The 110201-nt window shown below is 42.6% G+C and overlaps 6 protein-coding genes across 6 annotated transcripts; 2 read left to right on the top strand and 4 right to left on the bottom strand.

The window, feature by feature from the left end:
• Positions 1-9583: 9583 nt before the first annotated feature.
• nfatc1 (nuclear factor of activated T cells 1) lies at positions 9584-57394 on the top strand. Its single transcript, XM_080484377.1, has 10 exons — positions 9584-9938; positions 12174-13218; positions 14107-14266; positions 21503-21705; positions 24183-24355; positions 26398-26538; positions 38200-38255; positions 40861-40993; positions 44873-45496; positions 55118-57394. The coding sequence occupies exons 1-10, from the start codon at positions 9920-9922 to the stop codon at positions 55171-55173; spliced, it is 2610 nt and encodes an 869-aa protein (XP_080340503.1). The 5' UTR covers positions 9584-9919; the 3' UTR covers positions 55174-57394.
• A 3775-nt stretch (positions 57395-61169) lies between these two features.
• slc52a3-2a (solute carrier family 52 member 3-2a) lies at positions 61170-65494 on the bottom strand. Its single transcript, XM_080484182.1, has 4 exons — positions 65181-65494; positions 62923-63952; positions 62220-62343; positions 61170-62098 (listed from the first exon to the last, which is right to left on the bottom strand). Exons 2-4 carry the CDS (start codon positions 63933-63935, stop codon positions 61889-61891), a joined length of 1347 nt encoding a protein of 448 aa, XP_080340308.1. The 5' UTR covers positions 63936-63952; positions 65181-65494; the 3' UTR covers positions 61170-61888.
• A 2867-nt stretch (positions 65495-68361) lies between these two features.
• Positions 68362-74726, bottom strand: slc52a2 (solute carrier family 52 member 2). The gene is made up of 4 exons (XM_080484191.1): positions 74503-74726; positions 72298-73156; positions 72064-72187; positions 68362-70589 (listed from the first exon to the last, which is right to left on the bottom strand). Exons 1-4 carry the CDS (start codon positions 74630-74632, stop codon positions 70374-70376), a joined length of 1329 nt encoding a protein of 442 aa, XP_080340317.1. The 5' UTR covers positions 74633-74726; the 3' UTR covers positions 68362-70373.
• Positions 74727-76213: 1487 nt separating this feature from the next.
• LOC308122383 (uncharacterized protein) lies at positions 76214-81431 on the bottom strand. Its single transcript, XM_080484164.1, has 4 exons — positions 81366-81431; positions 79690-79772; positions 78912-78984; positions 76214-78817 (listed from the first exon to the last, which is right to left on the bottom strand). The coding sequence occupies exons 3-4, from the start codon at positions 78970-78972 to the stop codon at positions 76326-76328; spliced, it is 2553 nt and encodes an 850-aa protein (XP_080340290.1). The 5' UTR covers positions 78973-78984; positions 79690-79772; positions 81366-81431; the 3' UTR covers positions 76214-76325.
• A 107-nt stretch (positions 81432-81538) lies between these two features.
• fbxl6 (F-box and leucine-rich repeat protein 6) lies at positions 81539-86435 on the top strand. Its single transcript, XM_080484907.1, has 10 exons — positions 81539-81595; positions 82739-83273; positions 83543-83701; positions 83802-83865; positions 84002-84133; positions 84285-84392; positions 84511-84624; positions 84924-85152; positions 85367-85610; positions 85731-86435. The coding sequence occupies exons 2-10, from the start codon at positions 82825-82827 to the stop codon at positions 85858-85860; spliced, it is 1629 nt and encodes a 542-aa protein (XP_080341033.1). The 5' UTR covers positions 81539-81595; positions 82739-82824; the 3' UTR covers positions 85861-86435.
• eppk1 (epiplakin 1) lies at positions 86218-104972 on the bottom strand. Its single transcript, XM_080484906.1, has 3 exons — positions 104062-104972; positions 100072-100199; positions 86218-99073 (listed from the first exon to the last, which is right to left on the bottom strand). Exon 3 carries the CDS (start codon positions 99043-99045, stop codon positions 87238-87240), a length of 11808 nt encoding a protein of 3935 aa, XP_080341032.1. The 5' UTR covers positions 99046-99073; positions 100072-100199; positions 104062-104972; the 3' UTR covers positions 86218-87237.
• Between the last annotated feature and the right edge of the window lie 5229 nt (positions 104973-110201).

Genomic DNA, 110201 nt, shown 5'->3' with positions numbered 1-110201 from the left:
AGCTTGCAACCTAAACTTTACATTTCACCATCAAATAAGTTATTAATCAATACAATTTAAATGAGAAACTTTAAATGCTTTATACAGAGAGACATTCCACTGATAGTAAAGCAGCAACTGTGAGAAAAAGTGGGGATGATGAAGATGGATCAGCTGCAAAGATGCGACCAAAACACAAGAATTAATAGAATGAATTATGGAAGAAAAAAAAAAGGACTGGTTGGGACGCTTATTGATTTTTATGAATGAAGACATTTGAGTTCATGATAACCAGCATTATATACGACGATCTATTACAAAATACTAGAAGATTTGTTAGATATCATGTTCAGGCTATTTCACAAAACGCAGCACATTTATTTTTACATGATGAAGTGAAAATATTAGTTTTTGTGGCTTTATTTAATGTGACGTTATAAGACGTTATAAGAAAATTTATTGGCAGAAGATTTAAGATATTTTCTCAGTAATAAAGTAAGTAAATGTAGTGTATTTAGCAGATTTCATAGGAATAAACCTGACAAAATGACTTCCCAATAAGCCATGTATGTAAATGTTAAAACCTGATCTATTAAAAACGAGAGGGTTTTTTGTTGTTATGCAGTTTGTCGTGTGGCCACTAGATGGAGACAGAGACTACACACTGGACTCGTGGATCGGTAAAGAAGCTTGTTAGTTAAATATCTTCATTGTCAACGACATAACATGCTTTCTTTCATTTTCCTTTGAGAAGCATTTCATCTGATATGATCTGAATTATGTTTATCTGAATGTCTAATATTTCCCACGTAAGCACTATATATAACCTGAAAGGTCTTGGAAGTAAAACAAAACATAGGACAGTATTTAAAAAAACCAAACTTGGCAGTAGTTACTGTAAATTAAAATCTGAATAAGAAATACAACACACATCTGTTTCAAACCACTTAAAACATTAAAAACAACAATCCAATCATGAAAGCGCTGACTGGACATTAACGTCTAAATATCTGTTATCTGACTGATATTCAACAAAGTGAAGCGCCTCTGTACATAAACAAGGCCCACTTGGCAGTAATTAGAGGCGGTGTGTTTAAAAGTGAGCAGTATAGGGGAACGTTTAAAAAAAAAAAAAAAAAAAAAAAAAGAATTAAATAAGTTCCTCTGTAATCTGAGGAAGCCAGAGAGCAAACACACAATGTGTTATCAATTTCTGGCTGCAGAGCCGGAAGCACTTTGTGGATGGAGGGTGACCCAGTGATGAATGTGATGGTCCGGTGGCTTCAACATGTAGAGAGATGTTCTCTTTCATCTCCTCCTCCTCTTCCTCGCCCTCTTCCTCACATACACTGACAGAGAGGAGCTGCACGTCTGTGTGTGTGTGTGTGTGTGGACCATCATGCTGATGAAGAGGAGCAATAATGTGAAGCACGGGGAACTCGGATGGGGCAGGAAAACTATTCATTGTTCTAGCAGAGAGCTGTTACTCCCAGTTTTTACTTTTATTTATTTGTTTTGATTTTGATGTTAAGCTCAGGCGTTTTAATGAGAAACTCTCAGTGTTTTACGCTGCATTTACTTTATTTTGATTTAACAAAATAATAACATTTAACAAATGTCTATCTCAAGGAGGAAACTGAAGATGCTCCCTGTCTTAAAGACATTTTCAGAACCTGTGAAGCCTTTTGAATGAACTTGTGAAAATTTCAGAGAAGTCCAGATATCTTTGATAAATGATCCCAATTTTAAAAACAAGTTAAAAACCATGTTTTTGTTTTCATCACAGTTTCTATCTTCCTCATTTAAAAAGAAGTCAGTTTACCCATTAGTTTTACCCAGTGAAACGGTGAAAAGATCTCAGACGACCAGTCCACCAACCAACCAAGCCACAACCGCTCCGAATGACTAAATCCATGTGAAAAGCTTTATTGTGGAGTGACTCACACCTTCATTTCATCTAAAGTTACATTTAAAGTCTCCACTTCAACTAACAGACATTTTATCAAGTTTCTCAAGAAACATAAAAAAATATAGAAAATGTTATGTATTGCCTTGTTACTCCTGCTAAATCAAACAATCTGAGTCCCATATTGATATAAACTTGTTTTATCATTGACGTAGAACGACGTGTTCAATTCAAGCGAATGAGAATTTATCTTAGTTTGATAAATAATTATGAAAACAATCATAAATTGATTAAAAAAGACATATATTCTAATAGCACTATTCATTTTCTTGATCAAAATATCACAAATAGTGTGAATTAAATCTCGTTTTTAAGGGGAAAAAATGACCCGATGCTTATTAAAGCTTCATAAGAATTAAAGCAGAATATATATTTTGATTCCTGCACCAAGACCCGGGGTTTGAATCTAAACTTCAACGTGAGGAGTTGCTACTAAACCTTAATTCATCGCCACATGCGTTGCTGCACGTGCACTTAGCCGCGCGAGCGTCTGCGTCGTTACTCATCTCTTTGACAGTCGAATGTGGTTTACACATGGCGCACTCCCTGCACGCGTTACGTTAAAAAAAAAAAAAAAAAGAAACCTACACAGGCGCGTCGAACCCGAGTCTCCATCACCTCCGATCGTGTCCCGCCAAGAACTCATTCATCTCCTGTACAGCAAATCAATTAATCTGCAGAAGTAGCTGGAAATCCAATAAAATAAAAAAAATAAAAAAAACACTTATACAGCAGAACTTTATGTGGCAGGGATTATTTGTCAAATTAGTAACATTTGCTGGTTTTCATACTCAGAGGAGACCTGCCATTATACCATTATGATATCTTGTTACTGCATCCAGATTCCCTCTGACCAGGATTGTTATGAAATCCCCCCTTCACCCTGTTTGACTTAAGAAACGTCAACCAGCAGGGATTAAGTTACACGTAATGATATTCCCTGACTGGCTCCAGTGGGGAGAAGAAAACTTTTTACCATAATAACCTTTACATTTGAATTTAAAAAGGATCATCATATGTCCAGAAGACGATATGATACAAGGACAGACGGTAGCGTTTGAACTTTGACTCTGAATGAGACAAAGTGCTGATAAAAGATGTATTTGTGTACATAGTTGTTTTCACAAACTCAAAAGTTTCACCGTGTCGCTTTAAAAGTAAAAGCAAATAAATGGTCATGACTCAGACATGGTGCGGTCTGTGTTAAACTTCAGACCCGACATGTTTACATGTTGTTTTTTGGACTAAATCTGGTTGGTTGTGTAAAGTCTGCTACTATTAAGAATTATTATTATTATTATTTCTTTAAATCTACATTTGTTTGGCGATCGTCTGGACCGGAGCTTCTTGGGTTTTAAGCCCACGCGCTTCATGTTTGACACATCAGGTCAACGTGGAGCTGTGGTTGTCAGCTCACACTGTAAAACACCCGGTAAGTAAGTAAAAAAACACTCATTTCGAAGTTCAGTTGGTGACTTATCACAGCTTCGTTTTCCTTCCCTGATCCTTCAGACCTTCCTACTCGTGGTTTCCTGAGTGATCCGTCATGTTGCGGCTCTCGTCCACGTCGCCTCCTGAGAGTCGTCCTTGTTCTAAACTTAGTCGTATCTTCAATTCCACTCTTGTTTTCACATTTTCTAAAAATGTAAAAATTTGTTTTCCTCACCAGTGTGAAGACGAATCTTCATAAACAGATAAACCTGCAGGGTTGGTTTTTGTTGTTTTTTTTTTTTTTTCACACTTGTATTTGTTGTTTCAGCCACTAAACATTCTGGACGAGGATGTTTGCAGAGCAGAATCGTCTGAGTGCAGACTTCCTGGTGTGCCAACGGGCTTCTTCTGGGGCCCACCGTGGTGTGAACCACAGCAACAAATGGCCGCCGCGCCGCGCCGCGCCGCCTGGCTGCCACACTGGCCCCTTTCTTACTTTATGTAAACGAGCTGGTGTGGGCGGAGCCTGCGGGAGCTCCAGCAGCAGTGGAGGCACGGTAACTGGCCATGTTGCCTCGGGGGAGCTGTTGCTCAGTGTCCTGCCTGAGCTTCACACTGGCTGTGGGGCCGAGAACATGACCCTCCCGGCCTTCTGCGAGCTGACCCCCCCCCCCCCCCCCCCCCCCACCCCCCTCCGAGCCCTCCCAACTCCACCCTCGCCTGTAACTGGGCAACCGGGCTTCACAACAGGAAACAGAGCACGGGATTCCGTCACAGCGGCGAGAAAAAAGGAGAACATTGATGGGAGTCAGGAAGTCTGACTGTAAGAGAGAGCAGGGTGGGTGTGTGTGTGTGTGTGTGTGTGTGTGTGGGTGTGTGGGTGTGTGGGTGTGTGGGGGGGTCACCGCCCCTCTGACCGCCGCAGTAACACCACAACGTTTAACCTCCCTCCTGGACCAAATAACAGGAACTTGTCATGGTGTAAAGGGGGGGGGCTTCCAGGGTCGATGCTTCACTCTTCATGTGACAAGACCAGAAATATCCATTACAGAACTGCACACATACATTTTCACCTCAGTTGAAAGACCTTTTGCACTTTTCGTCTTCAGGCAGATAAACAAGGAGGTTAAATAAACAATGTCAGCATGTGCATCGTGTCGACGGCGCTCACTTTACTCACACTCAGTTCTGGAGCCGCTAACAGCCTCCAGGTTAGTTGTGTCATGTTGTTTTGTGATGTGGCCCGTCGTCTTTTATAGTATTTTTGAACTTACAATTTTGGATTACGATGAATTGTCGTACACCATATTGAGATGTGTGTCACTGTATTGTGCCGTGCGGCAAAGTATCATATAGTTTCAAAAGTTAATTCTCTGTAATGAAAATTCAGTTTTTGGCCTCTCCAAAAGTGTGATGCAAATTTTTTTTTTATTGGGCCAGTGTTTTATTTTTCAGAAAGAGGTCATATAATACTTCATCACTGCATGTTTTATTTGATTTCAGCTTTAAGTGCCTTTCGTCTCACGTCTCCGGTGTCTTTTCAGGCCACTGGGGTCTTTGCCAGTTGGAGGTTACTTCATACTTCATGTCCCCCAAAGCCAGTTTTCTGGTCGCAGTCTGAACTAAAACTCGTGGTCAAAGGGACTATTTTTAATGTTTTATTATTCCTCATCAAGAAGCACTTTATAAAAGAGCAGTTATGAGTGCACATATGGCAAGAGGTGAGGCTCAAGAACACAAAGACGCACAGTAATCATTTTTCCAAAACAAACAGGTGATTCAGCAGCGGGAAGGCCAGAATTTTCTGAATAACGTTCAAACGCCGTCCAACGTTCCATCGTGTTTTTGTTCGGGTCCAGATCACGCCAGGCGTTTGGGTTTTTCTGAGGGTTAGAACTGTGGAAAGAAAAATCGAGTCGAGGTCTTTTCCACCTTTGCCGGGTCCAAACCACGTCATACCGGGCAGCGCGCTCGAGACGCTTGGCAGCCGCTGCGTACGGGAAAGGAGGAGGACGGCGGAGGCCAACCCCCAACCCTCGATCCTCCACAACGTCCCCAGTCTCACGATGATGAGACACCGGGCAAAACCTTGAGGAGAGGTGCACGACGGAGGCAGCCGGGGATTTGAGAGTGGACGGGCGGTGATCTGCGGCCTGATTGAAATAGAAATGTGATCGTGTCACTTATTAGTCAAAAGTGTGTGTTGACTGTTTGTCCTGCTCTCACTGAGCTGCACCGATGTTTTAATTGAGGCGACACTGGAGACACTTACCATGTTTACCAAATCTTAAAAAGTACGGCGTGTGAGTAGTGAGTAGTGACACTCTCCTCCAGTTTGTTCTTGGTACAAACAAAGAGGAAGAAGCAAACAAAACAAATGTTGATGGAGCTAACACCGAACTGCTTAAGCTCTGGGACGAGACAGACGGGACTCAATCCCATCATGCTTTGCAGTGTGGCCGTGTCGGCCGTTCGTAACATGTGAACATGATCACAGACTTTTTTTCCCCAGAGGAGTTGAAGATTAATTTTCTGGCCTAATCAGGCTGCAGAAACCGAATCATGGGACACCAAAGAAACGTTCTTGTTCAGATTCCGATCAGGACGAGGCGATACTCTGATTTCGAGCAGCTCTGTGTTTTGCATGGACCGTCGTCATGTTACGACGAGCAGAGAAAACAAAAAACAATGAAAGCTTGTTGCTGCTCACCGAAGGGCTCATTTCAGAGTTTCTCTACCGGAAAATCCCAGTTAAAAACTCCTTTTGAAAGCAGGAGTATTAAGATGTTCTGTCCTTGAACACTTGTGACGATTGACTTGAGTTTATTAGAGACAGGTTCTTACAAGTGCTGCAAGTCTTGAGGTTTGATCTGGACTTTGATGTGGCTGCATCAGACTCGTCCTGAAACACTTGAAAGCAGCTCGACTGTTCAGTCTGACCCGAGTCTGTCGCTTTGCATCAGCGGCTTCGCTGCTTTCAAAGACTTTCCTCCGTCCGTTCTGGAGTGTCTCTGTTATCAGAGCAGGATGTCCACGTTGTTTCTCATTATTTGCTCTGCTCTTCTTTTTGTTGTGGCTCTGGGTCCGTCCGGTTGCCAAGGTGTCCACTAACCATCGCCAGGCCTCACTGGAACCCCCCCAGACCACCAGTCAATCAGCAGCGTGGCTATTTATTAACAGCAGACCGGTGGAAGTGTTTACAGCAGCACATGTTTCAGTTACACTGCGGAGCGGCAACACCCACCCGCCTGCCTTGCCCCGATTAGGCCCCCCCGAACCCCGTGAGCGATTTCCATGAGGTCAAAGAAATGAGTGGGGATCTCTAAATGACTGGAGAGCCGCTGAGCCACGTCCCCGTGATGAAACGGGCAGCTTGGATTTCACAAATGCCGTCACTCCCTCAGAAGCTGTGCTGCGGAGCGGGGCTCGGCCAGAACCAGATACCAGGGAGGGGGGGGGAGTGGTGCTTTGGATGTGGGACACGCATACCAGGCTGTTGCACAATGGAGGCAGATAAATACGCTCAGTTTGGAGGGAGCGAGTCAGAAACTGCAGAGCCGAAGAAATGCGACTGGATGCTCAGGAGGCAGACTGCAGCAGCACCATTTGCACTTTTTTTTTTTTAAAAACAGAAGCAAACAGAAGAAACCCCCAGAGACTCTTCACACAAACTGAAACAAGCTGGTTTTATAATTAAAAAATAAGGCGCCTCTACAGTTTGGATAATTACCTTCCATTTCATTCCTGGGTTCTTTCCTGAGTGGAGTTTGCATGTTCCCTCTCAGCCTGACTCCAGATTCCTCTCACATGTCAAAAAGGCAAATCTGCTGGTATACAGCTTATGTGATAGATGAATAAATTCATAGATTCATTCACACAGAGACGATGTTCTTCAGCCTTCACTGCTGTTTTAGTCGTGTTCAGTAGGTTTCCCTTCACTGTGACTTTATTGTCCACCACAGCAAGTGTTTGCTCCTTCCACCATAGACATGGAGGGTCTGGAGAGATTTAAGCCAATGCAGCACCAGTGGGGAGAATTTCTACTTTTATTTAGAAAGTGAAATAAAAAAATCAGCATTGATCATAATGAGGATGTTTCTGAAGAGCCTCAACCCCTTGTTGAAAAGCTTGACCCGTGCAAATCAATCATAGTAATTAAGAAGGTGGTAAACGCAAAGTTAAAAAAAAAAAAAGAAATCTGAAAGTATCAAGTTGTTTTTGCCATTTTGGGTCATTAAATCCTGCAAGGGAATCTTTAAAAAAAAAAAGGGAAACATTGAAAAATCTGTCATCGTTGTCTTTGTTGCCTCCTTCAGGATTTGTTTTGACTTGTTCTCCCTCCATCTCCTCTTCCTCACCAAAACGTTCTTTAGCTGTTCAACTTTCCCTCCAAAATACCAGTTTGAGATTCTTAAAAGTAAACGATATGCAAAGATGATCTGCCCTTTGAATCAACAAAGAGCAAGAAGAAAACCTGTGAAAATGTTTCAGAACTCGTGTGAACATGAATGGGAAAGCCACAGTTTTCACAATCAAACTACACTGAGACCCCCCCCCTTGCACAGGAGAAAGACACACTCCACGCCGCCGCTGCAGTGATTTGACACCAAACACGGCCCTGCAGTAACACGCTGCGGCGCCGTGCGGCGGCTTCCCACCTCCAGAGATGGACACACTCTTAGAGAGCCTTCATGTGACTATTGTCATCACAGAAACCGCCGGCCTGCTGCCAGCTGCTGAAACGTCTAGACCGTCCAAAGATAGCAACAAACCAGGCCCGCAGTGCCGAGGAGAGACGAGCCCAATAAGTACGCAGCGACCGCAGAGCGCGGCCTACGGAAAACTCTATGAAGATTCTCAGTTCAGCGTGTCAAATGACGGGGTAGAAGGCTCGATTTTTATATAGCACTTCAATGCAAGTATAGATAATTATGTGTTTTGTGCCCCGCAGACCTGCAGTCTGTCAGGAGGAAGTGGAAAAGCAATTATTTGCCGTTTGCAATAACTTCAGAAACCCCCCCACGGGACGCACACGTACGTGATCTTTAGGAATGTCCTCATGTTTTATATGTGCGGCGTTTGAACCGTGTGTCCTGGCTTGTTTCACCTCACCTGTCCTTGTTCCTGCTGCCGCTCCAGGCGGGCGGCCTTTAGCCGAACATCCTGTAACCAGATGATGAATGGCTCTTTCAGGGCGAAAATGGCAGCAGTTTAGTATAAACTGCTCCTGAGAATTGCTCTGCACATAAATCTTGATGTTTCATGCGACGGGGTCTTACAGCTGTTGACTCCTTTTTTTAAATGAAACCGAGGAGGAACAAATAGTGCGGATCAGGGAGGAAGAACTTTGACTGTGGTGGGGGCCGCAAAAATGTCAACATGCAAAAAAAACCCACTACAGTGGTCCAACAGATTATGTCTCAATGTATAAGGGTTAATGCTCATTAACTTAAAGAGCTAATGTGATGATTTCCTCTTCAAATGCATCTAGTTTTACAACATTTGAGTGATAATTATCACTCAAGATACCAGGTTCAGATGTGGTTAAAAGACTTTCTTATTTGAATCATTATTATAAGGAAGTGTGTTTTGGCCTGTGGGCGAGCAGTTTCCCATGTCTGCTGTGGTTAAAGAGGAGGCAAACTGTAGATAAACACATATTCATTTAGTCAGAAATGGGTCTGGGCTCACGTGATGAATTCATGGCGAAAGCAGAAAGCTCTGGATTATCAGCTGGAGCACAACGCCATCCATCCACACCTATATCTTTATCCATGGTGTCAGATAATCCCAGGTGGAGGGGTTGGAGTCAGAAATACCAGATAATAACACAAAGGGAAGCATTTTAAAAGGTTTTACACAGTACAGTACTGTGTGATTGTACTGCCACCAACTTCTCTGTTTATATTCACTGTGGCTCAGATTCTGCAGCATCCGACGTTTCTTAGAAAGTCACAGGAGATTAGAACCTGGTGAGGATTGTTTTACTCTCCGGGATGCTGCAGGATGCGTCGCTAAGTGGCCCTGCCCTTAGAGAGTAATCGGCAGGGAGAGGGAGCGAGAGGGATGGACCCATCTGGTGGTCGGACGTGCGGATGCGTCATAGTCGGAGTGGGCGGTGCGTCCTGGCGCGTCTTTGCGCGTCGCGGCGCGGCGGTGCGTCGGGGTGATCCCCGGCTTTAAAAGCGCCCCAGTTGAGTGTGCGCCGGAGCAGTGCGTCACAGAGAGCCAGCAGAGCCAGGATCCCCCAACACACACTCAGACATCCCGGCACACAGACGATAATAGTTTCCCCCCGCATCCGGACATGCTCTTTTGATATTTTTCATCTCGCTTTGTTTCTGTTTTGGATGCAACTTTCTCTCCCTCGTACTCACGTTTGAATCCTGTATTTTCGTCAAATTACTTTTTTTTTTTTTTTTCTTTTTTTCTGGGTAAAGGATCCGGAGCAGCTGGGGAATAAACACACTCCGCTATATGGAGAAGGTATCAGCTGCACTAAGAGTTCGATCTCAGGCTTTTTAACTCTGCTGAAAGGAGAAGATGAAGTCTGCTGAGGAGGGTGAGTTTGACTTTTTGATTCATCACACTTTATGAATAAGTCGCAGAGCGGTGTGGCTACTCGTGTGGCTTTTACTCATTTACTCGTCAGAGTTTGACACTTTACACCCGGATGCGACACATTGAAGCGGGATGTTACTTTGAATTAGGGTCTCGGCGACACGTTGCCACTGTGATATTTGTATGAAATGAGGGTAAAGCTGCGGTGCGCGCCCCTCCCTGGCTGATCTGGACCGGGTGGGCGTGGCCGCGGCGCTCTGATACTCCAATGACTTCAAAAAGTGAGCTCCAAATAGCCCCAAAAGTGAACCTGCACTAATGACTAACGTGGCATTGTGGTAATAAAGTTAGTGATTTGGAGGGGCAGCATTGAGCGGAGTCATCAGATGGAGCACTGACCCCCCCCCCAATACCTGTTGGGCTAAATTTAGAAAACAAACAATTCACTGCTTCTGTCTCACTGTAAATATAGCCATCATTTTCTTTTATTGCAAGAAGTCATAGGGCGCCTCACTGATGTCATGCTCTTTATGGCAAGGCCCCTAATTCTCTCTAATTTACAGCAGACGGGAGCGGTGGTGACTGCTCATGACTGTCTGCTGCAGCCGCATCAACGAGCCCCCGCCGCGGTCACCGCCGCCCATATAACTACCGCAAATCCCATGACCCCCCCCCCCACCCCCAACCCCCCCCCCCCCACCCCCCTCCATCCACCTCCTCTGCCCCCCAATCGTGACCTCAGCCATCACCACAGATGGGCAGAGTTTCATGTGACCCAGTGGGAAGCTTTGGCACACGGACCGGGTACAGCGTGCACCTTTACAGCACCCAACTGAAGCAGTCCTGTCCCTCCCGTGTTTATTCTCAATGGCTGCCGGAGCCAACAAAAGCATCACTGTGTTTTCATTATGTTACGGTTTATGGGCACCATGTGCATTAAGTGGTATAAATCTGGCAAGGTGGATGGAAAAAACTACCTGGTCTGGCCTTTTGGTTATTTTTAGACTGGAGTTATTTTTGGCTCTGCGTGTCGTGTCTCCCGCCCAGTTCACTTTCTGTCGTTCGAACCCTTCACACAGCGTTTGAGTGACAGAATTGAGACATTTAGTTCTCTCGCGCTTTTTTAATTTTTTTTTTTTATCTCAGTTAGACTGTAGAAACTCGTGAGAAATTATAACAGCACGTCTCACAATAACAGAAACATTGCTGCAATTTGGCCCTTTGTTTTAGAAAACCTTCTCCTCTTCCCCTACAGTAAACATAATGAATACTTTCAGCTTCAAACATCTGAAACAAACAGCAAACATGATGATATGCACCGTGGAGAACAAACAGTGATGTCACATCCCTTTTCAAACAATGTCCAAAGTGTCCAGTCGGTCATAATTCAGTTGCTCTTTTTTGTTTTTTTCAAAAAGCACATTACATTGTAGTTCCCTGCTATTCAATAGTGTATAAAATGTGGCACCAGGGTGGAGAACCTTTTAGAGACTTGCTTCTGTCTGGTTTTAGTCTGTTTCTGCTCCTTTAATACTACAAGCAGTACTGGCATGTCAGAGATTTTCTTTCAAATAAGACCACAGCGAGAGAATGAGGCTCTTATCTGTTGTCATTATTCTCTGGCTGCCATGTGGCTGACAGCTCTCTCTGTCACACACGCAGCTTTCCTCTGCTCAACTCTCCCTCTGTTGTCAGCACATGGACAAAGAGATTATTTCATAGTGTCACTGTCCCATGCGCTCCGTCACTCGATGAGATGTTGATGGATTTCAATCCATTCATACATGACATGTAATGTGCTTCTACTGATTTCGCAAATAAGATAAATGAATCCATTCAGCAGAAATAGGTGTAATATGCTATTTAAGTATTATTGAATACAATAAAAAAACAAGTTCACTGGTGAAGCTGCAGCAGTTTGTTTGAAAAAGTTCCTTCTTGTTCATAACAACAAGGTATTTGTACTCTTTGAAAGTATTTTTTTTAAAGATATGGATTACATGTTACTACAAGGTGAAAATCCTTTTGGAGAAAACAGCTGTGGGTGAAATGTCTTTCACTTGAATACTTCAGCCTCAGGAAATGACCAAGTCCAGATCCAGTAGGCAGCTGTCCTCTTGCCATTATAGGCAACGCTGTGCTGCAGCACTTGGCATCTGTCTCCCTCTCAGAAAGCCGGCCAGTGAATGTGTGTTTGATTATCTTTCTAACAAACTCAATGTGTTTTGCGTTTCAGATGCATATGGCTACACGCCAAATGTCAGCCTCTCCCTGCCGCTGGCCAACCCCTGTCTTCCCTCGCAGTACCACAGCCTCCAGTCCAGCCCCACCATATCCGTCTCCGTCACGGAGCCCCACAGTTACGACTCTCAGGATGACCTGCGAGCGCCCGGCTACTATTCATCTCCCGGCGTCCGACCGAACGGGGCCCCGACCCTGGAGAGCCCCCGTATCGAGATCACAGCCTACGGTCAGTTTCCTGAGGATGAGGTGGAGGAGAGCAACCTTCCTGTTGCCAAGCGAGTCAACTCCATAGTGACACTGACCCTCCCGAGTGCGGATGGTTACCGTGACCCCAGCTGCCTGAGTCCCGCCAGCAGCGTTTCATCTCGCAGCGGCCTCTCCGACGCGTCCTCCTACGAGTCCAGCTTCTCTTACAATTACAACTCGCCCCAGAACTCCCCCTGGCAGTCTCCCTCGGTGTCCCCCAAGGGCTCCACCCTCACCTTGCCCGTCGATGGCTACGCCTCCGGTGGCTCCCCCCGCCACTCCCCCTCCACCTCACCCCGTACGAGTGTGACCGATGACACCTGGATGGGTCAGCGAGGCTCCAGGCCCAATTCCCCTGCTGGTGCGAAGAGGAAGTACAGCTTCAACGGCAGTGCCGCGCCACACAAAAACTTTCCATATTCACCCAACCATTCGCCGGGGCCGTCCCCGCAGACGTCCCCCCGCCTCAGCGTCACCGACGAGACCTGGCTGCCCAACACCAACCAGTACACCAACTCCGCCATCCTGGCAGCCATCAACGCCCTGACCACCGACGGAGTGACCGACCTCGGAGAGGGAATCCCCATGAAGGCCCGAAAAACCAGCCTGGAGCACAGCGCCACCGTCAGCCTGAAGGTGGAGCCTGGAGGAGAGGAGCTGAGGTCCGGGGAGCTCTGTCAGGACGAGCACCCTGCAAACCGCCTGCCCCTGAAGAAGGAGGGATACTGTGGAGGCTTCCTGGATGTACCACAACACCCGTACTCCTGGACCAAGCCAAAGCAATACGTCAGGTAGTGGAATTGATCAATCTGCATGTATAAATCCATTTATACCGGTTAATGCACTGTGCTTCAAGATCCTTAGACAAGAAAATAGTGTATGCGCCACAAGAAGGTGAAATAAGCCTTAGAAGAGACACCAAATAGGATTGTTAAAATTACTTGAAATAAAACCACTTAGAAAATAGATGAAATATTCAACTGAAAAATACATAAATTAAAAAATTCATAATAAATAATGTTAAATAAATACCAAAAAATTATAATAAAGAAATCAACAGAATTAGGAAAGAAATAAAAAATTGATCAATAATATTTGTTCAGTGGAAATTGACAAGGAACGCTCATAAAATCAAAACAAAATGTAAAAAAAAATGTATGTATATAAGTTTTTTTTAAATTCAAATCTAACCTTAAAATAAAATAAAAGGTATAACCAGGATAAAACATATTGAGACCAAAATCTATTTTACAAGATTTTGTTTCGGTATTTTTAGAATAACTTTGGTTCCCCTCAGATCTTCAGGCAGCCTAAAAGATGAAGGACGCCTCTTCAAATATTGTGTTAGCAGAATCCATCCATCCATCCATCCATCCATCCATCCATCCATCCATCCATCCATCCATCCATCCATTGAAAACTGTTTTAATCTTAGGAAGTCGTGAGCTCAGCTCTTTTTTATGTGCTTGAGACTTATTAATGCATAAAACTGCAAATGGCATCAGCACATTGTGACTTCATGCTCTGATGTCTCATGACTAGGTTTTTACAGGTTAGAATCGTGTTGAAGCATATTTGATGCATTATAACGTGTGGTCTGCGATCACATTCTGCATCTTAAGTCAAGCCGCCCTCCCTCCTTGTTGAGCTGACATGTCGGACGTGTCTTTCCTTGACAGCCCGTCTTTGCCGGCCCTCGACTGGCAGCTGCCGTCCAGCTCGGGACCGTACAGCCTGCAGATCGACGTGCAGCCCAAATCCCACCACCGGGCCCATTACGAGACGGAGGGCAGCAGGGGAGCAGTGAAGGCTCTGGCAGGAGGACACCCAGTGGTTCAGGTCTGCTCAACAACTTCTGCTTCTTAACTTGTTTCCTGCTTCACACACGTCAGTCACTGGCTGAGAACTTTACAGTTGAAACACCCTATCGTCCTGCATACAGTTAATTCTTATCAGATTAATTTTAGCAGAATTGAGCTCATGATAGGATTCGGCCCTCCACACCACTTGTTGTTTTTCCCACAGTCTTTTGGGAACAACGAGCTTGAAAAGTTGTTAAACTGAATTTATCTTCACAGTGATTTTCTTTCTCATAAACTTTCACAATGGAACCCTTCAGCAAAACATTATCGTTACATTTATCATCACGCCGGTGCCTCGGGGGACCCAACCTGAGCGAGACTGTTTGGTTTCCTGACCAACACATGGAGAAACCATTAGGCCCATTTTCACTCTTGCTTCTTACCTCGTCATTTCTCGCCTCAACACTCACCACCACAACCAGCCCCTCCATCACCCCCCTGTCATCCCCCCCAACTTTGCCTCGTGTGTTGAAAACGACTGGGCCAACTTGTGTTTGGTGACCTGGCTGTTATGTTATTTAAAGATGTCACATTTCTGAATGGAATACCATAGGTATGCCATTAGACAGCCCGGTCCACTCAGTCAGTTCCTGTCCAGACGTGGGTGACTCAGAGTTTTCCATTGCGTTCTGCAGTGCAGACAGTTACAGAGTAATGTAGCATGGCCAGTAACAGCTTAGTCATGAGCTTTAACCACAGTAGCTTTGGTGCCCGAGCCTACAGAAGAAGAAAAAAAGAAAAGATGTGGACAACTGCAGATGTTTTGGTTATAAACCCATCTGGTCCCCTCAGCTATTACTGCACACCACTGACCTCACTTTCTGAATAAATAAAGGGTCTGCCGCGAAGTGCCGGGCGCAGCAAGCGGGGCCGTCACTTTCTTTAATACCTCTTGATGTTTTATTAAGGTATTATCATAAATCTGCAAGTTTAGTCGGCGTTTGTCACGTATGAAGCCGTTTTCTGTGTTCGCCTTTCAGTTCTGATAGAATAACCTCTGGGAGTTTTTATTATTTCTATTATTTCCAAGGAGAGTTGAGCTTGGTTGGCTAATCGAGTCGTTTTAGCTTGAATAGACATTACAGGGCAGCCAATATTGAGGACAAACAGACTTTGATCCAAGTCGATTCTACATGCTGATTTTCCGTTAGTTTGAACTGAAATAACAGAAATAAGAACTTCTATCCCAGACGGATGCTGGAATGTAAAGCAGGGGGAAACTAAAGGCTACATCAAATAAGTCCACGGCCTACTTCTGGCAAACTTCCTGAATAATGACGCTTTTTTAAAATCATATTCTTTGTACTGTCTGCCACTTTTCAGTCTTTTCCAGGCATAAACTGGCAACTGCTACTGTAAAGGCTGATGCTAATGCTGATATAGTGTCCGACATTTGTATTGTACCACAAAACTCAAGTCACATAGTTTTCAACAAAATAAAAAAAAACCTTGAACTCATACACGTCATTAATGCAACACTGAACAATAGTAATAAATGCATATAACTGATAAAACTGCTAACTTGTCTGTGGCCCCCTAGTGGACAAACTGTGTAATTCATTGGCTGTTTCCCAACGTTCCCTATATTGTAGATATCCTTTTCTGTCAGTTTTTTCTGTGTAAAATCAACAGTGAATCATATAAGTCATGAGAGATGAAGACATATTGCTGCTTAAAAGTATTCATATTATCTTAGAAAATCTGTATGAATACATTGAGGTTTTCTTATGCTGACCTGTACATTGTTGTAGTAAACATACTGCACACAAGTATGTCGAAATAAAATGCCACATACGAAATTCTTATTTTTTTTTTCCCAATGATGGTAAATGGACATTTTCACCACTTCAGCTGTCCCATAGTTAAATTTCACAAAATTTTCAATTAAAACAATATGTTGAAATAAGGCCCACGTGTTAAACATGGTTGTAGTTCTGATTGTTGACACTAGATGGAGCTTTAAAAAGTTTGCTTCTGAAGAAAACGAGGCTAATCATAAGAAAAAGTGTCGATAGCAGAATTATAGATATACAAGACAGCAAGTGGATTGAGGAAATTTCAGTGATTAAAGTTCATGACCCTGCTTTAAGTTTGTACCCCACAGCTTTACACTGTAGCTCACACATTCACACCCGTTCAAAGACACACAGGAATAGCGAAACGATTTGGGGTTTGGTGTGTCGCCTCCGGACAAACAGTTTGACTGATGGTCAGAGCGGGACGACGTATCGAATCACCAACTTAGACTGAAACTGACCCGATTCTACCAACTGAGTTATAGCAACGTGGCTGTGGGCAATGATGTTGCTAAAACTAAGTTTAATCATGTTTGCATGATTGTCCTGGTGCTTCGTCGCGCAGACAACAGTAGGAAAGCAACAATTACATACGTGTGCAGCAGTGGAATTTAAAAAAAAAAAAGAAAGAAAAGAAGCTTGGAAATGAAAACATGTTGTACGTCTGAGTGGGGCCTCACATCTGTGCACGGCTCATGTTTTCGACCTTGAAAAGGTGCTAATGATTTAATGACGGGGGTCTGCGTTCACCTCAGCTGAAATACAGAGTGTGTGTTTTCTTTAACGTTATACCAGACCGCCCCCCCCCCCCCCCCCCCAAACCCAGCCCTATACACCCCCACACAACTTCTCCCAGCTACCACCCCAACCACACAGACTTCCCTTTGTTTAGGAAAGTTCCCGTGTGTGTGGCTGACATCATCGCGCTGCGTTTTGCGGAGGCGGCAGCGACTAAAACCACACACGTTTCTGGCAGCCTCTGATGGAGCTGTTGGAGGGAGTACTCAGACGAGGCAGCCCCATCTCTGTGACTTCCTGATTACATGGTGCCCACGGCGCTGCAGCCTCTGCTGGCTGACGAAGCCTCTGCGGCTCGTCCCGGCGCTCCTCTGACTCAAACCCTTCCCAGACTTTGCAGTTTATTCTGGAAGTGTCCTGCTCTGTGAGGCACAATCTTTTTTTTTTTTTTTTTTTTGTTCCCCCCTCAGCGTCGGCACAGTTAAGCCGGCTGTTTTCTGTTCTTTTTCAATGCCATTGCTGCCGCCCGCCTCGACCACACCCGCCTCAACGCCAGCAGCAGACTGAAGTATGCCCCTCTGAAGTGCTGTGTGCAGTCCTCGCCGCAGTTAATGCCCAGGGCTTCACGCCGTACTCTGGCAGGGAGGAAATACTCCCAGTTCAATCCTGTGAGGTCTTCTTCTTCTCTACTCCAACTGAAATCTGCTCTCGTTGTACAACTGTTTGGAAAGTCTGGCCTCAATACTTTTTCTCCAAAGCAAAAAAAAAAAAAAGCATGACAGGATGAAGTAGCAGTCTTATACAAGATTTATAGAGACCCTCGTTAGAATAGGAAGTACAGACTGATCCTTTAGGGGTCCTAATTTTTGAACCTGTAATGTATAAAAATACAGCGCACCTCAGAAGCCAAAAATGAAGATAAGCCATACAGACAGGACCAGCTCAAGACTGCAAAAAAAGACAAGAATTTACAGACACATACTGTTTTTTTCTTTCTTTTTTTATTCAACCCTTCAGCCACTAAATTGCCTGGATTTATTTAGACTTACTAACAGTGTGGAGTTGCTAAAAAACTTTCTCTCAACTTAACCTTTAATATCTGGCATTTCTTCAGTGTTGCTGTGGATTTATGACGATTATGTTATAAATTTGAGACAAACAGATAAATCTTGTCAGTGATTGGACAGTACCCTAACCCAACATAAACAGTCCAAGAGTTATGGTTATGGGAAGTACACATGCCAGATCATTTCACTGGTGACTTGATAAGAGTAAATGACGCGCGCACACACACACACACACACACACACACACACACACACACACACACACACACACACACACACACACACACACACACACACACACACACACACACACACACACACACACATTCAGACTGTCTCCAACTGGCACGCAGGCCGAAGTGGAAAAAGCCCACAAATCATACATTTAAGTAAAAGTATCGACTTGTGAGTAAAATGTGAATAAATTAGAACTACTGAATCAGCTTCTGTAATTGAATCAACATTTAGCGTTTGAGTCATTCAGAGCCAGTCAGTGTTTGGCGAAATGAATCAGCATCACAGTTGGCAGAAGTAGGCACAGATGTTCTTCTGTTAGTGGAGTGAAGATAGCCAGTTTCTTCGTGGTTAAAGTAGATATAATGATTTAACTGCTTTAATGAGGTCATCTTTAAACAGTTTTCTCAATTTGGAGCTGGTGTGTGTCAGCAGCCTCAATGTATTTGGAGATCCTACCAAAATGAGACAAACTTGTTGGTGAAACTAGATGCACATGAGTGGAAGTAAACTTTTCTAGATGCAGAGATGGTCTGTGACAACCCAAACCCTCAGCATGTTTAGAGATGGGAGTGAGATGAAAGGTGGGGAGAGTTGGTTAACTCACGTCCAATACCAGAACAACGGGTATTGTATTGATTCAAACTCAAGTTCAAACTTAAATCTCCGATTCTAGCCAATAAAACAACACTGGAGTTCCTCAGGTTTTGAAGCGCATCATCAGCACATCAGAACCGATGACGTTTTCTAGTGCAACTGGGACATCAGGGGCTTTAGAGGAGATACAAGGAACCGACCGTCCCATCTGTCTTCTTCACGGCCAACATCTCTCCAAAATAATGCAAAGATGAAGGTCAATAAATCGCTTCTGCACCCTTTATTTCTCGCAGTCTTCCAGGATATGTTGCTAAATAGTCCATAACATTTCAGTCCTGTAGAATTGAAGATGTGCTTGTTCCCCTCACGTGATAAAAGTTGCCTCTCTAGCTAATAAATAAACAGATGTTACAAATTACAAGTTATCAAAGTAAGAATAGAATAGGTGCAGTGTAAAAGTAAATGGTCGATATTTGAAAGAAGTGCAGTTTGTGTTGTTTTAAGTGAAACATTCCACTCCCAATAAGAAGTTTTACTATTTTATCGGTGTATCTTTAAGGTCATTTCTCTTTTAGATCAACACCAACATAACAAAGCAGTTTTCATCAAATTGTCATTAGGGCTTTAATAAAGCATCAGTACGTCTTTCCACCCCGCCCGTCGCACTGTGGGGTCTGTGTTTGTGTGATCATCCTGGGGTCAATGTCAGGAATGAAGAGGAAGCCGGAGTCTCGGCATTCCTCTGGTGGGTGATAATGTGAGCGAGGGCGGGGCGGCTGCATTCACACTGTCAGACTGCAGTGGCTGGATTTACATGAAGGGGTATCACACTGATTGAATTGCAACAACAAATCATTAGTGTTGTTTTGCAGTGCGATTAAAAAAAATTAAATAAAATAAAAAATAAAAAAAATTTTGGGCTTGAAAATCAAACATTTTATGTCCAGTGAGATGATGGATGAGGATGATGACATGGATTACGAAGATTTCTACAAATGCAAAGTTTTGGAAGCAAAAGTAATTCAAAACAGCTGAAAGCAGTCAGATGATATGATCCAGTGTGATTATTTCTGTGTGTCTAGACCCGGTTGCCGATGATAATTCAAAGCAGATAACAAGTGATCTGTAAATAATTACATTTTGAAGTTACCGCCTTAACCTCGTGAGTGGGCGACCTCCCTTCATCACACTTCTTCCTGTTGCCCGGATAAACAGAATTGCTAGGCAGCAACCCATTTCCTCACACAAATACACAGGGCCATTGCAAGCTCTTAACTCTGACAGGGATCCTCCTTTCAAATCACATGTTTCTGAGCCCTTCGCTCTCGTTGCGGGCGCTGCTCGCCTCGAGTGCTCCCCTTATGTAAGTGAAATCTGCGGTCTTCATTTCAGCGTTTCCACACCGATAGTTGTAGCTGACAGTCTTTTCCAGAGCGGCCTATAATCAGACGGGATTGCCGCTGTAATACTTTGAGCCCGCGGATGTTGCTTGCACATATATTGCACATTTTAAGACTTTTTTTTTTTTTTTCTTTCTGCCAATTTGCCTCTTAAAAAACTCATAAGATCTCAAGATAAAATGCAGCTTTTCATTATAGAAACGGGCTTATTCAATACATTTGAATACAGGCTTCTCAGAGAGGATAGGCTCATAATACTTGACCCTGACTGGCCTGAAAGGCACGTTTCGCTAATTCAAACCTCATAACTGGAGGCGTTTCAAGTACAGGCAAAATTTAATTGTAGAGCGTGGAAAGACTTTAAACGGTTCAGTCAAACAGGAGCAAGTCCAGTTGTGATGTTTTGGCTCGAGAAGAGAAGGAATGCAGGAGCCTGAAATTTAAAGCAAGAAATGTTTCCAAAGGAGACGTTTTTTTCTTTGTTAGGTCAATAAATTGGGCTGATGAAGTTACCGTTGCTAAATATGTTGATTAGGTTTATTTGGTTTGTCCTTGTTAGCTGTTCGAAATGGAATGAGCAAAAAGTGAAAAAGTTTGATGATTGAGGTTTAAAGTGCTCCAAAAATACTGCCGGAGGGTTTGATAGAAAACTGTTGACTGCATGTCACATGGCGATGTGCTGGAGTCGAGCCTGTTTTGTCATTTCACTATGTTGTCGTCAGTTGTTTTGACTTCCGCTCTAATTCCTCTGCCGTCACCCTGTATGGATAACATACGTAACCGTCAGACAGTGTGTCAGTAGTAGCCCCCCCACGCTCAGATTTCCCCCCCTGTGGGTTTTGGGCTTCATGCCTGCTCTCCGCCGTCTGGGTGGCTGAGGTCATCCCGGAGGAGGCCTCCTGTCAGGAAACACCTCTGGAGGTCTGAGATTTCTCCGGGAGCGCCGGGTCGAGCCCCTCGGCCGCAGCGAGCGGCACGTCTTCACCAGGATCGTTTTACCGATAGGAATCAAAGCAAGGTCACCGCCGAGAGTTTTTACATGACCCGGACCGGCCGGGGCTCCCTGGGGTTGACGTGACCTTGACTTCTGTGAAACACTGCCTCGGTGTTGTGGCAAGGCGAGAGCGGCGCTCACAAATCAGCCGAGCTCCCCGTAGGTGGTTATAACTGCTTTCTGGCACCTGTCCCTGCGACAAACTGAGAGGAGGTGAACACTGGACACCAGCTGGAAATGAACAGCGTGGGTGATGAGTACCAGATCTTAAATGGGCACTTTGTTCAAAAGATTTACTTCTGACAGACCAGCGTTTGTCTCTGACAGCATGAGTGTGGGATATTTTCTTTAATGGTTTGACCCTGGTGTGTCTCTCTGCTCTCCCAGCTCCACGGCTACATGGAGAGCGAGCCACTCACCCTCCAGCTCTTCATCGGCACCGCTGACGACCGCCTGCTCAGGCCCCACGCCTTCTACCAGGTCCACCGTATCACGGGAAAGACGGTGTCCACCCCGAGCCACGAGGCCCTTCACAACAACACCAAGGTGCTGGAGATCCCGCTGCTCCCAGAAAACAACATGAGAGCCATGTGAGTGCAGCAAAACACGCCAGTGTCTTGTTTTACTTGTGAGTTTGAAAGAGAGCGTCTCAGCTCGGAGTCTCTGTTAGCAGAAGTGACGTTTGGCAACACACAAGTTCTCCACTTTCCCCCCGGTTAGTGGCGATGGCGGGTGTATGAACGGATAAATGTGATGTGAAGACCTGCAAGATAGATGAAATCCGTTCAAATCAAAAAAGCTATTGTTTTTCGAGAGTGATTTAAAACAGATGTTCAGTACCCAAAACAATCACCAGAGACTCCACATTTTACACAAGTCATTGTCAAGTTCTGGATTGTTTGAGACAAGCTGAAGTCATTTGATTCGGATCCTCATCATATTCAGTCTCCAGTCTCCATGAGAAAGTAGGGAAGGCAGCTTTTACATTCCGTCATCTTTCTCAATGATTTGGAGTTTAATTTAATTCAGTCACCTCGTCTCGACCAAACCATTAAAAAAGTCTGCTTTGCTGTGTGTTTACTCTGACAATATTACCATATATTTGTACCAAAACATTCAAACAAACTGCATACTGGATGTTTTTTTGGACAAATCTTATGTGACAGAACTTTTTCTTCTTTTTTTTTTTTTAACATCCTCTAAAATGCTGTGTTTAGGTTGGAATGAGCTGTTGGGATCATGGCGGTTTTAAATTTGTCATCTGAAAGTTCCCAATAGCTTTTAAAGTGTGTCTAAGAGTCAAACCAGCAATGAGAACAGGGCAACAGAGATTTCCTGTAAGAAAATATTAACTGAGAGCTGATCAACAAAGATTCTTGGTCCTGCCTCTTTGGTACAGAACAAGGTTTCACTGGGTGCATTCATTACAAAATAAGTAAACAAAGCTAAAAAATGAAATCACAGCAGAGTACATTTGACTCAAAACAATCCTGCCAAGTACAACACACCTTTGAATGATGTAGCTTTCACCTCACTAGCGAATGTGATCGAGTGCATTTAGATCTACGTGAAAAATCCAATATTATGATCGAGTCTCAGACCAAAAGACTAATATGCCGCTCGCTATAATCAGCTCCAGCAGTCGTTCAGCAAAATAACATTTAACTGCTGTAATTTTCTTTACATTTAAACTTTATTAAATCACTTCAGCTGTGAATCCCTCCAGTGTGGCACATTCTGCTCCTCACACAATCCCCAAATCCAGTTAACGTATAAAGGCTGTTGCTTTTTTCTAAAACTGCTGACTGGCGCTTTTTGAATCGTCTGTGCGTGCCGGCGAGCGTGTGCGTCTCCCTCAGGGTTTGGCCTTTGAAAAGCGTGGCCCTCTGCGCACAGACGGTGGCTTTCCCACTTTATAAGCCTCAGAGATCAGATTACGGGGGAAGCTCGGAGCCGCTAACGGGGACCTGGGGTTTCTGTCTGGACTGCAGGCAGCGGCATCCTGCTCACATCAGCACTTTCGCTCACTTTTAATGGATGCAACACATAAGCTCCCCTTATACAACGGCTTCACCCCGGGACACCGCTTCTCTTTGCACGCGGAGGGCACGCCTCCTGACAGTGTGGGCGAGGGATTTGTGGGAGATTTATTGCTGTTGACATGCGCTCCAGTGAGACATATAGACGTCTTATAATGCGGTGTAGAATACCAGCATTATTGTGTTTCAGAAGCGGTTACATGTGATGATTTAGAGGGAGACGTTTCGATTTAAACTGTGACAGCATCAGCTCAGTTTTTTGTCTTGATAACAAAACCCACAATGTCTGACTTGTGTGACTCCAATTAGCTCAATAGATCAAATAAGAAACAGCAGACGGCCTTGAAAAAGTGAAAAAGCCTCTTCATTGTTTTGTGCTTTCTTTGGTGAAGTTGGTCTCGACACTCTGCCCCGACATGAGATTTTGCACTTGGCCTGTGTGTGTAGGCGAGAGTCGAACAGCTGGGGTCCTTAGCATCAACACCTGATTACTTCACCAGCGAAGCAGACCCTGCTGTCTGCACCCAGGAATGTTAGGGAGTGCTCAAATGTGTGTAAAAGTTGACATTAACTAGGCTTGGAGGAATGCAGCATCAAGTAGCACAGCGGTGGAAAAGCCAGAAAGCATTTGGAGAGGTGCGAGGAATTAAAGTATGAAGCTCTGCGGTTCAGACCAAGAGGCTTGGTGGAGAAAATTGTGCCGGAGATTTTTCTTTTGAGACTCTTCATATGGATTTTAGCAAAAGTATCCATGATGTAATGAAAGTTCCCAGAGATTTGTTTCTCCACAGCTTGATTTTTACCCAGAAGCAGACGCTCTGAGGTGTGAAAGCTCCACTCGGGGGGGGGCTGGTGTTAATCTTTGAAATGGCTGCAGCCTCCTGCTGGACCGCTCTGGCGGAGCCCAGAGTGAAATCATTCTCCATTTGGCTGATAAATCGCAGTCTGATTAGCTGTGAGACTAAAGATTTCATCATGCAGTTACACAATGGCACTGACCCGTCTCTCTTTTGTCTTCACAAACACAGAATCGACTGTGCAGGAATCTTGAAACTGCGAAACTCAGACATCGAGCTGAGGAAGGGGGAGACGGACATCGGACGCAAGAACACGCGCGTGCGGATGGTTTTCAGGGTTCACATCAACCAGGCCACCGGGAGAACGGTGTCTCTGCAGGCGGCATCAAACCCCATCGAGTGCTGTAAGTACCTCCTCTGGCTTTTGCGTCTTCCTTAAAATATCATGAGAAATAGGTGCTGATCCTCTGCTTGAGTTCAGCAATTTTTGGTTGGACGCCGAACATCATCAGGTTTTATGTTTAAAGATTGTACTATTAAGAGGCATTTGCCATCTCTCTATATAGCCTGTCAATGTCACACCCTCTATGTCCATGTGCATCCATCCATCCGTCGATATATTACAGACTTAAACTCATTAAAATGAGTTGATAGAAATCGACATGCTAAAGTCCCTCATGAAATTGTTCTGAGAAACATTGGGAGCAAAAGTTTTGACTTAAACTCTGTTTATTCAACTTGTCTGCCACTCTAATAGTGCTTGAGCGGATCTACATCATAATGACGGCAACATGCTTCTCAGATTGCTTCAGCTGGATCAGATGCTCCCTTTTAAAAGATCACAAGACCAAAAAATTGGGAACCGAATTAATCAATTATTCAAAACTCAAAAACGCTGAAAACTGATTAAAAGTCATGTATCTAGTAGCCACTAGTTCCAGATTAGAACTAAACATGTCTGCGTTTCTTCATTTGTTTCATTATTGAGAGTATGAAGGTACCACTCCAACTGTGAAGTTTGAAATCGTTTTCCAGGACATTTGCGTGTTTCTTTCAAACTGTATTTCACTGATACATAGTTTAAAGTACTTTGAGACTGCTGAAGCGGTAAAAATGTGCTATATAAGTGGAGTCCTATAACCACTGACGTTATCGTTTCAACAGTGTTCTACAAAAGCAGATCAATATTTATCTATAGTGGTTTAACTTTGATATTCTGGGATTCACATGTGGATAATTAAGTCTGTGTGTGTCTACAAAATAATTCCATTGTAAAACATTCGCACCCAATAAATCCATCTTTAACACAAATTACCAAAACGTTTTCTCAGCTTTTAACATCCTAATAAAAACCAGCATTTAATTAATTAAGATAATAGTACTCGCCTGTGGGGATGTAACTTGAACGAGCTTCATCCCACTCAGGGTTGCAGGTTGTAAACCCTGGACGGGCCACCAGGCCATCAAAGACCGAACACAGGGCCTCAAACCGGGAACCGCCTCGCTATGATGCGAGAGTGCTAACCACTACAGCACCATGCTGTCCTTTACAGTCCTGTGTAGAAGCTATTTAGGCCTCGCTCGATAAACTCCATTGACTCTGTGCACTGCACTGGATCTGACCTTTCAGCGCACTAGGAGAAACTCATGCAGATCAACCACGTTGTGCGGTTCTGGCTCTGAAAGCTGCCATAGAGATTAAGTCTTATGAGGTAAATGAAAGACAGTAGTTAAACCATGATCTCAGTCCCTTGAAATAGACCATTGTTAGTTTCTGAACGACTGCCACAATGCAATTGTTTTTGACCAAAATTCACTTTGTGTGAGTGAAGCACAACGACTCACAGATGGAGAGAAGCAGCGGAGATGTGGAGGAGATTGATTGTTTCCAAAGACGAAGAATTAGTTTTATCAAAATCAGGGCGCAGCAGCAGCAGCAGCAGCAGCATCGAGTTACACAAAGACGATCCTCGTGTGAGAAAAATCTACAGTTTTCATTGAATCCCTATCTATCTATGTATCCCGCTCGATCGCAGTGAATTAGCAGATGTCTCGGCAGACACACCTGGCCAACACATCAGCATTATATTTAGCCAAAGACAGAAGAAGGTTCGCAAGTATTTCATGGGAAGTAACGGATCATTTTGGAAAAACTGAAACTGAATAAGGAATGAAAGGAGCGGGCAAAACGTTAGGAGTGTGCAGTCAGCAAGATGAAGGGGGAGAAATATTCAAGACAAAGCATCCGCTATAATTTAAGCAAAACACAAATAAACACAATGTGAAGCCTCTCCCTGCTCGCTGCCACAGGGGTTTTAAAATGAAGAGGTTTACGGCTGGGAGAGAGCCGCCGAGGCAGTGATTCAGTCTGGATGCTCAGGTCTGCATGGGGAGTGGGTGTGTATTAGCACAGCCATGATGCCTGTTACTCTCCTCCCTCCTGCAGCCCAGAGGTCGGCCCAGGAGCTGCCACTGGTGGACAAGCAGAGCCTGGAGACATGTCCCGCCCCCGGCGGGGAGAGGATGCTCCTCGATGGACACAACTTCCAGCACGACTCCAAGGTGGTGTTCGTGGAAAAGGCTCAAGGTAAAGGAGGAGGAGGAGCAGAAGGAGGTCTGGGAGTTTCACAGCAGCTGTGTGTGTGTGTCTGTGTGTGTCTCCCTCGTCTCTGTTGTTGGAGAAACCCCAGGATTGCTCGCTCCTTCACTCACTCCCTCCCGCCTCTGTCTCCTCCTCCTCCTCCTCTTCCCCCGGCCGTCAAAATATCCACCATTCTGCCAGAGTGCCACATGTGGTGCACATTAATGCGCTGTATTTTTAACCCAGCAGATTTACATTTGCAGAAGTTTCCATTGCCTGGTCAGAGCAGAGGAATGGATAACAAAATGCAGCATGTGTTGTGTGTGTTGTGTGTGTGTGTGTGTGTGTGTGTGTGTGTGTGTGTGTGTGTGTGTGTGTGTGTGTGTGTGTGTGTGTGTGTGTGTGTGTGTGTGCTTACACACTCACATTACGGGGTCTTTTCCTTCCAAAAAAAGTCCTTAAGTCCTCAAAGAAGAAACCATCAAAGATTTAGGTGAAGACATTTTTTTGGGGTTAGTTGATTGTTATTGTGAGGGTTTGACAAGTTGTACTTATGGTAGAAAATGACTGCAGTGTAATAACCCATAGAGGCAAGAAAACACATCATGAATCTGTGTGTTTGTGTTGTCCTGCACTGGTTGCGACTTTGTCACAACTGCACTGTGATTTATGGGAACCACTTCAATTGTGGGGACAAAATTTAAGATCTCTGTAAGTAAAATCATGACATTTCACACGTTTGCAGGAAATTAAGTCAATATTATGGCACAAAAAAGGAAGAAGAAAGAAAACACATTGTGCACGCATGCGTGCATGTGTGTGTGTGTGTTTAAATTCTTGATTTTATCACCAAGTGGGGACCTCAACCTGATTGTGCACTGACCCACAGGGACATGTGGCGCTGTCCAGAAATTTTTAGGTTTGAACATTTTTAATGTTTGGAGATGCTTTGGTTAACATTGGGGTAACAGTTGGGATTAATCAAGTACTAGTTATGGCTGCAGGAATGTTGATATAACTTCCCCACCAATGCAAAACACATGGCCTGCATGTGTAAGTTCTTCTTGACACAGAGACTCTTGTCTTTGTGGAGACAAACGTTCCTAATCATGAAATTAAATAAATTGTGTGCTTTAGACTTGTTTTATGAATAAAGTGATGGTTTGGATGAGGTTGGGGCAGAAGGACTGGTCAGGGAGTAGTTATGGCTGAATAAGTGTTCAAGAAAATGATAAAAAATAACTGTCATGTCCTCAAAAGACATGAAAACGTATGTGTACTTTTCTGTACTAGTGGGGAACCTGATTGCACATTTACTCATTTACTCATGTGGACAAAAGGCAGAAGTCATAGAATGTATTAAACGTTCCTGAAGAAATAGATAAATGTTTGGATTGCTTTCTGGTTGGACTAAGGTAAGGGTTAGATTCCTGTTTGGGTAGAGTTCATTCTTACGGCTGAGTTAGAGTCAGTCTGAAGAAAAGTCAATAAAACGTTCCCAAAAGAAACAACGTGTACATCAGAGGGTTACGGTCAGACTCTGAGTTGTGTGTGTGTGTGTGTGTGTGTGTGTGTGTGTGTGTGTGTGTGTGTGTGTGTGTGTGTGTGTGTGTGTGTGTGTGTGTGTGTGTGTGTGTGTGTGTGTGTGTGTGTGTGTGTGTGTGTGTCATCCCTCGGTATTTGTTTCTTCTGTTCTTACTCCTGGCAGTTTTGGTTTGAAAGGATAAGGGGACTGTTCCCAGATGTTGATACGACGAGGTTTACAAACAGCAATTTCCTTGATTAGCTTCAGCAAAGCAACGTGAGGTACAGTTTGGGCCAAGGCTGAGCAATGTAAACACACATGATCCTATCAAACCAGTGACTCATTCAGAAGAAAGAGAGACAAAGGGAAGTGTTTTCATTGTTCCACCTGTGAGAGATGGGACTCAAGGTTGATTGGACACATAGACAGTCACATTCAGCGCCGTACGAGAGAGGAATGATCTTGTTTATCAAAAAAAACAACAACCAAAAAACAACTTTTTATTTTGACTCCTCGGGATGAAAGGACGTGTTTCTCGCCACCCAAAACATTTGAACTACGAAAACAAACATATCATCTTCGAAACTGGAGGTGAGTTTGTTAACAATCCTGTAACCCAGACAGGCTAAAGTGCAGAATGTCTCAAACGTCAACGAATACCAGCTGCAAAATGGACGCAACAATTCGACTCACCAACCATGTTTGAGTCACTTGATTTATCTTGCAGAGATCAATTGTAAAAATTGTTTTTCGTTTGTACCGGCGGGAATTTACAGCAGCTGTAATTACATAGTAAACCAACACAGGAACTCACACTCATTGTTGGACTTCGACTGCCAATGATGGCAACAGTCGGGATGCAAAGACGAATCCAGGAGACGGTCCGACATCAGAGAACCTGAATGGCTCAGTCTTCGAGAAATAACTTACTCACTGAACGTAGTGCAGATGGGTTCTGATTGAACAAGAACAAAACAATATTCAGGTTTGTCCCTTCCTTGTTATTGTACCTCGATGTTTAATTCCTCTTGAGGACTTAATTAGCAAACAGGGCTTTTTTTTTTAAAAATAGAACAAGATCCTACTATTCTCATAATTTACAACTTCTATTTTCCTTAATTTGTGGAGCCTGCGGGGCTTACTACTTTTAATCATTGAACAGTTTTTTAATTCAAACATTTAGAAAGACCCTGTGTGGTTTTATTATTTGAAATATTAGTAAAGTCAAACCACATTTTAAAAATACCCACGGGATGTGGTTGAAGGCATAAAAAAGTGATTAAAAAGTGTGATCACAGTTTATAAGCCATTTCCACCAAATTTCAATGGAAGGTGTGTTTTTGTGCCCCCCCCCACACACACAAACACACCACACCACCACCACCATCACCCTCCCACACTGTGTCCTTTTCACGAGTCACACTCTCTCTAATCCCAACTGGCCAGTTTGGCCTCCGGTGGAAATAATTGATCAGTTAAAAGCTGTAAAAACAGCGGTTTGCTTCTGTGGGAGGCCAAATCAACCTGTTGGTGCCTGTTTGGGTCAGCTGCTGCTCCACTTGTGTCTCCGCTCTGAATCTGACCGTCTTTAGGGCCATGTGCTGCTTTGGACCGGCAATGATGGGTGTGCTCCCTTGTTTTTGATGAGGGTTTCCCCGCATCTGGCACCGGCGTTAGATTCCTGGGCAATCCTACCATGGAAACACCCTTGAGGCCAGGCTTCCACAACACTGCCCCCCGCCCCCCCTCCATCCATCCTTCCACCTCTCTATCCAAGCTGCTTCCTGAGCTCTCAGTTCATTAAGTCAATGAGTTGCATGTTCCCTCGCGGATCCCGCAGGGTCTTCTTCACAGCTGCTCTCTGAACAGGCAGGTCAGTGGAAAGTGTAGAGAAACTCCAGAGTGTGAAGAGGCTCTGCAGGTATACAAAGATACTGCGACGTAAACTTCAAAGGCAAGAAAACAAATGTGCATACTACAAAAATACACAAATCATGCCTGCTTTCAAGGCCGCGCATATAATTTGCAGAATCTGGAAATTTAATATGCTTTTATTGTCATTTTACTCGTGCCAAAAGCGGAGCACTGAGAAACCATTTAACAATCAAACTCATAAATTCAAGAGTGGTGGATTCCGTTGCCATGAAGGGCTTACGTGTTTAATTTCACCGATGAACAATTTTCCTGCAAATGTTCCAGTAAAGCACTCTCACGAAATAACATTCAGAAAACCGCGGTAACATGTGAACGTTGACCGATGCAAATATTCCTTAAAGTTGTGCGTCTGCATGCGGCCTGTACTTCACTAGCGTACGCGTGGTGCTGGCGTGTTTCAGAGTTTCCTCGGCAGTCACAAGCAGGACGGCTGACCCGGCCCTAAGATCCATTTGTTTTGGTTTCTGTGTTGGTGTTCGACGGGCTGAGTGATGTTTCCACTCATGTTGACAAATGTTGAATGTGTCTGTGTGTGTTTGAGAAAAAGGAGACAGGAAGAGCTGTTGACCTGAAGACCTCGTGTGCAGCTTCATATTCATGTTATTGAGTGTTTTTGTTGCTACCCATGACTCAGAGCGACGGAAATCCCTTTTCCCTAAAGAGCCACTCAGACACAAACACACACACACACACACACACACACACACACACACACACACACACACACACACAATCTGTCACCTGCTCCTCAGCACAAAATCTGACAACAGTATGCATCCGTTAGCGGCGCGTTATCCTTTATCGGGCCTGCCTGTCCCTCCTGTCACCTGCCTGAGTAGAAATAACAAAGATAGCATCAGTTGTGTTTTCACTCCAGGTTACAGCCAATCAGTCATAAGAGATTACTGTACGGCTGCAGCGCTGCAGCCATCAGCCTGTAATCTAAACCCAACAGTCTCACCTCGCTTTCATTTGCCCCTGCCTGCCCCCAAGATTCTGCCTCTGATAACTCACACTCACTCCATTTGGGAAATTAGGCCCTGCTGTCCTTTGTTCGCCCCGGTTTTCTAAGGATGAGTGTTTATTTTTCAGAGAAAACTGTAGTTGGATTTTTCACACTCCATGAAACTTCAACTTATGAGGGAACGATAGCTGTGTAACACACAACTTTTAAATCGACCAATTTAACCCTTTAAAATACACTATAGTGGAATAAGTGTATTTATGGCTTCTTTTCTTTTTCTTTTTTTTTTAACTTTATTGACTTTTCAAATCTATTAACCAAACCACTAGTTCCTCTTTATGTAAAATATAATCCGTTTTAAAGTGTAAAAGTCACAATGATTTTACAATTCATCACTTAAGAATGTAACTTGCATACATTCCTTACACGGGCCAGTTTTATAAGTGTTATTTGAAAAGTACAAAACATAATGATTGAAATAATTGAGTATATTTTGGTTACATTAGTGATAAGTGAAGTCATGATTTTCACACATTCTAGAAATAAGCTGCACCCCTCAATGTACACCACAACCATTTAATCATTGATTTGTAGGGAATGTTCAGAAATGAAGAAGTTACCAAATATGCTCACTCGCTCTATAAATAAATATATATTATAAATATTTTAGGTATTTTTAGGTATACAGATGCACTTTAGATCTTTAAAGCGTTTCATGTTTTTGTTCATTTGATTTTTAACCACATGTGTTGTATTCTTATCTTATTGTATAGTATTGTGTACTATCGTATAGTATTGTATAGTATTGTGTCGTACTAAATGCAGTGCAGAGTGTAGCCTGAACAATAATGCCCATTGTCACCTTCAAGTCCGATTCTTTTCAAATATTGTGAACTTCTTAGAGTTATCAAAAACATTTTCTATGATGTGAAAAAATGAGAGGTTAGCAGAGGTTTTGTACTTTTGTACTGCCAAAAGAATATGCCAATGAAGTTTGTGGAGTAGCCTTAGAGAGTGAAGTTTTAGGATTATGCTAGATAAAAAAATTAAGTTAACCTAAGTAAATAAGAAGCACAAGAAATTCAACAAAACTCAAAATAAAATAAGAAACTTAACAGAATAAGTTTCCTGTACAATCATTTTTCACCTTGTTGATTCCTGTCGATTGTTTTCTTGTAGTATTTTTAGTTTAGTGGGATTCGTGCGCCGTGGGGCCCCAATGTCATTATCAATTGAATTTCAGCGAGACATCCCGAAGGAAATCCTTGCACAGGAAAAAAAAAAAAAAATGGCCCCGAACTGTAATGAGTGCTTTCACATCTGGCCGGCTCCACTGGACAGCTGCCTGGTCTGCAGCTATCGCAGTGAAAAACTGTTTCCTTCATCTATCAAACCCCTCAGCTGCAGTGCAGGCCTGATTCTAGCCATTTCTCACCTCCATTTCTTTCCTCCTTTCCTACTTTTTGCAAGTTGGACCTCTGAGCAGGTAGAAAAGTTGAGTTTTCCCCATCAAGCTGGAACAATTTTGCCTAATTGCTGTTGGCTGGAGCGGTGAAGCAGGAAAGATGATCTCAAAATTGAACTCTGGGAAGATTAAAATGCTGCGAGGCAGCAAGATGATATCTGTAGTTACCAGGAGGAAAATGCAGACAGCCATCCATCTGTAATGAGCTGTGTGCAGTATGCAGGGTCGTGAATAATGCATTATGAAAATTTGATTTCAACTCCATGTAAATTCAGTATATATCAGTAATGGTGGCACCATAAACAGACACTATATATTTGTGGCCTCAGCAAATAAAACCAAAATTTGTGGAACGCCACAGGATACTTTTCTTATTTGTTGTTGATTATCAACATACTGGTTGTTCAGATAGCTTTTTATGTTCAGATATACTTCTTATACCTTAATGTTTCAGTTTGCTGTTAGAACATTTCCAAGTAACTAGTTACTTAACTTCAAATAACTTAACCACTTTAAAAAGTATTTGTAATATCAAAGAAAAGAGAAATCTGCTGTTGTTTTTTAGCTTCGTGTAACTTTGCATTGTCCATCATGAAGAACAGGAAGGAAACAATGAGACCGAATATCCACAAATAAAGTAAATAAAAAGTAAAAATCAGGTACGGCGAGCGATCGGGGCTGAGTTTACTCTGTTAACGTTTTGTTTGGAGGGAGCGGTTGCTTTTCTTCGGTGGTGTACATGGTCAGCGGGCTTCGGTTTCATTACAGTCACAGAACAATGACTTCCACTTGAAGCCGCTTGGTGGTTTGGCTGCCGCTGACACTCCGGAGAACAATGGCTGTTTTCATAAACAAATCAATTACAGCTGCATAAACAGCGGGGATTATGTTTTTGTAAATTACAGTGAATGATTCATAAAAATGGCCGGCTCCCACCCTTTGAAACCCTCCTGGGAGCGTGCAGATGACGTGCTGCACTGACAGGCACCACTGCAGCTTCCCAGTATCTCCTCTTCTTATTAGGCAGCAGCAGCAGCAGCAGCAGCAGCAGCAGCAGCAGCAGCAGCAGCAGCAGCAGCAGCAGCAGCAGCAGCAGCAGCAGCAGCAGTCGCCTGCATGCAACTTCCAGAATCCACATGTTTTCAGGGCGGTAGGAAGGAAGAAGTTTCAGTCATCAGTGAGAGGACAAGGGAACTCTTTCAGAGGGCCACATGGGCCTGAGTTGAGCATGTGTTTATATTTACTGTACGTTATGAGGGCTTGGGCACATGCCACCCCGCTGTTTCACTCTGGGCACCGAAGCTTCCCTCCACCCAGCCCCAATTAAGGAGCACAAGGAGCTGTTTGATTCCATTTATAAACACAACATGACAAATAACTGTATTGTATATTGTTTGATCCCCCCTCGGCTGCCGTGACTCTGTGCAGCACACCGCCGCTGTGTCATTGACTGCTCTGTGTTATGTCTGCTCTGAGAAAGTAATGATTTGTGTAGACCATTGCTAACGAAATGTGAATCGTAGGACTTCTGAGAGGCTGGGACGCTGCCAAGGCGAGCAGAGTTTGGGCGTTGTGAGAGTTGGAGAGGGGTACTGGGTTTATATGGTCGGGGTGGTTTTTAGGGGAGAGGTTTCAGGCTGAGTTGTTTAACTTAGATAATATTGGATAATATCCAGCACAGTGGGCCAGAGCGTTAGAGACCATATTGTGCTCGCTAAAGTTTAGTAGGAGGAGAGCTGGAGGGAAGCTGCTGCCGAGCTGTTTCATTGCATCGGTGCAGATGTTGCCCTATAACTCTGGAACATTCTGCGGTTATCAATTACATACTGTGGTTATCAATTATCCGGCACGCTCTTTTCAAACAAAAGGCATCCCACGCATTCAACTTTTCAAAGCTCTTTTTGTTTAGTATACGTTTTTCTCTCTCCCCCCCCCCCCCCCACATTTTTTTTTTTTTTTAGTTTGCAAGAAGTTTCCTGGCAATAGGTGGACGGGCACAGAAAACAAATTGCTCAATTTAATTTTTCTATCTCTGTATTGATGTGAAAAATGATGTGAGTGAGTCAGAGTGCAGGAGAAATGCAGACAGGGAGGGAGAGAACGGGAGAGATCTGAAAAACATGTTTACCTCCTGTGGATTGACATCGACTGCAAAGGCTTCCCTTCTGGAGAGGCTCCCAAAATAAAGAGAGACCAAATGGGGGGGGGGGGGGGGGGGGGGGGGGGGGGGGTCAGAAACAGACTTTTAGATTGCAGTTTGAGTCATGTGAACCCTTTTAGAATAACTTCTAGAACAATACAAACATTTTCTCAATCAATAGTCGGTAAATAAAGCGGACAAAGTGTCACATCACTTCAGAATGAGGATCCTGTGCAGCTTCCTGTCTGACAAGTTGTTTTCTTTTCTGTTTACAGCGAGGTAAACCTGCTTCCAATGCCTGATTCATAACACCAGACACAGTGTGTGTGTGTGTGTGTGTGTGTGTGTGTGTGTGTGTGTGTGTGTGTGTGTGTGTGTGTGTGTGTTTCCTACATGTCTGCACCTTGCATGTGCACCAGATTTCTCTTGTTCTAAAGTTGCTATATTTGGTTACCTGTAAGGTTTCCTTGTTGGTAAATTCTTAGGGTTTTTTTGTTTGGGGGGGGGGGGGGGGGGGGGGGGGGGGGGTTGCAAGAGAGTCATTGTTCCTTTTTTTTTTTTTTTTTTTTTTTCAAAATAGAAGTAACGTGACATTTTCAGAGCTTGGTGCATATGAGCATATGATCGCTCTATCTTTGTGGTTCATTTCACACATGTAATAAAGGTATTGAAGGGAAAAAAGTAAACGAAAAGAATAATGTGTTTCAAGTCAACGAGTTGAAATATTGGGTAGAAGAGCAAAAAGCTCCGAGAGAATTTCTTCTTGAATAAAATCAACATGTTGTCCCATTTCAATAATGAACTTCAATTTTCTTTCTTGAAACTTAACTAGTTTGTCCCTGAATGTGATCTTTTTTTATCTCTGTGTAGATTCATTGCTGCACGCTGAGCTCCGTGTAATGCTCAAAGGGACCTTTTGATTTTTACCAGACACCTCACTAATCAGTAAAAGCTGCAGATTTATTTGTCTGCCGTGCGTTGTGCACAGTACGCAGTGCATTTCACTCATTTTTAGTTTGCAGCTCATCAGGAAGGAAAAAGAAACCTTCGTTCCAGTCGTCTGCAGTCATTTCCATTTGCTCCTAATGACTGTTGCATTACGTACGTGTACATGGGTAATGGCGGTCAGAACCATCTATCAGAAATAATGCTCTGCTATGTTCTGGATAGTCAGCCTTGCATATCAGACAGAGCTTAGCGGTTTGGAGAGATTTTTGGTTTTTTAAATAAAAAAGTTTCTTAACCCTTTACAGACTTAAGGATTGTTTCAGGATATTTCTATACGTAAAAACTTTAAAGTCAGTGTGAATAGATACTATTCAATGCCAAATGGACTAAAATCACATATATCACCATTTCTAGTGAAAAACTTTCAGTGGGTTTTAGTCATTCTTATACTTTGCCTATACTGTTGGTACACCCCTGTTATTTACCAAAAGTATATTAAATATGACTTTCTACTCTTATTAGCCGATGTTTAAGAACAGCTACTGCCACTTTCAGTAGTTTTATGTGTTTTGTATTAATGTTCATACACAGCTTTTATATTAAATTCACCAATTAGGAGCAACAACTGGCAATAGGAGAAGCTTTACTCAAGCAAAAAGGACAAAACAATTTGGTGCTTGCATTGTTATACAAAAATACCACAAAAATAGCTCATTAACCAGCACTTTTTTTCCCCCCTATATTGTAAAATATCCATCAATATATCATTGCTAGAAAACAACATGCACAAGTTATCATATAAGCCTGATGAAGGGTTTAGTTGTAAATATGTCCCACCTCCTCAATTGAATTCACACCATGTTGTGTTTTACATTGAGATCTTGAGCATGAAAAACTATCATGTCCCATTCCAAACATATTGCCGATGATTTGTCGGTAACATTGTGGTCAAATTAATGTTTTTAAACCATTTTAATTAGAGAAATATTGAGAAATTGTGTTTGATGTCAACATTGAAAGTATCCTGAAACAGTGGGTTCACTTGTTGATGGATTCAAGTCTTTTAATGTCTGTCAGACAATTTCTTGTATATTTCACTTTATTGAAAGCATTTCCATGTTTTCCCTTTATTTTTCTTTGGCTTGGGGGAGATCGAGACATGAACGACCTTGATTCTCTTGTGAAGCTTTGCTCCGAGTTAAATGAAGTCCATTAAAGAGAATTATGTTCCCTGTGGGAACGGCAGGTGGTCCAAAAAGCTTTGGGAATAGTTTCCCTACAGGACCACATCCTTTCTACTGGATTCCTCTTGATGCCCTGAGGCCACTGTTTTCTAGCCAATGAGAACAAACTGTCTTACCGACTGCTTTTGTCCCTTCAGCCATCAGACTGCTGAATCTTTGGAACCTTTTAGAGGGCAGAAGTCTTGTAATATTAATATTTTGCAGTCATGTTGATGGATTGTTGTGAATGAAAGATGACTGATAATAATAATAAGCATTTTGCCATTCAAAAGGTAGCCCACTTTTTCGATCCCTTTGTTCAATTTCTACAATACGTGATGCAGATGATATGATTCCTTCCTAGATGTGGAGAAGCTATAGAGAGAGGGGGACGTGAGCTGAAGGCAGACAGAGAGCGGTAAACAGGTCTGCGGTGTCTTCTCAGACATAATAGAAGCTGTCAGTGCGGCGTTGCACCTCCTCCATCGCTGCCACCTCACAACTCATGTCTGCACAGACCGGCAGTGTCTCGTCCGTCCTCACCAGCGCTGTCCCGCTCGCTTCAAACGCTCCACTTATCGAGCTGCAGACAGCCCGTTCAGCAACACTGCACATATCTCGGTTAATTTAAAAGAAAATTTGGCCTCAGAGTATCTTAACGTTTTCTGTGAACTGCAGTGTCGTTTCAGAGCAGCGCCAGTTTCACTCTGCTTTAATGTTTTTAGGACCTTGTAAACCAATCAGGTTTCCCCTCTGTGTCTGATAAATTGGTTAAGAAATATACTTTCACCCACACCTCATTGGGCCGGACGACAAATCGTACATGCTTTTTTTAGACGGGCAGCGTTTCCAGCAGTTCGTATGATGCCTTCTTTTACTGCCTGATGGGAAAACCTCTTTTTTGTGGCAACTTGAAGGAGAAAAAAAACAAAACACCCCACATTACCAGAAAGGGAGAAAAAAATAGCCTTACACAATGATTATATGGGGATAGCAGAAAAGATTCCTATGAGAATACAAGAAGTACGGGGTTTGACAGCGGAGGCGAGACGTCAGTTTCCAGCCGTCTCGTATTAACGAGCCAACCAGCTGCTCCGGCATGTTGGGATTCCTCACAGAGATGAAGTCAAGGTTTCTCAAAGATGTCGCTCATCCCTTTGGTATGACTCTGGTTTTTTCAGGATTGCATCAGATTTCTCTCTCTCGCGCTCGTTGTCTCTCTATCTGTCTGAAGTTTGTCAGACTGAGGATATGAGCTCATGAGCTGTGGGTCAGACGGCGTGACGTCTGTGATACCCTCCACTCCGTGAACCCGTTTTATGGATCACTGATGTAACAGATAATTTTAACACCACTTATTCCATTTCTTCATTTCTGTTGGGAGCCAACTAGGTGGATTTAATTTTTTTCCTCATACTTTTGTTACGAAACCATTATTTTTTTTCCATCTCTGCTCTTTTTTTACAGACGGTCACCACCTCTGGGAGACTGAGGCCAAGGTCGACAGAGACGTCTCGAAGCCTGTAAGTGACACAATCACTATGACGAACCCTAACCCTTAACCAGTGGTGGCGAGAATATGATGAGTTACATACACAAAATGTTACATGAGTTAGTTGTAGGAAGACGCTAAAATCTGGATCTTAATGCTTCTTTAAAGAAACTTATTTGTGAACTAATGAAAAGAGAAGAAGAACATGATTATGCAAACACCGTGGTGCTTATTTCTTATAATCAGACCGCGTTCATGTTTCTGTCGGGAGGTCAGGGTTATCTATGGGTTCAGCCTCCCGGCCAGTGGACTGGAGTTTAGTGATCTAGTAACTGTCACCTCAGTGAGCAGGACACCGAGAGACAGCAGCTCTGCTGTTGTGTTTGAAACAAGTGGAAAAGGTGCTCCAACGTTCAAGCGTGAACCTGTGGGAGTCTGCGATTGGCGGTGTGTCCCTTCTTGGCTCGGCGAAGCTCTGAGAGAGAGAGACACAGAGAGAGAGAGAGAGAGAGAGAGAGACGTGGAGGGAGTCTGGGAGATAGACGAGGGGATTAGAGGGTGTCTCTATGAAGCGCTGCACCTGCTCCCAGTGTTTTCCCACTACAAAACACACAGACACACACTCTTTCTCACAAACACACACACACTCATGCAGCAACTTCTGGGGCACATCTGTTCTGTGGAGCAGACAAAGGGCCCTTCTCCCTCCCTCCGCTCAGTCTGCTGGATTGGACCCATTTTAAACAGCGATGCTGCCTCCGCCAGCTTTAACGTCTGCCGAACGAACCACAGACCCAAAATACCTGACCGCCTCTGTCACCCGCACAAGCCGAGCTTCCCCAGAAGAGCCGACATCAGGGAGACAATGCAGGATTTCATTTACATCTCAGGAATTATTTACAATTAGATTCAAACTACTCACATAAACTTGGATGGATGTCCTTGAAACACTCACTCTGGGACTCCTCCATGCTCAATTTGTCACATTTTTCTCCCTCCCTCAGTGCACATGAGAGAAATCATTTTTGTCAGGTTAAACATCTCCACATTAGGGCCTTTTACTGAAGTTGAACATTTGCTCAGTCCAGACTCGCAATGCAACACATGTGTGCTTAAAACCTTCAACCCATGCATGCTTTTTGGAGTTCAATCCAAAGCCTGCTGTTTCATAAATAACTGTAAAGTGACATATTGGACAGCAGCGCCACCAGTAATATGCTGCGAATGTTCATACCAGTCTGGACTGCAAGAGAAGCAGGAGAAGTTGCGAGTAAGAAAAGTAGAAAAGCCTCATCTGGTTCCGTTTGGCGTCAACAGATTTCAGCGGTAATGATTTAATATGACATGTATCAGCTCTCACCTGTACGTGCCGGGGCTGCCCGTCCTCCAAAGCACAGTTCAGCAGACAGATGACTTCCCCCCCCGGCTACCGAGCTGCACTTCTAGCACTCTCGCTCGTATATATTCACGCATGCATGCTCAGAAACACACACACGGGGCTGAAGTGTCCACAGGTTGAACCCGGGAACGTGGTGGCCGCCGGCCGGGCTCTCAGCAGGACGCTCTGCTGGGGAAATAAACTATCTGCACACACCCGAGTTCAGCGATCAGCCCAGTTATTCACTGTGCAAACAACCAGGCTGCTCTCCAACCTGACTTCTTGGTCTTTTTGTGGCCTTTCTGGAGATCGTCAAGATTTTGTCTGACGGCGCCAAACTCCAGGTTAAAAAGTTCAACGATGAACTGGATCTCAGAGCGCACTGTGACAACTTCTAATTCATCTTCAACAAGTCTGGCCATAAAATTTAGATATTTACAACTGAGATGACAGAAAAAGAAAAAAAAAAGAGAGACTTCAAAGCATTAGAATAAATAAAGTTTCTTTATCTTTAGCCACAAAGATCTCTCTCGTTCGTCCGTATATTCATTGGTTCATCTGTGGATAGGCCGATGGTTAGTGAGCCCAACCTGCGCTCTGGAGGTTCTTGTGCAGTGTGGACAGGGAATTGGGGCAGCTGATGGAAACCTGTTTGTGCAGTTCTTCTTTATCTGCCTGCGATGCTCTGCTTGATGGGAGGATGAACAGATGAAGAAGATGATTGATGACTTGCACAAAGATTTTGTTTAGAGTGAGGAAGAGTTGCGCTGCGTCGACTCCAGTGGCAAGACCAGGTCAAGACGACTGGAGATGGAAACGGATGCAGTGGATGACCACTTAGTCGAGCCGTTGGCTAAAAAGAGCTTCGTCCACCCTTTGACAGGTCTTGTTTTTTGTCCTGCTGGTTGACATGACAACCTCCTCACCAGCATGCAGTGGTGGGGGAGGTGGTTTAGATGCCAACAGCCCGTCCATGAGGCAGGTTGTACTGGGTTACATGGTACCAGTAGCAGTGAGCCCTGACCTGACACTTCACAGACATGGCCATGAAATCCACAAAGATCACTGTGGATTTGATGGCCATATTTCTCTATGATACATGAATTTAGAAACAAGTGAGACACATTTCGATGGACTTTGCAGTTGGAACGCCATAAATGCCCCAAGATAGACAGATGTGTTTCGTACTAATACTACAGATTTAGATTGCTACATTACAAGATGACAAGGACATTTCTGCTTACTCTTCTGTTTGCAGAATTCGCTCCTCGTTGTAGTCCCCCCCTACCGAAACCAAAGACTCTCTACTCCGGTCCACGTGAACTTCTACGTCTGCAACGGCAAGAGGAAAAGAAGCCAGTACCAGCGCTTCACCTACGTCCCTGCCAGTGGTAAGACTCTTCTCCTTAACTCGAACAAAGCCTTGCTTCTACAGTCGACTTGTTCTGAATTATGCAGGACCAGGACTGCCTTGTCTTTAAATAATTCGTGCAGGTGTTCATTTGAGGGGTTGAGGACATGAGTTGTCATTCAACTTATAGCCATTTGAAATGGAATGGAATTACAACAAATGACATCTGCTTGAAGGAGTTGAGGTCAGGCAGTCATGAGGAAAGAACAAAAAGGTGACATGTTGTAGACTGACATTACCAGGAAACACAGATCAGAGATCCTGCAGGAGGGTACAGAGCCAGAGAGAGAGGACGGACTAGCACAGAGTTAAGAGTCGGTTCACTGCACTGGATGAGGTCTTCTGGCCGTTTATCTAAACATTGTTTGCATGCCTCAGGGTCCTGGAGACATGCGGCCCTGAAGGGTGGTAAAACTGGACGTGCAGGATGAAACGCTGCAGTGTTTGTCTTTGGTCCTGCAGCAGTGAACCAGATGTTGATAGAGGAGGTCATGATGTAGTAAGTAGTAATTAGTCCCTTTGTGTTTAGCAACCCTTTTACTACTAGACTGACTGGATTCATTTAGATGTTATGGCTGCCTGTTCCCACAATATGTCAAATTTCAAGATCTTTCATATTACTGTGTGTTTTTGAAGGTAATAAGAAGCTCATGTCTTCGATTGGTTATAATATGGGCAGAAAACTGTATTTCTCTGCTTTCTGGTACTTTTTGATTTCTCTAGATAACACAAATAGTAAACATGCCAAACCCTCTCAGTGGTGATAAGATAGGAGTAAAAAAAGGTCAAGTTCAGCTTTATCATTTAGATGTTCGGGCTTCTTGACAGAAGCAGCTGTATGAAGTTATGACAATGAGAACAAGCAGACACAACACACTTGAGATAAATTACCAAACCAAAAGGCTAACGCCACTCACAGTGGGATATTAATTCAAGATGAATGATTGGCTGCTCGTTCTGATCTCCACTGGAGACAACAACACTGGATGATACTAAAATTCACCTGGTGAGTAATACAGACTACAGAGACTCTGCTGCTTTCCAACTGGCTCTGAGACCTCAGTAGTTGTGCTTGCTTTACTTTTTTTTTTATTAGATCAATGCATCAGTTACTCAACACTTTTATCTAGCGTGATTAATTCAGGACCTACATATGGTTAGAAACACTCCTGTCATGTACAGGGAGGGTCAGTAATCTCCTTTTAGTGTGACTGCAAATAATCCTGTTAATGACCAACATACAATCACTTTCAGTTCGGCTCAAATGAAGCCGACACTCGTTGAACCCAAAACACCATCAGCAGCGAGTTTAATGGACAAGCAGTCAAAGCAGTTTTATGAAGAAATTAAAAAGAAACACCCCTTCATTAACCTCCACCTTTCAGGCTCGTTTTCTCCTCATCATTTCAGCGCTTCACTCCTCTCAGTCTGCTCTTTGACTTTTGCAGCCCCGACTAATTAGAAACATTTTAGGATTTAACATCTGAGGATGAGAGCAAACTGTTTGTATTCCCTCTCGTCTGGCGGTTTGCTAGGGAGGAACAAAGCAGAGCCATTATTCCTTCTCCATTGTAAAAAGAAATCTATAAAATCTGTTGTTTTCCATACCTATAGCCGGAGCGCCTGAACGCACCAGGGCGGGCAAAAGAGAGAGTATGGGAAAAGCACAGGTTTTTTTGAATAGAGAAGCCATTGCCAAGCTAAATATAAACACTGACCCATCAAGTGAAATGTAAAAACCGCTGCTAATTGCACTCCGGGCTTGGAGCGAAAATCCAGTGGGTGGTTCAAAGCTGTGATTCAGCTGAGCTGGCCCAGCCCTGAGCGTGGGCGCGACGGAGTGCCCCGCTGTGAAAGTGGAGCATTGTCCTCGGGACGCAGAGTGTAAAAGGGAGGGGACGGACCGGGACAGCCGGCGTGGTCAGTGTCTCCTCCGGGGCGAGAGCCTTTAAGGCAACAATGTGAACCAGCAGTCCCTGAGAAAGTCTGAACGAACACGACAGACCGAGCAAAGACAGAAAACATCAGCAAACCCTCAGTTCTTGATGAGAACAGATTTCACTTTTTCCCTGTGTTTCTTTTGTTTTTTGTTTTTTTAAATCAGCAGCAGGTGTTTGATTCAACAGCTCGTACAACAACAACAGATTTATTTTGGGACTTACAGTAGGCCGGAAACCCCGGGGAAGATTCTCTTTTGTGGCGAGACGAGAAGCGTTTGCACTTCTTCTGCTCGTCTCTGTGCGTGTGGCTGAATCCTTCCGCAGGCAGACAGACACATTTCCTCCAAACGGGCCCAAAATAGGTGTGCATTTGCTATTTTAGTCCCGCGGTTGGAGTAACCATCTTATCACAGTTCCTCTTGTGCAATTATTGACGGAGGAAGCTTCGGCGCGGCGTGACACGACCTAGTTTCACTCCTTCTACTAGAGGCAAGATTTAAAAAAAATACAGATTGTTAAAACTTCAGTCAGTCTGCTATCGGAATTACGAACTTGAATTTGGAATTAGAAATTTCAAGATGGCTGCCACCAGTGTATACAACAGTGTTTCTGCATGATTTTGAAGCATCTAAATGTATTTTAACCGTTTTAACACACCCTAGTTGCACATTGGGTTCAATTTCGACTTGTGTCTTGAGTATGGTCGACGCAGGTTTGAATCCCGTTTGTGGACGGACGAGCAGTCGGTCTATTAACTAATGAAGTCTGCTGTGCAAGTTGCAATGAGTTGCTGTGGTGACCCCCTTTTAAAAAAGGGCGCAGCCAAATAAACACTTGACGACTTCTACATACAGTACATCTCTTCAATAGTGTTAACATGTGGGTAAGAAGTCACAGTGAAAAAAATCTCTTTGACTTTTAAGTGTCCGTACTATTTTCTGGCTTGTAATGTTCACACATTATATCACACACACTTAAAGTCCTACCTGAGGACAATTTGGAGTCATTAATTATCCTTAAGTGCAGGTTTTGGGACTTTTGGAGGAAACCAGAGTAGCTGGAGAAAATGCTCAATGCACAGGTAGAACATGCATGCAGAAAGGTTCCAAACCACTTTGTAGTCCTGGTTTATCAATTCAATTTTCAAATATATCATCAGACTTTCTTTTTACTGCACTCAGCTCTGTGGGGAGGAAGCCTCTCAGCAGTGGCTGCTTTACCTTTAGTTCAATCCAGCAGTTGAAACACACAGCCAGCCATGCTGTCATTTACTTGTAAGTGGACTGAAATCACATGTTAAATAAGATTGATGATCTTCATGGTCCACTTTTTCTTTCTTTCTTTCTTTCTTTCTTTTTTTTTTTATAAACTTGGTGTCCAACAAGTCTTCGCTCTGGAATCTAGACGAACGGCCAAGTTAGCAGCGACTGAGAACAAGTCCTGCCTCATTTGAACTCAGCGGCTGTCCTCGCCGCCGGGGTCGCCTCCATCATCACAGAGACCATTTTGTCTTTTCAGTTTCTCTCTTTGTCTCAGTGAGCGAACAGTAATTTATTTTATATAGCTGAATCCCGCTGAGCACGAAGCCGCCGTTGCAGCCGCTTATTTTATATCTCACATTTAGTGGATATTAGCACCAGAGTGGCTTCCAGCTAAAATAGGCCTTTTATTGCAGAAGCAGCCAGATTTCTCTCCCGTGGATGAGTCATCCTCTTTTTTTTCCTGCTTTTTTCAGCTTTTGTGAATATTTTGGGTTGGGTGGGGGAGCTGAGGCTAAAACACAGAGACTCATTGATGAGAGTGTTTGTTTGGCAGAGGGTATCCTAGCCACAAACCTACTCACTCTCTCTCACACTCGCAGGAAAGTTGGAATATGTATTTACTCTTTTCGCTTCTGTTTTCCTTCCTTTTCCTCTCAGTTCCGACAATAAAGACTGAGCCGCACGATGACTTTGACGCCCCCCTGGTGTGCGGCCAGCAGGGTCCGGGTCTGTCCCTGCACCCAAAGCCATACTACCCCTCGCAGGTCATGACCCCCATGCTGACGTCTGACCTCCGGTCCTGCGTCGTCAGCGGCGGTTACTCCGTCGGCCAGCATAGACTGGTCGCCAAGCCTTCCTCGCTGCCCTCCTCCTCTCCCAGCTCCAGCCCGAAACTGCACGACCTGTCGCCGCCGCCGTTCTCCAAGTGCCTCCCGGTCGGCCCGGTGGTCCCACAGTCCCCGATCCCGCACGTCTCCATCATCCAGGAGACCCCAGGGCGCTACCAGTCCCCCAACCTCTACCCACCCAGCAGCTCCGCCTCCTCCTCCCCGACCTCGCAGCCCTCCACCCCGACCGACGCCCCCTTCTCTCCGAGCCCCGACTGCATGACACCGGTGCAGCCGGGGAGCGGCAGCACCAGCCCCAGCCCCAGCGCCCAGCAGCACCCCAAGGTGCCGGAGAGGGGGCGCCCCTCCCTGCAGGAGGACGGCAGCCCCCCGACACTGGCCGTCAGCATCAAACAAGAACCACAAGAGCTGGACCAGATGTATCTCGACGATGGTGAGCAGGGTTTTACATACTTTTGAAAATGATCACGGAAAAAGTTACACTGCAAAGTTAATGTCCAGACAGCTAATTAACAAAACAATAAGGTTTTATAACCTTCCAGCATTTAATGGCTTCAGTATATCTGCAGGTGCTGATTGATAATTGATGAGTATCCTCTGACTCACTGATCGTTTCGCCAAGGACGGGAATATTTGGCCTTCAGATCTCAGTTTGGATTTATTTGTGCAAAACGTTTCAACCGTTGTCATTTAAAGAAACAGTTTTTGGGGAGAAAACAGTTTTTGAAGGTTTGAGGACGGAAAAAATGAGACAATATGAAGCTGCTGCAAGCAGACAAATTATCTCAGTGCAAAGATTGGAGACGGGGGGAAAAAAGCAAATCAGATTCTGTCCAATGCAAATTAAATCTGCCTGCAAGTGTGTGGTATAATTAGTTCATGAGTAAGTGGGAAGTGGGAAAGTTCTACCGTCTGTGTTGAAAAATACAAGTAAACTTTGCCAAACACAGCATTTCTGTTTGCGTAGAAGAGAAAGCTATTGATAATATTGACTTTACAAGCATCAGAGTGTTGACTTATGGGTGATCACATTGTTTTTCATCATCTATGTGCAAATTTTCATGGGGTTGACTTGTTGGCTGGTTTTAACCAAAATATTCCCAGCCATCCATACAGGAACGCAAATCTTGTCTTCTCCTTGTCTTGTGATATTTCAAGGCACAAAGCGAAGGCTGTGATTGGCTCAAGCGTCACAGAACATGTATTTATGCATAATGATCCTACAAACATGAGTTAAAATATGAACGAGCCGGATAAAGTCTGACTTGGGATCATGATTGGCTCGGACTGTGGACATGACTGGTCTGTACATGCGGGGAAATGTGTGGTCCCGCAGCTTGTTTTCAACAAATAATCGAGGCAGACTGAACAACAATTTGATGTAGTGAGGGCAGAAAAGCGAACCGTCCGAATCTAGATTAGCTTTGTTCTTTGTTCATCTTTCTGCCGCCAAAAAGTTTTACAAAATGTTTTGTACTACAACTTCAAAAGTCACGTTTTAGCCACAAATTCTTCATATCTAAACTTAAATTGTCTGACTGTCTGCGGTGTTTCAGTTTGCATCAGCTGGCTGTACAGTGATGATAAAGAAGCAGGAGTGGTGATGCAAGCGTTAAAATGTTTATTATTGATGCACCTACATTGCACCTTCAGTCATGTGACGGTATTTACTTCCGATGCCACTCTTGACAATTGGATGTTCGCAGTGAGATTCGAACCAGCAGACATCTGGTTTCCAGCTTGCATCCCGAACCCCGAGACCCCCACTCTCCTGCTTCTGTTGGCTCACTGTTGAAAGTATTTTACTTTAAACTCGGACTGAGCTGAGAACATGAATGTGTTTTGTGTGACCTCCTTTCTATGTATCTCTGGGAGAGAACAGGATTTCACCAGCACAAACTTTATGATCTCAGCGCTCTGGCCCTCCACGCTCACCGCTGAGGGCCCGGCGCTGTGCGCTCTGTGTTTGTGGTGATATGAAATAAATTGGATAAGCGATCTTCCTCAGGGCGAGAAAAACAGTCTGGCTGTGCGTCGGGTCTGCAGCGGAAAGGAGTTCAGTTGATAGAAAAACAGAACCCAGCAGCTATCAGCGGACACACTGAGCTTGGATCGATCACCAGAGCTCCTGCAGGATCGTCTGGCTCTGCTTCCTGACCAAGGCGAGCGAGACGCTGCCGTCTTCCCCGGCCATTCCCCACTGAACAGTTTGGTTAAATACTTTAACACCTCTCCTCCGTGTCTGCGATGATAATTGCCCGGACAGAAGCCGGAGTTTTGATTTGTAATTACCGTCTCTCTAGTGCCACCGCTTCTCATGCAACTTTAAGGTCTAAACCAGGTGTGGTAAATAAAATCTAACTATTTAAACAAGCCACAGCAGCCATAATGGCTATTCCTGAGGAGCCGGGCCCCTGCTGACACTTGTTTTTGTTGGCAAAACTTGATCTCACTGACCGTTCCAAATTTGATGGGGCTTCTCACTTCATTAAAACATTTTGGCAGGGTTTGATACGACTTTACAGGCTCAGGTGTGTCGTTACTGTAACTTCTGCTGCTCACAGCTCACCCAGCTTCTGCTGACACGGTTCAGGAGCTAAGACACTAAGTGTCTCTAAATCTGAATCGAACCGTGATGTTTTCATCTTATTTTGGGTACAAAAGGATCTAGATGTTCTTTCCCAGAAGCCAAGCATTAATCGTTGACATTTTCATTTAATATAGTGCAATTTAATTCAATTTCACAGCAATTTAGCCACTTATGCTGTTAAATAGCTGCAGTAAACTACATGCATAACTCAACGCAGCACAGGTGGTTTTCATCTCCCTCATTGAACGGTACAGCCCTCTGATAATCACCAGGATCCCCCTCTGTTACACATACTTTCGCACCATCCTCTGAGAGGTTGCACACATGTCTGCTCGTGGAAACTCTGAATCGTGTTGTCTGGCCCAGGACCTGCAGTTCAGGCTGCAGGATGCACGTTGAAAATAGCGCCGCCGCCGCCGCCGCCACCGCCGCCGATGCCGAGGGAGATGAGGCCGAGCTGCACCGCCATAAAACTTGCTGACTGCAGAGCTTTGCATGCTTCCCTTTGGCTCGCACTGCGTCTCGGAGAGGTGGCCAAAGCCATACGTTATACTTGCACAGTAGTGCGCCCAAGACTTTTGTCAGTGGTGAGGTAACATGAGCAAAACATGTGCGTTCCAAAAGTCGGATGCAAGCCAGAACGCTATGTGATGTTTTTTTTTTTTTATGGCGTGTTGTGGTCTTGTTATGTGTCAGAACTTTGAGATTGACGAGCAGAGACTTTAGATGATCTTAGGGAAAGTATTTGTGAGTCGTACCTGAACAAAGACCTCAAACCCTTTTATAATATACACTGAAAAAAAAAGGGTTTTCTCTTTCTCTACATATGTAAGTAAATCACTGGCTTATTTCATCTTGATCAGCATTCACATCTGCTCTGTATTACTTCATAGCAGTTATTAATGCACCGCTTAATATAATGAGCAGCCAGAAGAGAAGAAAACACCAGTAGGAGATGTTGTAATGCAAAGCAACAGCCAATAAAAACGACCTGATTCAAAATGGTTCTGATATCTAACTCCAAAGTTGCACTGATGGAGGCTGCTCATGTTTAGTTCACCTCAATTAAAAACCAGACAAAGTCAAATTTATGCGTTTAACATGACGCAAGGTGAAAATAATTACTGTTGGACCGCAGGAGGGACGCATATGTTATTATGCAAAATGTGATTGCAATTTGTTTGATGCATTTTTATTAGAGAAAGTATTTACATCCATCCTTTGATGAACATTTGCCATGTTTTGGTCTGAACCATGTCTTTGCAAGGAACGACACTGATATCTACGCTTATCTGCAGCCTGCAAAGCACTTTTATGTGATGTCTTCAAATTGAGGTCAAATATGAATGTCTTTACATAGAATCTGGTTCTAGAAAGAGGAGTGTATACATGTTCTTTCAGTCCAGCATTCATAAGAGAAATTTCTGCAAGGCTCACCAGATTAGAAAAAACAATGATATGACACTTGGAGTAGATTTTTACAGCATTTTTTATTATCTTGCAAAATGCTTCAGATATACTGAAATATATATATATATATATATATATATATATAAAAACAACATAGACTGCAGAGAAGTTGAAATCCAATCAATCAATGAGACAATCAATAAAACTACATGCAAAGCAGCGTCACTGCAAGTAAAGTGATTGACTGAATAGGAATAGGACAAAACAACGAAAGAAAAATCATTGAGTTTAGTGAGTTAACACTAGTGTAAACAACCGCACTGAAGCAAGATAGACATTTAAATTATGCTGGAAAAAAAAACAGGATAAAGTAATCAAAATGGCAAAAGAAAGACGAACTCGATGAAACTGAAGTGAATACAGAAATTTAAAGAAACGGTCTGAAAGAATAATACATAATATAATGGAATAGATGGATAAGAAATACAGTCTGCAATCAGATACTTAAATTCAGTTCTAAAACTATAGAATAAAAGAAAAGTCATGCATGCCCAGGTAGAACATGGAAACTCCAAAGGGCATTTTCTTGACGTTTTGGTGAATAACACATTGTATTGGAGGAAATTATTAAACTACACATCTGTGTGATTTTAGTCTCCACTTTGCATGTATAGGTTAAAATATATAAACAGTTATTTCACCTATAACAACATTCAAGATGAAGACACACAAGAGTGCTTTTTTAAAGTCTTACATTGTCTTACAGGACGTTTTTTTTTGATCATGTCACATTTATTCTGAAAGAATCATTGTGTGAATCCTTCTCTCTTTTGCACCCAGTTTTCTTAATGCACACAGAGTTTCCATTGAGTTATTGTTCAGACACTGACTCTCTCAAGAATACCTGGTTTCACACAAAACTAAAGAAAAGTCTTGGCAGCCGCTGCGCCAGAGAGCCGCTCCGTGGTGCCGACTTGCAGAAACCCAGTAGGAGCCTCGTGCTGTGGGCCAAGAACATCTCGTGGCTTGTGGCCTGGACTTGACGTGGCAGTAAAGTCAGAGGGGGGGGGGGGTTAGTGGTGCTGTTTGCCCCCTTGGCTTCTCCGTCTTTCTTTCACTGCTGATCTGATCACAATGTTTCATCAAGCCTCTTGAATATCTCAGCATCCGATCGGCTCCTCTGCAGCCTTGTGTTGTTACAGGCCGGATTACGTCGACGCGTTTCAGCCCCTTAATGAGACAAACAGTACCGGCGTGCTAATTGTTTGGGAGTTCCTGGTTTGTCCCGGGTTTCCTGGTCGGAGAGCTGGGCTGTATCAGCCGGCTCCAGCTGCTGTCAGCTTCCATGAGGCAGGAAACCAGCTCCTGGATTACTTCATGTTCAACCCCACCTTGTCTGCTTATGTAACGCTGGACACAAACCTGTGCTCTAACAATGCAGCGTCCTCCGTCAAATGAAGAGTAATGTGGTCCGATGTTGCATGAGTCAACCACAGTCCTGCCCAGGATGCTGTTTTAAGACTTAAATCTAATTTGGAAACCTTTTGGAAGGGCTGAAATTTACCGCTGAAGAAATGAATTCCATTTATTTAAAGTTTACATGCAGAAGATTTTAAATGACCAAAAATAGGTTCAGGTGCAACCAAACATTAGTAATGGACACTACTAATGACGTGTGTGTGTGTGTGTGTGTGTGTGTGTGTGTGTGTGTGTGTGTGTGTGTGTGTGTGTGTGTGTGTGTGTGTGTGTGTGTGTGTGTGTGTGTGTGTGTGTGTGTGTGTGTGTGTGTGTGTGTGTGTGTGTGTGTGTGTGTGTGTGTGTGTGTGTGTGTCCTGGACTGCACTGGTAACCTGTCCAGTGTCTGTTGCCTTCACCCTCCGTCGGCTGAGATTTAATTTGATAAAGCAGAAGAGAAGATGGATGGATGAAGTGAGGGACGGCAGATGAGTGGCTCAGGAGAGTCAAGGCTTCACACGACATCCACAAACAATCAATGTGACCCAAATGACACAGATGTCACACTGGTGCTGCTCCTATTTTTAGCCGTCTGTTGTAAACACACTTACTGATCGATACATCGACTTCTCTTCCTTTTTTTTTTTTTTTTCAATTAGATCCTCCAGAGCAAATGTGACGGCACAATGAAAAGTGGGCCATGGCAACAGATGCATAAACAGTAAATGTGGAGGCCTCACAGCAGCCAACCATGAAATGCTTCAGCCTCGTCTTCTTTTGTTTTATATCAGATCGAAGATGAATCCCACTGGATTCTGTATTTTTACCGTCTCATGTTAAAACCATGCCTGCACATGTGGAATCGCACAAAAGACGAATATCTGAACGGCATAAGTCATCCGACATTTCGATTGTTACTGGACAGGTGATGACATGACGTGGGGGCCCGACGACGTCTTGATGTCCCAGATTTACAGCCGGCGTCCCGGCTCGGCGGTGAAATAACATCCCCTCCTGCTCTGAAGTTAACACCTATATCCTTCTTGCCTGCAGATGCACAGAAGGTCAAAGCCAGATCAAATAGAGGCGAGGAGGTCAGTCAGTTCAGTCGCTGCCGGGAAGAGCGCACACATGGCTGCAGGAGGGTGGAGATGAGGTCTGAGTGTTTATTTCTTCAGCTTCAAGTATGTCTTCTGGGTAACACTGGTCACACTTCCACAGGAGCGGTGGCGGCGTGACGTAGGACAGAAAGCATCTCCCCTCGTGATACGCAGAGAAAAACAGTGTGATTGTAGTGAAACCAACAAGAGAGCTACACAATAAAACAATACAAAACAATAGAGTGAAGTTTAGTGGTGTAGAGTGGAGTGGAATAGGACTATATTACAACAAACATCTGCTATTGTGACCTGAATTCTAGCGTTTTCAACGTTTCTTGTGTTTCCGTGTGTAGAGATCGTTTAAAGTTTTCATGTCTGAAAACACAATTTGAAATGAAAACCCAGTTTCCAGTCGATCGTCTGATGCCAGTAGTATTTCAGTTGCATTATGAGGATGACAACCATACAGTCATTTTGCTCTCTTGGCCACGCAAATGAATAAGATAATAGATAATAATCCTTTTCAAAATACTCAAAGACACTTTACTTAGTCACATTATAAAATCAGCAAACATAAAAATAAGATGAATATTTAAAGATTTTACTAAATTACTGTGATTTGTGAACAGTTTATAATATGAGTCATAAGTGTATTTTCACTTTTTGTATTTTTGCTCAGCGTCTCCAAGCGAGACTGTGGACAACCTCTTGAATCACTGATTCATCAAATATACAGTGAAGCCAAATGGTGCATACACAAAGCAACGTAAAGGCTCATAAATCCCTGGTCAACAAACCTGAATATAAAACTTTTTGTTTTTTTTTAATGTATATTAGCAGTACATAGGCAGGCTGATTGAGGAAAACACTCCTGTCTTCCCTGAAGGAGGCTCCGTTTTCACACCAAACAAGTCTTCAGTCAGTTTTGATCAAATAACAAACGAGTAACTGAGAAATATTACATTATCAAAGCTGTGCTGAGTCTCACCTGCAATGTTTTCCTGCTCTGATAAACAAAGCATGATGAAACAGGACATATATTCTGGCAGACGATAATCTCTGCAACTGGAGTTTGAAGTACAGCTGGAACTAAGGATTTCTTTTTTAATCTTATGATTGTGAAATCAATCAAAATCGTCTACCTATTAGATATGTTAATTTAGTTATTAATAGATTTAATCCCGACTAAGTGGTGTTGATCCTTTATGAGGATGAATTGATTTAGAGCATCTTCCCTGTGAGTCTCGGCCTCGTGGTCACATAATGGGTTCAATGTGTTCCTGTGACGTCGCTGCTCCGCTGAAGATATCAAACCTCTCCAGAGATCTGGCTGTTCCTTTATTAACAGCAGCCGATCGGATAATAGAATAATAGAAAGATAATGTTTATAAAGGGGCTAATGCATCATACAAACTGTGATCACAGGCTCATGTTACTTTTAGTTATTTAACGCTGCTTTTAAGTTCATTCGGGATTAACGAGGCCTTCCTCTTCACAATTTAGTGAAATATTAATAGTTAAAAGTTAAATGAAATTTTTTTTAAATCTCGGATTTTGTTCATTTTTAAAGACACGAGGAGGCTTTATCAAGATTAACAGTGATTATTTCTTGTTTCTTCCCCCAGAAAAAAACAACAATCCTAAAACATTAGAACTTAATAAGAATTTCAGCCTCTTTGAAGACGTTTTTCAAACTAAAAGTTGTGAAATACAATGTCTTTTTGGTCCGTCTTTACCTTTACCAATTAAATGCATAAAGTGCATTTAATTGTGTTTTTTTATGACAGAAAATGAAAAGTTACAGAACTTTAAAAAAAAAAAATTGAAATTGAAATTCTCCATTAATTGCATATATTGCAATGAGTGGCCTATAAATAAATCAGAAGGACACCTTGAGCTTACGTTACTGCTTACGATTTGCTCAAAGAAGAGACATCACTCCACAGGACTCCAACTCTTTCAGAGAAATGTCAGTGACTGGATTTACTAATTTCATAGAAGTAATCAGTTACTCCCGCGTTACTGCCAAATATAATGCTGTTTCTCATTCCCAGCTCTGGTGGGAAGTGAGCGATTGTTCTGCTGCCTGCCGTGGAAATAAATATCTTTTATTGGGAACGAAAAGGGAAAATAAAGCTTCTTTCATTGTGTGGAGGGAAATCTCAAGTTTCCAGGCTGCTTTTCCTCCCCGTCCAGTCAGTCAGAGGGAATTCCTCCCCCGGCCCGCTGGCTTGGTGTCTGGAGGCCGGTTCCAGGGGTGTTCCCCCTTCTTCCTCTCACATTTCCCATCCGTGAAGCATGAGGCTGATCGAGAAGCAAACCGAGGGGGGGCAGCAAGTCTCCTGACGAATGAGTTCACAGTTAGGAACAATAAGAAGCGATGGAAAGAATCTCCTCCACTCTTAAGTTAAAAAGAAATAATACAAATTACTCCAGATGAGTCATTTTCTGCGTTATCAGTTCATTAATATCCGTCTCTTTGTCCTGGTTCAACTTGAGTCAGCCTGCATAGCTGAGTACACAGCTGATAAAAGCAGATAAACAAGTGCACCTGGATCCTTTTTTTTTTTTTTTTTTTTTTTTTTTTTCTTTTTTGCACCTGGATCCTTCAGAGACAGCGGGAGGTTGCATCATCCCTCTTGGTGAAAAACGTCTGGGGATCTCACATATAAAGTGATTCTATTATGTTGACTCAGAGGAAGTGCACACGTCTGTGTGGCTCAACGATCTCCCAGCCACCGGGGCACATGAAGCACTTTAAAACGGCACCAACAAACACATTTGTGCACAATGTTCTGCACGTTTTGCTTTGATAGGTTTTTCCTCTAACTTTGATGTTTTTAGTCGATGCTGCTGTCGTCAAGCAAAATCAGTCTTAACATTGAAAAGCTTAAAGTTCTGTTCACATGTCTGGTGGTTATTCAATCATTTGTCTTTCTAAAAATGTGTTTTTAGCCAATATCATACAACCGAAGCTGATATATTTGATGATGGGAAAAAAGAAATGAAGGTGCATTAGAGACTTGTAACTGTTTGTTTATTGAATATCAGTATTGTAACTGAAGTTTATTTGCTTGCTTGGAGTGAAACCCAGAGTGTGTGTCGGGAGTGTTCAGATGGGTTTTGATGGACGGCGGGTTGGCCGCACCCGCCGTCGGATTTAAACATTTTTTAAATCACGACGGATGCAAGGGAAATACACTTTGTCATCACCAGTCTTGCGCCGTCGACGCCGCGAGGCGAGTACAAAGGAGGAACTCTCACCTGTGATCATCGTTGCTCAAGAGTTCATGTTCCTGTCAGATCAGATCGCTCGTGACTGAGAGCAGCTTTCAAGATGAGACTGTGATGATTTCATGCTTTGACTGACTTTTATTTTGACTCTTTGAGACTGAAATTGATATTGATTTGGTTTTTTTTTTTCTTACTATCTGTGTGGTATTAATCAATGTACTCACTGTCCTTCTCTCTCTCTCTCTCTCTCCTTTTCTTTTTGCAGTCAATGAAATCATCAGGAACGACCTGTCGAGCATCTCCGTCCACAGCCACGCGTAGTTTCCTCCAAAACTGACATGAAAAAAAGATAAATAAAAGGGAAGCACAAAACAAACCTGACTCCACGCTTCACGTGCTCGGACTACAGCATGCAGGAAGCAACCAAAGAGAAAGAAGGAGAGAGAGAGAGAGCGAGAGAGAGAGAGAGAGAGAGAGAGATATGCAAGGAGAAGAACTGTAAATGTCTACATGACCAGGGTCCAACGTGTGCCTTGTTTTTCATATATAAATGCCTTCGAATAGAAAATATATGAGGAATTGATCACATGTAAATGTAAATCACGTATGTAGCAACCAAACCTGCCATGTCCCACCCTGACCACAAAGTGTGCTTTTAGAGGACCAACATTTGTTTGGGTTTTTTTGTTGTTGTTGTTGTTGTTTTTTTTTTATACGTCTTATGTTTTGTGTTTGTTTTCTGCAGTTTGTAAATGAGTCAGTGCCTATGAATGATGCAATGTGTATATACAGTATGTGTAGTGCTTCGGTTGGCATATCCGCCTTCGCAGGGAGAAGCATTGAAAGAGAAGTGCCTTTTTGACTGGAAACAAACAACCGGAGCTCGAGTCTGACTTTTTTTTAACCTCAAATTATAAGACCTGACGTACCTTTTCCTTAGTCAGCCTTTATTAAAGTTCTTTTCATTTCTTTTTTTTTTTTTTTACTTTACCTGCTAAATCACCGAATGGTACTCCAATCTGATTGGTCCAACCAGGAAAACACAAATTCTGAATGTAATTTAATCTACATGAGTTCAACTTTTAATCTCTTTCTTGTTGTAAAAATGTTCAAAACACTTTTTTTTTTTTTCTTCTTTTTTTATCACCACCAACAAAAAGCACTTGTAAAATGTTCCATTAAGACAACAACTTATTGGGACTTATTTAGCAGCATAAAGTGCAGAGATTAAATTTCAGGGCGTTGGTGCATTTGGGTGTATCCAAACACAGTCCTGCTATTTTAACAGCCGTGTGTGTGTGTGTGTGTGTGTGTGTGTGTGTGTGTGTGTGTGTGTGTGTGTGTGTGTGTGTGTGTCCAAAGTGCAGCGTAAGGTCCAAAAATGTAGTACTGATTCTCCTAATTATTGGTAAGCATGATTTCTTCCTAACCACAGATAAACCAGGCGGAGATCACATGTTGGGGATTTGTTAGCACGTGGATCAAGTCATCCACAGAGGAGAAAAACATCCACGTCCTGGAAAATAAACAAAATAAAAAAGATTAATAGCAACGTAAGTTCATTGGGTAAAACCTCTGTGGAAGAAAAATACATTGACTTGTAGATAGCAGTGCACAGCAGTTCTCGGGCAGCGGTCATTTATTCCAAATATTCAGACGGCTGCGATTAAGAAGCATTTCTGGTGTTTTATGGTAATTATTCCCCTTGCATGCATTGCCACTTACACCTTGATATGAGGAGAACATCGAGACACACCACAACCTCACACCTACGTCTACTATTCCACTTCTAATGCCGACACTGCCGCTGTCATAATTACAACGCCCACTAGAGGTCCCCAGACTTGGTGATTTGATCTGACTTGTGCCTCCATTGCTCCACAATGGAGGGCGAGTAACTTGAATGGCAGCTTAAATCGGCTTTATGTTCAGTCAGGAATCAAACTGACAATTTTCTTTATTTTAAATTTTTTTTGCATCTTTAGGTATTTTCCATTTTCTGCTGACTTGAAAGCAGCACGGTTTTCGGAGTAAACAGTTGGCTGCAGTAAATACTTCAGTAGGAATCATCTCAGTTTTGACAAAGCTTGACTTTTATTCCTCCCCGGAAGCTATGCAAATTATTTAGCCTCCCGAAGAATGTAAACACTCACCCTCGTACCAGAGAAGCTTTCGGATCCAAAGCGTTAACAGCAATACAAATATATACTTCTTTTTTTTTTTTAAACAGTTTTTGTATTTCGTATTTATTCTCTTAGCATGTTCTCTGTTTATCCGTGTTTATCATACAGCTTCTTTTACATGGTTATCTGCATACTGTGGGTTTATGTACTAATTTGTTTTGTGCTCTCGAAGAAACTGAACGGGCTTATGCACTTGTTCTGAGGTTTATATGTATTTATGAGTCTTAATCCCTGTAATTTAAGAGCACTAGAGAAGCCATGCTGAAATGTTTACTGAGGAAGTCATTTTTAGTCAGCAACTCATAACTCTGCTTTGTGATATTTTGTGTATTTTGTCAATAAATATGCCCTCAGCTCTTCGCCCTGTATGTTTCTTACTCATTGTGAACATTAAAACCAGTGGATATATGTCAATGCTGAGTCACAGTGATTGCAGGGAATCACTTTACCGAGAAAAACTAACCACAAATTTATACTTTATATTCAACCTCAGGTAAGTACATGTAACTTATCTCGTATGGTTTTCTCAAATCCTGTTTTCCTCTCTGTGGCAGCGAGCACACACCAGGTACAACTATCAAATAAGAATCCTTCAACTCTTTCACTTTAACCCTTCTGCTGGTTTATGCATTTGAAGGTTTTTTTATTTATTTAAATTGAAATGTCTTTCCATTGTTTATTTTTGATTTATCTAAATCTATCGGAGATTAGCAACAAAATAAGAATGATGGCCTCTATATATATATATATATATAAAAAAAATTTATGTTGTGCCCTTTAATTCTCTTTGGGGCAAGAAAAGTGCTCACAACAAAACTATCAAATGATCCTTCAATATTTCTTTCAGAATTTCTCATAAATCTCAACAACTTCAAAATCTTGGAAAAAAAACAACAACTATCAAATGTGTATTAATTCTCATCCTTAACCCTTTAAATGTCAGTTTATAATTATTTCAATCCAATGCAATTTGTGCTATTTTTCCATGAAACAAATCCTCTGGAGACGGAGTGTCGGTGCTGATTGTGGATTTGTCAAAACGCTTGCAGCACCTTTAATTTGGCTGCATTATTATTTTTCACACTCTGTGTATGACCCATTAACCTCCATTGGATACTTGTTGGAGAAAAGAAGCGCATGCTGGCGTCTCCTGTCAGCTGGTGGTTTTCATCCACAGTTGCACACTGACACCTTGTGGTCCGCAGGGTTCCTTCTTAGGTCTCAGACAGAACTGGCAGCTGCTTGTTCCCATAAGTTGTTTTTTTTTATAGTGTGTGAGCCGACGTGCACTGATGGAAAATGGCATGAAAATCTGGAGGTGCGTTGTTGACTTTGCGTCGCTGCCTCACATCAGCTCGACGCCTTTTAGGGAAATCAGGCGTCAACCTGAGAGCCGTGATGTTGGTCAGCCTTCATTAACCTCAAGCTGCAGCTGGACTCACCTGGTAAGGACGGATTTTCAAGTGTCAGCATCATTTTATTAAACGTATGGTTCATAAATATCTTATTTTGGGAAGTTTTGCGTTTGTTATTCCGTGTTTTGCAAAAACACACTTCCACATTGTGTGTCAAATCAGATTATCTTTTTTCCCAATATATTTTCAGTGTCTACTTTTATTTTGTCACTTGGTCTGGTGATTCGCGCACTTTTCTCACAGTGAAAAAAAATCCCTGGTTCGAGTCTCGGCTTTGGCTCCAGATCAACTATATATTTATAGAAGAAAGTTAATTATATTATTTACTTTGGGACAAGGGGTGAGAGTAAATAAGTTTTTACTTCTTCTCACTCCTTTTCGAATACTCATCTGACGATGTTTTTTTTTCTTGATTTATTTTTATATTATTATTACTGTTATTCATTTATTTATTTATTCATTTATTTGAGAGGAAAACTTTGTTCTTAATTTTCTTTTTTTTTTCTTATTTGTTTTCATACCTTATTCGAAATAAACATTTCAATCAATCAATCATTTCAATCAATAGAAAATGACTGGACAGGAGATATGTAAAGAAGCTGGGGAATGCAAGTGATTTGTCACAATGACATTAAAGTATAAGAGTCTCAAAAAGTCTTATTAAAAGTTCTATTCATCTGTTTTCTGTTCCCAGCTCGGTCCTTTCTGCTTTCAACCCCAGTCCTCAAAGATGGCGAACGTATCCCACAATGCCTCACTGGGCTCTGACAGCCGGGGCACCTGTGAGCACGCGGAACTCGGCATAATGTTTCTCGTGCTGTCCGGCGTCCTCGCCTTTCTGGTCGGAATTCCCGTGTTCGCCAAGCTGCTGTGGATCAACCTGAGGTCCAGAAAGCCGACGGATATCCTCAACTTCAACCTGGCGCTGTTCCACGGCGTCCAGTACCTGCTGACCGCCTGTCACCTGCTCCTTCCTAATTTGCAGGCAAGCTTCGATGAAGTGTTCATCAAAATGGTCGTGGTTTACGCTCAAGTCGGCGGTCCGATGAGCCTGACCTTCATATGTCTGGAGAGATACGTCGCTGTGATCCACCCCACCTACTACCGCCTGCTGAGGACGTACAGGTGGAGGGAGGTTTGCTCCGCCGCAGTGTGGCTCACGTCCGTCATCACCACGATGGCAGTTTGTCTTCCCAATCGAGACCTCAGCTCCAGCGTCGAAGCGGTGTTAAAAATGATCCCCATCGTTGTGACGTCCATCATGATTGAGGTCATGATGTTTTGCACCATCTGCATCTCCAGGGCGCTGAAGAAGTCCGGCCCCGGCCAAGACAAGCTGCGCCCGGCGAAGAGGAGGGCCTTCGTCACCGTGTGCGCCACTGGCACCATCACCATGTTCTGTTACATCCCAGTGACGCTGCTGCAGCAATTCAACAACAAAGAGACATTTTCTCACCAGTGTATTTTCACAGGGCTGAACTTGCTGCTGCTGTCGGCTGCGAGCGTCGTGCACCCGATGTTTTACCTCCACACACAGGGGGCGCTACATTTCTGCAGGAGAAGAGACAAGAAAGTCCCGTGATCGTCTCTCAGTCCTCGACCGAGACGTGAAAGAGAATGAATGCTCCATCACCAGAACTGAAGTAGAGTCTTTAGCTTTTAAGACAACAGTCATCGAATTATTTGTCGCTTCAATTGAAGCTTGCATTTGTTTTCACATTGTACCCAATACAACTTTGTGTTGATTTTGAGGTTGTTCACTGCGAGCAGAGCGAAGAGTCGTCAGGCCATATATTTCTGGGCTGCTGTTTTAAAAGGAAGATTAATGGAAAATGACTCAGTAGATTTACTGGAGTCAAAGGTAAAACGAGTACGTGTCAATATAAATGATTAATGTCATTCAAATCATGCAAATATAACCAGAGTGCACTTATGAAGTAATCCACATGGTAAACTAGAAAACACCGAAGATGGAAAAAGAGTTGGAGTACGTTTGATTTGATGAAGTCACTGAATTAAAAACGTATTTAAAAATAAACTGGTTCAGAATTTCACAAATATTAGTTTATGTATTTTTCATGCGAACATCTCGTCCCACTCAGTGAAAGTATGTGAACCAATGCAGAACATTCTATGATTAAAAAAAAAAAAAAAAAAAAAGATTATTGCTTTTATTCCTGAAATGTGGAGAATTTGAGATATTTCTTTAAATGATGTAAATAGAAACTTGCTCTGTTTCGCATCCCAAAAATCTGTACGTTTTACATTTGGTTGATGCCATACTGTAATATAGAATGTGAATTGTGTTTTTATTTTTATTTTCAACTTAGTTCAGCGGAGGATAGGACGTTTGTGATGGACGGCGGGCAGAGGGGTTCGGACTTCAACATTAACATTCATCAGCATTCTTTCTTCTTTGGGACTTTTAAAGAGAAATCATGATAAATGCACATAAAGTGAAACTTTTTAAAAATCTGTTTATGTCCAATCAAATATTAAATGCTGTGAGTTTAGAGTTTATTGGAGGAGTAGTAATACTTTAAATTATTTTTTTTAATTTTTTTTTATTTTAGGGCATTACTGACTGGTTTTATGATAGAGATGAAATATTGCAGTAAGGATGTTGGAGAAGGAGAAGAGGAAGACCTCGGAGAAGACTCATGGAATTTGTGAAGGTGGACCTGGAGAGGATGTCGCAGAACAAATGGAGGCAGATAATGAAGTGTAAGTGTGTGTTTTATGAAATAAACAAGTAAAAATAAAGTAGAATATTCAATTAATGTTGGGATTTTATCTTTTTGATGTCATTTGTCCCCAAGAAGTAAACAACATGACGAAAACATGGACATGTAGAAAAAAAAGAAAGAAAAAGAAAAACAACAAATATACAATTGCAGAATCAATACCATCAATTACAAATGTACATATTTATAAAGATAAAACATTTTTCTATGAACTGCACAGTCAATACACTGAATACACTTTTATACCAACCACAGAAACAGAAAAGGTCCACTGAACCTAACAAAGCTTGCCAGTGATTCCTGAAACCTGCAATAATAATATTGAATAACATTCTCCATAAAACTACAAGTTTTGAATCTGTTACTGAGTTGTTTAACAAATGATTTTACTTCCTCACAAGGTTTCTTTCTTTACATTTTGAGAATCTATCTTACATTCACAGCACCATTCTCTTCTGCTTCTGGTTGATAAAGTTCTAAAGAGCATCTGCAAATCAAAAATAACAACAAAAATTCAGGCCTGTTCCTTTGTTTTCACCCCTGAGGCAGACTCAGTGTTGCCACATTAGATTTAAAGTACCCAAACTTGTTCAAAACGGCAGACTTCACAGTGTCGGTCAGCCTGGATCAAGCGTGTACGTTAATGAATCCAAACAAAACGATGTAAAAACTGCTTCTTCAGGACTTCCTTGTTTCAGGGACATTTGGTGTTGCAGGGATCTCCAGAAGAAAACAGTCCATACACACTGACCAGAGGAAACATGGTGACAGCGCCCAGCAGGGAGCCGAGCTGCACCACCGCCCCGCACCACACGAGGGCGCTGTGACCTTCATCCCGCAGGATAATCCCGATCATCACCTTCACGTAGGATAGAGTGAGAATAAAGAGGAGCCACACCACCACCTGGAGGGAGAGTGTGTGTGTGGGGGGGGTCACATGTCACAGACTGGTTGTTTCATCTAACTCAAGATCAGAAATGAAGCCCAAAAGTGTTTTTATTTCTATTTTTATTTTCTATACTTACAATGATGACTCCCCCCGTGACGTCGTTTACCAGCAATGGACACGGGCTGAGCGCCGCCATGAACATTATGTAGGCTCCCAGTCCGCTGCCCCCCACTGTGAGGGCCCCCATCAACAGCAGGGACCTGCACACACACAAACACACACACATCATCATCATCATCATCATCATCATCATCATCATCCTCATTATTATTATTATCAACAACAATAATAATGATTGTAATAATAACAACAGATATGATAAAACCTTAATAATTCAAAATTTTCAGTATCAATACTAATGTAAAAATGTACTGTATTAAAATAGATAGATAGATTGATAGATAGATAGATGGATAGATAGATAGATAGATAGATAGATAGATAGATAGATATTTGTAAAAGCAGACTATAAGAACAAGTGTATTTACTACCACAGTCGAGCTTTTAGGTTTTGGTCACTAGAACTTGTTGGTACAGGAAGGAAAATACAGTGTAAAAACTCGAAAATATACTTCAAGTTGCAATAACTTCTTATGGGGACTCGTGTAAAGGTAGATGAATAGACGCCTCTTTTATAGATATCATAAGTGAAGATGCTGGTAAGTGAGCTTCATAATTAAATGTTAAAAATGAAATGAGTTAGTGTAAATAGCAGCTTTGCTAAAAGACAGTTTTGTGTGTACAACCTAATATTGCTCCGTCCGGTCTCACACACCGACCTGATGGGGAGGAACATGGCGATGAAGCAGGCCAGAGGGTTGGAGACAGCAGCCAGAGTGGCTGACAGATGATAGATGTTGTTCCCGTACGGCAGGCATGAGTACGACTGCACGGAGGGCAGAACCACGTTGCTCAGGGCGTTGACCCAGGCCAGAATCAGAAAGATGTAAACGACCTGCGGCCAGCTGTAGGAGCCGCTGCCGAAGCTGCTCCTGGGCTTCTGGTTCGGGGCTCTGTACAGATCCATCATGGGCTTCTGCTCGGCCCAGTTTCTATTCTTGGGGGTTCTTGGCTTCGCTCTGTTGGTGTATCTGCTGCCGGAGTGCTCCAGGGCCACGGACGGGTGGTAGTTCAGCAGGAGAAACGCCACCAGACACACCAGCATCATGGCGCTGAGGAAGAAGAAAAACACCTCGGCCGAGAAGTTGGCGGGCTGATACTGAGCTTGGAGGTCGAAGGTCGAGGAGCTATTGGAGGCGTTGAGGGTGTGATTTAGTGTCTGGGTGCTGTTGACGCAGCGCACCACCCCGACACCCTGGATCAGAGCCACAAGGGCCGGCAGCAGGCCGCTCATGCCCTCCCCGATGTAATACGTGGTCAGATACTGCGGCTTGAGGCGCATCATGAACGGCAGGAAGGTGACGGACGAGGTGCAGTCCACCGCGGCGAGGAAGAAGGTCAAAACTAGGAGAGCCACGCTGCGATGGACTCCCGCTACGACCACCGTCTCCTTCCAGAAGAAACCCAGGAGGAAGGTGGACACGGTGCCCAGGCTGATGATGGCGTAGACGACGGCTGCCTCGTTCAGAGCGCCGGGCCGGAAGCGGTGCATGAGGGTGACGAAGAGGGGCCCGACGTTGGCCATCTGGATGAGGACGGACAGGTAGGAGGGCAGGAACCATCCCTCTGGGATCTCGGGGACGATGAGAGGCAGCTCCACCCACAGGCCATTGATGGAGACCCAGGAGCCCATCCCGAACAGGACGGCCAGCAGGTGGGTGAGCAGCGACATGATGGAGGCAGATCAGTCTGCAAACACACAAACAGGAAGTAGATTTTAGAAACAAACGCTGCTGTTTTTCTTACATTTACTGAACTGGGAACTAACGGGCTGCTGAATACATTTAAATCTTTGTAGTAGAAGCCAAAAAAAAACCCACCCTGAATTTACTCTCTACGTTTTGTACATAACTTAGTGTTACTGTAGCAGCTACGCCTCGTGATTACTGTTGTAAAATAATAATAAATAAATCATAAAATGAACATGAAAAACCCTGTCTGTCAAAGCAGATTGTTTGTTCTTATGTCAAATCTCCAGCTTTAACAGATTACACATTGTTCCCAACATTGTTGTTTCACCAAATATCTAAACTCAGTAGGATGCAATAAGAGCACCACTTATAAATGTAAAAGTATGTCCTGCTGATGTTCGTTGATGTTGTAAAACTGATGCTCACAAGGCCGATTGTGAAGTATCAGAGGGTATTCTAGTTTCATGTTCAGGAGTCTGGTCAGGATCAGAGTTGTAGTTGATAAGCTCTATAACATTACAGCCAGAGTTCAAGATCAGTTCTTTTAGGTTTATTTTTCTCTCCGTCGTTGATAAAACTGCTTTTCTGCACCTTTAAGAAATTGCAAATCATTAAAATGAATCAAACAATGAATCATCTTTCTGCTCAAGATGCAACGCATGATTTATTTCATCCAAAATCTGGTTAATATTTGCTCATAAGATCCTGCCGTAACTTCCCAGAGTTGCTGTGTGGTGAACTTGCAGACTCTGAAACACGTGTTCCTGCCACATTTTGTTCATGCCGTGTGTGTTTTCTTTGACGTCGTGCAGAGTCTGCTTCAAAAACCATCAAACACGCAGCAGAGGAAACACGACCACCTGCTGGCAGCCATTTCACAAGATGAGAAAACATCCCAGCAGATCACTTGGCTATTTCAAGAGGAAGTCTAAATAAAGAGAAACGTGACAGCAAAGTTTCAGAAAATAGACTTTTGAAAGCTAAATGTGTCGTCAAGTAATTGGAATATTTCTCTTTAAAAAGTTACTATTTCACTTAATGTGTAACTTTAGATTAAAGCATAAATTCTAGATATCGGAAAAAACATTCAGTTTTTTCTCCCCGCAACAGCTTATTTTGAGCAAAACATAAAAACGAAGCAATTAAAGAACAGTTCTAACATGCAGACACGTTTCAGAGCATTAAAGACTGTCGAAATGCCAGTTTGCATCTCTGCAGATACTCACATGATGTTTACTGGAGACTTTTCTTCAGCAGCCAAAGTCCTGTGCAGTGAAAAATCTGTGTGCACCGGAGGATTAAACCCTCCTTAGGCCGAGTGGGTGTGAGAGCACGTAGCCAACCATGACACAGGTCTGGTTAACTGATCATTGTCCCAACTTCAGAGCCCATCACTGTCGGGACGTCCCTGGACGACGAGAACGCGTCACATGCTGTGATTTCTTCTTTTTTTTCAGTCACATCCACTCTTTGTTTCTTCTCCTTGCCTCGGGGTAAATATCTCTTTGAGTGAGACGCATTCATAAGAGGGCAATAATTCTGCGTGAAAGGGCGGGGGGGGGGGGATCATGAGAGCAGAGGTGAGAATGAGAGTTTACACTGCTGAGTTGCATAACGACACATGAAAAGACTCTATGGCCTTGTGTAATCCAGAGAGCAGTCTGAGCTGCTGTTAACGATCATATAAAGGAAAAATGTGTATTTACTCTTCTGCTGTCAGCCTTCACACACAGTCAGCCACCATCAGCTCGAGACATTTTCTCCTGGTAATAAGAGATAAAAAACACAATATTTCAAGGGCTGCAGGTTTGTTTTGTGTTTGACTTTCCAGGTTAGTTAAAAAAAATAAAATAATTTTATTCATATGTAATGAAAACCTGTTGGAAAGTGTAAAATTGAACAAAATGACAGTGTTTCACAAGTTTTGGTACAAAAAGAGGCGTGATGTGTTTTGTAATTATGAACTCAGTCATAAGATCTATTTCTTAAAGGGTTAACTGGAGTTTAGTGAAATAATAGCAGAGCTGCTTGTGATGTTGCCAAAGTTACCAGTCAGTTTGTGAGCAGGACAGAGTGTCACTTCCTCGGCAAGTGTTTGTATGTCCAAGTAAAGTAACTTCAAGTGACTGTAACTATGTTACCTTTAATTTTTCTTTTCTCAAACAGGGCAATAAAGTCGTCTAATCTTATCTAAACTAACCTTTGTGTGCCCCTGGGGAGATTTTCTGCCTGTTTCAAATTAAAATACTGTGTGGAAAAAGTTGCATTTTTATTCTTTAATCAAGTTTTTATATTACAAATCTTAGATCGAATAAAAAGCCTAGAATAGTGGGCAAACAATAAATATATATATTTTCTAATAATTAATCAAAGATAATTTTTTATGGCACTTTTTAGGAACAGAACATTTTTTAGCACCAAGAGTAAATCTTTCTGATCGAATGCCAAAAGTAGTGGTGTAATGTTTTACTCTGACTATGTGGAATAATGCAAAGCGTCATTATAGTCTTTAACAAAGACTATAAACTTCTCCACATGTGAGATAAATAAAGGGATATCTTATCTTATCTTAACAGTTTACATCATGCACTGGGAGTTTAGAAGATAAATAGAAGAAGAAAAAAAAGACACTTAAGAGCTGTGAGATCCAAATTCAAGTGCTGTTGTGGGAAACATAAACTGGATTTATTGGCCAACGTGAGGCTGCAGCTACTTTAGTCGTTACCATGATATGTAACTTTACCTTTAAGAAGGTGCTGAGTAAAATGGAATGAGGTCCGGTTTGGGTCCTTCATTGGGAAAGATTAAAGGGCAGAGACGTCTTCTTCTTCTTTTGGGTTTAACGGCAGTTTGCATCCTTACAGTTGCATTACCGCCATCTACTGGTTCTATCTACATCGTTTCCCACCGCTCTCGTCGTCCCCGATGACCGTTTCCCTCTCTTGCTTATCAACAACTTTTTCATCCCTGAGGACTGTTTCCATTCTTCTTCTTCACTTGCACTACCGCTATCTGCTGGTTCCAGCTCGTCCGTACCGATCCTACCGCTCAAAAAGAAAAAAGAAAAAAAGTGGGCAGAGACTTCCTCGGGAGAAAAAGAGAAAAAGGTCACAGACCGAGTGTGAAGTTGCCCAAAGTTGAGACTTGGCTCAAAGACCATCATGACTTGCTCACGAATGCCCCTCCCCCCACTTGAGAACCCTGGTCAAGGTATGCGGTCAGCTTTAGGCTTGACTGCCATGCATAGTCCCGTGGGCTGCGCCAATGAAAACACCCAGGCAGTTCTCAGGATTCGGCGTGGGACGCTCAGGCTTGATCACCCCGTCGCTGCCCACCGCTGATCAGGGTGTTTAAATGGCTGAAACACCCCGATTCAAAGGTTCTCCACTCAAAATGTCCCCCCCTTCCCTTGTCGGAGACACAGCTCCCACCCAGGAAACCTCCTGCGACGACCTTTTTTTTTTTTTTTTTTTGGCACAAAGGACGATTTAACATCACGTCCCATGTTTACTGCTGCTGGACAATGTGCAATATTGTTTTTAAATACTAACTAAAGTTAGTTGTTGCTCAAAGTTTGAGAACAGAGACCTCAGTGTGACGTCTTTATAGGTTATGAACTTGTTCCCCCCCCCAATTGTCACATGGACAAAATAAAATTTTGTAAAAAGAAACTTACAGCAGACAAAAATATCAATCTTAGGTCTATTTTATTTATTATATTATCACCCCAATAATTACTTTAATTCAATCTCTATTTGGGACTGCTATAACATCGGGACCTTTCTGTGTGCAGTTTGCATGTTCTCCCTGTGAGTGCAAGTAATTCGGCTTCCTCTCACAATAAAAAAAATAAATAAAAAATGCCTGTTGCTCACCGTACAATCAGGTGTTTTCATAAGTACTGGTGTTCAGGGTTCATGGTGTACTGTACTCGGGACGGGAGCCAGAATCCGGGCTAATACCAGAGATCTTTCAAACAATCCCGGGAAGGAAAAGCCAAACAATCGTCAACATTTTTACGACAAAAGAAGCTTTGAAACTATTCAAACAATCTTTATTGTTCACCAGCGAATTCACATCAAATGACACGTAATTGTTTTAAGTTATACAACAGAAAACAGTCACTTCAGCGTACTTCCATTTAGATAAACACAAATTATTGACAAATGAAAGCTACCACCAAATCTTTCAGGAAACTTCAAACATATCTGCAAAGTCTGAATTTACTAAAGCAAAATAACAGATGGCAGCAGCACGGTTCATAAAATTACCTTACAATGTAGGTAGTAGTACATGTATTAGTGTTACTTCAAAGACCGAGTCAGCAAAAATCCCTTGTTTGAGAGCAAAGTTTTGTTCCCTTAAGATAAAACCAGACAAGTTTATTATATTAAATGTGACGAACGGTAAAAAATTAAAGCGGATCCCTTTTTTTTTTTTTTTTTTTCCAAATGAGCTTATGGATTGCATTTTCAGCCGTTCACTATAGTGTTCCATTTGTAATCTGTCAAAATAACTGGTATTGAATTTTTAAGGTTAAGTGCCATAAAACTATTATGGAACTGCCAATGAAAATAATAAAAGCAAATTAAAGTAAAGTAAGGCACTATTATTGTTCATATGAGAAGATTAACATCTTATGTGTTGAGAAAGCTCGTCTTTCACTTTAAAATGCATTGTTCTAAATGTTATTAAAACATTCCATTTAATTGAGTCGGGATCTTTCCTTCTGGTAAAATGAACATTTTGCTGACTCAAGTAGAAATGTCGGGTTTTTCTCTTCATCTTATTTAATTGCAAAGTGGCAAAGGAGCACCAAGTTGTAAACATTGCTTTACAAATCAAAAGGCCTTGAATAGAAACCTGAATTAATTCCAGGCAGCTTCCATCGAGCTGAACTTTAGGTGGAAACGTTACTTGATCAACCTGTTAACAGTGGAGAGAAGAGTGCAACCGGAGTAAACTGGCTCCTGTGCTCGAGTGGGAAGAAGCACGAAGCACGGGAAAGAGATGGAAAGTGGAAAACTATCCATCAGTTTCAGCTGCAGTAACTCTCACTGGAAAATACTATTGTTGTACCTCAAGTCACAAGTCTATTAGAATAAATCTCGAGGCATTCAGGAAAAACTTTGGCCTCGTTTACTCGACGACGTTTCAAGCCAAAATGTATTATTCGTGCAATTTCATTTCAGAAAAGTTTCACGTTTGCACAGCAACGTTTTCAAAACGACGTCCGTTTACACGGAAATGATAGAAACGCTGACAATTATGGCGTCAGCGTGTTGGGCCACTAGTGGGTGCCGTTGGGCTACACAGGTCAAAGACTTGCGAGCGAAGAGGAAAAAGCACAATTGTTGTGAACTGCAGCTGATAAAACACCTTTCTGCTCCCCATATCTGCAGAACAGCTGTGAACAGCGACACGTCAGACTATCGTCTCCACTATCAGACACCAAGTAAAATAACAGAGTTAGAGTTTAGCTGGCCAGTACCGGCTTCTGACAAACAATGCATAATGTGGTTTAGAAACTATACCGAATGCAAAAGTATTCAAGTAATCAAGTATTAGAATAGAATAACTTGGGGGAAAAAAACGACCCAAACAACCTCCATATGGCCAAAGTAATTATTGAAAAATTGTCAAAGAGAATAGTAATTAAAAAACTTAATTTTCACTAAAATTGGGACAGTTATATGATAAAAACCCACAAATGTTTTTTTTTAAAGCAACATTTGTAAAGTTCAACATGTTCAGGCACGAAGCGACAGGGTTCAGCATTAAATCCAGGAATGTGACTACGTGTGTGAGCTTTCAAAGTACTGCATTACAAACCATAACATTAGAATAATACTGCCTCGAGTGGCTCGCCTTACTCCTGTATCAGATCAACGTAAATAATTACATTTGAAGACGAGGTAGCCCGACACTTGGGGAGCGAAGCTGAAAACGAGCTCTGTGCCTTCCTGTAGTGAGTGTCGATCGGCGCTGCAGGCTGTTACTCATTGTTCAGGAGCAACAGATGAGAACGAACAAGTTAGTGATTATTGTCCCTGAGCTCTCCCTGAACCCTCATATGATCTGCTGTAGTGCACAGTAAACAACCTCAACTAGAGATCCGTTGTGAAATACCTCACACAAAGCACTTGTGGTCTTACGACAGCATATGCACTTTACATCCCCTCGGCCAATGTGCAGCAACACAATGCCCCCATTGTCAGGGAGCGTTTACGTCCACAAACTGAGAGGCTTTAGAGTCAGGAGAGGATTCCTCATTGATCCTCAAGGATAATCAGGCCGATAGAGAGCCGGTGCTTCTTCAGGAGCCCGGGAGGTTAAAACAGTCATTTCCCACGAGGGAGGAATGAAAACAGCGTTCGCACCGCCAAAAGTCAGAAACACACCTGACAAGCAGGTGGCCGCTACTGCCTGGTGCAGTTGGATACGCAGTCCTGAGCTCTGGTGAACACGTGAAACACGTTTACCAGCGGGAACATGGTGAGGGCTCCGATGAGGGAGCCGGCCTGGATGCAGATGCCGCACCACAGCAGGGCGGCGTGGCCGGCCTCGTGGAGCAGAGTCCCAATCACAACCTTCAGGTAGGAGAAGAGGCCGGTGAAGAAAATCCAGGAAACGACCTGCGGGGTTCAGAGAAATGCTTTTTTTTACACCGTTTTAACACCGTTACAAAAAGTGGAACATTTCTAGAAAATCCCAGCTTGGATGAAGTGGACATTGATGAACGTCTTCATTCTTCTCCGCACTTTCAACGTCTTGATTTCCTAATTGTTCTTCATATTCTTGGCCGTTTCACATAATCTGCTGGATGAGAGCAGTGACACACTGCTGGATTAAATCCAGGGTCAGAATAAGTCAGGCTCAGCAGTGATATGGGGAAAACATCACAGCTCCAGATGTCTGTCGTAAAACTAATCGTGGCCACTTCCTGTTTTGAATGACCTTGTATGTCGTCACGTACTGTGTTGAAATACATAAGATAGAAGACTAGACCATAGGTAGAAAAGCTGTTGAAGCATCTCATTCATGAGGTTATAGACCAGACTTTTATTTTGATTTTATACTCCCCAACAATCACTTTATAAAAAATGCTTTCAATCAACTTCACTGGATATAAAGGCTTGAGGCAGTTAATGGAATAAATTGAGCCCGAATATGCTGAGTCAGGATGTAAAATGATAACCTGCACACGAAAACGTGTACTTTTGTTAAAGTCTGCGATCAAAGACTTCAAATGACTTTTAATACACATAATTTAGGGACAATAAAATACTTCACTTTGAACATCTGAACTGTTTTCTCAGGGTTTACAGAGGGAACAAGTCTTCATATAAAATGTTACGTGGACCGGTGAAATAACCACTTTTCCCACACATATGCACCGAATCCTAGAAAGTGAAATACATTCAGGTGGAGTTTGCATGTTCTTCCTGTTGCTGAATGGATTCCTCCCATATTTGGCATCACTTGTAAACCTCTGAATACAAGTTTGCATCTGAACTCTGCCTGCATCGTAGGCACGGGATCAAAAACCAAAACTTTGTTAGACCAATGACTCCTTTGTTTGCTAAAATCGACCCTTGTGTTCTTTGTTAAAATTAGACTTAACGCATGTGAAGGATATTACATCATGGTTTAAATACTGAGAATCTGACGGTTCATTCTGACAAGAGAGATAGAACTGAGCTACCACACACACACACACACACACACACACACACACACACACACACACACACACACACACACACACACACACACACACACACACACACACACACACACACACACACACACACACACACACACACACACACACACACACACACACACACACACACACACACACACACACACACACACACACACACACACACACACACACACACACACACACACACACACACACACACACACACACACACACACACACACACACACACACACACACACGACGTCTGATGTTGGTTGACAACAGACGCCATGACAAAAGTGAGCAATCGCGCTGACGCCCAACCTAAATGTATTTAGTTTGTTTAAAATGTGGGGAAAATATGCAAGTGACCAGGAGAAGAATTGAATGTGATCACTCACCACTAAAGCCTCTCCAGCAGCCTCTCCTAACAATGGCGGACAGGGACTGAGTGCAGCTAACGCCATGAGATAAGCGGCAAATACTCCGGCTCCGACGGACAGGAAGCCCAGACCTGCAGAGGACCTGGAACACAAAGAGTGTGTGTGTGGGGGGGGTTAGGGGTTGGGTTTCCAGGTGAGGAAAGTTTTGGAATATCTAAAAACTGAGTGTTCAGTAACTCTTCTGCGGCTCACCTGAGGACGACGAACATGGCGAGGAAACAAGCCAGGGGGTTGGCGATGTTTCCCAGCACCACAGAGAGGTGAAAGGTCATGGTGCTGTACGGCAGACAGGTGAAGCTTTGCACGGACGGGAGAACGCCGTTGGTGAGCGCGTTGGAGACGCCAAGCAGCACCAGCAGGTAAATGTTCCGTGAGGTCCAGAAAGTGGCGGGTGGCGGCGGCGGCTCCTCCACTGGGGCCAGCTCCTCCGACGCCGGCGTCCCCCCGTTGTGCAGCCGGCGAGTCTCGTCTTCGTTCTTTGCCGCCGCCGAGTCAACAGACTCCTGCGGTGGCGAGTACTGCTGCGACTCCGCCCGCCTCCGCGTTAAAGCCAGGAAGCTCAGAGCGGAGATCGACAGCATGACAAACAAGAACCAGAAGAAGTTCTGCGCGGGGAAGCTCTCCTCTAAATACCGCGGCTGCACCGTGCCGTTCACGGTGTTGCACTCCAGCTTCCCGACGCCTTGTCCCAGAGCCACAATGCAGGGGAACAAGGCGCTGAGGCCCTGCCCGATGAAGAAGGTGCGGATGTACTGCGGGGGGTAGCGGAACATGAAAGGCAGGAACGTGACGTTGGACGTGCAGCAGACCAGAGACAACACGAACGTGAAGAGCAGGAAGGGCAGCGAGCGCTCCTCGCCAGCTACCGTCACGGTGTGCGACCAGAAGACGGCCAGGAACACCGACGCCACCACCGCCAGCGCCTGGATGCAGTGAATGACGAGGCGTTCGTTCAAACGGCCCGGAGCGCAGTGGTGCGTTATGGTCACCGCTATCGGCCCCAGGTTCCCAAACGCTATCAGCACCGAAAGGGAGGCGGGAAGGTTCCAACCTGGAAGAACGAGGGGAAGTCAGCTGGGGCAACAAGACCTTCATTAAATAAAGCTCATCTGGAAAATCATTTTTGTAGGTTTTTCTCCTTAAGTGTATTAATATTGTGGAGAAAAAAAAAGGACTCAGGATAAATAACTGTATATTTTGAATTTCAGACCTTTGTCGCACTCGACTCATAATAAAATATGTGAAACATATGAGCTATTTAACGCTTGCTTCTTACCATTTAACTCTCTGTTTGTGGTTTGAGCATTACATCATCAGTGTCAACAAACAATATTATTAAGTTTCTTGTTCATATTAAATCAATAGTTTTATGTAAAAAAATAATGTTTTGTTAACAGACAATCCCCTGTGAGACACTGATAACTTTTATTACTTAAACAAAAAAGGTGCAATGCAAATATCCTTTCACTGACTGATATATTTTATCACTTAATGAGCAGCTTGCTATCTCTACTTTAGAAATTTGATTGCCTCTGTGTCATACATCACATGGACTTTGATTTTAATGAATGGCAATTACTATATTCAGATAGATTGCTTTGAATCTCCCTGCTGTGTGACCACTGGATGACTATATCCAAGATGTTTTTCCCCTTTGGAAACAGAACCAGAGTTTGTATTCAGGGTATGATGACCAAGTAAATAGAGGGGTCCACTGATTTATCACAGCAAAGCTCTGAATGTCACCAAACTATTTTATACCAAGCAAACACGTCGTTTAGGCTACATTAGACTTTTCTATTCTAATAAACACATTGAAGTCACAAATACAGCGACTGCATGTGATTCGTTTCCCCAAATCAATTCAGCAAACAACCCAATGCAACTGTGCCTCAAGCGTTTCAAGTAAAGATCCGATACTGTGATCACACCAAACTTTCACCCAGAAAATGAGATATGACACACATAGTTCCAATCAACTACAGCTAAGGACGAGCAACAAAGGACGCACTGATAGAAATTCACCAATTATTTATACTGGGTCGAAGTAAATTAGCACACAAGGCTGCATCCTATCATCTGACACCATTTTGGAAATGTGTTTTATATCTTAACAACACAGGAAACGTGTACATGATGGATGAGTTAAGAACGTTGCCATTGAAGTCATTTCAATTCAGACACTCGAGGGTTAATCTTCCATGGACGTTCACGCCACCTGCTTTGGGCTGAAACCTCCGAGGTCTAAATTATAAAACTATTTCATCCAAACCGTGCTGTGATAACGGAGACGAAACACGAGGTTAGACTCACAGTTAGAGTTCACAGTGTTCATGTGTGTGTTTGTGTTTGTGTGTTTGCGTTTGTGTGTTATCTTCGGATGTTTGGGGAACTGACCTTCGGGCAGCACGCGGACGACCACCGGGAGCTCGACCCACAGACTGTTGACGGAAATCCAGGAGCCCATGGCGAACAGAGCCATCAGCCCGTGGGTCACCGCGGGGCTGCTCCACCGACCGCCGGACATGGTAGCGTTCACAGCCGCCTCAAAAAGCGAAGGAGTCCCGGCGGGCGGCGTCCGGCAATGTCGGAAGGGAACAATGCGCGCCTCTGTCGCGCGCTGTTGTAACCTGGAGAACGGTCGCGGCTGCTTACGCAAAAGGCCCCGCCCCCCCCCAATGATGCCTTCAGAGCGCCTCGGAACTTCCAGCATCACATCGTACCTTTGTGTAACAACATCAGGCCCGTGGGCTAAAACCGGCCGGGAAGAGGCTCCAATCCTGGCCGCCGAAAGACCAAGAGCAGTTAAAATGTCGAACATTCTTTTCTTTTTTTTTTAAACAACAACAAATTTCTTAAGCATTGCTCAAGTTTTCTTTATTTTTTGAGACATTTCACTGAAATTTGCATTAAAAAGTATCATTAAAATAAATGTATGTTGAGATTGTAGTAATTTTCTGTTGTAAATATTTGGTCTTGCGAAAATATGGACATATTTTCATCAAATATATTCTACATCTAACTAAAGAAAAACTTTTTTTAAATTTAACACACACGCACGCACACACACACAGCCTCGTTACTTGTTTACTCTTTATCAAGTCAATCAATTACCCGAATCATCCATTTAACTAAAGAATAACTACAGAAACCAAATTTGTTGTTGCGCGCTCCCTCTTCCTGTGTGTAACAACAAAAAAAGTCAGACTTCCCAACTGCATGTTAAACCCTGAACTATTGTCATTCATAACATTTTAAACCATACATTTTCCTTTAGTAGATATTTACTGAGTTAAAACAATTAGTAAAAAAAAAAACCTGACTTTGTTAAATGTTGAGTATTTTAACAGTCATGGCATATAAACTAGAATAATTACAACCAAACCCAAAATGAAATAACATACTTCAGTATAAAAATGGTTTTGATTAAATTTTGCAAGAAACAAACAGAATAGAAAAACATGGAAACATGCTAAATTTATTTACTGTATTGATGATTTCAAAGTTGAGTGCAGTGATTGAGAAGCTCTATATTTAATGAAATACTGATGAAAGGAAATATGACACTGCTAAATGAAAACCTTTCACTCGCATTGTTGAACAGAGGCGTTATATCCAACTATAAAACACAAAAATATCATGGGACTGTATTTGGAGGGTTTGAATTGAACTTCGCTTCACCAGTGAGATATTACCAAGTACTCTTTCATCTTCCTGGTGCATTCAGTATCGGCTCAGTTTCGAGGAAACCCTCTGAGGCGAGCATGCAACCAACGTCCGTAGACTAACAGTGTTTTTATGTTCTTGAACTGAGTGACGTTTGAAATGATTCATGCTCAAGATTATTTGGATTTCATCATTGGTTGATAATGTAAACACAGAGAGAATATGATAATTAGTTTATTTTGACAATATTTGATCATTTTCAAGTGACTCCATTATTTCCAAAAAGAAAAGAAAAAAGAAGATCTCAGCAGAATCATGAACGTTTTTCTTTAACTGAAAAAAAAAAAAAAAAAGACATTCATAAAACAGATAAAGTTTCTAAATTATATATATATATATATATATATATAATCAATAATTAAAATCTAACAGACTCTCCTAATTCAAAAGCACCATGGTGAACACATGCAGTCATTGCATCGGGTGTAAATTGAAAATTAACGCGTCAAGTTGCAGTTTTCTGGTGATTTGAGTCACATGAGAGAGTCGAATGTTCATGTGCTGCTGCTCTCACTCTGACCGGTGGAAGGTTCGGTCGGCTCCACGAGTCGCGGGTATTTTTTGGGTCTTCTCGGCTCTAAAACCAGAGAGTACCCGGGTTTCACTCGAGGAAGAGCGAGCTTCAGCTTCATCACCATATGCGTGGTGAACAGGTAAGGGTTGTCCAGATGTGGGCTGGTGTTGTCCAGGATCATTTTGTGGTACAGCAGCTCACAGCGCATCGCCTCCCGCTTATGCGCCCGAGACATCCCGTCGAAGCGCAGCATCATTTTATCCACGTCCTGCTGCGACTTGCACGGCCCTCCGTTTGCCTTCACCGTAGCAATTATGTATTCCTTATCCATATTCTCTGGCCGGACGTCTTCACACGGCCTTCGTACTCGTCGGACAGCGTTGTCTTTTTTCTTGGCCTTGCTATGCTGAGAGGAAGATTCATCGGAGCTGACGTCGGATGGGCCGGACCGCCTGTCGTCCTCTTGGGAGCTGTTGTCCGACGACAAGCTCCTCTTGGACGACTTGTCAGAATTTTTCTTCTTGTGCGAGTCGGCATCGGCGACCGGGTAATCGGCCATCAAGACGGAGAACGTGCAACTCACCAGCTGCAGGCTCACATCTGGCGAAGGGGCTTGACCAAATGTTCCCCCTGGCAGGAAGTCCTTCATGTGTTCTTCGGTGACACCGGCGATCACTTTGAGGGCTCTCTTCAAGCAGGCCCTGATGAGGTCTCTGTTTGTGTGCCACTTGCCACAATAGTTAAAGATCCCACTGAAAACCTTCTCCTGCAGGGGAAACTGCTGAAAGACGTTAGTGGCCTCCTCCGGCTCCAGAAGAGTGGAAGCGTCTTTGGACCAGTCCAGAAACTTTTGGTAAAGGCCGAGAACGTAGTGACTGAAGAGCGAGTACTCCGCGCCGCTCCTCAGCAGCTGCCAGTACGGGCCCAGGATTTTGCAGTAGACGATGGCCAGAACACACACGAGGCCCTGAATCATAGAATCGCCTGCATCTGCAGCGACGCTCTCCAGAATGATGTCCGGGCTTTTTTCATTGTCCAGTGAGAGCAAGTCTGAGAAGAACGGCACGATCTCTTGGTGATGGTGGATAAGTCCCGCTGCAGCTTCGAAGTAGCTGCTTAACTGTTCCGACTGATTAAACACAAGTCTGGAAGGGTTTTTCATCTCCTTGCAGAACGCCACCCAGTGTTTCCTGTAGCTTTTCTTGTTGGGCGTGTGGGAACTCAGGATATCACAAGCCATGTGGATGTAGCGTGAGGTGGCACTTTCACTCAAGTTCAGAAAATGCTTGAATTTTGGAAGCTTGTCGCGTCCAAGTTTCTCTCCTGCCGACAGAATGATCTCGTGTTCAAAGTTCATAATGTGCTTCTCGACTGCGTTATGCACGGAAAAAAGGAAGTGAGCGTTATGATTTAAGAATTGTACGGGAGATGCGAGCGAGACATTTTCACCGAGTGAGTTGAACCTGTTCTCAAACTCCACCATGGCGGGATGCTCTTTGCAGGTCAGGGCGTACTGATTTTTCAGCAGATCCATCGAAAGTTGTTTGCATGCTGAGGTTTTCCCATCGTACACATCTGACAGCTTTTGAACAGACAATATAGCGATATCGAGCAAGGTCGTGGCTTCTCCTTTGTAAGAGGAGCTGTCGTCTGTCTTCTTGGACTTGCAATCACCATTACCCTGAGCTTGCTCTTTGTGAGTTACTCTTTTTGCACCGTCACCGCCCACTTTAGGGCTTTCACTTTGCATGATCTCAAAAGTTTCACATTCTTCGTTGATTGCGACTTGTCCAGCTTCATCTCTTCTCACGCGCTTCTTCACGAAAAACTTGGGTATTTTCTTCGGTACCAGTTGGAAGGGAGTTTGAAGCAGAGTCTCCATCACCGCGTTCCTCCTGTGACTCCTCGTTTCAAAACTGCGACAAGATATCTTTAACTTTTTGATCTTGCTCCTTAGGACCTTAAACGCCTTTTGAACATTCCCATCCTCACAAAACTCAGGGTTAAAATTTCGAAGCCAAGAGACCATAACAATTGGGGCGAGTCTTTCCCTGCTTACAAAGTTGCTCAACTCAAGAATCAAACCTTTCGTGACCTCGACTGACTGCGCCTGCTCGGAGAAATCCCTCATTTCCAACAGATGCTGTCGTTCAACCCCAATGCTGTCACATATCGGTCCGACAAAGTTGAAGTTGACGTCTGACTCGAGGAAGGCCTGCCGTGACAAACTTCCCAAACTCAGAGTGGTGACGATGCCTCTTTCAATCAAGGCGCGGAAGTCTGCGGTCTGATACAGGGGGAAGATCTTTCGGAGCCAGTCCACAATAGCGGCCCACGGGAAATTATTGTCGTCTCTTAAGAGACCGACTTGAATCATGAGTCTGTTCTTACATGGCGCCCCATCGAGCTCTAATCCTTCTCCTGACTGTGGACCAATGAAGTCTTCAACAAGCTGCCAATAACGCTCATCTCCTGAAAACCAGAGAAGTTACAAAGTCATCAGGATTAAAACTTGACTTCAATCAAAACATTCAAAACTCTGCTGTTGAAATATGTTGTCACTTACTTAGATTGGCTTCAGTTACAACTGCTTTTCCAGAGAGAGAAAATTCTTTGCACTCCTCCATTGTCTGCTGATCCTGAGTCACGAAAAGTGAGCAAAACATGTCAAACAAAGAACTGCATAGCTTTAAAAATAGCAGGAAAAAAGCAAAACTGCTTAGAAAAGGGATGCAAATGTTCTTCCTTCCTGTGGCCATAAGACTCCAGAACTCATTCCAGTAAATAGTGTTTCGCTGTGTTTTGGTCAATTTAATAGTTTCTGTGCTTATATTTGTCACATTAAGTCTTAACATACATATTAATATTCAAAATTCCTTAATTAATTTCTATCTTGTCCTATTTGATAGTCAACTTTCTCTGTATCTATTCTCTGTGGAGCAATGCTTCAAGGAATCTCCCTCTATTCTATTCTATTCTATTCTGTCTGAATTGCCTGAAAAATTGTTGTGTTTTCTATGTAAAATTGCCTTGAGATGACGGTTGTGTTTGGCACTATAGGAATTTGGCCCGCAACAATTACAAAAAAGGCCAAATCCTGGAGGGACTGAATATTTATGACAGTGTTGCATGTAGGATAATCAGTTCTGAAGGAATGAGAACTGATCTTTGTTGCTTTTTGGGGTCTTTCACTCTCAGTAAATAGATAAAAGCAGAAACACAAATCTAACATCGCAGTATATGAGTGATAATGTGGTTTGTCGAAGCACTAACAATACAAAGGAAGAAACATCTACTTGTGCTCACGAATGAGCAAAAGGTTCAAAGAACTGACGCAAACTTACTTATAGTGGTCCTGAAGAACGCAGCCGTGCAGATGACATTAACTTCTCAGCATCAGTACGCAGAAGGACGCAATGCAAGTCATCTGTGGGGAAAAACAGGAATGACAGAATGACAGATTAGACTCAAGCCAAAACAAAACAGTCAGAAACAATCTAGCTGAGGTATACTTAACAAATAAACCTTTCATATGCAGGTTTGCAGCCAATAATCAACATAAACTCATAATCAGCCTTTTATTAATTGCACTGTAACATATTCCACATTGAAACATCTATTTGGAAGAGATCTAAGTGAATGACAGCTAAAAGTAGAGTAAATCAATAGGGAGGTCAACAAAATATAGCCTTAAAATGTATTTAATATCATTTTATTTTATACCATTTGTGTCTGCTCATTTAATATTTTAATTTGGTTTTTGAAGATAAGTAAGCCACAACGGGTACAATGAACATCCTGGTAGCACTGCAGATGTTACAACGTCCATCTCCAGTTTCCACAGCATGTTTAAAAACATTTGCTTGTTTTGCCACTAAATACAAAACCTCCAACCTGCAGTTAAACCACTTGGTAGAACAAATCTAGGTGTTTTTGATTTCAGTTAAATTTAGGGAAAAGTCATTTTTTCCCCCAGACAGTGTGGTTTAAAGAACTCAGCTTGATTGTAAAATGATTCAACGAGTATGTGTGGATCTCAAATTATTTGGTTTTAGATTGAAGAACTGACAGCGGTTCAAAAGGTTCTTGGTACAGTTTGACAAGTAAAGGATTTATTAATTTACTCATCTTTTATGTATCTGGGTTCGCCTGTAAAGACACAGGCATGCTTTCAAGAGTCCTGGTCAGATCAGGTTTAAAGAAATATGTTTTATATATTCTTTACTTTAAGGGTTATGATTGATACTAGTATCACTGTATTGCTTGTCATATTTACATACAATCAACTTTTGGCAGGTAAATATAACATAAAACTATTACCAGCACACATAATGAGTAAATTTTTGTCCCAATGGTATCCTCAAAAATAGTCAATGAACAGTTAGAATACTGATTTTCATAGCTATACAAATACAAATTAAATAGACTTTATTTCAGTTGCCAACATCGCCATCATAAAAATTATTTGAGAAAATCCCAAAATTTTTTTTTAAATCTCTACATTAGAAAACCATAATCAAAACCTTTTTATAATAAATCAGTAGAGATGATTTGTTTTGCATAAATATTACTTTTAAGGTAGTAATTGGCAGAAAGACAAGAGTAAATATTTATTATTTTGATGCAATGTTAATGTAGCAGCTATGCCATGTTCATTCACATCACTCCTAAGTATGTTTTGCCCAGAGAATACAATCCAGAAAATTACTTGAAATCTAGAAAAGTAAACTAACACAAGACAACTCCTGTGTTTTGGAGGCTTTTCTAAAAGAAGAAATGCTCCTTTTGCACGAAACACTCCTGTATGCTAATGTTAGCATTAGCAGCAACATGCTACAGCTTAGCAGCAACATGCTAATGATAACAACAACAAGTTCAGTAAATCCAGCCGGTTCAAGACTTTCTAATCTGTGATCATCCCTAACGAGAGAAGCTTGTGGCGAGCTATGCGGCATCTCTACGGAATTTCAAGAAATTCTAAAGAAAAGGAGCTAAAGAGGCTAAAGTAGCAACTTCTTACCCACAGACAGCAGCCACCAACCCCGCGCTCGAGCGCTCTCTCTCTCTCTCTCTCTCGTTCCTCTCTGTCGCTGTGTCTCTCGACCTCACTTTCGGAGAGCGCTGCCCTATTGGATAGTGTGATAGAGGGCGGGCACTTAGTGAGATTTAAGCCAATCAGAACGCGGGATCGAAACGCATTGTGGGTCCGGAAGACGGAGGGTTTTTTTCTGTGTTGTGAACTAGCAGCAGGTAATGTTTAATAACGACATATTTACATTATTTTACAGCTCTTCTGGTTGTTTTATGTTGCAGTTATAGAGTGTGTGCTGGTTTAACACGAGTTCTTACGTCGTGTTCCCGCCTTGATTTGTAGAGTGGCTCATTTCATTGTTACAAGGAGGGAGAGGAGAGCTAAGTTAAGCACGTAACCTTCATTTTATCATGAAAACGTGTCTTTATAGTATATTCTTGTATTTGGGAACCTTTATTCTCGTGCCAGACAAAAGCCTCGACACATCTAGAGTGGTTACATATTTCGATGTGGTTTAAATTAACAGCCATAGTAATAGAGCTATAAAGGTTTCAAGATATAATTTATATTCTATTGAGGTCTGTATTGTTCATAGTAGCCTTATTACTGTAGCCATTGTATGTATGTCTGGGTATTTTACATCCATTTTGCTGCTGTCCGTAATCATTTTTTATATATTATCTGAACTAATTTGTACTCGTTTCACCCCTTTAAGCTGTGTTTGTGGTTGTTTTGCACACTCTTTAAGGCTTAGTCTAAGTATTCTTCTTTTAAAATGTAAACAGTGTATATTATTGACCATGTTTGCATTGTTAATACTGTGTGAGGTTGTTTTATGTCAATCCATTCATCTCATCACCAATTGACTTAGACTTGATTATGGACATCAGGAAATCACTTCATATCTTCTAGTGAGTTTTACTTATGACACATTATTGCAACAGAGCCATCTTGTGGCAAGTTCAAAGAAAAAAAAATCCAGACAATAAGTATTTACCCAAACTTCTGTATAACAAGACTAGATAGATGCTGTCTATTCTGCTGTTGGGGGTTAAGGATAAGGTAGGAAGGGATCGGACAACGACACAAATGGACAAACAAGTTGACATCAGACAACAAGATAATCAGTTGTCAACTGTATGATAGTTCTAGGATTATATGCACCATATACTATTACGCTGTTGTTGTCAAAAGTGATGTTGTGTACCTGCTGTAGCCCTGATTTTATTGGGGAATATGTGTTTCTGCGTACAACCTGTAGCGTATACACATGCACAATCATGCTGAACAAGACATTATTTTTTTAAATCTGTTAACTCACCCAGACTAAGATTACTCTGATTTTCTTTCTCTCTCTCCAGATGTTACACACAAGACAGCAGCATCTCGATGTCTGGGTTTTCTTTGATTTGATTTGATAGTAAAAACAAAGTAACAGGAAAAAAAAATGGATGCCCCTGTAGCACAAGCTGCAGCCCACAGTGAAAAACAAGAATCCAGTGCAATGTCCAGTCAGGCGAAGGATGGCTCAAAGGCAAAGAAGGTCTCTTTGAAAAGAAGCATGGACAGAAAATTAAAGAAAAAGAAAAGGGCTCGGCTCTCCAAGCCGGATTACACTGTCCAACAGGGCGAAGACATGCTTCTTGTTATATCACAGTATGATCGTTCAGTCTGGACTCTCAGAAAGAAAGGACGCAAAAAGAAGACGATAAAGAAGAAGAAGGTGATGATGAAGAAGAAGAAGGTGGTGGTGGTGAAAAATAAACTGGACGTCCCGGAGCAAAATGTTTCAGAGGACGGTGACCACCGGTGGGGGCAAAATCTGCCTGAGGAGGTGCTGATCAACATATTTCAGATGGTGGTTGTTCAAGATGGAGCTGTACCGTTTCTCTGCCGGTATGAAGATATGCGTTTAATTTGATCTCGTTGCACTTTGCATTGTCATTTAAGTAAAGATTACTGTATATGTCATATTTATGATTCTGAAGACTGATTTCTGTGGTTTGGAGTTGTTCGACGGGGTCAGCAGCTGTAAACAAAACAAATCACATTATTATCAAAAGAAAAGCAAATATTTTCTTCTGAAAAGCTCAACTCAAATCATCATTTTACCTTTAACTTTATTAGCAATGTATCATTTTGTTTTCTGTATTTGTTTGAGGTAGCGTGGGGAGAGTTTGCCGTCTGTGGAACGCCGCTGCCTCCAGTCCCGGCCTGTGGCGCAGTGTGACTGTGGGTCACTGTTGGATCGCACCCGGGAAGAGCCAGCTGCCAAATAAGGAGAAGAGGATTAAGGACACCATTGAATGGCTTGCTCAGAACAGGTCCGTCATTCTTCCTACCTGAACTTTATTTGTGTTGGCTCATTTTTAAAAAAAATTTTTTTTATACATTTCTAATATCGTGTTACTATACATTTTTCAGGTTCCATCAGCTCCGAGACTTCGCCCTCTGTCACTGGACAAAACATGTTGACTTTACACTGCAGGTAATTAGGGTCATCAAGATGTTTTCATCACTGCGTCATTATTTCACTTCCAAACTGAATTGAGCAACGTTAACAAATAGAAGTAGCATAAAATGAAGAGACGATAACTTGACTTTCTTTTTTTTGGTTTTTTCAGGTTGTGTCAAAGTCCTGCCCTCACCTTCGCTCCCTCAAGCTTTCCTACTGCACAGGCTTGACTTCAGAGGCCTTCCAGAGTCTCGGTCAGCACAGCCGCCATCTGCAGAGCCTTAACCTGCAGTATTCAGAGGTACACTTGCAGAACGCTTAATGCACCTGCCAACCTTCAGTAAAGAAATATCCACGTGTCCTTTGCCTCTTGGCTGCATGATGTTTGAGCTTCTCAGAGGTATGAACACATATAGAGGTGTATGTCAGTAAAATATTCCTTTTTGCTGTAGTTTCAGACTGAGGGACTGGTGGAGTACCTTGATAATCACGGAAACCAGATCAAGCAAATCTTTCTCACTCACGAACTGAAGAATAACAAACTGTGGAATACCATCTCCGTAAGCCTGTTTTTCTCTTCATATTGACTTTATATGATTCAAACAAATACATGGCGTGCAGCCAAAGCTAGTGAACACAAACTTAATGTAGATCACGTTTTGTTTTTTTCCATTTCAGAGAGGTTGCTGCCCCGATTTGGAGTTATTGGAGGTGTGCACGAAGCTTGAAAGTAAAGACTGTGACCTTCCTATTTGTATCCCGGCACTACAGACGGCATGCCCCAAACTCAAGGTGATACAGTGATTCAATGTTAGTTTGTTTTTTATATTTGTTTTGGATGCAAGTCAAATATAAAAAGATGTATTACGCATAGACATATTTTTTTTTTCTGTCCTTATAAGCAGGCATTGAAAACGTATGCCTAATATTAGAATACTGCATGTACCATACACGTATGCTTATTTGGAAACAAAGAAAACCCAAGAAGTATTACAGATGTTTCTATTTATCTTTGACATTTACAACCTCCTGACATGAGGAATCCCGACACAGCCGATGCTGATCCACTTCTTTACACATCTTCTCATCAGACGTTCCGGATGATGAATGTGAGACCGATGCAAAAGATCCGTGGCGCTACCACTTCGTTATCCGGCTTCCCGCTGCTGGAGGAGCTTTGTATGGCGACCACGTCGTATTCCTACGTGACGGACAAGGTTTTGTGGGACATGCTCTTCTGCTCCACTCAGCTGCGTGTGCTGGACCTGCGAGGCTGCGCACGAATCACACCGCACGGCCTCGCAGTATTGCCGTGTCCTGGTAGGCCAAATTATGATTTAAATGTTGGGAAATGTTTGATTTCAGTGTATCTTAATTTGATTTTAGCTGTTAAAGAACAGAAAAATACTATTTAGAGGCAAAAGAATACTTCCCTAACATTTACAATGACTGCATGGACATAATAGAAAAGTAGTCATTTCATTCGTATCCATTCTCCACTCACCTTTTCCTTTTTTTTTGATATTCGTTTCAGAGCTTGAGTGTTTATTCTGGGGACAATATTTCAGCAAACACGTTGGCTCATCATTACCTAAGAAAGGACTTCACATGGTGACCCAAAAGTGGAGTAAGACATTGCGAGAGCTGGACATTGCAAACCAGCTCTTCACTGAGGAGGACTTGGACTTGGCAATGAGTTACCTTGCTCAAGCAGCCGACGCCGACACTCTGCGCTCACTCAACCTCTGTGGGACCCGCATCTCACCGCAAACCATCAGGTGCTACTCAGCGTGTCCTTTTCCCATTTCACAACACTTAAATGATCCGGCAAACTATATTTATGGGACGACGAGGAGGTGGAGATAAGACTTTAAATGTTAAAATGTGTGTTTTCGCAGGTCAGTCGTGGGGGAGTTGACTTCTCTCGGCTACCTCAACCTCTCTTCCTGTCGCCAACTTCCAAGAGGAGCGAAGAGAACGTACCGGGGCCAAGAAGACATACGCCAGCTGTTGGACATACTGGAGTAGTTCTCGTCTCATCTTCATCTGGTTTATAGTGCCACTATAAAGAGAACACATGCTCTCTTTACACAGAAAATACAAAACTGGCCCAAGAACTGAGGTTCAGACCGAATCATGGGCTACCTGTACCGTTGCACCCCTAGATTTCCCCCCCAGGTGCTTTTTGGTAATGTTTTTAATGTATAGATTCTGTTAAAGTTATCTACCAAATATAATTTTGTCATCAGGGGATACTAGTTGAATTTGTATTAATGCCATTTGACATCTGGGTTTGTTTAGGAACCTGTTCATTCACAGTGATACTGTCTACAAGTACTATAACGGGTGACGCTACACTGGAATTTAATGCATTTTTTTGGATTATCAGGATTGTAAAGTACATTACAGTACAGTACATTTGTTGGTTTACATTATCAGTTGTTGGTCATGAAAGATGACTTATTTCTGTTTTTACATTTTTACAGTATGTAAGTAAATATTTCATTTGAAAAGTAAATTTTCAACTTGCTACAAGGTAAAGGCTGTTGTCTTGCTTTCCACTGGGGAGTGCTGTACTATCAAGATAAAGTTACACATTGACCAAACAAGACCTCTCATACTAAATCCATCCAATGGTGATTGTCAATGATCTGTGTGTATAGAAGAAAGACCTACCTCACAGCTTTATTAGAAACTTAAAATTAGATTATTTGTATTGTTAGATTGGGGGTATTGCAAGTGCAATCTTTTCCAGCTTGTTTATATTTTTAATGATCCCATTCTATATTTACTAAGTTAATGCAAACAGGTATTGTATTGCTAGAAAAACTTGAAAATAATGACAATATGAACAACATATATAGCAATTTTTTTTTATTCGCCCAGAGTGACGGAAAAGGATTTTGACATTTTTAAAGTAAAACAGCAGATTGAAGACAAGCAACGTCAAGAAGCTTAACTATCAAGCGTCTATAAGTTGAATTTGGTCGAGCTGCATAAGTGTAAAAACATCTGAAGCCTTTTCCCATAATAGTTCCCAGTTCCAATAATAAGATGAAACAACATTAAACTAAAAAACTAAGATGTGAAAGAAAATCTATGGATACCATTTGTTTCAGATTTGATTTATACAGCAATTTATAGCCGATCTGTGACAACTCAAATGCAGGCAAAACATATAACAGATTTTTGGGAAATGAAGCAAAGTCATGAATAAAACATGTTGGTTTGGCAGTGCTTTAACAACTACAGGCCCAGTTGGGGAATTCTTTGGTCAATTGATGAGCATAGAACATTGTTATTCACTTCCCATTGTATTCAAACGAAGAAAATTATACTGCTTTATATATAGAACATAGACAAAAAATATAAACTATTCCTCACACAATAAACATGAAATTTACTTCACTTGTGCAGTGGGAGCAAACTGAGACCTGTGATGGGATCTGTGACACACCGCTCAACCAGCTTAAGATAAGTGAGGTTCTCTTTGGTGTTGGGGTCAAAGAAGCCCTTGGTGTCATCATCAGCATCAGATAAAATCTGGTTCATTTCTTCATCAAAGTAACCTCTTTGGTATGCCACTTGTACAGGTACTCTGTGACTGTACACAGGGTCAATTATGCCTCCTGTTGCAATTTGTGCTTCAAGGAGACGAATGCCATGATCTCTCACAATCAGATCCTTCTGCAAGGCCTGGAACAATGAAATTGTGTCTTCAGTGTAAGGGTCTCTGTAACCTGTAACTGCTCTCTCTGCTGAAAGCAGTTTGTTTTTCCACTCCCTGCCAACCACTCCTAGAGCCACAGCTTCCTCTACAGAAAGTTTCTTGTTGTTCACAGGGTCAATGACAAAGCCCGTTGCAGCTTGGGCTTCCAGCAGAACCAGGGAGGTACCAGGAGTTAGCAAACCTTTGCTTTTGGCTTCGTAAATGCTCATAGTCTGTTTGGTTGACTGGAGATACACTCCAGCAATGCAGTTGGTTCCTTCTAAGTACTTGCTCACCGAGGCCATATTGCTTACTTCTGTCACTGTGACTTTTCCACTACGAAGCTCTTCATAGAGGTCTTTGTCAATGATATTTGATTTAAGTAGTTCAGAAGCAGTAACATCCTTTCTGATTCCATGGAAGGTATCAACTTCAGTAATCTCTGTGATGGTTGTAGTTTTTGTTGTGTTGCTGGACGTCTTGGTTGTGGAGCTGTCCTCTTTTGTTTCTGGAGGAGGACATGTGACGATTGATGAAAGCGAGGTCGTCGTCGTCGTCGTCTTCTGCTCAACAATTGTCAGGATGATTTCCAAAAAGCGTTCAATTGTGATAGCACCAGACTTGAACTGTTTCACAAGCTCCCGTCTCTTCTCCTCAGTGATGTATCTGGAGTATAGCAGATCCCAGAGTGAGACTGTTGTTCCATGGTATTCCCCTCCAGCTCTGGTGGTTGTTTTTGATTTCAGAATGAGTTTTGTTGCCTCATCAACAAAGAAATAGAACTCACCCTTGTTCACAATAACCAACAAGCTGAGACCTGTGATGGGATCTGTGATACACCTCTCAACCAGCTGAAGATAAGTGAGGTTCTCTTTGGTGTTGGGGTCAAAGAAGCCCTTGGTGTCATCATCAGCATCAGATAAAATCTGGTTCATTTCTTCATCAAAGTAACCTCTTTGGTATGCCACTTGTACAGGTACTCTGTGACTGTATACAGGGTCAATTATGCCTCCTGTTGCAATTTGTGCTTCAAGGAGACGAATGCCATGATCTTTCACAATCAGATCCTTCTGCAAGGCCTGGAACAATGAAATTGTGTCTTCAGTGTAAGGGTCTCTGTATCCTGTAACTGCTCTCTCTGCTGAAAGCAGTTTGTTTTTCCACTCCCCACCAACCACTCCTAGAGCCACAGCTTCCTCTACAGAAAGTTTCTTGTTGTTCACAGGGTCAATGACAAAGCCCGTTGCAGCTTGGGCTTCCAGCAGAACCAGGGTGGTACCAGGAGTTAGCAGACCTTTGCTTTTGGCTTCGTAAATGCTCATAGTCTGTTTGGTTGACTGGAGATACACTCCAGCAATGCAGTTGGTTCCTTCTAAGTACTTGCTCACCGAGGCCATATTGCTTACTTCTGTCACTGTGACTTTTCCACTACGAAGCTCTTCATAGAGGTCTTTGTCAATGATATTTGATTTAAGTAGTTCAGAAGCAGTAACATCCTTTCTGATTCCATGGAAGGTATCAACTTCAGTAATCTCTGTGATGGTTGTAGTTTTTGTTGTGTTGCTGGACGTCTTGGTTGTGGAGCTGTCCTCTTTTGTTTCTGGAGGAGGACATGTGACGATTGATGAAAGCGAGGTCGTCGTCGTCGTCGTCGTCTTCTGCTCAACAATTGTCAGGATGATTTCCAAAAAGCGTTCAATTGTGATAGCACCAGACTTGAACTGTTTCACAAGCTCCCGTCTCTTCTCCTCAGTGATGTATCTGGAGTATAGCAGATCCCAGAGTGAGACTGTTGTTCCATGGTATTCCCCTCCAGCTCTGGTGGTTGTTTTTGATTTCAGAATGAGTTTTGTTGCCTCATCAACAAAGAAATAGAACTCACCCTTGTTCACAATAACCAACAAGCTGAGACCTGTGATGGGATCTGTGATACACCTCTCAACCAGCTGAAGATAAGTGAGGTTCTCTTTGGTGTTGGGGTCAAAGAAGCCCTTGGTGTCATCATCAGCATCAGATAAAATCTGGTTCATTTCTTCATCAAAGTAACCTCTTTGGTATGCCACTTGTACAGGTACTCTGTGACTGTATACAGGGTCAATTATGCCTCCTGTTGCAATTTGTGCTTCAAGGAGACGAATGCCATGATCTTTCACAATCAGATCCTTCTGCAAGGCCTGGAACAATGAAATTGTGTCTTCAGTGTAAGGGTCTCTGTATCCTGTAACTGCTCTCTCTGCTGAAAGCAGTTTGTTTTTCCACTCCCCACCAACCACTCCTAGAGCCACAGCTTCCTCTACAGAAAGTTTCTTGTTGTTCACAGGGTCAATGACAAAGCCCGTTGCAGCTTGGGCTTCCAGCAGAACCAGGGTGGTACCAGGAGTTAGCAGACCTTTGCTTTTGGCTTCGTAAATGCTCATAGTCTGTTTGGTTGACTGGAGATACACTCCAGCAATGCAGTTGGTTCCTTCTAAGTACTTGCTCACCGAGGCCATATTGCTTACTTCTGTCACTGTGACTTTTCCACTACGAAGCTCTTCATAGAGGTCTTTGTCAATGATATTTGATTTAAGTAGTTCAGAAGCAGTAACATCCTTTCTGATTCCATGGAAGGTATCAACTTCAGTAATCTCTGTGATGGTTGTAGTTTTTGTTGTGTTGCTGGACGTCTTGGTTGTGGAGCTGTCCTCTTTTGTTTCTGGAGGAGGACATGTGACGATTGATGAAAGCGAGGTCGTCGTCGTCGTCGTCGTCTTCTGCTCAACAATTGTCAGGATGATTTCCAAAAAGCGTTCAATTGTGATAGCACCAGACTTGAACTGTTTCACAAGCTCCCGTCTCTTCTCCTCAGTGATGTATCTGGAGTATAGCAGATCCCAGAGTGAGACTGTTGTTCCATGGTATTCCCCTCCAGCTCTGGTGGTTGTTTTTGATTTCAGAATGAGTTTTGTTGCCTCATCAACAAAGAAATAGAACTCACCCTTGTTCACAATAACCAACAAGCTGAGACCTGTGATGGGATCTGTGATACACCTCTCAACCAGCTGAAGATAAGTGAGGTTCTCTTTGGTGTTGGGGTCAAAGAAGCCCTTGGTGTCATCATCAGCATCAGATAAAATCTGGTTCATTTCTTCATCAAAGTAACCTCTTTGGTATGCCACTTGTACAGGTACTCTGTGACTGTATACAGGGTCAATTATGCCTCCTGTTGCAATTTGTGCTTCAAGGAGACGAATGCCATGATCTTTCACAATCAGATCCTTCTGCAAGGCCTGGAACAATGAAATTGTGTCTTCAGTGTAAGGGTCTCTGTATCCTGTAACTGCTCTCTCTGCTGAAAGCAGTTTGTTTTTCCACTCCCCACCAACCACTCCTAGAGCCACAGCTTCCTCTACAGAAAGTTTCTTGTTGTTCACAGGGTCAATGACAAAGCCCGTTGCAGCTTGGGCTTCCAGCAGAACCAGGGTGGTACCAGGAGTTAGCAGACCTTTGCTTTTGGCTTCGTAAATGCTCATAGTCTGTTTGGTTGACTGGAGATACACTCCAGCAATGCAGTTGGTTCCTTCTAAGTACTTGCTCACCGAGGCCATATTGCTTACTTCTGTCACTGTGACTTTTCCACTACGAAGCTCTTCATAGAGGTCTTTGTCAATGATATTTGATTTAAGTAGTTCAGAAGCAGTAACATCCTTTCTGATTCCATGGAAGGTATCAACTTCAGTAATCTCTGTGATGGTTGTAGTTTTTGTTGTGTTGCTGGACGTCTTGGTTGTGGAGCTGTCCTCTTTTGTTTCTGGAGGAGGACATGTGACGATTGATGAAAGCGAGGTCGTCGTCGTCGTCGTCGTCTTCTGCTCAACAATTGTCAGGATGATTTCCAAAAAGCGTTCAATTGTGATAGCACCAGACTTGAACTGTTTCACAAGCTCCCGTCTCTTCTCCTCAGTGATGTATCTGGAGTATAGCAGATCCCAGAGTGAGACTGTTGTTCCATGGTATTCCCCTCCAGCTCTGGTGGTTGTTTTTGATTTCAGAATGAGTTTTGTTGCCTCATCAACAAAGAAATAGAACTCACCCTTGTTCACAATAACCAACAAGCTGAGACCTGTGATGGGATCTGTGATACACCTCTCAACCAGCTGAAGATAAGTGAGGTTCTCTTTGGTGTTGGGGTCAAAGAAGCCCTTGGTGTCATCATCAGCATCAGATAAAATCTGGTTCATTTCTTCATCAAAGTAACCTCTTTGGTATGCCACTTGTACAGGTACTCTGTGACTGTATACAGGGTCAATTATGCCTCCTGTTGCAATTTGTGCTTCAAGGAGACGAATGCCATGATCTTTCACAATCAGATCCTTCTGCAAGGCCTGGAACAATGAAATTGTGTCTTCAGTGTAAGGGTCTCTGTATCCTGTAACTGCTCTCTCTGCTGAAAGCAGTTTGTTTTTCCACTCCCCACCAACCACTCCTAGAGCCACAGCTTCCTCTACAGAAAGTTTCTTGTTGTTCACAGGGTCAATGACAAAGCCCGTTGCAGCTTGGGCTTCCAGCAGAACCAGGGTGGTACCAGGAGTTAGCAGACCTTTGCTTTTGGCTTCGTAAATGCTCATAGTCTGTTTGGTTGACTGGAGATACACTCCAGCAATGCAGTTGGTTCCTTCTAAGTACTTGCTCACCGAGGCCATATTGCTTACTTCTGTCACTGTGACTTTTCCACTACGAAGCTCTTCATAGAGGTCTTTGTCAATGATATTTGATTTAAGTAGTTCAGAAGCAGTAACATCCTTTCTGATTCCATGGAAGGTATCAACTTCAGTAATCTCTGTGATGGTTGTAGTTTTTGTTGTGTTGCTGGACGTCTTGGTTGTGGAGCTGTCCTCCTTTGTTTCTGGAGGAGGACATGTGACGATTGATGAAAGCGAGGTCGTCGTCGTCGTCTTCTGCTCAACAATTGTCAGGATGATTTCCAAAAAGCGTTCAATTGTGAGAGCACCAGACTTGAACTGTTTCACAAGCTCCCGTCTCTTCTCCTCAGTGATGTATCTGGAGTATAGCAGATCCCAGAGTGAGACTGTTGTTCCATGGTATTCCCCTCCAGCTCTGGTGGATGTTTTTGATTTCAGAATGAGTTTTGTTGCCTCATCAACAAAGAAATAGAACTCGCCCTTGTTCACGATAACCAACAAGCTGAGACCTGTGATGGGATCTGTGATACACCTCTCAACCAGCTGAAGATAAGTGAGGTTCTCTTTGGTGTTGGGGTCAAAGAAGCCCTTGGTGTCATCATCAGCATCAGATAAAATCTGGTTCATTTCTTCATCAAAGTAACCTCTTTGGTATGCCACTTGTACAGGTACTCTGTGACTGTACACAGGGTCAATTATGCCTCCTGTTGCAATTTGTGCTTCAAGGAGACGAATGCCATGATCTTTCACAATCAGATCCTTCTGCAAGGCCTGGAACAATGAAATTGTGTCTTCAGTGTAAGGGTCTCTGTATCCTGTAACTGCTCTCTCTGCTGAAAGCAGTTTGTTTTTCCACTCCCTGCCAACCACTCCTAGAGCCACAGCTTCCTCTACAGAAAGTTTCTTGTTGTTCACAGGGTCAATGACAAAGCCCGTTGCAGCTTGGGCTTCCAGCAGAACCAGGGTGGTACCAGGAGTTAGCAGACCTTTGCTTTTGGCTTCGTAAATGCTCATAGTCTGTTTGGTTGACTGGAGATACACTCCAGCAATGCAGTTGGTTCCTTCTAAGTACTTGCTCACCGAGGCCATATTGCTTACTTCTGTCACTGTGACTTTTCCACTACGAAGCTCTTCATAGAGGTCTTTGTCAATGATATTTGATTTAAGTAGTTCAGAAGCAGTAACATCCTTTCTGATTCCATGGAAGGTATCAACTTCAGTAATCTCTGTGATGGTTGTAGTTTTTGTTGCGTTGCTGGACGTCTTGGTTGTGGAGCTGTCCTCCTTTGTTTCTGGAGGAGGACATGTGACGATTGATGAAAGCGAGGTCGTCGTCGTCGTCTTCTGCTCAACAATTGTCAGGATGATTTCCAAAAAGCGTTCAATTGTAATCGAGCCACTCTTGAACTGTTTCACAAGCTCCTGTCTTTTCTCCTCAGTGATGTATCTGGAGTATATCAGATCCCAGAGTGACACCACTGACCCTTTATATTTCCCTCCAGCTTCAGTTGTTGTCATAGATTTCAGAATGAGTTTCGTTGCCTCGTCAACATAGAAATAAAACTCACCCTTTTTGACAATGGGCAGCAAATTAAAGCCTGTGACTGGGTCTATGACACACCTCTCAACCAGCTGAAGATAAGTGAGGTTCTCTTTGGTGTTGGGGTCAAAGAAGCCCTTGGTGTCATCATCAGCATCACATAAAACCTGGTTCATTTCTTCATCAAAGTAACCTCTTTGGTATGCCACCTGTACAGGTACTCTGTGACTGTACACAGGGTCAATTATGCCTCCTGTTGCAATTTGTGCCTCAAGGAGACGAATGCCATGATCTTTCACAATCAGATCCTTCTGCAATGATTGGAATAAAGAAATTGTGTCTCCAGTGTAAGGGTCTTTATATCCTGTAACTGCTCTCTCAGCTGAAAGCAGTTTTTTTTTCCACTCCCCACCAACCACTCCTAGAGCCACAGCTTCCTCGACAGAAAGTTTCTTGTTGTTCACAGGGTCAATGACAAAGCCCGTTGCAGCTTGGGCTTCCAGCAGAACCAGGGAGGTACCAGGAGTTAGCAGACCTTTGCTTTTGGCTTCGTAAATGCTCATAACCTTTTTAGTAGATTCAACTCTGACACCTGCAATGCAGTTTGTTGCTCCGAGGAACTTTCGAACAGATTCCATTTTGGTAACTTTCTCTGGTGTTATTTCTCCTTGTATGATCTGAGAGAAGAGCTCCTTTGAGATAATCTTTGACTCATACAACTCACTGGCTGAGACTTGTTTTCTTAATCCTTTAAACTTCTTTTCTTTAGATGACACTTCGGTAACGATAGCCGTAAGTATTTCAATCATCTCCTCTATTGTCAAGGTTTTTGTCCTGTATTGTTGTATGAGCTGCTCTCTTTTTTTCTCCGATATGTATGCAGATCGCAACACTTCCCACACTGACACTCCTTTGCCTTTAAATGTCCCCGCATTCAAGGTGATGATTTTGTTTTTCAGAGCAAGTTCTATTTGTTCATCAATATGAAACTCGTGTGATACTTCTGTGTTCAGTGGAAAGAGAAGTAGTCCAGTTTTAGGATCCTTTTCACATCGATTTATCAGCTGAAGGTATGTGAGGCTTTCTTTCGTGTTTGGGTCCAAGAATCCCTTTGTCGTGTCAGTGGGCTTCAGCAGAATTTCACGAGTTTCTTCATCCAGATATCCTTTTCTAATAGCAACATGAACAGGTAGCCTATGACTTTGATTTGGATCAATGATTCCTCCAGTTGCTAGCTGTACTTCGAGAAGACGAAGAGCATTGCTTCTTGGAAAGAGTTGTTCTTTCATGGATTTGAATAGTGGTATTGTTATGTCTGTGTAAGGATCTTCATAGCCAGTTACGGCTCGTTCTGCCAACAGAAGTTGCTCTCGAACATCAGGCCCAATTACTTTCTCTTTGATAGCATCATCAACATTGTAGCACTTGTTTTGAAGAGGATCAATGATCCATCCTGTTGCAGCTTGTGCTTCGAGTAGTAAAAGTGCCATGCCAGGTGTCAACAGATCCTCATTTTTTGCTTCATATATGCGCATAACTTTCTGTGAAGGAAGAACTTTAATTCCAGCTATGCTCCCAGTCCCTTTCAGGTATCTTTTGACAGACTCTTCCTGGGCCACCGTTTCAAATGCAACATTTCCTTCTTTCACCTTTTTGAACGTGTCTGCAGTGATAACATCAGAATCCAGTAGTTGCTGTGCAGAGACAAGCTTTCTCAGCCCCATGATCATCTTGGGAGCTTCGCTCTTCTCCAGATTTTCAATTGTGGAGATTATCATTGTGATTATAGTTTGTATGGTAATCTGCCTTGTTCTAAATTTTTCAATAATCTCGAGCATCTGATCGTCTGTGAAGTACCGGGAATGAAGCAGGTCCCACAGGGAAACAGATTTTCCTGAATAGCATCCAACTGAGACGCTAACCACTGTCTTTTGAAACTCTTGCTGTATCTCTGCCTCAGTGTACCTTTTTTCCTCTGTTGCTGTGACTTTGCGCTTTTCATCCAGTGGCAGGAGAAACAATCCGGTTTCTTTGTCTTTTACACATCTGTCCAACATTTGTGCATAGGTCAGATTTTCGTGTGTTTTGGGGTCAAAAAAGCCCTTTGTGTCATCATTTGGATCCAATAGTATCTGATTAAGTTCTGCATCAAAGTACCCTTTCTTGTATGCAACCTCTAATGGCAAGTGGATGCATGTTAAGGGATCAATAATGCCACCCGTAGCAATCTGGGCCTCAAGTAAACGGATGCCATGCTGTCTGACAATGAGATCCTTTTCCAAGGCTTGGAAAAGTGAAATCTTGTGACCTGTATATGGATCTCTGTAACCAGTGACAGCTCGTTCTGCAGACAGAAGTTTTTCGTACATTTGAGGACAAATCACATTTTCTTTCAGAGCTTTTGCTACAGTAAACCTTTCGTTTCTCAGAGGGTCAACGATGAAGCCAGTAGCAGCTTGTGCTTCAAGGAGGCAAAGGGCAGTACCAGGTGTGAGGACACCACTCTTTTGTGCTTCATAGATGCTTAGCTTCCGATTAGAGGGTTGCAGTACCACCCCAGCCACACAGCCTGTTCCTTGTAGGTACTTTCTCACACTCTCCATGTTCATCACTTCATCGCTTGTCTTGTTTCCATTAATCAAACTGGTGATTGTTTTTTCATCCACAATTTCCAGCTCCAGCAGAGTTGAAACAGAAACTTTCTCTCTTAGCCCTCCAAAGTATAGTTCTTCTTGCTGTTTTATCTCTTTTGCCCGAATGATCTCTAAAATGGTGACAGTGAGTTGCTCAACTGTGATTTTCTTCAACCTGAAGAGCTTGAATAGTTCTTGTCGCTTGTCTTCAGACAAATATTCTGAATTGATGATATCCCACAGCGTTGTGTGCTTACCCTTGAACCTGCCATATTTGACTGTGACTGTTGTTGTTTTGAGTATTTCCCACATATTATCCTTTATGTTTATTTTGTGCGTCTTTCCTTTGAGGGGCAAAAGGCACAGGCCTGTAATGGGATCTGTAACACATCTTTCCAAAAGCTGCAAGTATGTCAAGTTCTCCTGGGTGTTGGGATCAAAGAATCCTTTGGTGTCATCACTTGGATCATCCAGGATCTGATTCATTTCTTCATTAAAGTAGCCCCTCTTGTAGGCCACGTGGACAGGGATACGATGGCTGTTCACTGGGTCAATAATCCCACCAGTTGCAATTTGCGCCTCCAGTAGCCGAATTCCATGTTCCTTTACGATGAGATCATTTTGCATTGCTTGGAACAAAGAGATTATTTTACCATCATATGGGTTTCTGTATCCAGTGACCGCTCTCTCTGCTGAACGCAGCTTTTGACAGACATCAGGTCCCACTATATTTGCTTTGACAGCATCATCTACTGAAAATGTTCGGTTCCCAATAGGATCAATAACAAACCCTGTTGCTGCCTGTGCCTCTAGAAGAATCAGCGCAGTTCCTGGCATCAGCTTGCCTTTTTGTCTGGCCTGGTAGATTGTCATGATTTGAGAATTTGGAAGCAGAACGCCTGCAATGCTCCCTGTGCCCTTCAAGTACATATTTACATGTTCATCTTCCATCACTTCCTTCATGGACATTTTTCCCTTTATCAGGTCGTCCTCAGTCTGTTTACTAATGATGTCCGCCGCCACAAGCTGTTCGGCTGTGACGGTTTCTCGGATGCCTTGAAAAACAACTGTTGTTGTCACTGATGTTTCTATGATTTCCAGAACTGTTTTAATGATCGTCTTGATATCAAGCTTTCCCTCACGGTACTTTTTGAAGACGTCCTGCCTCTGGTGTTCATCGAAGTATTCCGACATCAGCAGTTCCCACAGTGATACTGTCATTCCGATGTACTTCCCATGCATGACTTTCACCTTCTCATTTTTGAAGACCATTTTGGTTTGGTACTCGATGAAGTTGAAGTTCTGCGCGTCTGATTTGTCATGGAGAGGGAGGAGACATAGTCCAGTGACAGGATCAATGACACATCTTTCCATCAACTGAAGGTATGTTAGATTAGCCTCTGTATTTGGGTCAAAAAAACCCTTTGTGTCATCCCCTGAACTCTCTAGAATGACATTCATCTCTTTATTAAAATAACCTCTCTTGAAGGCTATTTCTGTCGGAAGTCTGTGGCTGTTGATCGGATCTATTATCCCACCTGTAGCAATTTGTGCCTCAAGAAGACGGATCCCATGTTCCCGAACGATCAGGTCTTTTGACAGTGCTTGAAACAGGGATATAATTTCACCTGAATACGGGTCTTTGTATCCAGTGACTGCACGCTCAGCAGAACGCAGTTTTGCAGTGTATTCTGGGCCAACAAGTTTGTTTCTGACAGCCTCGTCCACAGTGAACTTTTTGTTTTCCACAGGATCGATCATGAATCCAGTTGCAGCTTGTGCTTCAAGCAGAACAAGTGCTGTTCCAGGCATCAGTATGCCTTTCTTCATGGCTTGATATATGCTCATTCTTTGATTGGATGAGAGAAGAGCTATGCCTGCAATAGAGCCCTTTCCTTGCAGGTATTCCTTTACAGTTTCCATCAACATTACTTCCTGTGTTGTTGTCTTTCCTTTTTGTAGGTCTTCAAATGTTTCTTTGTCAATGATCTTCGATGCAAGAAGTTCGGTGGAGGATATGCCTCTACGCAGACCTCTGAAGGTGATGCAAACTGGAAGGAGCAGCAAACCTGTGTCAGGCTCCACGGTACATCTTTCCAAGAGGGCTTGGTAGCTTACATTCTTTTGTGCGGTTGGATCATACAACACTTTAAGCTCTTCCATTTTGTTATCAAGCAAACCTTTTTCATAGTACCCCTTCCCAATCCCAGTTTCAATTGAGACGTGTGTCTTCGCAATGGGATCAAACAGGCCCTTAGTTGCTATCTGGGCTTCGAGCAGTCTCAGCCCATAAACTCTTGTGACCAAATCTTTCTGCATAGCTTGGAATACAGATATTGTTTGGTTTGTGTAGGGGTCTATGTAACCAGTGATGGCTTGCTCTGCTGTGAGCAACTTCTCTTTCATCTCTGGACCTACAATTCCCATTTTGACAGCATCTCGCACACTTAGTATTTTGTTGTTGATGGGGTCTATGATGCCTACTGTGGCTGCTTGCGCTTCAAGCAGGGCTAATGCTGTTGCTGGCTTAAGCAAACGTTTTTTCATGGCCTGGTATATGGATATCTTCTCCTTCGTCTTCTCCAGGAATATCCCAGACACAGGTCCACGGACGTCTGTGCCATTTTGCTTCTCCTTGGTGGCCTGCATGTTGTTGTCAATCCTGGCCCAATGGCTTCTGTTAACAGAAATAAAAGATTTTTTTTGCAAATAAAACTACATAAAATTGCTTAAATATTACAATGAAAAACTATGTAACCAAATAAACGTATTCACAGTGATGTATACCTTGATGTAAGAGGTTATGTTTGGTTGGCTGTGTTTAGTAGTTTTTTCTCAGTAGCACAGAAAAAAAACATAAGAGCTGGGAAGTTATTTTAGTGCAAAGAGTACAAGTACATTTTGAAAGAGTTCATCTTTGATTTATTGTCTTAACAAAAACTGATCACGTTGAAATTGACAAAGAAAACAATATTGTAATTCTACTTTATATCATGTTTAATGAAACCACCTGGTCAAAATATACTGTGAAACGTCAATAAAACCAGCTCCTCTATTTTTAGTATTTATCAGTGTTCATGCCTGCACTTGCATATTCACACCGCATTCACATAGCGTTGATTCTGATAATACTTCACAACCAACATAGCTTTCACTGCTGCATCACTGATCTCTCATCTCAGGTCTCATTGTTGTGCCATGTCCATTACTCATACAAAAATGTCAAAATCTCTGTTACATAATTTAGCAAAAATAGATTTATTGAAATAGATTTTCTTCTTTGTTATCTTTATACTTTATAAAGTGGTCCAGCAGTTCAAATTAGACCATCCAGCAAGCCAGTTTTATGGCCCTTATGTTTGACAGCTGTGCAGAACAGTATAACAACAGCACCACTGAATTCTGTCAGTCAACAGTTTAAATATAACAATGCCTCTTTGTTTCCAAATATGTACATGAAGTTACTTAGCCCAACACATTGTCCACAGAGCTAAATTCTTTCAGAATATTACATTTTACTTTATCATTAGTGAAGTTGCCTTGAGCTCAAAGTGGCCAAATTGCCATGTGATCACAGTAAAACATTTCTAATATGTTATTTCTATCCCTAAACAGTGGATGAGGATTTTTTGTTTTTGTTTAAATCAGCCAAACGGTATGAATGACATCTCAAACCTTTGAGTTGAGTGCGAGTCAGTCAGCAGCGCCTGATCGTCGTGATCTTCGTTCCCCTCAGAAACTCAGGATACAGACCAAAGGTCGTCAGGCGTCTATGCCTGACCCCCGAGGCGTGTAAACTCCGTCTGCAGAAATAAAGTTTTAATGAGATTTAGGTGGGTTTTTTTTCCATATTTTCTCTGGAAAGATATATATATATATATATATATATACACCTGATAGTTTGGTAAGCCATTCTGGATTAAATTTCATGACATCCCTATTAATCCCACTAATCATTTATTTGGATAATAAATACATGATTACTGCCTGGAAACCTTCCAGAAAGTGTAATCAATGCCTGTAGGCTTTCCTTCTATATCTTACAGAGATAACTTTATATAGTGTGGTCCAAGTGATAGTCGTCTCTCTCCACATGCACAATTCTTACAGGTTTATATGATGTGCACAGACATACGGATGACTGGGGGACATTTCAGTCTTTGTTAAATCTGCTATTGACTTTGGCACAACAAGCTAGAATTTGTTGAAACTGGAACAGCCAGACACCCAGTGTTGCAACGACATCATGTAACGTGTTGAAACGCAAACACTTGCACCCACAAGCACTTTCATGTGGCACAGTTACATAGTTATGCTCCTCAAAATAGAAGCCAGAAGTTTAAAGCTGCAGAGATTTCAGGCTAAAGTAATATTTGCAAAGTGTCGAGACATCCAAAATGTATCAAGCTAATCACGCAGACGTGTAAAGATTTAATGGATAAGCTGAAGAGCTACAACACTGTGAGCTACTGCAAAGCTGCACTTCTCCACCACACAAACTATGAGTTAAGGTTCATGTAAATATAATAAAAACAGAAAGGAAAACTAAATGGCAAACGAGTCAACCTTAAAGGAGAAGTTTAATATGTTGAAAGCTTCACAAAACATGGGAAGGGAGTCATTTGTGTTTGGAAACCGGAGGCTTTTTCCGCCCACTCAGTTTGTAGGGTAAAGGCTGTTTTATGCAGCATGATGTCAGCGCGAGGAGTGAACCTGAACAACCTGGTGGGGGTGGAGAGGGGGGGGGGGGGGGGGGGGGGGACTCAGGCATGAAATTCACAAGCCTATTCATTACTTTATTGCTGAATGAGAGACGAGGCCAACATACAGACAAGCCTCTACTGTGCATATTATTATTTCCATTTGTTTTTTTTTACATCCTCAGCGCTTGAGATGGTTTCCATCTGTAATCATCAGTGGATACAAAGTGTGTTAACAACATGCAGTGTGACACCTGCAAAGTTAATCTTTCACTTTTTTAAACAAATATTCCAAGTGTGTTGAATCAGTCCGTTTTTACAATAACAGCATTTCGGCACAGCCTTGGTGCCTCTACATGCAACTGCTGAACTCGCCGTTTCAATTTAATGGCTGGCTTTGTAAATGTTTAAGCATCTTTGAAAATGGTGAACATTGACTCAGGCAGGTTTCTTCTTAGATTTGATGAGATAAGAAAATTCACACAGCACAATAAAACTCTGAGGCTCAAGAGTTGTCGCTGTAACATGGCTTCGTTGTTCTTGGCTCACAGCGCCTGAGTAAATCAAACATTTGTAAAGTTAAAATAAACATACCATTAGATAGAATTAAGTATAAATAAGCATAAGTAAATAAATACATTTAAGTTCTGTAATTTATTCAATAAGGCTTTGTGCTTCATGATTATACTCTGCATTTCCCAGTGCAGCCCGACACACACCGGCTCCACCCTATTGTGACAGTAAATGTGCGAATTATGCAATTGTATTTTGTGATCAGAGTTTATGACTCCACTGTACTGTGGAGGGTTTTTTTTTCCATTCTTTGGTCTTTACAAATGTCACAGCATGACTGCTTATGTTTCAACAGGAAACAAGACAATTATTTTCACTCGCAACAGCCGAGCAAGGCATTGTGCAGCGGCTAAATCCAACCAAAAAGTCACTCCGTCACAGCAGAGTTTATTCACTGTCTGTTATACTGCATGTCTTAACATGCCTGAAAAGGTTAAACTTATCTAATCCAACCCTTCAACATTAAGTAGGAACAATTATAGGACATTGAATGCTTTTGTTTGTTTTGTTATATTTCCTTCATTGTTAATCGATTGTACATAATTATATATGTGTATGAACAGCACATATACAATTTCTATAGGCAAGCATGCATTCCTATCAAGGTACAAGTGTGATAAAATGTGCTGCTCAAACCAGAACGTCTCATTAGCACAGTGGGACTCAGACCATGATTACAGAACTTGTCCACACCAGATTTAAATTCTTGTGAATTTAGCTGCAGGGCAGGACAGAAAGGTCCACTTCACTTTCAGACACGCCCTTCTTTCTTACTACAACCTACTACTTTCACTTCACTGAGAATATGGCCCCTCATTGTGAGGGATCATGAGGGAGGTGTGGCACGCCAGCGATCATCCACTTATCCACCCACCTATCCAGTTTAGGGTCTTTGGGGCTGGAGTATATCTTAATACTTAGCACAAATCTATTTATTTTACTATGTGTTTTTATGACTTTTTTTAAAATTATGCTTCATTTAGTGCTTGCTGATTTTATGATGATATCAAGCATCTGAGTGTTTTTAAAAGCACTATACAAATAAAATGTATTATTATTATTATTATTATTATTAATACCCTGAGCAGGTCGCCAGTGCAGACACACCTTTCTCAGTGAAATACCATTTCTATTGTTTAGGTGCGAGTCCTGTACAGAGGACTTAGAACTATCATGTCATATTGTGAGTCGGTGGAAATAGACTCACATTCCTAAATGCAATACAACCCACAGCAATCACATTGGTAACAACTACTTAGATGCTCACACAAACACAACATGCAGGTATATCAAGCAGAATAGTGCAGGATCGCATTGGACTATTGAGGATAAGGAGTTGACACTCATCGTAGTTACAGCACAACATTCATTAACAAACATCCAAAAATGGAAAAAAATCAAACTTAAAAATGCACCAAAATGCCTGCATCATTAAATCTATCTAACTATCAAACTGGGAAGAGAAGCATATGATCTAATTTCACCAGAAGCACATTAAAAATGTAGCTTGAGGAGTTCTCAAAAATGATTCATTAAACATAATTAAACCATCACGAAGTTTTTGCAGCTCAACAAGTCAGACTCGTGCAAACAAACGTCTTTGCCGTCTTACACAGGAAGTCTTGATGCTAAACTAGTGGCAGGCATTTGTATCAATTAACTTACATACTGCTGCCCTATAACAAGCTTTATGGTATGTTAGTGATGATTTACAAGGCGACAAGTAGTGAGGCGTTCTGTGGTGTGTAGATTTGGTTTTGTGTTTAATGCGATGCCACGAGGTGTTCCTACTTGTCTTAATGAATTACACAGCTTCTCTGGTTTCTGGGGAACAATCGGTCTGAATGACAAGAACATTTGGGAACTGACTCAAGTTTTGTGACAAAGGTGATGCAGTCTCAGTGTTTAGACTTGTCTAACACGACTTAACATTGACACACAAGCCTCCTTTGTGTAAAACCTCAACAACTGTGGTCAAAGGTGATCAGTGGGGAATGTTTGCTTTCGCTTTATATCAGTGGGTGTTGGCCGACAGTGCAGGACACACTGTTATTTCTGCACTTGTGTGTTTGACCAGAGTTTTGCTGGTCAGCTTGCCGAGCAAGCCGGATTCAGACATTCCTACGTAGAGATAAAAGCTTGCCCTTTCAAAAAAGGATCTTTCAAGCAGGGGTGTCAAACTAGAGGCCTCCTTGTTTCAGCACGCCTGAGTTCAATGATGTCATCATCAAGCTTGTCAAAAAAGCCCAATAAGGAGCCCCTCATTGCAATCAGGTGTGTTGAAACTAAAAACATGCAGGTCGAGGACCAGAGTTCAACATGTGCTTTAAATAGTTTTAAGGAAGAAAGACAAATGAAATCACTAAAGCATGAATGTGAAAGCAGCTCTTACCTGTGTCTTGGAATGAAGTCTGGATGTTGGGCTGGTTGTGATTTGGGATCAGAAGGTGTGAGAGACACTGCAGACGAGAAGTGCTCCCAACCTCTAACAGAGGTGTTCAGAGCTGCCGGGCAGATATACAGCAGGTCTCAGCCGTTTAGTCCCTCCCCTCCTGGGGAACAGCCTGTTTTTCTCGGGCTGCCTGTGTGCGAGGGAGTAACAGCCTCTTTCCGGAGTTCATTCTGCTGGGAATTCTTGCAGACTTCCTGAGAATGTGTCCGTTGTGCTCTTAAACAATACGTGCAAAATGACTGAGATTCAATCAATGAGCTTTGGCAACATTGATTCTCAGCCGTTTTAAAAGATTGTCCTTGTCAAAAAGAGTCTTACGTTATCTTTGCATGATATTTATATTGTGCAAATGATTTCTCTTTTCACAGTGTGTACATATTGAAAGTTTGCAGTGATGGAGGAGCATATCTTTCTTATCTAACTAGTCGAGTTGTGGCAGATACAGACGGATTTGATAACTGAGAGCGTTGCCCATATCTGGCAGGTTTTCAAGTGTGAGAAACAGAGACTTGACAAGTCGGAGGCATTGTGGTCTTTGCATTACCAATAAAATCCAACCGTCATGAAACTAAAACATCAGTTATGAGTTGCATAAGCCAGCTGTAAATAAAACTAATGGAAAAAAAAATTCAGGTTACCATCCAAAGAAGTCACGACTAATTGCTGTTTATCGATAATAAATCCAAGCCTACAATAACAGTAAATGTCAATCAAATATGGGGAGCAGTATCTAATAACGCTGGGAGAACCTAAATGAGGCCAACCTAAAATCCAAACTTTTTGGCAGTCAAAGCGAAAACACACCCTCTTACATCTCTTCACCATCATCAGATCATGTTGCAGCGATGGCCGTTGAGCCCACAAGCAACTCTAAGAAAAAGAGTATGTGAAGATGACATGAAGCAGGAAACGTACATGAAAAATGTGAACACACCTTCACACCCACAAACTGGACTGACGCATTCTTCAAAGGTCATATGGCCTTGCCCAATATTGGTGTCTATTTTGTTTTGAGTCTGACTGAACCCAACATGTCTGGGCTCCATCCGACGATTAACTGAACTCAGCATAACAGGGCAGAAAAGCCTTTTGATTTTTTAGACACGGCTGGGACTGGCCTCGGGGGAGATCTGAGGTCATATGATGATTCAGTAAATTGTCTTCATCAAAACAAGTTTTGAAAGAACCCCATTCTTGAGCAAATGGCCCCACTTATATCTGACATTTTTAACCTGAGCTGCAGGGGCTTCTCCCTGTTAATTGATCCGTGATCATGAGATTTCATGATTTCTAAGTACCGATGCAGAAACACCCTTCTATACATCACTGCATTCACATCGCGTCCTGTAAACAATGAATGATTATGTAGTTCACTGTGTAAAAGGAGCTGGTTGCTTCCACCCTCTTTATCGCAGCAGCGAGGAAAGGAGAGCTGTCTCGGAGCATCTAATGCAAATACTACAATCAAAGTGAAAAGAGCTTCAGACTGAACTTCAACTACCTGAAATGCTGCTTTCAGTCAGTATCAAACACTAAACCTTTTAAAGCTGCGAAGAGGACGCCTTAGCCGACAGTTTGGGAAGAAATTTCCTCTCTGGGGATTAACTAAGAAAAACCACTTAGACTCAGGGAGACCGTCCAAACTCTCTCAATTTAACTGAACCAAGCTTAAAACGATATGAAAACAAAGTGTACAAGTAAATGTTCTGCATGATTGACTGCATAGCTTATACAGTGCATAATAACTCTTGAGCAATCTTGATTGAGAGATTTGCTCACACGCCAATCAGACGCGCCCACACATCCGCGTCGTAAAGAAAATTTGTTCACACCAACCGCAAACACAGCAGGTGAATGAATAGCAGTGGGTGCAAAACATATGGAGGGTTCTTTTTTATTTATTCACAATCAGACAAAATAAATGTTTCATAATGTAATTACTGTCAGCTGGACCACTAATAATTAACTTGCTTCTTTAGCCTTCAGCTTTTTTTAGTTGATTAGCTTTGAAAATGAACATAATTAAAATATGTTTCAGTGGGCAAAACATATTTTGATCATTCAGACTGCGTACAAAGAGCTAAAAGTTGAATTGCCATAAAAAAATGAATATATTGTTTATTTCACTCTACGTAACAGTGACTTCCTCTGCGCTTTTTTAAGGCACGGACTTGATTTTTTTGGAAATGATTCAGTAAATAGTTTGTAGAGGAAAAACATTGTCTGTCATTACACCACTTACATGGGGGTTGCCGTCCTCTTGTTTTCCATATTGTTTACAGGATATACCACAGCCGTTTCCTAATCTGCCTGCAAGTACAACCTCAGGCCAGGGAAGTTGTTTCTTTTTTTTTCTTTTGTCGAATTTCCTGTCGGGACTTTACCAGCTCCTACTGTTCAGAGGGGCCTAAACTGCCCCAGCGCCATTCATACCTGTCCACTTTCCTTGGGAAGCGTCTGAGAATAAAGAGCTTAATTATGTGTATTTCCTTATTTGTAAACTATAGAAACAGTCTCTATATTGGCTGCACACTGGGCTGACTTGATACACCCTGTGGATGCATGTAAACCATATCCAACATCTTATTTCTAAATATAAGACAACTTATCTGAGATGTGAAATCTATTCAACACTGCACTCACATAATATATGTAAGACTATGAATTCTATGCGTAGATACACTGTAAAACTGAGTTTAAATGACATATTTTGAAAAGTGTTGAAGTAGTACAGTATTTTCTTAACTCTGCTTTCACTATGTCATTCCATAAAAAAAATTGCATTTAACCTGCTCAGACTGAGATAGAGAACGGAGCCATTCCAACATGTTGCACTCTGGATGCAGTTTTCAAAAGCATACTTTTTTCAGTGATTGTGACCGCTGTTGTCCAGAAACCAAAAAGCCAAAAGTTTGCCGTTTCTGAAAAAAAAAAAAAAAACAATGCCAAAATACCAACAGGGGAAACAACTCCACCTTTTGCAGTGACATCTACCCTCACTGGCCGCTTTATTAGGTACACTGACTTTACCCAAACCTGTTTACAATCCAAATCTTCAAACTGTCTTACACTGCAAAACTTTTGAAAGAAGAGAGAGCCATCCAAAACACACGCGTGTATAAATTAAATATGTTTGTACAGAACATGCAGGGATTGTAACAGCAGGCTTTAAGAGCTTCCCTCATTGAGCCTCATTATCACACTCAGTTCATATCTACTGTGGACTATGAATTTAATATCTTTGATTTATGGGAGTGCTCATCAGCTCCGTCTAAAGTTGAAATCTTTCAGAGCCTGCGGTGCCGTCACACAACATGTGGGATGTTCCGCATTCCACGGCTACACAGGGCAGGTTTTATCAGTCGCTATGTTATCTCAGGCACACCCAGTCTTTTCGCCTCTTCTTCAGAAACGGAACAAAAGTCCCGGCAGCTTTTCCTGTGATTGAGGACTCCGACGATGAAGTGTTTGCTCGGTGCTCACGCCAGAAGCGCTGACCTGAGGAGCTTACTGACAAAACCACATCTTAACAGCTGCATTTAATGTTTTGTCTCAACTTTTAATCAAGTTGCTTACAGTAAAAAAAGAAATCTCCATGCTGAAGATGTCAGTCTGTTCATTGAGAGCACTTCATCCAGCTGGGACAATTTAGAATCACCAATTAATTATAAATACATGTTTCTTGGGCCTCGTTCACACTGCAGGGAAATACGACCAAGATTCTTTGCCCACAGTGACTTATATCCAACCTGTTTTGTGGCTGTGTGAAAGCTCCAATTCAGACTTCTTCACATCAGACCCAGGCCTCGTACATATGGGGTACCAATTTGGATATTTTTCTACATGCGACTGCTTCGTCAACAACGTGTGACTGACACCAAGGAAAAGCGTCCGAGGAAGCGGCTCCATCAAAATGTTTAAAGCTGTGCTCTTGTTTTTCCTCATTCTCCATCTTTCACTCGCCATGTTGTCCACATTTTGTGGGCTCCTATTTAACAACCACTTGAAAATGGATCTGTGTGTCCAGACCAGAGTGGCCAGATATGGCCGGTATCCACCGTCTGTATTAAGTGCATGTGTGTTTATGGCGTGTTCTTTATTCCACATACGATGGTTTTATGGTTTTACCAAAATTTCTACACAGGCTGAAATTTGAGATCGTTTTTACTGCCTTGTGCACTACCTTGTGCTGACCAGCGTGCCGGGTGAAACCGTCTCACTGTGAGGCGAGAGTGCCACCCACTACACCACCGTGGACCGGAACATACAGTACCAGGACATTTATATCATGATGTAAAGGAAATATGTTCACTGCTTTATTGCCGGGAAGGTGAGAACAAGATTGGCAGCTGACTGATTAGATGTTTGAAGCCAGCAGCAAAATGTCAGAGCAGATTGTTTGACCAGTTTTTTTTTTGTCAGAACTTGTCTGCATGCGGAAGAAAAGTCAATGAGGCATAACTCATCCCCTAAACTGTGTGACATAAGTGCTGCAAAGGCGTTCCGATTTTTCTTATTTAACAAAATGTCTCTTCTAACAAGGAGTTGCACTTGGACTGAAAGACACCAGTACGTGTGCAAGATAAACTGTACATGTCGTTACAGTTTTGCTCTGCGACAGAGGAAACAAGAAACTTCTCCTTTTGTTGCCGTCTTGGGTGGGCTGAGAGGGGGCACAAAAGAACAGACAGGGTCTTTATTGATGATATAAAGGTTCAGAAATGTCCACAGAAATAGTATATTTACAACTAAAAGAGAGACAGAAGCCGTATCTACTACATCCTATACAGCTAAAGTTATATAACCAAACATGAACAGTGTTTAAAGAATAGAGACACACGAAAGTGTAAAAAAAAATGTACGTACTTAAAGACAAACTAGACAAAAGCAGAAATGCCATTCAGTTTTATAGTGCAGTGTGTGTGTGTGGTTTGTCTATTGGGTGTGATTAGCAACGGTCCCAGACCCAAGGTGCCCCGTCGGTCAGAACACCCACCTGGACCCCGGGGGGGGGGGGGGGGGGGGGGGGGGTAACCCGCCACGCACCCGGGAACCAAGTCAAGTTTGGAACCAAACCAATCCGAGCTACCCATAGGAGGTGTCACCTCCACCCCCTCCACGAGGACAAGTTCCAGATAACTGCCCCACCCAAGAAAACTGTTCACTATTACTTTCATCCTTACACACAATTCACCAGGTTGAAGGTTACATCCTGCACCGACACAGACGGTGCTTCTGTTGTTTTGATATAATTGCTACGGTTATAAAACATTTTCTCTTTGGCTTTAGTCGGAGTTGTGTAATACACCTTCATATCTATAGAGGTAATAAAAATCAACAATTCAGTTCATGTGTTATCATTGTTTCATTTTTGTTTGTTTTTTATGATCTCATCTAAGTGTTGACGATGGGCATAAACCTTTTGTTACCCTGTATTACTCATTGAGAAATAATTGATTCTGATTCTTCTCATTTCGACATTCTCTGTTCTTTTCTAAATTTTCAATTTAAATCCCTCTCGGGTATCGATTTTCTCCAAAGCCCAGAGAAAACCCACACATGCACAGGAAGAGCAACACAGCGGGTCGACTTCCAAAAACCAAGAAATGACTTCCTGCACATCAACTTTCCGATTTCATGGCAGAACGGGCATTTGCTTGGAGATGTTGAAAGGAGGAGGGACGCACAAATGGTTTCACATGTCCTCCGCACGCACACAAAAAAGCCAATTACTGCTCTACAGAATCTTGCTTCACTGGAGGGCTCCAGGAGAAACTGAAGTTACACCACCTTATCACTTTTCATTCATGTTCACCTTTCGCTTCACAAGATGCTTGCTTCAACTTGTCAAAGACAAAAGTGAAAGCTGTCACGCCACTCGACCTCATGCAATAAAAGTGCTGTTGAAGATTTCAAGGTTCCCCACAGTGCACTAATCTTAGGCAAGATAGTAACTGAAGTGTATTTTCTTATAAAACATGTGTCTTACATGTTATATTCAGGTTGCCTTCTTCTTGTGTCTGATCATTCTTGTGTCCTCCTACTTGTGATCATAAAATATGCAGTGCTTCAAATTCAGG

This window comes from Lipophrys pholis, assembly GCF_963383615.2.
Source record: "Lipophrys pholis genome assembly, chromosome: 17".
NCBI lineage: Eukaryota > Metazoa > Chordata > Actinopteri > Blenniiformes > Blenniidae > Lipophrys > Lipophrys pholis.
Note: the sequence above shows the minus strand (reverse complement) of the source record. Positions and strands in the feature narration are given on the sequence as shown.

Coding starts and splice junctions, on each gene's coding strand:
- nfatc1 (XM_080484377.1), top strand. Junction 21,706..24,182: donor GAAAACAACATGAGAGCCAT/GTGAGTGCAGCA, acceptor TCACAAACACAG/AATCGACTGTGCAGGAATCT. Junction 38,256..40,860: donor ACAGAGACGTCTCGAAGCCT/GTAAGTGACACA, acceptor TTCTGTTTGCAG/AATTCGCTCCTCGTTGTAGT.
- slc52a3-2a (XM_080484182.1), bottom strand. CDS start 63,935: ATGTCGCTGCTCACCCACCTGCTGGCCGTCCTGTTCGGGATGGGCTCC. Junction 62,344..62,922: donor GCCATGTTCCTCCCCATCAG/GTCGGTGTGTGA, acceptor GTGTGTGTGCAG/GTCCCTGCTGTTGATGGGGG. Junction 62,099..62,219: donor TCACGGGGGGAGTCATCATT/GTAAGTATAGAA, acceptor CTCTCCCTCCAG/GTGGTGGTGTGGCTCCTCTT.
- slc52a2 (XM_080484191.1), bottom strand. CDS start 74,632: ATGTCCGGCGGTCGGTGGAGCAGCCCCGCGGTGACCCACGGGCTGATG. Junction 73,157..74,502: donor CGTCCGCGTGCTGCCCGAAG/GTCAGTTCCCCA, acceptor TCGTTCTTCCAG/GTTGGAACCTTCCCGCCTCC. Junction 70,590..72,063: donor CTGCTGGAGAGGCTTTAGTG/GTGAGTGATCAC, acceptor TGAACCCCGCAG/GTCGTTTCCTGGATTTTCTT.
- LOC308122383 (XM_080484164.1), bottom strand. CDS start 78,972: ATGGAGGAGTGCAAAGAATTTTCTCTCTCTGGAAAAGCAGTTGTAACT. Junction 78,818..78,911: donor TGTAACTGAAGCCAATCTAA/GTAAGTGACAAC, acceptor TCTGGTTTTCAG/GAGATGAGCGTTATTGGCAG.
- fbxl6 (XM_080484907.1), top strand. CDS start 82,825: ATGGATGCCCCTGTAGCACAAGCTGCAGCCCACAGTGAAAAACAAGAA. Junction 83,702..83,801: donor GAATGGCTTGCTCAGAACAG/GTCCGTCATTCT, acceptor TACATTTTTCAG/GTTCCATCAGCTCCGAGACT. Junction 84,625..84,923: donor CGGCATGCCCCAAACTCAAG/GTGATACAGTGA, acceptor TCTTCTCATCAG/ACGTTCCGGATGATGAATGT.
- eppk1 (XM_080484906.1), bottom strand. CDS start 99,045: ATGCAGGCCACCAAGGAGAAGCAAAATGGCACAGACGTCCGTGGACCT.